Here is a 144,179-nt window from a genome sequence, read left to right as displayed (position 1 = left end):
GCAGATATTTGAACTTTACACAGCTACATTCTCGCCTGAAAATATCTTAAAAGTTTATTTTGTGACCCAGAGAAAGTAATATTTAAAAGTTTTCTAGCCGCGTGTTCTCGGCTTGATGTGTACTTTGAATTGGAACAGTACTTGGTCTCTGACGTATCACAACTCCACGAGACCACAAGTACACACAAGTATGCATACACAGGCACCAACAAATGCGATCCTCCTTTTCCCCAGATTTAAAGGATGCTTTGTTTTAATATTACTCTTATTACTCTTTCTGGGTCACAAAATAAACTTTTAACATATTTTCAGGCGAGAATGTAGCTGTGTAATGCCCAAATATCTACTCAATTGATCAAAATATCACATTTTTGCAAAAGTGCTTCGACGTTTTCGGAGACTTCTGTTATCCACTAACGCCATAGCTGTCCAGGAGGTCAAGGCTCGCTAGAGCCGGCGAGCACAGCTAACTCCTGGTGTATTGTTTTCACCACCACCACCATCATCCAGGCTGGAAAAACTGATCAGGAAGGCTGGCTCTGTGGTCGGCATGAAGCTGGACACTCTGGTGACAGTGGCAGAGAAAAGGACACTAAAGAAACTGCTGGACATTATGGACAATGCTGGGCATCCTCTGCACACGGCCATAAACAACCAGAAGAGTCTGTTCAGTGACAGGTTGCTTCTCCCCAAGACAAGAACCAACAGACTTAAAAACTCCTTTGTCCCACACGCCATCAGACTGTTTAACTCCTCTCTGGAGGGGAGAGGGAGGGGAAACAGGAGGACAAAGGAGGGGGGAACAACTAAGCTGTAGTGCCTCTTCACCTCACTGTGCAATTACCTTTGTGCAATACTTTTTGTTAATAGTCAACGGTGCAATAGACTCCATACTTGAAATGTGCAATCCACTTGTATTTTTATTTTTATTTTATTCCTATTTATTCTATTTATCCCCTTTGTATATTTTTATCTATATATGTCTTTGTATTTATATGTGTGTGTGTGTATATATATATATATATATATATGTATATATATATATATATATATATATATAATATTCTGTAACTCTATAACTTCTGTCGGTGCTGTGCTTATTTGGAACCGAATTTCCCAGAGGAACCCACCCGAGGGATTAATAAAGTTTTATCTTATCTTATCTTATCTTACCCCCCCCCTGCCGCAGTCTTTTGCTACTCAGGTTAAACATGATATATACATATAGTTAGTTATAGCTATGGATTGAAAATACCCCCTACACACCACCCATAACGGCTGCACCTCCTGAAAAATTTTGTCTGGGCTCTTATCTCACTTTTTTATTTCAAACAATCACCAGAAAATTTCACAGACATATTTTTATATGATAGCAAATTGATAAAAATTGAGTTCAGTCTACTTAATATTTTTAATTAAAAACAATATTAGATTTTACAGTCCACTATGCTCCACCCAGGCTAGTCCACCTTTGCATTTTCAGACCTGGAACCTATAAGACTGGCACTGTTGACAGAAAACTTGCAGTCTGAATGGTGTGAAACATTGGGTAATTATGAAGTAAAAAAGTTGCCATGTCATCATGTCAACAAGTCAGTCTTTGTAAAAGAGCTGGAATAATACATTTTAGAACTTTACAGCTAGAAACATGGTTGCCCCCAAAAATCTATGCAACCATGTGCTGCTCCCTAGCACCCTTGTCACTTGCAATTACTGAACTGTTTGGATGATTTGGATATGAATTGGATAAACTGCTTATTCGCAGGATTTAATCATTTATGTATTGCTATTTATGTATTGCAAATTAAATATCTTTCAGGTACATCATATGACCCCTAAACAAAAATTGAAAATAGTGTTAGGTTATGCTGTCAAATGGAATCTCCTGCTATGGAACTACTAACTTTGAAATACTGTGCACCACCATCAGGATACAGCAATCAGACCAGGAGTGACATGTTTAGCCGCATGTTCTCCTTAAATTGCTGGCTGTCTGAGTGGTGTCCCAGAAACGATGTGGGCTTCATAGATAATTGGCAAACCTTCTGGAGGAAACCTGGTCTTGTTAGGAGAGACGGCATCCATCCCACTTTGGATGGAGCAGCTCTCATTTCTAGAAATATGGACAAATTTATTAAACCCCCCAAAATATGACTATCCAGAGTTGGGACCAGGAAGCAGAGTTGCAGTCTTACACGCCTCTCTGCAGCTTCTCTCCTCCTGCTACCCCTCCAAAAACCCATCTCCATAGAGACTGTGTCAGCTTCCAAAAAGACAAAAAACAAACTAAAAACCAGCAACAAACAACTTAAACATAAACAATCAAAAAGAAAGAACAATACAGTATCCACATCTGAACCAAAGAGTAAAACAGTGAAATGTGGATTATTAAATATTAGGTCTCTCTCCTCCAAGTCTCTGTTAGTACATGACTTAATAATTGATCAACAAATTGATTTACTCTGCCTTACAGAAACCTGGTTGCAGCAGGATGATTATGTTAGTTTAAATGAATCAACACCCCCGAGTCATTCTAACTACCAGAAACCTCGAAGCACAGGCCGAGGGGGCGGTGTGGCAGCAATTTTTCACACCAGCCTATTAATTAATGAAAGACCAAGACAGACTTTTAATTCATTTGAAAGCCTGATGCTTAACATTGTCCACCCCAGCTGTGAAACTCAGAAACCAGTCTTACTTGTTATCATCTATCGTCCACCTGGGCCTTACACAGAGTTTCTGTCTGATTTCTCAGACTTTATATCTAATTTAGTTCTGAGCTCAAATAAAATAATTATTGTGGGTGATTTTAACATCCATGTAGATGCTAAAAATGACAGCCTCAACATGGCATTTAGTCTGTTATTAGACTCAATTGGCTTCTCTCAAAATGTAAAAGAACCCACCCACCACTTTAATCACACTCTAGATCTTGTTTTAACATATGGCATAGAAACTGAACATTTAACAGTGTTTCCTGAAAACCCTCTCCTGTCTGATCATTTCCTGATAACATTTACATTTACAATAATTGATTACACAGCGGTGGAGAGTAGATTTTATCAAAGTAGATGTCTTTCTGAAAGCGCTGTAACTAAGTTTAAGAATATAATCCACCCACTGTTATCATCTTCAATGCCCTGTACCAACACAGAGCAGAGCAGCTATCTGAACGCTACCCCAACAGAGGTCGATTATCTTGTTAATAATTTCACCTCCTCACTACGTACGACTCTGGATACTGTAGCTCCAGTGAAAACTAAGGTCTCTAGTCAGAAGTACCTGACTCCGTGGTATAATTCTCAAACACGTACCCTAAAGCAGATGACTCGTAATCTGGAGAGGAAATGGCGTGTCACAAATTTAGAGGATCATCATTTAGCCTGGAGAAATAGTTTGCTGCTTTATAAGAAAGCCCTCCGCAAAGCCAGAACATCTTACTATTCATCACTGATTGAAGAAAATAAGAACAACCCCAGGTTTCTCTTCAGCACTGTAGCCAGGCTGACAAACAGTCAGAGCTCTGTTGAGCCAACCATCCCTTTAACGTTAACTAGTAATGACTTCATGAACTTCTTCACAAATAAAATTTTTATCATTAGAGAAAAAATTACCAGTAATCATCCCACAGATGTAATATTATCTACAGCTACTCTTAGTACCATTGATGTTAAGTTAGACTCTTTTTCTCCAATTGATCTTTCTGAGTTAACTTCAATAATTACTTCCTCCAAACCATCAACGTGTCTTTTTGATAAGAGATTTTTTAGTTTTGTGATTATTGTTTAGTTGTAGCTTCATTTAAGATAGGAGAGCTTGTGAGTTGGAACCACCACAGGAAAGGAAAGTGGAACCAGATGTGTAGAGGAATGCGGTGACATACATACTACATCCTGAGTTAATGGTCACCCCCCTCTCTCACTCTCCTTTTAAGGAAATGTTTAAGTTTCTATACATACCAAGCTATCTCCTATTTCAACAGACAAGCTAAAGGTTTCTCCTATTATGGAAACGTTTTTGTATACTGAACATACCACTCCCACTTCCTTGAAAGCTCACTTGGAGTATAAATAAAGAATGCGCTGAGAGCCCTGGGCGGTTTTTCTGTCACATCTGTTGTGCACACTTTGACAGCAGAGCAGATCGGACTGACCGCCCATGCGCATGTAAAAATTAGATATCTGAGTGTGACTTCATTTGCCTTTCTAATAACTTTTCTCTTCACACTTTTAGACCCCATTCCTACAAAACTGCTCAAAGAAGTCCTGCCATTGATTAATTCTTCGATCTTAAATATGATCAACCTATCTCTAATGGTCGGCTATGTACCACAGGCCTTCAAGCTGGCTGTGGTTAAACCTTTACTCAAAAAGCCATCTCTAGACCCAGCAGTCTTAGCTAATTATAGGCCAATCTCCAACCTTCCTTTCATATCAAAAATCCTTGAAAGAGTAGTTGTCAAACAGCTAACAGATCATCTGCAGAGGAATGGTTTATTTGAAGAGTTTCAGTCAGGTTTCAGAGCTCATCACAGCACAGAAACAGCTTTAGTGAAGGTTACAAATGATCTTCTTATGGCCTCTGACAGTGGACTCATCTCTGTGCTTGTCCTGCTAGACCTCAGTGCAGCGTTCGATACTGTCGACCATAATATCCTATTAGAGCGATTAGAACATGCTGTAGGTATTACAGGTACTGCACTGCAGTGGTTTGTATCATATCTATCTAATAGACTCCAATTTGTGCATGTAAATGGAGAGTCCTCTTCACACACTGAGGTTAATTATGGAGTTCCACAGGGTTCAGTGCTAGGACCAATTCTGTTTACATTATACATGCTTCCCTTAGGCAGCATCATTAGAAGACATAGCATACATTTTCACTGCTATTCAGATGACACCCAGCTCTATCTGTCCATGAAGCCAGATAACACACACCAATTAGTTAAACTGCAGGAATGTCTTAAAGACATAAAGACCTGGATGGCCGCTAACTTTCTGGTTCTTAATTCAGATAAAACTGAGGTTATTGTACTCGGCCCTGAAAATCTTAGAAATATGGTATCTAACCAGATTCATACTCTGGATGGCATTACCTTGGCCTCCAGTAACGCTGTGAGGAACCTTGGAGTCATTTTTGACCAGGACATGTCCTTCAACGCACATATTAAACAAATATGTAAGACTGCTTTCTTCCATTTGCGCAACATCTCTAAAATTAGAAATATCCTGTCTCAGAGTGACGCTGAAAAACTAGTTCATGCATTTATTACTTCCAGGCTGGACTACTGTAATTCATTATTATCAGGATGTCCAAAAAACTCACTGAAAAGCCTTCAGCTAATCCAAAATGCTGCAGCAAGAGTACTGACAGGGACTAGAAGGAGAGAGCATATTTCTCCTGTTTTGGCTTCCCTTCATTGGCTTCCTGTTAAGTCCAGAATTGAATTCAAAATCCTGCTCCTCACATACAAGGTCTTAAATAATCAGGCCCCATCTTATCTTAATGACCTTGTAGTACCATATCACCCTATTAGAGCACTTCGCTCTCGCTCTGCAGGCCTACTTGTTGTTCCTAGAGTATTTAAAAGTAGAATGGGAGGCAGAGCCTTCAGTTTTCAGGCCCCTCTTCTGTGGAACCAGCTTCCAGTTTGGATTCGGGAGACAGAAACTATCTCTACTTTTAAGATTAGGCTTAAAACTTTCCTTTTTGCTAAAGCATATAGTTAGGGCTGGACCAGGTGACCCTGAATCCTCCCTTAGTTATGCTGCAATAGACGTAGGCTGCCGGGGGATTCCCAAGATGCATTGAGTTTTTCCTTTCCAGTCACCTTTCTCACTCACTATGTATTAATAGACCTCTCTGCATTGAATCATATCTGTTATTAACCTCTGTCTCTCTTCCACAGCATGTCTTTTATCCTGTCTTCCTTCTCTCACCCCAACCGGTCGCAGCAGATGGCCGCCCCTCCCTGAGCCTGGTTCTGCCGGAGGTTTCTTCCTGTTAAAAGGGAGTTTTTCCTTCCCACTGTCGCCAAAGTGCTTGCTCATAGGGGGTCATATGATTGTTGGGTTTTTCTCTGTATCTATGAAGCGCCTTGAGGCAACTTTTGTTGTGATTTGGCGCTATATAAATAAAATTGAATTGAATTGAATTGAATTGAATGGCGTGTAGAGATAGAGAACTTGAGGTGATGGTGACACCACTGATGACACAAACCATTAAGTTGCCAATGGAGCAGCAGATCTAAGGATTTTGGGATTCCCTCCCCAGACTCGACTGTTTTTGTTCTACATTTTTCTTCTTCTTTACAGAGTCTCTCTTTTTGAGTCCTCCTCCATCATTTCCATCAGTTGAGGTAGTGTGTATTACCTAGAAACACATTCTCCTATGTCTGTCTATTGTGGCTTAATGACACAAACAGAGGAGACAAAGTGTTATATGTTATGTTATATGGGTTTTTGTTTCATTTCTTAAAGACTTTTTGTGCTCTTGACAAAATAGACTCCAATCTGTATGGTATCTGTTTTACATATGCAGGAGCACTTCTATAAAAGAATCTATGTAACATCACCTCATTATCAGCTTTCTAAGAAAATATAGTTGTAAGTTAGTTAAGAATTTCCTTATCTCAATATAACAGATGATTTTTGTGGTAACAACAGAAACAGCCCAAGAAAACAGAACCTATAAAGCATTTGTTCTTCTGAGATAACAAGACTATTAACCCATTATCACAAAAAGGAATCTATCTATAATCACCTTCTCAGTCATTAACCTCTTAAATATGAGCAACGATTCAAGGTAATTATTGCTCATATTTAAGATACTGATGCACACAAAATTATCTCATAATCTCAATAATTAATTAAATCAGTTTTCCAACAGCTTCTTAATGCTGATTAACTAACAAAAATTCTTAATCTCTGTCACAGGCAACCCTTCACCCCACAACTTCACACAATGCTGAATAAGCCTGTTAATCCTACCAGAGTTTTCATTTTGATATGATACGTTGACAATGCAGCTTTGGCATATAAGCACTGTCAGTGTTTATATTACCCACCAGTGACAATAAAAATACAATACTACAATAATTCAGAGTGTGACCAACTCAACTGAGAGCATCTAAAGAAAGATGGCTGTGTGGCAGCAGGTTAGGACCCAAACACAGGACTCTAAAAGTACCAAGTAAAACTCAGAAACAGCTTTATTGCTGAAGCTTAAAATGTTAATATAACAAAGTCCACTAACAAATGAAATAACACATGGACTCTAAGTAGCAACACATGAAACTAAAAACACACAGCCTAGAGGGAGAATGCGACAGAGACTGATATGGTATATACGCAGACAATCACAAGAGAATAGGCAACAGCTGAAACATAGCTGGACTGGCCATCGGGCATACGATTTGCCCGGTGGGCCGATGTGATTTTTCATTTTTATGGGCCGATCTTTTTTGTTTTTTGTTTTTCCATAACGGTATAAACACTGAAAGGTGGTGGATTGGCCAGATGCTGGGAGATGTGTAAAAATAACTCAGTTGTTTGGTGGTGGCTATCGCAGAGCTTCCACAGATTCAGTAACGTTAGCAAGTGGTGGAGGCCAGCAGGGGAGGCAGGAGTAGGAGAGACCCGAGACGGCCGCCGGTCCGAGTGTCAGGTGAACTGAACTTCAGGTAAGAAGTTATGACCTGCAGTCTATCTGGGTCAGATATAAACCAAATTTAGGTGGAGTTTATTTTCGTTATGCTGACTTTTTACAGTCAGTTACAATAACTCGTACTAGCTAGCATGATGGAGTTTCTATACAGCTGGGTGGGTGCTATGATGTTGCCGATAGATCAGCTGATTGCTTTTCTCTCGTTTGTTTATCACCCACTTTCTTCCAGAAATAGGAAACCTGCGGATGTCGTGCTAAACAACAGCAGAACGTTTAAGCTTGATCAGCTGTTGTTAGCATTTATTTGATATTAATTTCTACTATCAACTGATGTTTGCTGGAGCCTCAGCTGTAAAAGCTGCTGGTCATGATGTCGGTTTGGATATGTGGTGAGAGGGAAACATGAAGATGAAACCAGGAGATGTCCTTACTGAATCATCAGAGCTGAACAGGTGATGGAGAAACAGGTTTACCTTTTAGGCGACATGAATGAGTTGAAGCAAAGTTATGAACTATAACACCAGGATCCTTTTCTAAGCAGCTGACAGCTGGTAACTGTGCAGGGGCGGGTCTAGCAAAGTTTTGCTAGGGGGCCAGGTAGGGCATTAACAGGGAAAGGGGGGTATTAAGAAATATTTTTCTTTGTTATGTCATTTAAAAACTTTGAATACATAATTTTCTGAATCTTACAACAAAAGTGGTCATCTGACTAAATGTATAGAAATCCATTATTGTTCATAGTAATTTTTTTCAGGGTCCCATCATAATTTCTTCAGAAATAAGTACTGTATATGATGCCAGTATTTTCCCACATTTTCTAGATTCTGTACCAGTACTGTGTGTAAAATGCCATCAAAAAGTCAATTAAGTTTTATTCTTTCTCACCTGTCTCTCTGTCTCCTTTCCCTTTTTAAAGGTTGCCATGTTAGAAAAAATATCTTGCCCTGCCATGCTGTTTATTGATGTGGTAAATGAATAGTTTATGAAAATATCTCTAAATTTGTCATTTATTATTATTAATATTCACTAATGGTCATGTCTCACCTCTAGTCTTCTCTGTCTTAATTTCAGGTTTCCACCATGTATTGTAGATAGTTCAGGAGGTTAACTCAACCAAGCAGTCTTTGGGTTTCTGTACTGTTTAGAATGCCAGCATAGGGAGGATGGTGTATATGTATCAATCTAATAAACTTTAAGTTTATTAGATTGATACATATATGCCAACAAGACAGTGTATATCACTGTGACAACAGTGTTTGTTTTCATTCAAAGGCTTTATGGTTTTTCCTATAATACCTGGTGGGCCGGTCTCTAGTCAAAATGCCCGGGCAGATTTTTTGTCCCAGTCCAGCCCTGAGCTGAAACTAATCACGGACTAAGGAGGGAGAAGGAAAACTGAACATCATGCACACAGGGCAAAGAAAAGGTAACTGAGCTGGAGAACAGAAATGCTGGCTTGGCTTAGACAGAAAGGTAAACAAATACAGACACCCAGACTGAGACATGAGAACTGACAGGGACAGGAGATAAACATGGAGACATGACTGATACTGACAAAGATACACGAGCTTATTGCAGGCAGAAAACAAAATACAGACAAGATAGACTTGCATGCAGAATATGAAACAGATACGAGACTGGGACAGACACTACACAGAAGAGGACTAACATCCTAACAAGCACTAGAAACACAAAGAATTAATATAATACTCAATATCAAATAATACAGACTAGAATATAAATAATACCACAACCCCCAAAAGAAAGCATAACGATTCTATCAAACTAAGAACACCCAGGAACCATGGCAGTTCAGGATATTCTTAATGAAAAGAAACTTGCCATTCAGGTAAAGGATTCAATTCTAATAAAGAAAAAGGTCAGAGACAAGAACAAGTGGCAGTGGCAAGTGTTTGTGTAAACTGATAATAGATTCAGTTTAAGTGTTATGACTGGTGGGAGTGTCTGGGGACTTTCCAGCCAGTTGGTGCGTGTGTCCATCGTGTCCACTCTCAGGAACGGAGGTTTTGGTGTCTCACCTGTGTCAGATCCATGATTACTCAGCAGGAGGGTTCTTTAGCCCAGCCCTGCCTCCCACTCATTGCCACTTCGTCTGCAACGTCTCTGTGGTAACTAGGCCCCCGTTGTGTTTAGCTTAATGCCAGTTTCCTCTGTAACTTAGTTTCTTTATGCTTCAGCTCCTGGTCACACTCTCCCAGATCCACCCTCTGTCGCCATTCCTATCCTGCTTGCATTCCGCACCTGCAAATCACTCTCAGCAACGATCCATTACTCCCCTGCCTGCCCTCCTGGCCATCGTGCCTCTCCTGGACCCCTATGGAGATTCTGGGAAATGGACTTAACACCGGTCTCAGTGCTTGTTCCCCACTCTGGATCCTCCCACGGGTACCCTCGCCAAAGCATCTGAGTCTCAGCCTGCAAGTAAGCAAACTCCCCTCAGTCAGTACTCAGCTCCAGCTTTTCCTCTAATCCCCTTCTCTTTTGTTTCAGAGTTCTTGCTCCGCCCACATTCACACACTTCTAGTTATAATTTGCTCTCCGCCGATGTTTCTTCGTGTGTATTTATGTTTAACCAGATTCCACTCTCTCTGTGTAATAAAGTCTTGTGAAAAGTTACGTTGGTTTTGAGTCTGCTTTTGGGTCTGCATCTTGCTTGAACATCTGGTTCATAACATCAAGCAGACAACAAAAGTCAGGGTCACCAGCCATTCTGGTACAACAGTTGATCTAAAGTGCCAGTCCACAACAATATACAGGGTGGGCCATTTATATGGATACACCGTAATAACATGGGAATGGTTGGTGATATTAAAGTCCTGTTTGTGGCACATTAGTATATGTGAGGGGGCAAACTCCTCAAGATGGGTGGTGACCATCGTGACCATTTAGAAGTCGGCAATCTTGGATACAACTTTTGTTTTTTCAATAGGAAGAGGGCCATGTGACACATCAAACTTATTGGTAATGTCACAAGAAAAACAATGGTGTGCTTGGTTTCAACGCAACTTTATTCTTTCATAAGTTATTTACAAGTTTCTCTTTGTTCACAGCCATTGACATGTCGAAGAGGTAAACACGTGAGGAGCGAATCGAAATTGTGTTGATATCTGGTGAACGCGGTAAATGGGTCATTGCAGCATATTTCAATGCAAGACACCCTACGAGAGCACCCATCTCCCATGCTACAGTTAGCAAAATGCTTGCTAAGTTTCGTGAAACTGGTTCAGTGTTGGATTTGACAAAATGTGGATGCAAGAAAACTGTCACTAATGAAGAAACATCAGTGGCTGTCCTAGCTTCATTCAGCAAGAGCCCACAGCGTAGCACTCGCTGCATGTCACTGGAGAGTGGCATTAGTCGAACATCCCTTCGGCGGATATTAGCTACTCACAAATGGCACCCTTACAAACTCCAGCTACTGCAGCATCTCAATGAGGATGACCCAGATTGGCGCACAGAATTTGAAGAATGGGCAAAACAAAAATTGGAACAGGACCCTCAGTTCACGCAGAAGATTTTGTTCAGTGATCAGGCAAACTTTTATGTGAATGGTGAAGTCAACAAACAAAACCACCGCTATTGGTCTGACACTAACCCACATTGGATGGATCCCTCCAAGACTGTTGGAACAACAAAAGTGATGGTTTGGTGTGGTATATGGGGTACAACGATAGTGGGTCCATTCTTCATCAATGGAAACCTCAAGGCCACTGGATATTTGAAATTGCTACATGATGATGTGTTTCCCTCTTTATGCACTGAAGCTGGCACGTTCCCTGAATTTTTCCAGCAAGATGGTGCACCACCACATTATGGGTGCCAGGTCCGAGCATTCCTTAATGAACAGTTTCCTGGAAAGTGGATTGGTTGTCGATAGTTGAATGGCCCCCAAGGTCTCCCGATCTGACCCCCTTAGACTTTTATCTTTGGGGTCATCTGAAGGCAATTGTCTACGGTGTGAAGATACGAGATGTGCAGCACCTGAAACTACGGATACTTGATGCCTGTGCTGGCATTTCTCCTGCGGTGTTGCTACCAGTGTGTGAAGAGTGAGAGAACAGGGTTGCATTGACAATCCAACACAATGGGCAGCACATTGAACACATTTTATGAGTGGTCAGAAACTTGTAAATAACTCATGAAAGAATAAAGTTACATTGAAACCAAGCACACCATTGTTTTTCTTGTGATATTACCAATAAGTTTGATGTGTCACATTGCCCTCTTCCTATTGAAAAAACAAAAGTCACCCCTGGCGTCGTTGCCCACCTCTCAATTTTAAATACACGTAGACATTGAGGGCTAGCGGGTGGGGCTATGCGCTTACCTGCTGCTCTCTGGCAGGTAGCTCCACGCCCTCCTGGGTTTTAAATGCACCTTAGAACACACATACATCAACACTACAATGAGCGGGTGGAGGGAGGCTTGGAGTCTTCTCTCACCCCCGTTCTCTGCGGCCTGCTGGAGCGGGGGGGCTAGGAGGAGGAGTTGGCCGTCCGACTGGGGTCTGGAATGTGGGGCCTCCCTGCTGCTGCGGAGTCGGGGCGGTCTGCTTCTCCCCACCGCAGGGAAAAGGGTAACACCACCTGGGTCCGGGTGCAGTTCCCCCCTCCAGGGGCAAGGGTACCTAGACCCGGTTCGTAGAGTACGCTGGGGAGTGTGATTGTGTGTACAGCGTCTCTTTATGTCTGTCTCCACGTTGGTTGAGTGTGGAGTAAGTGCATATGAGAGCAGGGTGGGAATGGATGTTTGTATCTGTGTGTGCCTGTATGTCTGTGTCTATATGTCAGGTTGGGTATCAGACGCCACCTCTCTGGGGACATCTCAGGCCCTCCAAGGTTTGGAGGCCTATCTCCCCCCACCATTTCCCCTGCCGGTGGCGGACTCCCTCAGACATCGGTGCGTTGGTGGTTCTTTGTGTCCGGGGATGGGCGTCCGGGTACACACCGGCTCACTCCTTGGCGGCTGCTTATCGGGGCCTGGAGCCTGGGGCTCGCTCGGGCCACTTCGGAGGTGGGGTGCCCTCGGCCTCTCAGCCTGGGGCTCGGTCACTCAGGCACAAATGGCTGCCGGCGGAGCTCACGGGCACGTCACTGCAACCCCCCCGGCTTCTGCTCCGCAGCTGCTGAATGACCCCTCATCTGGGACTCTCCTCAGCGCTTTCTGGGACAGTGGCGCGGCTGCCCCTCTGTTGGTCTTCCTTGGTCTCTTGTGTTCTGGGGGCCTCTGGATGTCTGGAGTTTTGACAAGCGCGTCCATGCTCACAGGTGTACACACGGGTGATCACACACACAAACTACACCCTTTTTGGCTCCTACTTCAAAGCACACTGTGTGCTGTCGATCTTACGTGCTGCACAATAATGTTTAATATTTAGTATTTACTGTCATATTCCCATATATCATTGTGATGTTGTTTATTCTATTACTCTCGTTTTCTTCTGCTTGTTTTCTTTTTTCTTTCTCAACAGGTGATCCAGGTGATCGATATATGTATGTATTTGTTTTTTCTGCTTATTCTGTTGGTTTTTGTTTTTTGCCCTTCTCCCCCGTCCCTCTTCTCAGGTTTTTTTCTTTCCCTCTTTCTTTCTCCCCTTCTTTCCCCCAGTCAAGTCTGTCCCGTATTCAGCAAGTGAAAATAAAAAAAACAATAAGAGGTGAATCAAATGGACCATTACGGCAAGGCTGGGATGGTCAATTTGGTAAAGTAAATCCGTTGGGCATCTTTCTTCGCCTTTAGACAATAATTCTGATGGCAAAAGAGCCAAACGGGACAGGCAAAAAAAAAAAAACAAAAAGAAAAAACAAAAATTGTATCCAAGGTGGCCAACTTCTAAATGGCCACCATGGTCACCACCCATCTTGAGGAGTTTGCCCCCTCACATATACTAATGTGCCACAAACAGGACTTTAATATCACCAACCATTCCCATGTTATTACAGTGTATCCATATAAATGGCCCACCCTGTATATATAGTATATATAGTAGTTTCATGACATGAGGAAGGCTAGAATTCCCTCAGTGCATGTTCCCTGCATTACTTATATGTAAATTCATTTTAATGATTTGTGGATGCTTATCATTCTTAGGGTTACATGGATATACAATGAGAGGTTGTGAATAGGATTAATATTGAACAAAAAACATTTTTCTTCATCTCGGCTTATCTTCATATCCAGTTTACCAACTGCTCTGTACATTCTGCAGCCAGCCTTTCGAATGTTATTCTTCTCCCGTTTTTCTTATATCCCCGTCTCTCATCTCAATCCTTTCCTGAATCGGTCATTTTGTAAGCATAAAATCCCTGATAAAGACAGCTTGTAAAAAGCCTCACTTGCTTCTGGAGAGAGCTGGAGAAAATATGCTTGTGCTTCTGGGTTGGGACTAAATCTGTTTAGCTCCTAAACTTCATCTACTGGCCATTGATTTAATGATGTAAGCACATCATCAAATGCACTGGCATATCTTTGCGTGTGTAGCCTCATCACTCCTTTGTGGTGAAGTCATTCATTTAGATAGAGAAACACTACTCTGTGATCAATTTTTGTGTCTGCCTTTGATTTTAGTGTTTTCTATTGATTCTGACCAAAGCATTTCCTTCTTTCTTCATTATCTTACATTGTATCTATTCACAAGCCTTTACAAACTTTACAAGCTTGCCTTTTACAAACTTGTCACTCTGTCATATACTGTGTTTGCCTTCTCATTCGTAGCAGTTTTAGCCCTCTTTTTAATATCGACTTTAGTGACACTGAATCTATTCACGTTCACATGGCTCACTTTCAACCACTTTCACTTTCTCATCAAATCACAAAGATGCCTTTACTCCAGCTGGACTTCAGAAACATACTGGTATTTTGGAGCCAGATCTGGGCTGCACAGATGCAAAATATCCTTTAGAGTAACAGATGGGGAATGATTTTTGCTTTTGCCTGTATGCTTGTCTATCTACACATTGATGTGATGGTTTAAGCAAATACATTTCATTCCCTTGTTTCCTGTCCTTTCATTTCTCTGTCACAACGGCTCTTTTGAAGTTCCCAAATCCGCATAGATGAATTGTTTTCACAGAAAAGCAAAGCTTTTCCTCGAAAGACACTAGCAATGAATACAGCAGACATTTTCCCCACAGCCTTTTTAACTAGATATGGCCTTTATTTACCTTTGCTCTGTGAATGAGCTGATCCTTCCATTTGTTTTTTTTCCTCAACATTCCTCTTATTCATTGATCAAATCATTACCTATACTGTTATCTAAGACCTAAGGTGTAGGAAAGGGGAAAGGTGAGCAACATGATCTGTCCACTGACAATGAAATGTTTGCAAAACATTATCATATCAAATTATCATGCCAATGCATACAAAATGCTCTGAAATATTTCAATTTGGACTTTGGTGACTGGCCAAACAACAAACACTGACTTCTCATCATGCCATACATATGTAAATATGTCCTTTCATTACTAAAGCCCTCTTTAATTACTCATATTCAAAGCTGTTATGTGTGTTATGTCCAGAGCTAAACACCGGATCTATGACACATTGTTTTTTGACATATCAACTGGGGCATAATTTGGACAGTTCAATCAGTCCAATCATAATTATCATGATGTGCAAGTATGAAAGCAAAGGCAATCCAGACTGAATGAAAAAGTTTGGTTCTGTTCTGAAGTGTTTCTGTGTAGTTACATTTTCAGCACCATGTATTCACATGATTTTTAATTCTGATGGTCACAATTAGATGGGGCAAGCTTCGTCTTCTGTTTATAATGTGGTTGTCTTAAAATTTAAAAGAATTTCCCTCATTCTACACAAATCCTTATAGTCCATTAAGGAAATGCCAGCTGCACCTTAGAGCTGCAGTTTAACAGTTTGACAATTGTTGATTACACAGCACTTAGGAAAAAATGTCAACATAGTAGATTTCTTTCTGCTTTTTATGGCATATGGCAGTGACCTGTTAGTGACCTCGAAGAGATTCTGGCAAACTATCAGGCGTTTCAGGAGGGGAAAGCGGTGCTCTACCTGCACTGTGTATAGTGCTGGCGGAGCGCTGCTGACTTCAACTGAGAAAATTGTCGGACGGTGGAAGGAATACTTCGAGGATCCTTAATCCCACTGACACGTCGTCCGAGGAGGAAGCAGAGTCTGGGGATGACGGGGATGACCCGACAATTTCCGGGGGCGAGGTCACTGAGGCAGTTAAACAACTCCTTGGTGGCAGAGCCCCTGGTGTGGATGAGGTCTGCCCCGAGTTCCTGAAGGCTCTGGACATTGTAGGGCTGTCCTGGTTGACACGCCTCTACAATGTTGCGTGGAGATCAGGGGCAGTACCTCTGGACTGGCAGACCGGGGTGGTGATCCCCATCTTTAAGAAGGGGGACCGGAGGGTGTGTTCCAACTATAGGGGGATCACACTCCTCAGCCTCCCCGGGAAAGTCTATGCCAGGGTGCTGGAAAGGAGAGTTCGTCCGCTAGTCGAACCTCGACAGGAGGAACAATGCGGTTCTTGTCCTGGTCGCAGAACACTGGACCAGCTCTTTATCCTCTCAAGGATACTTGAGGGTGCATGGGAGTTTGCCCAACCACTCTACATGTGTTTTGTGGACTTGGAGAAGGCATTCGACCGTGTCCCTCGGGGTGTCCTGTGGGAGGTGCTGCGGGAGTATGGGGTGTCTGGCCCATTGCTACGGGCCATTTGATCCCTGTACAACCGTTGCAAGAGCTTGGTTCGCATTGCCGGCAATCGTTCCCGGTGGGTGATGGGCTCCGCCAGGGCTGCCCTTTGTCACCGATTCTGTTCATAATTTTTATGGACAGGATTTCTAGGCACAGCCAAGTGGCGGAGGGCTTTCACTTCAGTGGCCTCAGAATCTCATCTCTTCTCTTTGCGGATGATGTGGTTCTGTTGGCTTCATCGGGTGATGGCCTCCAGCTCGCACTGGAACGGTTCGCAGCTGAGTGTGAAGTAGCGGGAATGAGGATCAGCACCTCCAAATCTGAGGCCATGGTTCTCAGCTGGAAAAGGGTGGAGTGCCCACTCCAGGTCGGGGATGAGTTCCTGCCCCAAGTGGAAGAGTTCAAGTATCTCGGGGTCTTGTTCGCGAGTGATGGGAGAAGGGAGCCGGAGATCGACAGACGGATTGGTGCTGCAGCCGCAGTGATGCGGATGCTGCACCGGTCCGTCATGGTGAAGAGGGAGCTGAGTGTAAAAGCGAAGCTCTCAATTTACCGGTCGATCTACGTCCCTACCCTCACCTATGGCCACGAGCTGTGGGTAGTGACCGAAAGAACAAAATCGCGGATACAAGCGGCAGAAATGAGCTTCCTCCGAAGGGTGGCTGGCCTCTCCCTTAGAGATAGGGTTAGAAGCTCAGCCATCCGGGAGGGGCTCAGAGTAGAGACGCTGCTCCTCCACATCGAAAGGAGCCAGCTGAGGTGGTTCGGGCATCTGACAAGGATGCCTCCTGGGCGCCTGCTGGGTGAGATGTTCCGGGCATGTCCCACCGGGAGGAGGCCCTGGGGCAGACCCAGGACACGCTGGAGAGATTATATCTCTCGGCTGGCCTGGGAACGCCTTGGTGTTCCCCCAGATAAGCTGGAGGAGGTGGCTGGGGAGAGGGAGGTTTCGGCTTCTCTGCTTAGGCTGCTGCCCCCACGACCCGGCCCCGGATTAAGCGGAAGAAGATGGATGGATGGATGGGTCCCTGTGTCTTCACTGAATTTCCAGTATCATTATCCCAACACAGCACCTCACCGCACCTCACAGCACCGGCTTACTTGTTGTCCCTATAGTTTCTTAATATGCAATGCTAACAGCTATTAGCTGTCACCATCTATTTCTTGTCAAAATGCTTGCTTATTTTAATTATCTCAACAGCATTGAAGTTATTGGCACTAATATATTTTGTTGTTTTCATATACATTCTATATGATATATGAAGCACACACCACAGTAGGTCTCATCACAGTGTTTTATGCCTATCAGCCATTATTACTCTTGGACTCATGTTGTCATGCACATGAGTACAACATGAGTAGTAATGACTGATAAGATCACAATTATAAAACAAAACAAACAAAAAAAACTTAAAGTGAGGGGACCTATTTAGAAGGATTTGCATAATAAGGATGTAATGAGTAACAAGGGGACAGACATCTCAGGGAACTTATTTCAAAGGCTATCTATCTTGTTTTAACATATGCCATAGAAACTGAACACTTAACAGTGTTTCCTGAAAACACTCTCCAGTCTGATCATTTCCTGATAACATTTACATTTACAATAATTGATTACACAGCAGTGGGGAGTAGACTTTATCACAGTAGATATCTTTCTGAAAGCTCTGTAACTAAGTTTAAGGATATAATACACCCACTGTTATAATCTTCAATGCTCTGTACCAACATAGAGCAGAGCAGCTACCTGAACGCTACTCCAACAGAGGTCGATCATTTGGTTAATAATTTTACCTCCTCACTACGTACGACACTGGATACTGTAGCTCCTGTGAAAACTAAGGCCCCCTTGGAACGACGCAGGGTCCTCTTCCCAATCTGACGCGGCTTCATCCAGAAGGGCTCCCACGCTGTCATCGCTGTGGACCGGCTGTACGACATCACTCCGTGGCTGTATTAACTTCACACCAGAGAAGAATGTGCTACACCCTTTCCCGATCCACTCACACTAACTTGCATTAACATCTGTTTAACTTACCAGTAACAAATCGCATCTTAAGTGTAATATCATAGCAAAATTTACACCGTCACTCTCCGTCAATGATTTAATTGGAATGTTTCTGCTTTTTTTTTTTCTTGTTTTTTCCCCCTCTTTTTCCCCCTCTTGTTTTTATGCTGCTCACCCTTGTCCTTGGTTTCTTTCTTTTTTAATTTTCTTTCACTGCTTCGATCACCTGCTTCCACGCTCATCCACAAACAACATCCTTTATTTCGACACATACGCACAGCACAATCATGCACAATCATGCGCTCAACGGCAGCACATTTACATCAGTCAGACAGCGCACACAGACCTATAGGATACACACACTTAAGCCAAGCGTACTCATGTTAGTAAATATGCACACACATAGTCAAACTCAGGGAGCATCTCGCCACACATTTTTTCTCTCTCTCCTTCTCTTTATTTACGAACAAGTGATGTATTCTCTCCACCTGTCTAAGTGACACACACAGCGTACACCCCTGGTTATACACAGACATCTATGGGCGCACTAACGTTTGTTACATGGAATATAAATGGAGCTAGCTCCAGAGAAAAGAGGTTAAAAATATTTAACCAACTCAAAAAACTACAGGCAGATGTTGTCATTTTACAAGAGACCCACAGACCTGTTAGAGGTTCGAATGAACTTAAAACTTAACACTTCCTAATGTGTTCTCAGCTTGTTATAATTCTAGACAAAGGGGAGTAGCAATTTTAATAAATAAAAATATTAATTTCACAGTACTCGATGCAGTTATAGAGCCAGAGGGCAGATTCTTAATCATTAAACTATCTATACGTGATAAAAAGCTATGTATTGTAAGTGTATATGGTCCAAATGTTGATGATCCCTCATTCTTTCATGTTTTTTTCAGTGCACTCTCTGAACACTTAGATGGCACACTTGTTCTTGGAGGCGACCTCAACCTTGGACTAAATGAAGAAATGGATAGGCTCAATACAGCAGGAACTCAGCGCAGTGGGCAGACCACAAATATAATCAAACAGTATATGAGCAACTTTGGTCTTTGCGATGCATGGCGCTCCCTTCACCGCACCAGTAAGGAATATATTTTTTTCTCGCATGTTCATCACTCCTACTCTCGTCTGGATTAGTTTTTGGTCAGCAGCTCACTGCTGAGTGGAATTTCAGACACTGAAATTCACCCTATCATGCTCCTGTATCTTTAACACTAATGCACAAGAATGATACTACGCCAAGTAAAAACTGGAGATTTAATACATCACTGCTTAAAGATGAAGACTTTATTAAATATTTTAAAAAAGAGTGGACTTTATATTTAGACTATAATGACACTCCCGGAACTTCAGCATCTGTTCTATGGGAAGCAGGGAAAGCTGTGATGAGAGGTAAAATAATTTCTTTCTCATCACATAAAAAGAAAGAAGAAAACAAAAATATTCAGGAATTAGAAAAAAACAATAAATCACTAGAAGAAGCCTACGCATCCCACCAAGATCAGGAAACACTGAACAAAATACGCAAAACAAAACTAGAATTAAATGAGATAATTGATAAAAAAACAAAATTCTTAGTACAAAGACTACGCTTACAAAATTATGAACATGGTAATAAATCCAGTCAATTTCTAGCAAACCAGCTAAAAATGAATAAAGAAAAAACAACTATATGTGCTGTTCAAGATTCATCTGGGAACACAATATATGACCCGAAACAAATAAACAACATTTTCAGGGATTACAAATAAACCCGTCTAAAAAGGAAATTGATCAGTTTTTGGACAACATAACTCTTCCAAAATTATTAGACACTCAAGCAATGGCACTGGATTCGCCACTGACATCAGGTGAACTCCAGGAAGCCCTGATAAGTATGCCCAATAATAAGGCTCCAGGTCCAGACGGCTTTCCTGCAGAATTCTACAAAGAATTCTGGACGATTCTAGCACCAGTTTTTTACAGAACGTTGTTGGAAATCAAAGAAAAGGGCAGACTTCCATCAAATATGAATTCTGCAAACATTAATCTCCTGCTAAAATCAGGCAAAGACCCTGTGTATCCCTCGAGCTATCGTCCAATATCCCTTATAAATGTAGACCTTAAAATAATCTGCAAAGCTCTCTCAAAGAGACTAGAGAAAATAACCCCCCTCTTAATTCATCCTGACCAAACTGGTTTCATAAAAGGTAGGCACTCATCAACAAATACACGTAGCTTACTTAATTTGACAGACTACTCATACAGTAAAAACCTTGAAACTACAATATTTTCTTTAGATGCAGAAAAAGCATTTGACAGAGTTAACTGGAAATTTCTATTTGCAACTTTACACAAATTTGGTTTTGGATCCTCTTTCATTAACTGGTTAAAAATATTATATAACTCCCCAACAGCTTGTGTCAGAACAAATTACCAGACATCCTCCAGCTTCTGTCTCCTGAGGGGCACCAGACAGGGATGCCCACTCTCCCCTTCACTGTTTGCAATTTTTATTGAACCACTAGCATCAGCAATTAGACAGAATTCAGTAATTAAGGGCATAAAATGCAAGAACGTGGAACATAAAATCAGCCTTTATGCGGATGATGTGTTACTCTTTCTCCAAAATTCACAAACCAATATCTCTGGGGTGATTGAATTGATAAACTCTTTTGCAAGAATATCAGATTACTCAATTAACTGGTCAAAATCTACAGTCCTTCCAATTAATTGCTCCATCCATAATTTTTCTTCTACACCACTGCAATCGGAAAATATAAAATATTTAGGTATTAATGTTTCTCCCAAGCTTTCAGATCTAACTAAATTAAACCATATCCCACTTTTAAAGAAGGTAGAAGGCGATCTGGCTAGATGGAAATGTTTACCCATATCACTCATGGGAAGGGTTGCCGCTATAAAAATGATGGTCTTACCAAAAATAAATTATTTATTCTCAATGATCCCAACTAAACCGCCACAAGATTGGTTCAGATCTCTAGATTCATGTATGTAAAAAATTCCTTTGGAAAAATAAACCCCCACGTATAAGCTTAAAAACACTACAAAAGACCAAGGATAAAGGAGGATTAGAACTACCTAACTTTCAGCACTACTTCTTAGCCAACAGGCTTCAGTTTATCCCAGGATGGCTAAAACATATCTTCTTAGATGAACCTTGGCTAGATGTAGAACAAGCACTTTGCAATAATCTAGAGATTTCAGATCTACCATTTATCAGCTCAAACATCCAACGACATGAATGCTTCAAAAGCGTCAACATCAGCTCTTCTCTGACAGCATGGTGGGAGTTTCTAAAATTGACGGAGTCTTCATTAATCCCATGCAAACGTACACCTATCTGGAACAACCCTGACATATTACAAAACAATAATATGATAAACTTTTCAGATCAATTGCTCTGGGCTCCTTTGATCAGCTCCATCACCTAGTGGGGGGTGCGGGGTTATAGTTTGGTCCCACCTTCGCTGTTGTGATTGGTGTGTGGGTAGGGACAGGCTTAGGTTGTCGGGGGGTTCCCCAGGAGCATCTTCCTTGGAGGGCTCAACCCGGGGTAGCGGTCATGGCCTATTAAGGGCTCTGTTAGCTCTTAGGTGATGGTTTCCTCGTGACTGCGTGCAGCGGGGCTAGGGGAGGGTCTGTGCTGACGGACGTGGGTTACTGACCTGGTAGTCTGGCTGCTCTGGGTGGGTCCGGGACGGGCGTGAGGTTCTGGGGGTACTCCGTCTCTGGGCTGGGGCCCTGGCTGGGCCTCGGGGGCTTGGGTCCTGGTTGGTGTGTTGCCGGGGTTGTGGGCGGGTGGGTGTATGGGGGCCCAGGGTGCCGCCAGTGCATCGAGTCACCTAGGGGGCTCTTCAACTGGTGATGGTGGTGGTGGTGGGTGCATCCCCCCTTCTGTCCCCTTCTGGCTGCCTGTGCCTCAATTTTATCTCGCAACTTAGACACTCACATTACTCACACTCTCATAACACATACATTTAGGATCTTGGGGGTGGGCACGCTACACGGAATACAAAAGACCATCAGGGTGTAAAACCTCACCCCTGGTGTCGTTGCCCACCTCTCAATTTTAAATACAGGTAGACATTGAGGGCTATCAGGTGGGGCTATGCGCTTACCTGCTGCTCTCTGGCAGGTAGCTCCATGCCCTCCTGGGTTTTAAAGGCACCTTAGAACACACATGCATCAACACTACATATGAACGGGCAGAGGGAGGTTTGGAGTCTTCACACTTTTCACTTCTCTGCGGCCTGCTGGAGCGGGGGGGCTAGGAGGAGGGGTTGGCTGTCCGACTGGGGTTTGGAATGTGGGGCCTCCCTGCTGCTGCGGAGTCGGAGCGGTCTGTTTCTCCCCACCCCAGGAAAAAGGGTAACACCACCTGGGTCTGGGTGCAGTTTCCCCCTCCAGGGACAAGGGTACCTAGACCCGGGGCTTAGAGTACCCTTGGTGAGTGTGATTGTGTGTGCAGTGTCTCTCTATGTCTGTCTCCACGTTGGGTGAGTGTTGAGTAATTGCATATGAGAGCATGAGGGTGGGAATGGATGTATGTATCTGTGTGTGCCTGTTTCTCTGTGTCCATATGTCAGGTCGGGTATCAGACGCTACCTCTCTGGGGACATCTCGGGCCCTCCAAGGTATGGAGGCCTATCTCCCCCACCACTTCCCCTACCAGTGGCAGACGCCCTCAGACATCGGTGCGTTGGTGGTTCTTTGTGTCTGGGGATGGACGTCCAGGTACACACCGGCTCACTCCTTGATGGCTGCTTGTCGGGGCCTGGAGCCTGGGGCTCGCTCGGGCCACTTCGGGGGTGGGGTGCCCTCGGCCTCTTGGCCTGGGGCTTGGTCACTCTGGCACAGCTGGCTGCCGGCGGAGCTCATGGGCACGTCACTGCAACCCCCCCTGGCTTCTGCTCTGCGGCTGCTGAGTGACCCGTCATCTGGGACTCTCGTCAGCTCTTTCTGGGATAGTGGCGCGGTTGCCCCTCTGCTGGTCTTCCTTGGTCTCTTGTGTTCTGGTGGCCTCTGGATGTCTGGAGTCTTGATCTCCTCCATACCTGCTTCATGCCCTGGAGGACGGGCTGTGGCTCCCCACACCCTCTAGCAGATCATTACATGAAGGAACCTTTTAAAAACAAGCGCGTCCATGCTCACAGGTGTACACACGGGTGCTCACACACACACACAAACGACACCCTTTTTGGCTCCTACCTCAAAGCACACTGTGCGCTGTCGATCTTGCATGCTGCACAATAATGTTTAATATTTAGTATTTACTTTTTTCTTTCTCAACAGGTGATCCAGGTGACTGATATATGTATTTTTTCTGTCTGCTTATTTTGTTGTTTTTTGTTTTTTGCCCTTTATCCCCGTCCCTCTTCTCTGCTGTTTTTTTCCCTCTTTCTTTCTCCCTTTTCTTTTCCTCATTCAAGTCTGTCCCATATCTAACAAGTGAAAAGAAAAAATAAAATAAACAATAAAAGGTGACTCAAATAGATCATTACGGCAAGGCTGGGATGATCCATTTGGTAAAGTAAATTCGTTGGGCATCTTTCTTCGCCTTTAGACAATAATTCTAATGGCAAAAGAACCAAATGGGACAGGCGAAAAAAAAAAAAAAAAAAAGAAAAGAAAAAGAAAACTAAGGCTGCAAATCAGAAGTACCTGACTCCGTGGTATAATTCTCAAACACGTAGCCTAAAGCAGATAACTCGTAAGCTGGAGAGGAAATGGCGTGTCACAAATGTAGAAGATCATCATTTAGCCTGGAGAAATAGTTTGCTGCTTTATAAGAAAGCCCTCCGCAAAGCCAGAACATCTTACTATTCATCACTGATTGAAGAAAATAAGGTTTCTCTTCAGCACTGTAGCCAGGCTGACAAACAGTCAGAGTACTGTTGAGCCAACCATCCCTTTAATTGTAACTGGTAATGACTTCATGAACTTCTTCACAAATAAAATTTTAATCATTAGAGAAAAAATTACCAGTAATCATCCCAAAGATTTAATATTATCTACAGCTACTTTCAGTACCATTGTTGTATGTTCATTTAGACTCTTTTTCTCCAATTGATCTTTGTGAGTTAACTTCAATAATTACTTCCTCCAAACCATCAACGTGTCTTTTAGACCCCATTCCTACAAAACTGCTCAAAGAAATCCTGCCATTAATTAATGCTTCAATCTTAAATATGATGAACCTATCTCTAATAATCAGCTATGTACCACAGGCCTTCAAGCTGGCTGTAGTTAAACCTTTACTTAAAAAGCCATCTCTAGACCCAGCTGTCTTAGCTAATTATTGGCCAATCTCCAACCTTCCTTTCATATCAAAAATCCTTGAAAGAGTAGTTGTCAAACAGCTAACAGATCATCTGCACAGGAATGGCTTATTTGAAGAGTTTCAGTCAGGTTTCAGAGCTCATCACAGCACAGAAACAGCTTTAGTGAAGGTTACAAATGATCTTCTTATGGCCTCTGACAGTGGACTCATCTCTGTGCTTGTCCTGCTAGACCTAAGTGCAGCATTCGATACTGTTGACCAATGTTCCCTCTAAGCTGCGCACGTGCGCAATTGCGCACTGCTGGCACGGCCTCTGCGCACAGAAAATCTGCGTTGCGCACAAAAAAGAAAACTAACCTGAATTGAAATTAAAATTAAAACTTTAACAATTCTGTTTTGCAGTGTTAGTCAGTAAGTGACTGGCTTCTCCCGCATGGGATTAGAACGATGCCACCTTATCCCATAGTCCAGCCAATAATTTTTTCACATTTGTATATATGCAGCTAATCAACGTCGTTCACAGGCTATGACAGCGTCCTTATGTGCCGACACTGGTGTTTTTAGCTAGCAAAGCGACGTGGCTGATGTGGAGTGAAGCCACGTTAATGACAACGTGTACAACCATTGGAGATGTGAGCAGGACAGACGGAACAATTGACGGAAAAAGTGTGGACTTTATACCAGTTTTTAAATTGTGTTGATAGGCCACGTAAGAGATTTGCGACGTTTAGTGCAAACACACACATAAAAATTGGAGTTCAAGTTATTTTTACTTCCAATAGGGTTAACATACTACACAGGTCATGAACAAGATTTTTTTTAATTTTCATTGTAAGTGGGCTAAAGCAGTTAATTAAAAGTAGTCTAACATAAATGTAAATGCTGTAATTTGATTATTTTAATAAACCATGTAACTTGGATGGATTTGATGCTGGCGTGACCACAGTGCACACGTCTGCTGTTGCTCACAGTGGTCCAAGGGGATGCTCAGGGAGTTTGTGTGTTCGCTCAGACACATGAAAAATTAGAGGGAACATTGCTGTTGACCATAATATCCTATTAGCGTGATTAGAACACGCTGTAGGTATTACAGGTACAGCGCTGCAGTGGTTTGTATCATATCTATCTAATAGACTCCAATTTGTGCATGTAAATGGAGAGTCCTCTTCACACACTAAGGTCAACTATGGTGTTCCATAGGGTTCAGTGCTCGGACCAGTTCTGTTTACATTATACATGCTTCCCCTAGGCAGTATCATTAGAATACATAGTGTCACAGAACACGGAGTGTTCAGGTAACAGGACCCCAAAAGCAGACTCAGCACACTGCAGCTAAGAACTATGTACAAGTTTTATTTAACTGAGGAATCTTTTAACAAAGCTAAGGAAACGAAAAACTAAGGCTCATGCCACGGGGGGAAACGAGGAGCGTGGAGCCCAGGAGCGCCGTAATCGGGACCATGGGGAAACTGCAATAGAAAGTGGAGACACAGTTAACAGCACGCAGGTTGTCAAGAAATAAACAGCTAGACTTCATAAGTTGCCGAGGCTTACAGGTAGAGCAGGACCGTGGAGCTTGGAGGGGAGAGGTGCCCGTAAAGGGAATCCTAGGGAGGGAGGCAGTCAGGCAGGAGGACAGGCTTCCACGCCAAATGCTGGTCACACTGGGAGGAGACTTACGGACTGGCGAGGAGAAGCTGTCAGAGCTGGCTGAAGTAGTCCTCCGGTGATTGCCTCAGATGAGACGCAGGTGGCTTGGAGGCGGCCCAGCCCGAGGGTGTGGCCACCGCAGGCTCCCTGGATGCCGAGCCACAGGCCGTGACACATAGTATACATATAATATACATTTCACTGCTATGCAGATGACACCCAACTCTATCTGTCCATGAAGCAAGATAACACACACCAATTAGTTAAACTGAAGGAATGTCTTAAAGACATAACGACCTGGATGGCCGCTTACTTTCTGGTTCTTAATTCAGATAAAACTGTGGTTATTATACTCGGCCCTGAAAATCTTAGAAATATGGTATCTAGCCAGATTATCTCTGGATGGCATTACCTTGGCCTCCAGTAACACTGTGAGGAACCTTGGAGTCATTTTTGACCAGGACATGTCCTTCAATGCACAAATATGTAAACAAATATGTAAGACTGCTTTCTTCCATTTGCACAATACCTCTAAAATTAGAAATATCCTGTCTCGGAGTGATGCTGAAAAACTAGTTCATGCGTTTATCACTTCCAGGCTGCACTATTGTAATTCATTATTATCAGGATGTCCTAAAAACTCCCTGAAAAGCCTTTAGTTAATCCAAAATGCTGCAGCAAGAGTACTGACAGGGACTAGAAAGAGAGAGCAGATTTTTCCTATATTGGCTTCCCTTCATTGGCTTCCTGTTAAATCCAGAATTGAATTCAAAATCCTGCTCCTCACATACAAGGTCTTAAATAATCAGGCCCCATCTTATCTTAATGGCCTCGTAGTACCATATCACCCTATTAGAGCACTTCGCTCTCGCTCTGCAGGTTTACTTGTTGTTCCTAGAGTATTTAAAAGTAGAATGGGAGGGAGAGCCTTCAGTTTTCAGGCCCCTCTTCTGTGGAACCAGCTTCCATTTTGGATTCGGGAGACAGAAACTATCTCTACTTTTAAGATTAGGCTTAAAACTTTCCTTTTTGGTAAAGCATATAGTTAGGGCTGGACCGGGTGATGCTGAATCCTCCCTAAGTCATGCTGCACTAGACGTAGGCTGCCATGACTCCCATGATGCATTGAGTTTTTCCTTTCCAGTCACCTTTCTCGCTCACTATGTGTTAATAGACCTCTCTGCATTCTCATACCTGTTATTAATCTCTGTCTCTCTTCCACAGCATGTCTTCATCCTGTCTTCCTTCTCTAACCCCAACCGGACGCAGCGATGGCCCCGCCCCTCCCCGAGCCTGGTTTTGCCGGAGGTTTCTTCCTGTTAAAAGAGAGTTTTTCTTTCCCACTGTGCTTGTTCATAAGGGGTCATATGATTGTTGGGTTTTCTCTGTATCTATTATTGTACAATCTACTGTACAATAAAAAGTGCCTTGAGGCGACTGTTGTTGTGATTTGGCGCTATATAAATACAATTGAATTGAATTGAATTGAATTGAGTAAGCATACATTTGCACACAACTGCAAAAATGTGCATACTTCCTGTCATTGCTACAGTTTAGAAGAAAACCTGCTTTTAGTAGTGTTGTAGTGAAGTGTACAGGTTACTTTTTTTTTTTTTACGTTTTCTCTCACTGTAAAAGGCGAATTGTGGTCTTCGTTTTTTTCCTTTGTGCTTGGCAGCTCTACATTCAGCATCCTTGTCCAGTGTGTCCACGAGCTGACCTCTGTCCATGTCCATACTACCTCAACTCTCTAACCTTATCTCTAAATCACCCACGTGAACCTTCCCTCTGATACTGTATATTTAATGTTAATTCTTTCCATCCTGGTCACTCCCAAAGAAAATCTTTGAAAATCTTCAACTCTGTGACATTCAGCACTGCCTTCTGCCTTTTTATTAGTGCTACCATCTCCAAACCACACACCACAGTAGGTCTCATCACATTTTGTAAACTTTCTGCTTCACTGTTGCTGCTCTCCTTCTGTCACAAATCACCCCTGACAGTTGTTTCCACCCACACCACCCTGCCTATACTCGCTTCTTAATAAAGGCATTTTAATTTTATATGAAAAGAGAGTGCCTTGGAGGGGTTTTTTCTGTGCACTCGCTTCACTTCTTAGTGCATTTCCATCTCTGTCCTAAATCACCCTAATCTGCAACACATGCTTTAAAGCTCAATCTCCATCTAAACAATTGATACAATTCCTTTTCTCTGCCCCTTTCTTTCCTGTGCACACCTTTACATAAAACCCAAGCCTCCCAATAATCTGGTCTACTTCATACCCAGTCAATTATCCACCCATTTTCTTCTGGTCATCTAATTCAGGGTCGAAAGGGGGTGGAGCCTTTCCCAGCTCCGTCCAGTACAAATAATTATTTTTTTAATTTGCTGAAAAATTTCACAGATTCCATAAAATTACTTTTTTGCATTTACTTTATGGAACTAACAAGTTTTCTTTTAAACCAACATTTTTGTCAATGGATTGCAACCCATAGACCTTCTTTATCAGTCATTTAGTCAAATGAATGTCACTTTCTTTTCAGTTAGTGCCATAAATTAGACACTCCTAACCAAAACAATAAAATGTCATATTTTCAATTTAGAAAAAAAATATATTCAATATAATAACTATTGTAATTTAAAAAAAAATAAAAAAATAGACAAAAAAACTTGCAGAAGTGTATGGATTTTTTTTTTATTTTGTTTTATGTACTGCACTAACAGAGTGAATTTGTGAAGGAGTTTGGGAAATCTGGTTTCTGGCACAGACTGGGCAGTAATACCCATAAACCAGTGGTCTTATATTTTAGAAAATCATTTTAAAAGGTTGTATTTGGGTATGTTCAATTACTCTTGGACATTTCTTAATTTGTCAACATTTAAATTGTATATGTCTAACATCTGATTGCCTGTCTATCTCACATGTGCCAAATTTTGCTGCAGTAACTGTAGTATTAGTAAATGTAGGAGCACTGATGATTAAATGATTAAAATATGACAAAAGACATAATACAAGAGCTGGATCTGAAGATGAAACAGTGATTACACACAGGCAAACATTTAGCAGCAGTGTTCTGGTGATTCCCACAAAACATATTTGAATTATAGAGATAGTCAGCATTATCTAAATCACATGTGTCAAACTCAAGGCCCGCGGGCCACATCTGGCCTGGCGGACATTTATGTCTGGCCCGCGAGATCATTTTATATAGATTTATTATTAGTGTTAAGCAAGGCCCGGCGATATGAGGCACTAATAACTAGGGATGGGTATTGATACGATTTTCACGATTCCAATTCCATTTTCGATTCTGTTTAACGATTCGATTCTTTATCGATTCTCTTATCGATTCTTATTTGAAAAAAAGGAGAACACTAAGGTCGATTAGTTTAGAACATTGTTTTATACCTTCTCTTTGAACAAGATAGAAATTTAGGAGTAACATGACCTTACAAATCCAACAGTGAGCTCTTAAGAGATCCAGCCTACGGCTCTTCAATGGGGTGTCACAGGGTCCCCAGGAAAAAAAATTGTAACTGTAATTTAATAAAATAAATATTCTTCTGTAGCAATAACAAAGTATAACATAAATTATTCTGTAGCAATTACACAAGAATATCCAGTAATGTCCCTGCCTACAATTAAACATTATTCACTTACCGAAAATCGGGGGCATCTGCTGTGGCAAATGGGTGCAAGCCTTTTACCACAAACTTAGTCACTGCTCGGTGACATTCGTCTATCCTGGCCTGAAAGGAGACGCTACCGGTAGACTGCAGCGAGAACTGCCAGCATCTGAGCCAGCCAGACTCTGTCTGTCTCTTTCATCATTGTCACCTAAATGGCAGGTTTTGTAATAAGGCAGATCACGCTAGCATAATATGCACTGTTAGTTGATTATTTACCTGCCGCATTAACGGGAGAGGACGTGCAAACGTTACCGCTGCTGCTGGGTTGAGATTCACGAGTCCGGAGCGGAATTAAAAACACGACATTCATTTTAAGGTTATTGCGTGTTTTGTGAGCAAATGCTTTTGCATATTCGTAGTGTTTTCTCCGTTAAATGAAATATCTACTTTGCAAGTATTGCAAGTTGCCCTGTTGTCATCCGTTCAAGTAAAGTATAACCAAACTTTTGAGTGTTTGAGCCGCTTAGTCCTCGTGTTTCCTGCCAGGTAAATGACGCTCCGCAACGTGGTGACGTCATTCGGGGCGACTGGAATCGATAAGGGAATCGTTTGCAAAAATGGCAAACAATTCCAAGGAATTGAAACAGTAGGAACCGGTTCTCAACAAGAACCGGGTTTCGATACCCATCCCTACTAATAACACACAAACGAAAAAAAGGCACCAGTGCAACTTGCCTCACTTTCCCTGTTGCCAAGTTATGTTGAACCAATTCAGCGCAACAGTGTTCCCAAATGCGCACGGCGCTTTGGTGACTTTGAAGCACAAAATGAGAATTTCGAGCTGCTTCACAACCCATTTACAGTTGACGTGGAAACTGCACCTGTGCAGATTTAGATGGAGCTGCATTCTAATGGGACACTCAAGGGAAAGTATGACACTGAATGGCGTGCAGAGTTTATTAGTTCCATTCCTGAAACAATGCCCCAGCTCCGTCTACATGCGGCTCGGACCTTGTATATGTTTTCATTTATGTTTTCTGGGGGTTTTGGCAGCATGTTCATATTTCTAACTGGCATAATTTTGACAGGATATATTTTTATGGAGAGCAAAATATTTAAAGTTAAAGTTTATTGTTTTACGTTTATTTATTCTTGAATTATATTCCTGTCTGTATTCATATTTATGTTTAAAAACATTGTTGTAGTGTGTTCAATAAATGTTTATCTTGCTTGGCCCGCAACCTAAAGTGTGCCTTGAGGTTTGGCCCCCTGTGCAATTGAGTTTGACACCCCTGATCTAAATGGTCCAAGCTCATGGGTATTAAAACGTTATCAGCACAAATGTCTTCTATGTGATTCTCAGTATGTTATTCAGAGAGCTCTGGTCATAATGCAGAAATAAAGGTGAATGTGTAGCATAACACACAATGCGGTACACCACTTCCCTGATGAGAGTTTCGCTTAACTTGTTTGACGATGCAAAGCAGTTTTATTGACTCATCAAAGATGTTTCCTAGCTTCTGTGAGAAAGCTATTAGTCTGCTCACCAATATAGCCTTTACTGAAAGCTGAGGGCTGAATAAGAATGAGAGCAGGCCTGTCTGAATGCCAGCTGAACAGCTGAGGCGCTGCAACCTCATTTGGAATCTGAACCCTCGAACGGCCCTTTCCTGTCAACATTCAGCATTGTGTGAAACAGTGTCTACCAGCCCATCACTGCCACCAGCCCTTCAGCCCCATAGGCATAGACCTGGTTCCAAAAGAAATGATGAGTTTGGCCTCTAGCAAACATAGGGCCCTCTGGACACTCAGAGCTATACATTACTACAAGAAAAGAGTTAAGATGTTTTGGAGAGGAAGAGAAAAGGAAATGAAAGAATGAGGAAGGAATGACAGAAAGCAAAGAATGTTAAGGAAAGAAATGGTAGTATATGTAGGCTTGTTCAAATGTGTAACCTGTAGCACCTAAGCATCACTTAGTAGTTTAGTCAGGTTAGAATCTTTTTCCACATCTTTTATGATCATGTGCACTTTTGTTCCCCGAATACTCAGGTGTGACTAAGATATTCACTGTTTCACTGTTAGAGTTACCTAGTGTCATTAAGAAGCCATCCAATCTGTCAACAATGAAAAAAAAAGTTTGGTCATTGTTTGCAAATAGCAAAGGAAAATGACACTGCTAGCTAACACCTAGCTCTAGCTCAGCCAGTAAAATTATATCAGAAATATGCTCACCACAACTTCTCAGGCACTGAAGCCTTGTGTGATGGTCATGTTTTTGTCACTCAGCTAATGTCTGTGGGTCTAAATCAATGTAGCCATAATAACTTTAAAAAAGATGCTTACTTTTTCCCCATTTCCAAACAATGCACACCACATACTGTCATGTGAAACAAAATGTTTTCACACATTAAGCTTTAACATTCACATCTATGAACAATAACTTAAAGTAACAGTTTTTCTATATGACTTTATTAGTCTCTCACATAGTTGTGGAGGAATTTTGGCCCACTGTTCGTTCCAACATTGAGGTTTCTGGCTATTTCTTTATTATTGCTTCCTTAAGTTCCTGACACATTTTCTTCACTTTAGTAAAAACCAGATCAAACCAGAACTCACTGTCGAGATACAGGGAAACAAGACTAACAAGTTTAATGTAATGAAGAAGTTAAAAGACGAAGGAAACGTACTTATGGCTGAACAGGAGGGGCAACGATGAGTAAAAGCAGAGGATGTGCCCACAGTGAGATTCACACACAAATATATTTATACACTTAAACACAAAACACATTATCACTGTTGACTCAAGCCAGCAGAAAAAAACTGCATTTTCATAAAATATTTTTTATCAGGCTTAAATATGTAAAAATACTATCAACCCAAGTAACCACTGGGCTAAAATTCCCCTTTTGGCTTTTTTGTTCTGTGGACCCAATTACATGGAGGGTTTGTCACTCTACAACTTCTAATGTGGGTTCATTACCATTCTTATGTCTAAATCAAACTAGACAAAGTTCCCATACCAAAAGATGACAACTGGATCTATCGGTTGAGTAGTATTCACTATGCTGAGCAGAAGACTTATCTTCCCCATGTCCCCTTAAAGAGTCTGAAAAAAGAGTGAAAGTAAGTGAAGTCTACATTTATAAGTGACACATACAGTCTAACATAAAGAGCGTGACGATGAACATTTGCCTGTGAGAGCAGAGGCATCCCTAGACTATGCTCTTTTGTCCTGTGAGTGTGGAACAGAGGTTAGCTCAGTGAATCAGTGCTGCTGAAGGACACATAGAAGTCAGAATCCAGTTTCCCAACTGCATTTCACCTTCCACTTGCTTTTCTGATGGGACTTAAGAAGTCATTTTAGTGCGCAATTCATGTTTGATGACTTTATTGATTTTCCTTTCTGCTCTCCTTTCTGCCCCTCTCTCATTCCTCTGTTTCCATCCCCCTCACCTCTCTTTTCTCCTCTCCAGCCTGCCATTCCCTATTGACTTAAGTGACCCTACAGCTCCACACTCTCTCTTGCTTTCTACCATCTCTCCAGCCCCCCCTGCTCATTGCTAGTGGCTACCATTTTCCAGAGCCTTGTAGGCCTTTTCTTTTCTGAACTATTTACTATAACATAGAGCAGTGTATAAACTAAAACATGTTGCTTCTGCTTTACTAGCCAAAATGTATACTGCAGTGTATGGGAAAGGGTCATAAAGTGCTGCTTGACAAGTATTTGGGGGGTGCTCATAGCTAATGAGCACAGTATAAGAAACAGTAATTAATTGCAATTAATTGATTAGTTAATTCAAATCAATGAAATATCTGCCTAAGCTTCATTGTGTCAACATTCTGTAGTGGCCATAGAAATGTAAATTGCTGTAGAACTATGTCCCTGCTTCAAAGTCTTTAATGCATTTTAAGAGAATGTGGGGTAGAAGGGTGGGTGGGAAAAGCACTGGACTTGAATCATTATTAATGAAAATTGTTGTTTTTAATTATAATAGTTATCAATAAAACAGCAACAACAATGTGTGTATGAATATTAATTCAGCAGGAGTTAAAGTTAAACTGACGCAATGGGCCATTGACATTGTACCTACACACCAGATACTGTTTTAGTATAGACTGTAAAATAAATACATTTAAATAAATGTTTACGTTTTAGAAAACCATTCTCAGGTGGTTGTCCCATTTGGGAATTAGCTTCTCTGTTGGGATGAACTTACTATACTGTCGGGTATTTAAGATGTCATAGGACCTGATTATTATTATTGTTACTGTCCTGTTATTATGTCTTGAGCTCAAGGCTAGTTTTAACGATGTCTCAGGAAATGGTGCTATAATTATTTAGGGCATCTCACAGAAATGTCACAAATACTGACACAGACTCTGTCCCAAAGGACTGTAATATCAAATACAATATACTGAAATACTTTAAACTAAGAAGAGAGATTTATTTGCAAAACAAGCTTCTGTGGGAAGGTGCACACTTTTCATCCTATGGTGTGTTAAGCCATATGGTTAATGTGCTTCTATTACTTTAAGTCTTGTGTGATACTGTCGTTGAAGAATTCTTCAAACAAATCATATATTTGCATTTAAATAAAGCATACTGAAAGTTATGCGTGCCAAAAGTAGGAGTCTGTGTGAGTGGGGTTTTTTGTTGTTTTTGAGAGGGAAAGAAAAAGCTAGCCGTGATGACAGTGAGTGTGTTTTAGAGTGAGTCATACCACCCACTGCTGGTTGAAGATGAAGAGACAAAGGAGCAGACAAGTGCCCTAACCCTGGAGAGCCATCAAAACACTGAAATATACTGAGCTCACTTTGTCTGAATTGAAGTTGAGGACACTTTGAACCACAGCCAGAGGCAACTACACACTGGGGTGGTGATAAGATAAAAGCGGATGGGCAAGGAGCTCTACTTTGGTGCACAGAGTTATGGTAAGTAGTGTAAACAGTGGAAAAATTGTGAAGCTGATGATGTGTTTAGTCTTGAAGTATGGAGAAAACTGTTTGTTTTGAGGTAAATCAGAGCAATATGATGCAAAAAAAACAAACAAAACTATAGTATTGAGCAGGGGTCTTGAACTCCAGTCCTCGAGGGCCGCTGTCCTGAAGCTTTTCCATGTGTCCCTGTTGCAACACACCTGAGTAAAATTAGTAAAATTAGCAAGAGTATAGAATGCTTAAGTGGCAACCCCTAACCCTACTCAAGTAAATTTAAGTTAAAGTAAGTGTTAGGAAAAATATACTTCTAAAAGTACTTTTATTGCTCCATGTTCATTCACTCATGAGCTGCTGTAACATGAATCCAATGGCTGAATCACCACCTCAGCATGCAGTCAAGTTCTATAGAGTCTTGCTAATGACCTACTAAAATGGCCTGTATTTGTATAGCGCTTTACTAGTCCCTAAGGACCCCAAAGCGCTTTACACAACCAGTCATCCACCCATTCACACACACAGGTGATGGTAAGCTACATTGTAGCCACAGCCACCCTGGGACACAAACGACCGAGACTGTCGGAGCTGGGGCTCGAACTGGCAAACTTCCGATTACAAGACAAACTCCCAACTCTTGAGCCACGATCGCCCCATACCATACGATCGCCTGAATACAATTAGTATTCAGGCGAGTATATTTAAAGAAATGCAAAAGACATTGCACTCAAACATAACCCATATGTGATTCAGTTTGGGCAAAAGTCAGAGTTACAATGTAAAGTGAAAAATGTTACAAAAAACAAAAACAACAATAACAAGTTTTAATGTGTTGGTGCAGCTTTAGAAATCACATTGCTTTTGACCTGTTTGGGCAGCTGAGAAATGACATTAGGTCATTCATCTTTTGTAAAACATATTCTTGTCCTTCCACCCTGAACTCCTTGCAACTCTTTAACAATGTCAATACTCTCAATTCTTCTTTGGCTCCCATCTTAATTACTACACCCAGTAGAGGGCATTTTCTCAATGAAATGTTTTGTTTGTTGTTTGATTCCTAATCTGCCTGTTTCACCATACCATTACTTAATTGGTTCATCCAGAAATGTAAATGTGTTTCTTTTCTTTCTTTCTTTTTTCTGGTTTAAACACTGTGTGAGTATGAGTTGAGAACAGTGGCGGTCCTAGCCTGTTTGGCGCCCTGGGCAAGACTCCCTCTGCCCCCCCCCCCCCCCCCCCCCCCCACACACACACACACACACAGGATTGTACATTAACATAGAACTTTTGTCGGAACCATACTGAATTTCACAAGAGAAACATACACACAGAGAGAGAGAGTAAACAGCTACCAAACAGCCATCATAATTCGTCATACAATGAGAACAGGACAAATCAACAATTAACAATGACTAATTAATATTAAAATCTGTAACATAATGTATTGTTTGGAGTTTAGTCTGTTACTATTTTTACCATTTCTTCTTGGAGCAACTGTAACCCACATAATTTCCTTAGGGATTAATAAAGTATTCTGATTCCGATTGTGCCATTATCCAATGACACATCTGCTTAGCTGTATCTTTTGCTTGTTTCTCCTCCTCTTCTTTTCTCTTTTTTCTAAACTGAGGACCTGATGGCTTTGAACCCAGGATTCAAATCATGAATACATAATGGGCTTGTATTTACAACATTATGAATGAAATGTGCTCTATTTGGAATCAGCAGGTCTCCCTCCCCTTTCCACGGGTTGTGTGTGAGACTTTAAATCATCAAAATATAAAATATAAATTTTAAATTGTTATTGATCCCTTTACCCCCAGTCCTATATTTATTTTCTTACTCTTCTTATATTTATTGTTTGTTCACTTGCACTGATGTAACTGGAGCTTCGTCATCTCGTCTCTCTATATACTGGACTGTATGTAGCAGAGATGACAATAAAGTTTACTTTGACTTCAGCAGCGAGCAGGCGCACCGAGGAAAAACATCAGTGCAAATTATAAGTCTGTATCATAATGTCTGCTGTTATCGTGTTTGTTGTTTTGTTTTTATTTTGTTTTATTTTGCGAGTTGGTTATTAGACGCTGCTCCAGCCAGCCAGAGAATCCCCCGCCGCCCCGCCCTCTCCTCCCTGTGCGCCTGCAAGCAGCAGGCGCACCTCGCTAATGGAGGGCGCCCTTACTCCCAGCAAATGGGCGCTAGAAAACCGATCGGTGCCTATGCCATCCCCAGTATGCGCTGGCATGACGTCGCGCAGCATGAGTACGAGCAATTTTTTTTTTGCCGAGGCACGTGATGCCGCCCCCCACCACGATGCCGCCCTGGGCAACCGCCCGTGTCGCCCGTATCTAAAACCGGTACTGGTTGAGAATCAGATAGTCAAGGAGTGTAATCATGGCTTTGGTGGCTGCTGTTTGCTTGTGCTCTTTTTCACTGGACAAGCTTTCTGAGCTGATTTTGATAGTTTCTTCGTCTATACCATCAATGTGTGTTTTAGACCCCATTCCCTTGTTTGAACATAAAACTGTTCAAACAAGTTTTACCATTAATAAATGCTTACATTTTTTATGTAGTTAATCTATATTTATTAACAGTTTACACAAAAAGGGGAAGCAAATAAACATTGACTTAAAAAGCCCTTTCTTAATCCAGCTGCCATAGCTTATTATAGATCAATTTTTGTCTTCCTTTTATTAAAAACATTCTTGAAAGAATATGTGTAGGATAAGTTGGCCACAAAATAAACACAACTGAATTTTTATATTAAAGCTGATGACCAAATAGTATCACAACTTGTGGCGGTTTTGGATTTACAGTGCTTCCAACATTGGAAGTGACGGACTGGAATCGACAAAAAGGGATGTGACTACCTCTGCAGAGTCATCACCCAAAATGATGCAGCTAGGCAGTTGCGTCTCACTCCCACCGAGCAACCAGGTGCTTCTTTACCAACTACCTGCCACTACAGCCTCTTCAAACTAAAGCAAGGCCACCGAGAAATACATTCAGAACACAGTAGCATCAGGATTTAGCCATCCTCATCACTAGTGGAGACAGGATGCTTCATGTATACCTCATGTATCAACTGAGGTTTGACTTTAACAGCTAAAAACTTTTGAGAAATTAAAGGGAGCCAGCATCTTTAACAAGCTGGTCCTCCAGTGCGCAGGCCATCTTGTTTGTTTTAAGAAGGGTGACGAGTGGAACACAGCCTTTAACATGTATTCTGTAATTTGAGAATAATAGCATGTCAAAGATTATGTGTAAATCATTGACCAATCCAAATGGCATGACGAGGTACTCGAAGACCCTTACTGAACACCAGCTGCATATCTGTCATGTACTTCAAGACGTCTTGGAAAAAAAAGATGTAAACTGTAAAAAGAAAGAAACATTCCTGGGATTTATTATTAAAAACAACAGGGGACAATAAAACCTAGGTGAGGTCCAGGATAGGGCTGTGCAATATGACGAAATATATCAGATGACGAAATTAAAACATCTATTAGGGATGCACCGATACCGATACTGGTATCGGGTATCGGGGCCGATACTGTAAAATGTGTGTGTACTCATACTCGTAAAAGTTAACCGATACCATGAACCGATACTAACTTATTTCATTAATCAGAGGGTGGCTTGTCATTTTTGTTGTAGTTTTTTAGAATGGCCACTAGAGGGACATCCCGCGCTAAACAGGCACAGGGTTAGACGAGTCAGACTGGCAGCTCCAGATAAAAAAAGAGAAACTGGAGGCTGCTGTAGCTAGGCTAAAAAAAATGTCAGCAGTGTGGACCAGAACAACCAACTTTTACTCAGGTTTTGGAAAAGCGATGAAAAATGTCAAGAGAAAATCCACGGGCAGTTAAAATAACAGAGGCTCTGACTCATTTTATCGCTCTGGATGACCAGCCAATGCCAGTCGTGGAAAACATAGGATTCTTCTCAGCATACTCAAGCTGCGATATGAAATTCCCAGCCGCCCACACATCAGGGAGATAATGGTGTTAAAACTTTCTAAAGAGGTAAAGACAAGCAGTGTGTGCGCGATGTCAGTCCTTGGTTTAACAGCACAGTGGACTGATGATCCACGGGTAGATGGGGAGTTTGTTCGTCAATGCCAAATACTTTCGTTATTTTGTTTGTTTGTTTACAATATGGACACACTGCAACAATTTAAAAGTTTATTTTATTCTCAAACCTAATTTGTATTTATTTTATTCCAAACAGAAGTGTTTATTTATTATTCCGAAAGCTCGAGACAGTGCCAATAGTTCAGTGATATTTTGTTAAATTACAATGTGGAGACTCTGCAATAATTTAACAGAAGTGCTTATTTTTCACTTGAAATTTTTTTGTGGTCATTTTTATTAAGATATTATTTATTATCGGCAGAGAATAAAATAAAACCTGTCTTCCAATTCATTGCATTTGTGTGGGTGTGTGTGTGTGTGTGTGTGTGTGTGGTAGAAGTATCAGTTTTTGTACTCTGTATCGGTACTCTGTAAGTACCCAGATCCAAGTATCGGTATCGTATCGGTTTGAAAAAATTGGTATCGTTGCATCCCTAACATCTATCATTTTTATTTTATGCAACCGTTTGTTTTGTGGTGTTGCAAAATACACTGTTAACAGCAATATTTTTCCTTTGTTTGAATACCAGCATGGTCAGTGAAGATGGGGCAGAACCAGGTAGCTCCAAAAAGAAGGACCAGTCAAAACAAATCGAGGACCTTATTCCTAAACGATGGGTTACCTCTGTAGCACGGACCTGGTTTGGTTATGAAAAGTCTGACATGGACCAGAAAAACTTTACTATGCAAATTAAATTCAAATTTTATTTGTCACATACACAGTACAACATATAGTGAAAAGCTTGTGTCCGAGCTGCGGACAGGCTGCAGACTAAACATGCCTGGTCTCAGTCATGTTTAAAAACCTTTCAGTTGATTAGAAATCCCAGTCTGCAATTAATACATTACAAAATACTACATAGAGTGCACTATACAGGTCATCGAATGTTCAAGATAGGCCTTACGTCTTCTAACAACTGCTCACACTGTCAAAGCAGTACACCGAACAATTATATCCACGGTCTTTGGTTCTGTCCACCAGTTCAGAAGTTTTGGTGCGGGATATGTGAAGACTTATCAAAGTGTCTGAAATGTAAAATTCCAACCTCCCCTTTAGTGTGCTTCTTGGGCAAACTGGATGATGTCACTACAGAAATGAATACAGCCCACATGGTTTTCACTGCCCTATGCATAGCCAAGAAAACAGTCCTCATGAACTGGAAAACTAAAAATAATCGTAATTCTAACCAATATAGAAACCATCTAATAGATCACATTAGTCTTGATACAGCCTCTGTCAGTAGATTAGATCAATCCCTCTGGGCTCCTTTAATCGGCTCCATCACCTAGTGGGGGTGGGGGATTGTAATTTGGTCCCGCCTTTGCTATTGTGGTTGATGTGGGGGTAGGGATGGGCTTAGGGCGTCTGGAGAGGCCCTAGGGACATTTTCCCTGGAGGGCTTAACCTGGGGGTTGTGGTCATGACCTGGTTAGGGACTCTGGTGGCTCTTAGATGGTGTTATCTCAATGGCTGCATGCAGCAGGGCTGGGGGAGGGTATGTGCTGGCGGATATGGGTTACTGGCCTGGTAGGCTGGCTGGGTCCGGGGCGGGCATGGGGGCTTGGGGTTCTGGGGGTGCTCCGCCTCCGGACTGGGGCTCTGGCTGTGCCTTGGGGGCTTGGGTCCTGGTTGGTGTGTCACTGAGGTTGTGGGCGGGTGGGTGCACGGGGGCTCAGCACTGGCAGGGGGGGGGGGGGGGAGGCTCTGGTGCATCGGCCAAACTGGGGGGCTCTAAAATGGCAGGGAGATTGTTTCATCCTTGCAGGAGTTCACTCTGCAGGTGGAGGAGAGATATAGTGGAGAATTAACTTAACCTGGGTGTCTATTCTCTTATGCGGTCTGGGAAATGATTGGCCCTCCCTTCCTTGCCTCCCCATCCCTGACTGCCTCCTTCTTCCCACTCCACCACACCCACCCACACATGCAGGGCCTTGGGGTGCAGATGTGTCATCAGGGTGCAGGGGAGGCATTCCCCTTCTGGCCACCTGTGCCTCAATTTTATTCCACAACTTAGACATCCACATTACTCACACTCTCATAACACATACACATAAGGGCCTTGAAGGTGGGCACGCTATACGGCATCCAGGACGGTCTGTGTATTTAACCTCACTAACCTCATTTTTAGCACATAACTCTTTTAAAAAGATGTCTCAGTTCACATTTCATTACAGAAATTCAGTAACGAACATATAAACATCATCTGTGCAAAGATTTATGTTTGTAAAGTGAAACAGTGAAAAATTACAGCACTGTCAATACATGAATATCCAGACGTACAAAAAAAAAATTAATAAAAAGAAATGAATAAATTTTATTAACATAACTAAAAATGCTTTTTTTAAAAAAATATATATATTTTTGAAGGTTCTCGGGAGGGGCCGTGCTAACACCTGCTGCTCTCTGGCAGCAGCACCATGCTCTCCCGTGTTTCAAATGCACCTTAGAACAACACGCAGGAACACTACACATGAGCGAGAGGAGGGAGGTTTGGGGTCTTCACACACCCCTGTTCTCTGCTGGCCATCGGGGCGGGGGGGCTGGGAGGAGGTGTAGGCTGTCCGATTGGGATCTGGGTTGCGGGGCCTCCCTGCTCCTGCGGAGCCTGGGGCGGTCTGCTTGCCTCCACCCCGGGGGAAAAGGTAACATCTCCTGGGTCTAGGTGCCGTTTCCCCCTCCAGGGGTGAGGGTACCTGGACCTGGGGTATAGAGTTTGTTTGGGGAGTGTGATTGTGTGTACAGTGTCCATGTATGTCTATCCCTACGTTGGGTGAGTGCCACACTCCCTGCCGGTAACTGATGCTCTCAGGGGTCGGTGCGTTGGTGGTTCTTGGTGTCCGGGGCTGGGCACTCAGGTATGTACCAGCTCACTCCCGGTGACTACTTGGCGGGGCCTGGTGCCTGTTGCTTGGTCAGGCCTCTTCCGGGGCAAAGGGGGCCCTCGGGCCTCCGGCCTCTGGGCCTGCAGCTCGGTTCACTCTGGCACAGCTGGCTGCTGAAAGAGCCGGTGGGCACGCCACTGCAGCCCCCTCTGGCTTCTGCTCCGTAGCTACTGGGTGACCCCTCATCTGGGGCTCTCCTCAGCTCTTCCCAGGAGGGTGGCACGGATGCCCCTCCGGTGGTCCTCCTTGGGCTCTCGCATTCTGGGGCCTCTGGATGTCTGGAGGCTGGATCTCCTCCATGCTTGCTTCATGCCCTGGGGGACAGGGCTGTGGCTCTCTACATCCTCTAGCAGACCATTACATGGGGAAACCTTTTGAATACAAGTGCGCTGATCCACACAGGTGTGCACACGGGTGTTCACTGTTCATAGACATAAACTACACCTTTATTGGCTGCTATTTCCAAGCACATTATGCGCTGTCGGTCCTGCTTGCTACACAACAACATTCAATATTTAGTATTTACTGCTGTTTACACTTAGCTAGATTAACGTGATGGTGTTGTGTTTAGTATGTTGCTCTGGTTTTTTTTGCTTGTTTTCTCTTCTTTTTCCTCTCAATATCTCTCTCTCAAAATCCAGGAGATCTTTTTCTCTTTCTCTTTTTAAGTGCCCTTTCTCACAGTCCCTCTTCCCTTCTGTTTTTCTTTTCCTTCATCTTTCTTTCTCCCTTTCCTATCCCTCAGTCATGTCTGTCCCGTCTGTAACAACTGAGAATAAAATAAAATAAACAATAACAACAAAGGTTGATCAAATGGACCAATACGGCAAGGCCGTGATGATCCATTTGGCAAAGTAAATCCATTGGGTATCCTTGTTGGTCTTCAGACAACAATTCTGACGGTTAAAGAACCAAATGGGACAGGCAAAAAAAAAAAAAAAAAATGTCTCAGTTCACATTTCATTACAGAAATTCAGTAACCAACATATAAACATCATCTGTGCAAAGATTTATGTTTGTAAAGTGAAACAGTGAAAAATTACAGCACTGTCAATACATGAATATCCAGACGTTGTACAAAAAAATTAAATAATAAAAAGAAATTAATAAATTTTATTAACATAACTAAAAATGCTTTTTTTAAAATATATATATATATATTTTGAAGAATTAACCACACATTTACATGGTAATGGCCCTTTTCTGCCGTGCACACGGAGCGCTTAATTAGCCTCTGGCCCTTTAAACTCTGAAGGGCTGTAACTTTGGTTTCTTTTGGTCAATTTGCATGATTGACACTTCTTTTTAATCGTTTGAGCCAATAGAATCACAGTAACGACGCCACGTTCACGTTACTTCAACCAATCAGACGCTCCGAGGCCAAAACCCACATGGGCCCAAATTTACTGTATGTGACGTCTGTCCAGTCACATGTCTGTAGTTGGGTCTAAAATGGAGGTTGTTGACGGAAAACGGCTCTGATGCGGCTAGGAAGGCGTGGTAACTGCTGATAATCATGTGGCTACCGGTTACCGGAGAAAATAACAGAAGGGGCTTAAAGCACTTGTTGCAGGCTGCTGAGTTTGCATCTTTTGCTGTGAAGTACAGCAAGACTTTTGACCGCGTCGCCTTGGGCATTTTTAATCTGTAGCTCTGCTCTAAAAGAACGTACGTACCTGGGCCCGCCTACTATCCTTGGAAAGGTAAAATGATTGGCTAGAATCCAAAGTGTATGACATCTCAGGAAAAAAAAAGCACAGAAATAAAGCACTGAAATATGCGCTGCTTTTTGTTCTGGTTACTACCGTTTATGTCAGAACCGGTGCCAGATACCGGTACCCATCCCTACTGTTCACAGACACAAACTACATCTTTCTTGGCTCCTACCTCAAAGCACATTGTGCGCTGTCAGTCCTGCGTGCTGCACAACAACATTCAATATTTAGTATTTACTGTTATTTACACTTAGCTAGATTAATGCAATGGTGTTGTGTTTATTGTGTTGCTCTCTTCTTTGCTTGTTTTCTCTTTGCTTGTCTTCTCTTTTTTTTTCTTTTTTCTTCTCTGAACAGATGATCCAGGAGATTTCTTCTTTTCAAGTGCTCTTTCTCGCTTTCCCTCTTCCCCTCTGTCTTTCTTTTCCTCCCTTCTTTCTTTCTCCCTTTGCTATCCCCCAGTCATGTCTGTCCCATCTGTAAAAACTGAAAATAAAATAAAATAAATGAATAATAATAACAAAGGTTGATCAAATGGACCAATACGGCAAGGCCGCAGCACGCAGCTCGCCATGTAATAAATACTCACAAAGAAAACGACAGCTGTTACAACTTATATCTAAAAATCTAAAAATAAAAATAGTTTCATGCAACGGTCAAAACACTCGAATCCAGGTACACGACGCCCAGGGATGGTGGACTGACCAATACCCACCAACTACAAACAGTAGCAACACTTCTTGGAGTCTGACAACTTTTATCTTCATAAAGATTGCGTTACCACTAACCAGTCTCACTTCTCCCATTGTGCTGGAACTCTGAGGCACAAGGCAACCACCTTGAATACCTGAGTGCATAGTCAGAGGCTAAAGCTCTCTCAAGGACCTGTTCATATGCTCATCTATACTCATTCAACCAAATACCACAAAACAGTTTATCAGGGAGGTGGACACCTCATACACAACTGTAAGTACTGTTCTTTCGCAACAGGTTAATGACAAAATGTGCTTTTTTCTCTCACTGGCTTTCTCTGGCGGAACAGAATTATGATGTGGGCAATTACGAGGTCCTTATGGTGAAGATGACATTGAAGGAGTAGAGACACTGACTTGAGGGCTAATTATTAGTCATCTGGACAGACCGTAAGAATCTTGCCTGCCTTCGATCAGTCAAGCACCTCGAGTAACGATAAGCTGGGCAGACTTTTTTCTTTGCACATTTCAGCTTTAACATCATTTATCATGTAGGTTGTTGTGAGTCTGACTTGATGTTTGAGTCACAACTGGAAAATTCCATTGTCACCCAGGTCAGAACCATGCCATCACTTTCCATCTAAGGTCATTTTGGTGGATTTCTCTTCAGCAGAACAAGTGGGAATACATCTCAGTCTGGACATTAACCTCCTAGCACCTGGCGTCCACATATGTGGACATCACATTTTGGGTTATTTAGACCAAAATAATCAAATTTTGCTCTACAAGGACTTGATATTCACCTACGAAGACATTATACCGCTACTGTTCTATCGAAATTTTAAATGAATATCCTCATATGTGGCTCTCATTTTACTTAGAAACAAAAATTAGGTAAAAAAAAAAAATCTGGTAATTCAAATCATATCAATATCAAAGAGAAATTAAAAGTGCATGCCATGAAAGAGTTCAGGTCTTAGGAGGGTATGCATCAAAAACAGCATCTCAAGTTTGCCTCCTGCTGGCCTCCTGCATCTTTTACCAATGTCTGGAAGACAATCATCCCATATTTTTTTTGATTTTATTACTGGTCTTTCTCCCTCTTAAAGTAACACAGTTCCTATTTCAAGAGACTGAGCCGTCTGTTACCTTGGTGCAGCATAACTTCCACTGCTGTTGCCATCTTTGATGAACCACAAAAGCAGCCTTTGTGAGAACAGTGGAACAGAATAAGTAGCTGGCTGATCAGCACCACACCCTAAATCCCTGTCGTGTTTCATTTCAGAAGATCTGGTAGTACAATATCTCATTAGAAACACAATCAAGAAAGCTGTCTCCGAACTATATCAGTCCATTTAAAACTGTTGCTGTCGAACTCAAAATTTACAATAACAGTAGAGAGTGCATAATGTTTTCCAACTAAGACCAGTTCAGTCTAGTTCATTATGTGCTCCAACCAGCCAGTCACCACCTTCCCAGGGGACTGATGGTCCACTGACAGCGTTCCTTTTTGCGGAAATAAGCATCTTACCGCTATTGCTACTGCGATGACATTGTACTTTTGTCAGGCCATTACTGGAACTGCTGTGTTTGTTATTATTATTCATTCAAATGAATTTCAGGAAATTTTGAACAGGCATCAGAAGTAGCAAAAATTTTTATATGTTATGGGTCATGTTTGTAAAATGTAAGTAATTAAAATTTAAAATTAAGGTATCACAAGACATCAAGGAAAAAATTACCCAAAAGCAAATTTAAAAAGCGTCTTGCCGCTTGCAAGACGCTTTTTAAATTTGCATAAATGCAACAAAAATTTATGAAGGCAAAAGGGGGTCTAACTTACAAGTTGTACTTTACAAAGAGGCCAGTGAGTATATAAATATACAGAAAAGTCATGTTTAGATGGTTATTTGTCCTCTCAGACTTGTTAGATTAAACAGCCGAGATGGAACAACTCTGACAACAAGCATTACACTGCTTACAGCACTGAAAGTCATCTCAAGACAGCAAAAAGAACTGACCTGTTTACAATAAAAAGGCCGAAGTCTCATTGCACAGCCAATGTCATCACAATTCAAAAACAAAGCAACTTTTAAATATTTCTTTTTTTGCAGTTTGAGTCACAATCACTAGCTTAAATTAATTAATTAAAAATCTTTGAAAGAAAGAAAAGATGCTATTTGAGTGACATTCTGCACAAGGCCGCAAGCCTTGTCGACATAATTCAGTCTCAAACTACAGCACGCACATTATCACGCTACAACACGGTCGACAATTATTGCTTACTTAAAATGTAGGCATTATCAGTGTAATATAAATGCAGGGGGTTTCACAATACATGTGCTTCTTAATCCACTAGAAGAATACTTTATGTTGTTTTAAAATGTTGAGAACATCAGTAATAAAATACATCCATTAAATTATGTTAACATTTGGGTACAGCCATGCAGTGTAAGGCCTTCCTGTTTTTAAAAGACAAGAAATGAAAAACCAAAGGAAGAATTCCTTAATGAGATAACTTGGGTGTATTAGTATTGTAAAAAACCAAAAATAAATGAAGTAGCTTGATCAGGAAAGCTGTCTACTAGGGATGGGTATCGAAAACCGGTCGCCCCGAATGACGTCACCACGTTGCGGAGCGTCATTTACCTGGCAGGAAACACGGTGCATAAGCGGCTTAAACTCTCAAAAGTTTGGTTATACTTCACCAGAACGGATGACAACAGGGCAACTTGCAATACTTGCAAAGTAGATATTTCATTTAAGGGAGGAAACACTACGAATATGCAAAAGCATTTGCTCACAAAACACGCGATGACCTTAAATGAATGTCGTGTTTTTAATTCCTCTCCGGACTCGTGAATCTCAACCCAGCAGCAGCGGTAACGTTTGCACGTCCTCTCCCTTTAATGCGGCAGGTAAATAATCAACTAACAGTGCATATTATGTTAGCGCGATCTGCCTTATTACAAAACCTGCCATTACTGTGCGCTGCATTTAGGTGACCATGATGAGAGAGTCTAGCTGCCTCAGATGCTGGCAGTTCTCGCTGCAGTCTACTGGTAGCGTCTCCTTTCAGGCCAGGATAGACGAATGTCACCGAGCAGTGACTAAGTTTGTGGTAAAAGGCTTGAACCCATTTACCAGAGCAGATGCCCCCGATTTTCGGTAAGTGAATGTGTTTAATTGTAGGCAGGGACATTATTGGATATTCTTGTGTAATTGCTACAGAACAATTTATGTTATACTTCGTTATTGCTATAGAAGAATATTTATTTTATTATTTTACATTTACAATTTTTTTCCCCGGGGACCTTGTGACACCCCATGGAAGAGCCATAGGCTGGATCTCTTAAGGATCTCTTAAGATCTCACTGTTGGGTTTGTAAGGTCATGCTACTCCTAAATTTCTATCTTGTTCAAAGAGAAGATATACAACAAAGTTCTAAGCTAATCGACCTTTGTGTTCTCCTTTTTTAAAAAAAGAATCGATAAGAGAATCGATAAAGAATCAAATCGTTAAACAGAATTGAAAATGGAATCGGAATCGTGAAAATCTTATCAATACCCATCCCTACTGTCTACTGGGTTTGATTTTCCATTCATCCATCAATCTTCTTCCGCCGGGTCAACAGCAGCCCAAGCAGAGAAGTGTTATGATCCCCAGGAATGGTGCCACAATAACGATGAAATCCCTGCAAATACAGGTAAAGTTCAGGAGCAATGAAGACAGTGCACTCAGTTTGCCTTTCAGATTGCATCTCTTATTCAAGTTTCAACAAACATGAACAGTATTAACAATATCCATCTGTGCATTACTCTTTCAGTCCCAGTGTCCTTACAGTTTAAATCTGTCCATTTACCCAAGTCACAGGCAGAAAAATAAATGGATTCACACACTACACTTTCCACCATTTTACATGTACTTCATGTGATCTCAAAGTGCAAGCAAAACAAATGTCACACTCACTCTTGCTTAAGCGATTAAAGGCCACTGTAAGTCTACAGTGAACAGACAGCAATATTCAACTGTATTTAAAGCAAACCACACTCTTATCTGGTTGAAATTAAAGTGGACAACTGTACCTGTTCTGAATGCTGAAATTGAGCAAAAATAAACACTCATCATTTACAGCACACTGGAGATGAAACTTACTTATGGAAAACATGGGCAACTTCCTTCTATTTCACATGTCATTAACACACATATTAAACAGCTTCATACTTTTCAAACCTCAATTATACTTAAGCAATAAAACATCTTTGTATCAAAAACTTTATATAAAATAGTAAAGTGTGTGGGAGTGCCAACCTGCATAATGAAAAGAAAATTATTCTACATGCATGACCTTCCTGCAAGACAATGCTCTGGGGCATATGGCCCACAATACAAAAACATTACTGTTACATTTCTACTTGCGCAGCCTGACCCCGCTGTCTGAGACTGATGTGGGTCCACGAGTGGCTGCTTGTAAGTGTTACAAATACAGTCATACTTCTTTACAACTTAGCATGGAGATGAAACCTTGCTATGTAACAGACAGTGGTAGCATTTTTTACCAAGTACTAACCTGCAAATACACATACAGTTCAGGAGGAATGAAGACAGTGCACTATTCAGATAGTGGGCGGAAGTCCATCTATCGCCTTAGGCACTCCACCCAGTCTGGGTTTGATTTTCATTTTTAAAAAAGTATTATTTGAGAAACGCAGGAAATCATGGGTTCTAACGCAAAATTTAAATGGCTGCAGTCTGGCCCGTTAGAGGGGGAGGTCTAGGCACTCATGCTGGCGAAAGTGGTTCAGGAACAGTTTGTGGATGGCCTGCCCACGGAAAACGGTGCGTTGGGTAGCGATTCCCTCTCCGAGAATCCTTATCGTGGTGGAGGGGTTTGTGTGTCCCAGGGATCCCAGGGGCTATGTTGTCTGGGGGCTTTTGCCCCCTGGTAGGGTCTCCCATGGCAAATTGGTCCTGAGTGAGGGACCAGACAAAGAGCGATTCAGAAGACCCTTATGAAGAAGACATCAAGGGAACAGTTTACCCTGCCCGGGATAGGGTTACCGGGGCCCCGTCCTGGAGCCAGGCCCAGGGAGGGTGCCCGAGGGCGAGCGTCTGGTGGCCGGGCCTTAGTCCATGGGGCCCGGCCGAGCACAGACCGAAAAGGGGACATGGGCCCATCCTCCCGCAGGCCCACCACCCGCAGGAGGCGCCATAGGGGTCGGGTGCATTGTGTGCCGGGCGGCAGCCAGGAACGGAGGCCCTGGCGGACTGATCCCCGGCTGCCAAGACTGGCAATCGGGACATGGAATGTCACCTCTCTGGTGGGGAAGGAGCCTGAGTTAGTGTGTGAGGTTGAGAGGTACCGGCTAGATATAGTCGGGCTCACCTCTACGCATGGCTTGGGCTATGAAACCAGTCTCCTGGAGAGGGGCTGGACTCTGTCTCAGTCTGGAGTTGCCTCTGGTGAGAGGCGGTGGGCAGGGGGTGGGTATTCTAATATCCCCTTGGCTTGCTGCCGGTACGTTGGGGTTTTTCCCGGTAGATGAGAAGGTTTGTTCCCTGCGCCTTAGGGTTGGGGAACGGGTCCTGACTGTCATTTTCGCTTATGCGCCGAGTGGCAGTTCAGAGTACCCAGCCTTCTTAGAGTCCCTGGGTGGGGTGCTGGAAGGTGCTCCACCTGGAGACTCTGTTGTCCTGCAGGGAGACTTCAATGCTCACGTGGGTAACGACAGCGAGACCTGGAGGGGCGTGATTGGGAGGAACGGCCTCCCTGATCTGAACCCGAGCGGTGTTTTGTTATTGGACTTCTGTGCAAATCACAGTTTGGCCATAACGAACACCTTGTTCGAACATAAGAGTGTCCATAAGTGCACGTGGCACCAGGACGCTCTAGGCCGCAGGTTGATGATCAATTTTGTAATCGTATCACCAGACCTGCAACCATATGTTCTGGACACTCGGGTAAAGAGAGGGGCTGAGCTGTCAACTGATCACCACCTGGTGGTGAGTTGGATCAGGTGGAGAGGGAGGACGCTGGACAGACCCGTGCACCTAAACACGTAGTGAGGGTGTGCTGGGAAAGTCTAGCAGAGGCCCCAGTCTGTGAGATCTTCAATGCACACCTCTGGCAGAGCTTCAACACCATTCTGAGGAAGACTGGGGACATTGAGTCCGAATAGAATAGAATAGAATAGAATAGAATTCAACTTTATTGTCATTGCACATGCACAGGTACAGGGCAACGAAATGCAGTTTGCATCCATCCAGAAGTGCTTTAGTGATATAGATATATTACAATATATATTAGCAATAATATAGATATGTAAGTATATTACAGAAATGGGTCTATTATGGTATGTTATAATGTACACGGTATGAAGTATGTTGTGAATATTCTATAACTATAGGTATGTACAGGCTGTAGTGAGTACAAGCTATGTACAGGCTATGAACAGGATATAAATATGAAAAACTATACAGAATATGAAATAAATAACTTTACAGAAATCTGAGATATACAGTTGTACAGAAATGGGAACTATGCAAGTTGTAAACAGTTGTAGGGTTAAAAATTATCGTATGTACAGAATGATTATTTACAGAGCTATACAGTAGTGCAGTTAAGATAAATTAGATATGTGGATAATTTCTACAGTATCTATATAAAGTGCTAGTGGTTGTGAGTGGTGGTTCAGTCCATGTTATTATTGTGTGTTTGAGGGTACAGTTGTCCATTGTGGGTGTGTGTATGTTCAGTCCGTGTGTTAACGTGGGTCAGATGTCAGGAGGCAGAGTTCAGGAGTCTGACAGCTGTGGGGAAGAAGCTGTTCCGGTACCTGGTGGTCTTAGTCCGGAGGCTCCCGTAGCGCCTCCAAGAGGGCAGGAGGGTGAAGAGTCCATGTGATGGGTGACTGGGGTCTCTGATGATTTTCCCAGCCCTTTTCAGACACCGCTTCCTGTAGATGTCTTTTATGGCAGGAAGTGGTGCTCCGGCGATGCGCTGGGCAGTTTTCACGACCCTCTGCAACGCCTTCCGGTCCGAGGCAGAGCAGTTCCCGTGCCAGACTGTTATACAGTTGGTCAGGATGCTCTCGATGGTGCAACGATAGAAGTTCACCAGGATGTCTGAGGACAGGTGGTTCTTCCTCAGAGTCCTCAAGAAGAAGAGGCGCTGGTGAGCCTTCTTGACCAGCTTGGAGCAGTTGGTCGTCCAGGTGAGATCCTTGGAGATGTGGACTCCCAGGAACTTGAAGCTGCTCACACGCTCCACAGCCGTCCCCTTAATGTGGATGGGTGGATGTGGGTCAGCATTCCTCCTGTAGTCCACGATGAGCTCCTTGGTCTTCTCGGTGTTAAGCAGCAGGTTGTTTGTGTCGCACCACTCAGCCAGACGATCCACCTCCTCCCTGTAGGCGGCCTCATCGTTGTCACTGATGAGGCCAATCACCGTGGTGTCATCTGCAAACTTAATGATGGTGTTGGAACCATCAGCAGGTCTGCAGTCGTGGGTGACCATGGACCATGTTCAGTGTCTCCATTGCCAAAACTGCTGCATTGAGCTGCAGCCGCAAGGTGGTTGGTGCCTGCCGTGGTGGTAATCCCCGAACCAAATGGTGGACACCAGAGGTGAAGGGAGCCACCAGGCTGAAGAAGGAGTCCTATCTAGCCTGTGGGACTCCGGAGGCAGCCGACAGGTATCGACAGGCCAAGCGGAATGCGGATCGGGCAGTGGCTGAAGCAAAAACTCGGGTGTGGGAGGAGTTCGGAGAGGACATGGAAAAAGACTTTCGGACGGCCTCGAAGAGATTCTGGCAAACCGTCAGGCGTCTCAGGAGGGGAAAACGGTGCTCTACCTGCACTGTGTATAGTGCTGGCGGAGCGCTGCTGACTTCGACTGAGAAAATTGTCAGGCGGTGGAAGGAATACTTCGAGGACCTCCTTAATCCCACTGACACGTCTTCCGAGGAGGAAGCAGAGTCTGGGGATGAGGGGAAGGACCCGCCAATTTCCGGAGGCGAGGTCACTGAGGCAGTTAAACAACTCCTTGGTGGCAGAGCCCCTGGACTGGCAGACCGGGGTGGTGGTCCCCATCTTTAAGAAGGGAGACCGGAGGGTGTCTTCCAACTAAAGGGGGATCACACTCCTCAGCCTCCCTGGGAAAGTCTATGCCAGGGTGCTGGAAAGGAGAGTTCGTCCGCTAGTTGAACCACGGATACCAGAGGAACAATGCGGTTTTCGTCCTGGTCGCGGAACACTGGACCAGCTCTTTATCCTCTCAAGGATACTTGAGGGTGCATGGGAGTTTGCCCAACCACTCTACATGTGTTTTGTGGACTTGGAGAAGGCATTCGACCGTGTCCCTCGGGGTGTCCTGTGGGAGGTGCTGCGGGAGTATGGGGTGTCTGGCCCATTGCTACGGGCCATTCGATCCCTATACAACCGTTGCAAGAGCTTGGTTCGCATTGCCGGCAATAAGTCGGACTCGTTCCCGGTGGGTGATGGGCTCCGCCAGGGCTGCCCTTTGTCACCGATTTTGTTCATAATTTTTATGGACAGGATTTCTAGGCGCAGCCAAGTGGTGGCCTCAGAATCTCATCTCTGCTTTTCACGGATCATGTGGTTCTGTTGGCTTCATCGGGTGAAGGCCTCCAGCTCGCACTGGAACGATTCGCAGCTGAGTGTGAAGCAGCGGGAATGAGGATCAGCACCTCCAAATCTGAGGCCATGGTTCTCAGCCGGAAAAGGGTGGAGTGCCCACTCCGGGTCGGGGATGAGTTCCTGCCAAAAGTGGAGGAGTTCAAGTATCTCGAGGTCTTGTTCGCGAGTGATGGGAGAAGGGAGCCGGAGATCGACAGACGGATTGGTGCTGCGGCTGCAGTGATGCGGATGCTGCACCGGTCCGTCGTGGTGAAGAGAGAGCTGAGTGTAAAAGCGAAGCTCTCAATTTACCGGTCGATCTACGTCCCTACCCTCACCTATGGCCACGAGCTGTGGGTAGTGACCGAAAGAACGAGATCGCGGATACGAGCGGCGGAAATGAGCTTCCTCTGAAGGGTGGCTCGCCTCTCCCTTAGAGATAGGGTGAGAAGTTTGGCCATCCGGGAGGGGCTCAGAGTAGAGATGCTGCTCCTCCACATCGAAAGGAGGAAATCCTCATCAGCACAATCACATCCACCTGTCCCTCCAACCTCGCTGGCACCGGCCCTTGAGCTCAGTGCACCACCCCTGCAGTTGAGCCACGGATCATCCTCCGCCACAATCATATAGTGCCCCTTCTTATCAAATTTAAGGGCAAAATGCATAAAGGTTGCAGTTAGCTTGTGCCTGTCACAATAAATAAATAATTTTCTGTTAGCGGCGCGTTACATCGCTGCGGCACATGCACTGCATAGAAAATAAACTGGACTGTTTAAGACTACTACAACACTCCCGTAAAGAAATAGGACAATGCTGTGTTCTTATTTTTACTGAAACATGGCTACACAGCTAGACGGGCTAGCCAGCTACCGCATCGACAGAGACCCTCTATCATCATGTAAGATGCGTGGCAGCTGACTGTGTGTTTACATCAATAACAGTGGTGTAGGAATGCAGCAATTGTTTCTGTGCATTGTTCACAACTTGTGGAGGTTTTAGCAGTCAGATGTAGACCATTTTATATCCCAAAAGAGTTTACTGTGGTGATCATCTTTGCTGTTTATATCTCACCTAGTGCTAGCACTAATGCTAATACTAGTGGAGTACTCAATGAACTCCACAAGATTATTAGTGATCTGCAAACAGCCCACCCTGACGGCTTCTTCATTATCTCTGGGGATTTTAATAACGTCACACTTAAATAAATTAGTTCTACCCAAATTTCATCAGAAAATTGACTTTGCAACAAAAGGAGATAACATGTTAGACCTTGTTTACGGAAACATCCAGGAACAGACAATCGAGATACATCTCGATACTTCTCACCCCAGTCAACAGACCCATCAACAAACAGATCAGACCAGCCTTGAGAGAGGTGAGAACATAGCCAGAGGGGGCCATACCTGATCTGCAAGACCAGATGTTTAGAGAAGCTGCTACATAAACAGACACTGTGGACCTTGAGGTGAACACAATCTCAACACAAGCTACATCAGCAAGTGCACTGAGGATGCCACTGTCTCAAAGACCGCCATCACCCGTGCAATTCATAAACCCTGGTTTTCTACAAAGCTACGCAACCTGATTAAAATCAGAGACTCTGCCTTTAAGTCCAACAATAGGGAAGCTTACACTACAGCCAGAGCAGACCTATCATGGGCCATCAAAGTGGCAAAGCAGGAGTATGCAGAAAAGATCAACACACACTTCATAAGTTTAAAGAACACTCGGCGCATGTGGCAGGGCATTCAAACAATCACTGGCTACAAGCCAACACCTCCGGCATGCAGCAGTGATCCCTCCTTGCCAGATGAACGGAATGACTTCTTTGCACGTTTTGAGGCAGAGAACAAAGTGCCAGGAAGGAAGATGCCCCCCAAGTACTCTGTCTGTCCAGAGCAGACGTCAGGAATACACTTTGCAGAATAAATCCGCGAAAGGCTGCAGGACCTGACAATATACCTGGCAGGGTGCTTCGGGAATGTGCTGACCAGCTCGCAGGCATCTTCACAGACATCTTAAATACATCACTGAGCTCAGCTGTGGTACCTGCATGCCTCAAAACCAAGAAAATCATCCCATTGCCAAAGAAGTCTACTGTGACCTGCCTCAATGACTACCGGCCATCATCACAAAGTGCTTTGAAAGGCTGGTATTGATGGCACATGAAAACCACTGAGTCTGGACCCGGTACAGTTTGCTTACCACCCAAACCGCTCCACAGATGATGCCATCTGGTCTGCTTTTCACCTTTCTCTCTCCCATCTTGACAAAAAGGACACTTATGTCAGAATGCTGTTTATTGACTTCAGCTCAGCATTCAAGAAAGTCATTCCTCAGAACCTGATAAAGAAGTTGAACCTACTGTGAATAAACACCACTCTCTTGGACTTCCTATCTGATAGGCCTCAGTCTGTCTTCATAGGAAATAACACTTTCAAAGTCCTCAGACTGAGTACAGGCTCGCCGCAGGACTGTGTACTCTGTCCACTACTGTTTACCCTGCTAACACATGACTGTACTGCACAGTACAGCCCAAATCACATCATCAAGTTTGCAGATGACACATCAGTGTTGGGTCTCATCACCAACAATGATGAGTCTGAATACAGAGAGGAGGTGGACTGGTGTCAGAATAACAACCTCTCTCTACATGACCATCTCTTTAGTCTTCTGACTAAAGAGATGGTTGCTAACTTCAAGAAGAGCTGACCACACCCCATCAACGAATCTGTTCTTGAGATGGTCACCAATGTGAAGTTCCTGGGTGTGCACATATCAGATGACCTCTCCTGAAACCTGAACACCACCACCATCACGAAGAAAGCCCAACATCTTCACTTTCTTCCGAAGCCGAAGAAGGCCAGTCGCCCTCCTCCCCTCCTCATATCATTTTACCAGGTAACCATTGAGAGCGTCCTGTGCTGCTACATCACTATTTGGTACAGGTACTCCACTTTTGCAGAAAAGACGTCTCTGCAGTGAATAGTGAGGACAGCAGAGAGGATCATTGGAGGCCCTGTCCCACCCATCTCCCACCTCTACGACAAACACATCATCCGACGTGCAAACAGCATAGTGAAGGACACTTTCCACCCCTCACATACACTGTTCTCCCTTCTTCCATCTGGCAGACGGTTTCGCAGCATCAAAACCGCAACGGCCAAACACTGCAAGCTTTTCCCCCAAGCAGTCAGAGCACTGACTCTGGAGCGGAGTCTCCGGTGATACACCCGCGGAAGATTTTCCAGTGGTGCAGTCTCCTGATGACACCCTACGACCCACCTTTGACCAAGTGATAGTAATTGATATTCACCTGGTGCACCCTGAAACCATGTGGACCTACCCACGCTTTGTATAATAGAATGATAGGCTTTATAGAATGAGTCGTGACACTCGCACAGAGGAGACACACAACAAGTTTCCAAGGAAACAAGGAACAAGGAACAAACAAGGAAATGATTTTCCAGGTGGCTCATTATAACCCCATGGCAGCACATATGAGATAAAACTCTAGAGCGAATAATGGCCTGATTTTATTTGCTGGCCAACCGAGTACAGGAGTATACCGATTCCAATATACACCAATGGTGCGTTCGGCCCGGACTGTCAGCTGCTTAACCAGCCGGCCATGCCAGAAGCACCACTGCAATTAACGGAAGTCCTATTCAAGCGCATTGGCAAGGCCATTTTGCCGGAGTGTCATGGTCCTGAGTCTGTGATAAATGTTTTTAGTTGTTATTATCTTGTGTTTAAGGTTAATTCTTGTTTTCATGTTCTTTGGGGTTGGTTGGGTTTTGGTTATATTTTGAGCTCCTTCTGCTCTGTGTCTCTGTGCCTGCCCTGGTCCCATGTCTCTGTGTTTCCCCTGAGTCTGTGTCTGTAAATTGAGTCTGTGCATTTCCTGTTTTACTTTGAAGGTCAGTGTCTCAGGTTAATGTATTCTGTTTTGCTTCCCTCGATCTCCTCAGGTTTGATTACTCCTAGCCGTGCTCCCCCTGTGTGTCTCATTTCCTTGCTACTGCCTTTTATATTTAAGCCCTGTGTTCTTTGTGTTTAGCGTCGCGTTGTCAGTGTCTCATCCCTGGAGCTGTGTGATCTTCCCTTTGTTTCCTCATCTCTCAGTTTACCATTCACCAATTTAGCGTAATATTCTGTATCGCTGTTAAGCCTGCAATAAAGCAGTGATTTTTGAGTTTAGTTCTGTTTCCGTGAGTCTGCACTTGGGTTCTTTTCCTGCCTGCACATAGAAATTCCATGACACGGAGTGCATGTAGCTATCGCTTTGTATTAGCTCTGTTGGATTATGCAACGTGACACCCGGAAGCAGTACTACTGCAAACCAGTTCTGCAAAGAGTGTGGCACAGACACTGTTTCAGGTTGTCTCCCGAGTTGGCATTCCAAAAGAGATACCGACTGAACATTGCACGTTGTTCATGTCTTGCCCACTAAATGAAGTGTATGAATTATTCGGTATTAAATCTATTAGGACCAGCATCTACCACCCTCAGACTGAGGGGATGGTGAAGCGGCTGAATAAAACTTCGAAGTCCATAATTCATAAGTTCATTTACAAGGATGAACGCAATTTGGATCACTGATTAGACCCTTTGTTGTTCATAGTTCCCCCAAGCCTCCACGTGATTTTCTCCCTTTGAACTGCTGTTTGGCAGGAAGCTGAACTGGGAGGAAGGTCCAAGCCTGGCAAAAAATGAGATTCAGTACGTCATGGACCTGAGAGGAAAGCTACACACACCGGGTAGGTTACCATGAGAGTATTAGCTTCAGGCCCAGAAAAGTCAACAGCAGAGGGGCTAGACTCAGGTAATTTTCACCGGGAGACAAAGTGCTTGTGTTTCCAGAGGAAAGTTACTCGTCAGGTGGCTAGGGCCCTTCGTGGTCACATGGCGGGTGGGTGGTGTTGACTATGAGGTGGTACAGTCAGACAGGGGAGGAGTCACACAGGTATATTACCTCAACTTCCTTAAAGCATGGAGAGGGGTTGAAACCGCTTCTCTGTGAGCCTGGTGAAGCAGAGAGATGAGCAGCGAAATTCCACCATTCCACCACCACCATCTCACACAGACTCAGAGAGCGGATGTTCCTGCTACGCAACAGCATTTTGCGGATGTGTTCTTCCCCATGCCTGGCCATACAATGCTCATAGAGCACCATTTTGAAATGCAACCTGACGTGACGGTGCATTCACGGCCCTATAGGTTACCAGAACATAAGCAGCAAATTCTTCAGAAGGAATTGGCTGAAATGCTGAGAACGGGAGTAATAGAAGAGTCGCATAGCGCATGATGTAGCCCCATAATTCTGGTCATAAAGAAAGATGGGTCTACATGGTTCTGTGTTGACTATTGCAAAGTGAACGAAGTGTCACAGTTTGATCCCTACCCCATGCCCCGGATTGATGAGTTCTTGGACCGGTTAGGCACAGCCCGATTTTTGACGACACTGCATTTAACCAAGGCCTACTGGCAGATTCCCTTGTCTGTGGAGTCCAAGGAAAAGATTACCTTCTCCACTCTGGTTTGTACCAGTTTGCCACACTTTCGTACAGCACCATAAAAAGGAGTGTCTGGCGGTCCTGTGGGCAGTCGATTCCTTGTGCTGTTATCTCCTGGGGCACTCATTCGCTCTTTGCTCAGACCACACCCTAGTGCAGTGGTTCCACCCATGAAGATGCCAATGCCTGGATCACCCGGTGGTATTTGGCTTTACAGCCAATTTAAGGCGACACAGCTACAAGATATCTCCATTTCAACTTGGGTTAAAAGTTCAGACTTCAAACTATATACCAGTTTTTAAATTACACGTAAAACCAGAATTATGATAAAAAATACACACAATGTTTTTTTCTGGACAAAACAGTGGTGTTTACAGCGGGAAGAAATGACAAAAACCGTGTTTTCTAAGGACAACGTTGGCAAACACTTTCTGATTGCGAGTGAAAAAAGAAAAGAAAAAACACCCCTTCCCTATTGGTGTTAAAGTGTACCATGTCAACCAATCAAAAATGATATGGTTGTTTAGGGAGAAGAGGAAATTTTAGGAGTGACACCCATGAGAAAAAGCGGGCGAGCAAAAGAAAGAAAGAAAGAGAGAGAGCGATTTTTCACATGTGAGACATTAGTGACATTTAGCATATTTGGAGGCTATAGTTAGTGTGTTGTGTAGTCATTGTTTTGTTTTGTGTGTCAGTTATTCTAGTGAATGCTCAATACACCTCGTTTGTCAGACCAGCAGGGTTTAGGCCTGTGGTGTTCTCCTCTGTCTTATAGTGGACACAAACTATTTTTTTGAGTTGAATGAATAATTTGTGTGCCTTCTTATTTAATGCATAACACCTGATTGTTCTGTAAATAGTTTTAAATGGTTTTATAAAAAACGCCTGAGGCCTTGGCTGCATTTTTAGGTAAATAGTACCATATAACTTTGTTGTTTGCAAAAGTTGTGCATAATTTTTAGAAATGTATTATTTCTATTTGCATTTCAAGTTATGACAATGATTTGTTAAACATGTTTGTGGTTTTTACAGTAAAAAATATAACTTTTTCTACTTGGATTTTAAATTTTTTGTCTGAATTTTGATCAATTGTGCTGAAATATAGTATGTCAAAATGAAAAAAACAACTCCAATTCAGATATTTGAGGTTGTGCTGAAAATAATGACACCAAACAAGGCAAGATAAACAGTTTTTAAAGGTGAAATATAGAGGTAAAATCAAAAGTAATCAAAAACGGCCAATTATACCCTGTACCCCACAGGGTTAAGTTCAAGGTGGCATATTTCCTACAGCAGGGAACTAATGACTCTCTCCTTTTATATAATGACGGAGGAGGTTTTTTAATTCAGCTTTTTAAAATTCATGCCTATTAATATTTAAATACTTTTTGAAAAATCAAGATGTAGCCACTACAAACATGTGATTTATAGAATATGATGCTGAACACGAGGCATAAATAAACTATTTAAAATGAAATCAAGTCTATATCCCATATTTAACACTGATGGGGAAAATCTTTCTGCAGAACATTTATTTGTACTTTTGATATTTCATGCACAATTTTTCAGTAATACAGTTTTATGTCTAGTGAGATGTTTTAATTTTGTTTTATTGCTTCTTTTCCTAAATGAAAGGTTTGGAATGTTTGTCCACCATCTGTCATTGTCAGTTAAGAATAATTAATTTTTGGTAATACAGTAGATATTCATTTAAGCATATTAGTAGTAATATTTTACAATTCTTCAGCCAGGAAGGAGCACAGAAAGGTGAAGATGTTTATGTAGAGTACGGACAGACAGAACAATCTGATCCATTTTGTGTTGCTAAATTGGCAAATAGTGGAGGAAGTTGTCTTTGTTTGTGTATGTATTGGGGTGGAAAGGTAGCAATTGTCTGTGAATGCCTTTCTGTAAAGGACACCATATGCCACTGTGATACACATTGTAGAATACAATCATCAACCCTTAAGGACTGGATTCAAAATTATGGCAACCCCCCCCCCCCCCCCCCCCCAAAAAAAAAAACAAACAAAAAAAAACAAATAAAAAAGCTCCTCTGACTGACTTCAAGTATAAAATTTGTCTTTTTTTTAAGAGCTGTCAACAATCCTCCTGTAGTAGCAACTCCTTAACAATTGGTGGCAGTCATGTGCTTCTGAAGTTCCAGGGGCAAGCCTTCATTACAATAAGAGCATTCTGATGATGCTCCAAACTCATGTACAGACAGAGGGAGTAACCCACATGCGCACAAATACATGCATTCATAATGCATGCTTAACATGCATGCTTAACTACCGCCACACAGCAAGTACGATTTTGGCTGTTCTACAGCTCTTCAAGCTATATGGTTCTATAGAATTCATTTATATAACCCAACCTACCCTGGCTTTTGCCAAAATCTTAGCCTCTCCAGCTGGCTGTATCAAAGCATCCATGACACTGCAGAGATTTAGAGGACTGTGGGCAAAGAGATGGACACAGGATTCATTGAAGGAGGAAGATTATTTCCTTTTTTTTTTTTTCCTGTCCCATTTGGTTCTTTTGCCATCAGAATTATTGTCTAAAGGCGAGGAAAGATGCCCAATGGATTTACTTTACCAAATTGACCATCCCAGCCTTGCCGTAATGGTCTATTTGATTCCCCTTTTATTGTTTATTTTATTTTTTTTTTTTGCTTTCACTTGCTAGATACGGGACAGACTTGAATGAGGAAAAGAAAAGGGAGAAAGGAAGAGGGGGAAAAAACAGCGGTGAAGAGGGACGGGGATAAAGGGCAAAAAAACAAAAACCAACTAAATAAGCAGACAAAAAAATACATATATCAATCACCAGGATAACCTGTTGAGAAAGAAAAAAGAAAACAAGCAGAAGAAAACGAGAGCAATACAATAAACAACATCACGATGATATATGGGAATATAACAGTAAATAGTAAATATTAAACATTATTGTGCAGCACGTAATATCGACAGCGCACAGTGTGCTTTGAGGTAGGAGCCAAAAAGTGTGTAGTTTGTATGTGTGAGCACCCGTGTGTACACCTGTGAGCATGGACGCGCTTGTTTTTAAAAGGTTCCTTCATGTAATGATCTGCTAGAGGGTGTGGGGAGCCACAGCCCCGTCCTCCAGGGCATGAAGCAGGTATGGAGGAGATCAAGACTCCAGACATCCAGAGGCCCCCAGAACACAAGAGACCAAGGAAGACCAGCAGAGGGGCAGCCGCGCCACTATCCCAGAAAGAGCTGACGAGAGTCCCAGATGAGGGGTCACTCAGCAGCCGCAGAGCAGAAGCCAGGGGGGGTTGCAGTGACGTGCCCGTGAGCTCCGCCGGCAGCCAGCTGCGCCAGAGTGACCGAGCCCCAGGCCGAGAGGCCGAGGGCACCCCACCCCCGAAGTGGCCCGAGCGAGCCCCAGGCTCCAGGCCCCGATAAGCAGCCACCAAGGAGTGAGCCGGTGTGTACCTGGGCGCCCATCCCCAGACACAAAGAACCAACAACGCACCGATGTCTGAGGGCGTCTGCCACTGGCAGGGGAAGTGGTGGGGGGAGATAGGCCTCCATACCTTGGAGGGCCTGAGATGTCCCTAGAGAGGTGGCGTCTGAAACCAGACCTGACATATAGACACAGACAAACAGGCACAGACAGATATAAACATCCATTCCCACCCTCATGCTCTCATATACTCAACACTCAACCAATGTGGAGACAGACATAGAGAGACACTGTACACACAATCACACTCCCCAAGCGTACTCTAAGAACCCGGTCTAGGTACCCTTGCCCCTGGAGGGGGAAACTGCACCCAGACCCAGGTGGTGTTACCCTTTTCCTTGCGGTGGGGAGAAGCAGACCGCCCGACTCCGCAGCAGCAGGGAGGCCCCACACTCCAGACCCCAGTCGGACAGCAAACTCCTCCTGGCCCCCCGCTCCAGCAGGTCGCAGAGAACGGGGGTGTGAGAAGACTCCAAACCTCCCTCCGCCCGCTCATATGTAGTGTTGATGCATGTGTGTTCTAAGGTGCATTTAAAACCCAGGAGGGCATGGAGCTACCTGCCAGAGAGCAGCAGGTAAGCGCATAGCCCCTCCTGATAGCCCTAAGTGTCTACGTGTATTTAAAATTGAGAGGTGGGCAACGACGCCAGGGGTGAGGTGTACACCCTGATGGTCTTTTGGAGTCCGTGTAGCGTGCCCACCCCCAAGATCCTATATGTATGTGTTATGAGAGTGTGAGTAATGTGAATGTCTAAGTTGTGAGATAAAATTGAGGCACAAGAAGCCAGAAGGGGACAGAGGGGGAGTGCCTCCCCTGCACCCTGGTGACACACCTTTACCCCAAGGCCCTGCATGTGTGGGTGATTGTGGTGGAGCGGGAAGAGGGAGGCAGCTGGAGATGGGGAGGGAAGGAAGGGAGGGGCAAGTGACCCCTCCCTGGGGCCAGCTCCCCCGCTGACCCCAGTAGGCACCCCTATACTCTGCAACCCACCACGGAAAGGGGGCCTAGGCCCATCCGGACCGGGGCCCAGAACAGCAGCGCCGCCCGGCCCCACAGAGCCCGGGACAGCCCACCTGACCCCACCACAGAGAAAACTGCACCCACCCTGTCATCCACTCATCTTCCAGACTACACAAGACAATAGACGCCCAGGCTGAGATCTTCCTCCACCTCTCCTGTATCTCCCCCTCCTGCAGATTGAGTTCCTGAAGAGAGGAGAGCTCCTGCAAGGTGTAACAACCTCCCCCACCAGTTGAAGAGCCCCCCAGGTGGCTCGATGCACTGGCGGCACCCTGCACCAGGGCCGGGCCCCCATACACTCACCCGCCCACAACCCCAGCAACATACCAACCAGGACCCAAGCCCCCGAGGCCCGGCCAGGGCCCCAGCCCAGAGACGGAGTGCCCCCAGAACCTCACGCCCGTCCCGGACCCACCCAGGGGCAGCCAGGCTACCAGGTCAGTAACCCACGTCCGTCAGCACAGACCCTCCCCTAGCCCTGCTGCACGCAGCCACGAGGAAACCGTCACCTAAGAGCCAACAGAGCCCTTAATAGGCCATGACCGCTACCCCGGGTTGAGCCCCCAAAGGAAGATGCTCCTGGGGAACCCCCCGACGCCCTAAGCCTGTCCCTACCCCCACACCAATCACAACAGCGAAGGTGGGACCAAACTATGACACCCCACCCCCACTAGATGATGGAGCTAATCAAAGGAGCCCAGAGCAATTGATCTGATGTGGTGGCAGAGGCTGTATCGAGACTAATGTCATCTAATAGATCATTTCTATATTGGTTAGAATTAAGATTATTTTTATTTTTCCAGTTCATGAGGACTGTTTTCTTGGCTATGCATAGGGCAGTGAAAACCATATGGGCTATATTCTTATCTGTAGTGACATTATCTAAGCTGCCCAACAAACACACTAAAGGGGAAGTTGGAATGTCACATTTCAGACACTTTCATAAGTCTTCACATATCTCGCGCCAAAACTTCTGAACTGGTGGACAGAACAAAAGAGCGTGGATATAATTGTCCGGTGTTTTGGTTTAACAGTGTGAGCAGTTGTTGGTAGACGTAAAGCCCATCTTGAACATCCGATGACCTGTATAGTGCACTCTATGTAGTATTTTGTATTGAATTAATTGAAGACTGGGATTTCTAATTAGATGAAAGGTTTTTAAGCAAATCTGAGACCAGAAGTTTTGGTCTAAGTTAACTGATAAATCTGCTTCCCATTTTGCAATAGGAAGTGATATTGATTCATCTGTTTTAGAAAGCATTCTGTATGTTTTGGATAGTAATTTGGGGGTTTTACGAGTAAGAAATTGAACCACACTTGGTGGTGTTTGTAGTTCAACTTGACCCGGTTTAAATTTCTTTTTTACTATGGATTTAATTTGTTGATATTCTAAAAATCTTTTCTTGTTGATCCCATATTGTGTAACTAGTGTGTCAAATGAAATAAATTCTGTTCCTTCTAGTATATGTTCTAAATATTTGATTCCTTTACCACTCCAATCTGAAAAGTTTATCATATTATTGTTTTGTAATATGTCAGGGTTGTTTCAGATAGGTGTACGTTTGCATGGGATTAATGAAGACTCCGTCAATTTTAGAAACTCCCACCATGCTGTCAGAGAAGATGCTGATGCTTTTGAAGCATTCATGTCGTTGGATGTTTGAGCTGATAAATGGTAGATCTGAAATCTCTAGATCATTGCAAAGTGCTTGTTCTACATCTAGCGAAGGTTCATCTAAGAGGGTATGTTTAAGCCATCCTGAGATAAACTGAAGCCTGTTGGCTAAGAAGTAGTGCTGCAAGTTAGGTAGTTCTAATCCTCCTTTATCCTTGGTCTTTTGTAGTGTTTTTAAGCTTATACGTGGGGGTTTATTTTTCCAAAGGAATTTGGACATACATGAATCTAGAAATCTGAACCAATCTTGTGGTGGTTTAGTTGGGATCATTGAGAATAAATAATTTATTTTTGGTAAGACCATCATTTTTATAGCGGCAACCCTTCCCATGAGTGATATGGGTAAATATTTCCACCTAGCCAGATCACCTTCTACTTTCTTTAAAAGTGGGATATGGTTTAATTTAGTTAGATCTGCAAGCTTGGGAGAAACATTAATACCTAAATATTTCATATTTCCCGATTGCAGTGGTGTAAAAGAGGAATTATGGAAGGAGCAATTAATCGGAACGACTGTAGATTTTGACCAGTTAATTGAGTAATCTGATATTCTTGCAAAAGAGTTTATCAATTCAATCACCCCAGAGATATTGGTTTGTGAATTTTGGAGAAAGAGTAACACGTCATTCGCATAAAGGCTGATTTTATGTTCCACGTTCTTGCATTTTATGCCCTTAATTGCTGAATTCTGTCTAATTGCTGCTGCTAGTGGTTCAATAAAAATTGCAAACAGTGAAGGGGAGAGTGGGCATCCCTGCCTGGTGCCCATCAGGAGACAGAAGCTGGAGGATGTTTGGTCATTTGTTTTGACACAAGCTGTTGGGGAATTATATAATATTTTTAACCAGTTAATGAAAGAGGATCCAAAACCAAATTTGTGTAAAGTTGCAAATAGAAATTTCCAGTTAACTCTGTCAAATGCTTTTTCTGCATCTAAAGAAAATATTGTAGTTTCAAGGTTTTTACTGTATGAGTAGTCTATCAAATTAAGTAATCTATGTGTATTTGTTGATGAGTGCCTACCTTTTATGAAACCAGTTTGGTCAGGATGAATTAAGAGGGGGGTTATATTTTCTAGTCTCTTTGAGAGAGCTTTGCAGAATATTTTAAGGTCTACATTTATAAGGGATATTGGACGATAGCTTGAGGGATATACAGGGTCTTTGCCTAGTTTTAGCAGGAGATTAATGTTTGCAGAATTCATATTGGATGGAAGTCTGCCCTTTTCTTTGATTTCCAACAACGCTCTGTAGAAAACTGGTGCTAGAATCGTCCAGAATTCTTTGTAGAATTCTGCAGGAAAGCCGTCTGGACCTGGAGCCTTATTATTGGGCATACTTATCAGGGCTTCCTGGAGTTCACCTGGTGTCAGTGGTGAATCCAGTGCCATTGCTTGAGTGTCTAATAATTTTGGAATAGTTATGTTGTCCAAAAACTGATCAATTTCCTTTTTAGACGGGTTTATTTGTAATCCCTGAAAATGTTGTTTATTTGTTTCGGGTCATATATTGTGTTCCCAGATGAATCTTGAACAGCACATATAGTTGTTTTTTCTTTCTTTATTTTTAGCTGGTTTGCTTTTATTACCATTAGGGATGCAACGATACCAATTTTTTCAAACCGATACAGAGTACAAAAACCGATACTTCTACCACACACACACACACACACACACACACACAAATGCAATGAATTGGAAGACGGGTTTTATTTTATTCTCTGCCGATAATAAATAATATCTTAATAAAAATGACCACAAAAAAAATTCAAGTGAAAAATAAGCACTTCTGTTAAATTATTGCAGAGTCTCCACATTGTAATTTAACAAAATATCACTGAACTATTGGCACTGTCTCGAGCTTTCAGAATAATAAATAAACACCTCTTTTTGGAATAAAATAAATACAAATTAGGTTTGAGAATAAAATAAACTTTTAAATTGTTGCAGAGTGTCCATATTGTAAACAAACAAACAAAATAACGAAAGTATTTGGCATTGACGAACGAACTCCCCATCTGCCCGTGGATCATCAGTCCACTGTGCCGTTAAACCAAGGACTGACATCGCGCACACACTGCTTGTCTTTACCTCTTTAGAAAGTTTTGGCACCATTATCTCCCTGATGTGTGGGCGGCTGGGAATTTCATATCGCAGCTTGAGTATGCTGAGAAGAATCCTATGTTTTCCACGACTGGCATTGGCTGGTCATCCAGAGCGATAAAATGAGTCAGAGCCTCTGTTATTTTAACTGCCCGTGGATTTTCTCTTGACATTTTTCATCGCTTTTCCAAAACCTGAGTAAAAGTTGGCTGTTCTGGTCCACACTGCTGACATTTTTTTTAGCCTAGCTACAGCAGCCTCCAGTTTCTCTTTTTTTTATCTGGAGCTGCCAGTCTGACTCGTCTAACCCTGTGCCTGTTTAGCGCGGGATGTCCCACTAGTGGCCAATCTAAAAAACTACAACAAAAATGACAAGCCACCCTCTGATTAATGAAATAAGTTAGTATCGGTTCATGGTATCGGTTAACTTTTACGAGTATGAGTACACACACATTTTACAGTATCGGCCCCGATACCCGATACCATTATCGGTATCGGTGCATCCCTAATTACTATGTTCATAATTTTGTAAGCGTAGTCTTTGTACTAAGAATTTTGTTTTTTTTAATCAATTATCTCATTTAATTCTAGTTTTGTTTTGCGTATTTTGTTCAATGTTTCCTGATCTTGGTGGGACGCGTAGGCTTCTTCTAGTGATTTGATGGTTTTTCCTAATTCCTAAATATTTTTGTTTTCTTTTTTCTTTTTATGTGATGAGAAAGAAATTATTTTATCTCTCATCACAGCTTTCCCTGCTTCCCATAGAACAGAAGCTGATGTTCCGGGAGTGTCATTATAGTCTAAATATGAAGTCCACTCTTTTTTAAAATATTTAATAAAGTCTTCATCTTTAAGTAGTGATGTATTAAATCTCCAGTTTTTACTTGGCGTAGTATTATTCTTGTGCATTAGTGTTAAAGATACAGGAGCATGATCGCTGACAGTTATAGGGCTTTGGAGTTGATGTCACGCCGCAATGCATTGTGGGAGCGCAGCGCCATTTTCGGGGTCTACGAATCAAAACAAACACACTGTGTTGGAACGACGACTACAAGAAAGATGCTTAAAAGCAGCTCAAAAGAGAATGAACTGTATAGAGACCGATTGCGTCCAGAGGCGAAGCAGCGGTCTTGCAGAAAATAGCGTGCATTGGAAATGTGGACCCGTATGAAATACGGCCGTGGAGTAGAAACCCTGAAGACCAACCGCTATTGACGTAGCCTGACATATTTTCGTACCTTGTCTGTGGAGTCAGCGCGTACAAGTCGTCATTCAAACAAAGGTAAGTCAGCTTGAGTACTGCGTGTGAAATGTGTTTGATTTCCCTGCAAACATTCACATTAGTGCAGCATAAATTCATTCATGAGGGGGAAACTACAGTGAGAGCATGTGGAGGCTGTTAGAGAGATAACATAGTGAGTTCAGTGCATTGATGTGACATTGTCCTGAAGGATTTAGTTATTCTTTATGGTTAAAGAAATTGCAATGATTTATTCATATTTATTATACATAATCCTAATTATACATCTTGCTTCCATGTTTGTATCCTGTGTCACTAAAAATACATTTTATTTTAGTTTTATACATTGATTAATGACCTGCAGAATCTCGTTATCATATTAAGTGATTCATAATTGTCATAATTGTCACTTTATGCTTTCTCCATCTTGAAAGTGATGACATCCTTGCATTACATACTTTAGGTTCATTTTCTGCAGGCAGGTTTCTGACAGAGAACAGGCAGATTTACACTATAACATGCAGCGTTCTATAGATGGATACATAAAAAAATAAAAAATTACATGTATGTGCTAACTTTCTAAACACTTTGTTACATTTATGATAAAGTAGATAAAACACATTTACGTCAGCCTTGGCTCATTAGTTCTTGTCTTTAAATGAACTTTGTGTGTGTTTCAGGTACTGCACTCTCAAAGACTGAATGAACCAGCATTGCAGCCATGAGTCATTGTGAGCATCACAGGGAAGGTTGAAGCCGCCCACTGCACCTGTATGGCCGGAGTCGCAGAGACCTGCACCCATGTCGCTGCTCTTCTGTTTAATGTAGAAGCAACTGTGTTGATCCGTGGCACAAGGACTGTTACAGATGAACCTGCATACTGGGTTTTGCTGGGTAATGTGACCAAGATACAGCCAGAGGGTGGCCATAAGATAGACTTCTCCTCTTCAGCTGCCCAAAAAAAGGCTCTTGATCAAAACATAAACAGACCATCTGTATTGAAAGGTAAAAGGAGCCGTCCTCAAAACAGAAAAATCCCACCTGCTACTTTGGAGGAGTTGTCACTGCTATTGGATACTTTGCTGGAACACAGTAAAGCTGTGGGTTGTGGGAATGACCCATAATGTTTTATCTAGGGGTCTAGATTTATGCCTGTTGTGCACTGCCATGTAAATAATTTGCATTTACTGAATATGTACTGACTGAGTACCACTGTTCAAAAGTTGAATAAAGAAACAAACTAATTTTTGCCTCTCTTTTTTTTTTTTTTAAATTAGAACCACTTTATAGAACATCACATCCGTTACAGTGTAGAATCCATGACATTTATAGTTTACAAATGACAAAATGTTTACACAAAATCATGAGTGTTTACATGATATCACCCACTACTAACATTACTTTATTTACTGTATCTTTTGAAAAAATACAGCAATTTTAACAGCACAAGACTTAAGAATGTTTAACAGGAGCAAGTTTCATTTTCTCTGGTTTTATTATCACACTGTTCACCAAAACGCAGCAAACCTTCACCATCTTATCCAGAAGGGTCACCTCTTCATCCTCACATGGAAGTTGTAATCTGATTGGCATGGTGGTATGTTTGAAGCAGGTCCCTTTGTAGCGCTGGAACTCAGTCACGATGTGTTTCATCCATTTCATAAGCTGGTTTGTCTGCAATAATGCCAAATAATTAGCAACTCTAGAAACAGAAGGTAGTTCTGCAAAATCACTCAGTAGGATGTTTGTTCTAATTTGCTATGACCTCAGAGCGCATAAAAAATAAAACTAATAGGCTATAAAGAGTGATATGAACATATTTAGAACTTACCGGAATGAAAATGTCTGGAGCACCAACAGATGCTTGGAGATGGAAGAGAACTGGATATCAGCTCCACAAATATAATCGAACAGTATATGAGCGACTTTGGTCTTTGCGATGCATGGCGCTCCCTTCACCCCACCAGTAAGGAATATACTTTTTTCTCACATGTCCATCACTCTACTACTCTCGTCTGGATTATTTTTTGGTCAGCAGCTCACTGCTGAGCGACATTTGCTATCCAGACTAGATGCCTTTGTTTGGTAACATCGATACACGAGCTGCCTCATGTTGCTTCCAGGTTGGGAAAGAATGAAAAGATAAACCATTTCCAAGCTTATTCTCTTGCTGGTCGTGCGATCGAACATTGCAGCCGACCACACAGCAAGAACAAACCATGGCTGTTGTGTGTGCCTTCGCTCCCTTTTCACTTGCGCTAGACCCCCAAAATGGCGGATCGGGCCAAAATCCTTTCCACGCCCACCCCCGTGACATCACGCTCCAAAGCCCTATAGGGTGAATCTCAGTGTCTGAAATGTCGCTCAGCAGTGAGCTGCTGACCAAAAAATAATCCAGACGAGAGTAGTAGAGTGATGGACATGTGAGAAAAAAGTATATTCCTTACTGGTGGGGTGAAGGGAGCGCCATGCATCGCAAAGACCAAAGTCGCTCATATACTGTTCGATTATATTTGTGGATTGCCAATTACGCTGAGTTCCTGCTGTATTGAGCCTATTCATTTCTTCATTTAGTCCAAGGTTGAGGTGGCCCCAAGAACAAGTGTGCCATCTAAGTGTTCAGAGAGTGCACTGAAAAAAAACGTGAAAGAATGAGGGATCATCAACATTTGGACCATATACACTTACAATACATAGCTTTTTATCAAGTATAGATAGTTTAATGATTAAGAATCTGCCCTCTGGATCTATAACTGTATCGAGTACTGTGAAATTAATATTTTTATGTATTAGAATTGCTACTCCCCTTTGTCTAGAATTATAACAAGCTGAGAACACATCAGGAAACTCAGGTGTTTTAAGTTCATTCGAACCTCTAAGAGGTCTGTGGGTCTCTTGTAAAAGGACAACATCTGCCTGTAGTTTTTTGAGTTGGTTAAATATTTTTAACCTCTTTTCTCTGGAGCCAGCTCCATTTACATTCCATGTAGCGAACCTTAGTGCACCCAAAGATGTCTGTGTATAACTAGGGATGTATGCTGTGTGCGTCGCTTAGACAGGTGGAGAGAATACATCACTTGTTCATAAATAAAGAGAAGGAGAGAGAGAAAAAATGTGTGGCGAGATGCTCCCTGAGTCTGACGATGTGTGTGCATATTTACTAATATGAGTAGGCTTGGCTTAAGTGTGTGTATCCTATACGACTGTGTGCGCTGTCTGACTGATGTAAATGTGCTGCCGTTGAGCGCATGATTGTGCGTGATCGTGCGTGATCGTGCGGTGCGTATGTGTCAAAATAGAGGATGTTGTTTGTGGATGAGTGTGGAAGAAGGTGATCGAAGCAGTGAAAGAAATAAAGAAAGAAACCAAGGACAAGGGTAAGCAGCATAAAAGGGGGAAAAAGAGAGAAAAAACGAGAAGGAAAAAAAAAACAAAACAAAAAAACGGAAACATTCCAATTAAATCACTGACGGAGAGTGACGGTGTTAATTCTGCTATGAAATCACACTTAAGATGCGATTTGATACCGGTAAGTTAAACAGATGTTAATGAAAGTTAGTATGAGTGGATAGGGAAAGGGTGTAGCGGATTCTTATCTGGTGGGAAGTTAATACAGCCACGGAGTGATGTCGGGGTCGCGGTGGAGCTGTCCATCCACGTACAGCCGGTCCACAGCAATGACAGCGCGGGAGCCCTGCGTCGTTCCAGGATCTGTTTGGGAAACTGGTCGTTCACGCTGAAGTCCGTTCCTTTTAATTCCCTGCCGTGACTTTTCACCTGTTCCTTTTGTTTGAAGTGGCCGAATTTGGCCACAATAGGACGTGGTCTCCCGGTCGCAGCCCGCATGGGGCCGGGGCGATGTACCCTATCGAAGACGATGTTCTTCACCGTGTCCTCCGGCAGCTTTAGGTGGGTTTTAATGAAGCTTTTTACTGTAGTCTCCGCGTCCTCTCCAGCGTCTTCTGGAATACCAGAAAATACCAGATTATCACGCATGCTACGAGCTTGTAGATCAATAACTGTTTCTTTTATTTTTTTATTTTCTCTATTTAGCTGAGTAACATTGTCTGTGAGACATGTCACCGACTCCCTTAGCGTGGCATTTTCAGCAGCGAGCGTTTCCACCTGCTGCTGGTTGAACTCCAGGGATTCTCGCAAGGATTTAAATTCCCGGTGAAGAATCTCCACCAAGGACAGCCTTGCATCGAAACTGGACAATCGTTGGTCGATTGACCCCAGTATGTCGACAATATATTTGCCGGCTGGCGATGTTGTGCCGGGGGAATTTGCCGGGCGAAGTCTTTTCGACGACGGCGTCTCAGATTTGGCCGGGGAAGCTGCACTCTGGGCCTTCTTCATCACGAGATCCTGGAAGCACTGATCAATGTAATCTTGGAGACCCTCTAAACTCTCCCAGTTCTTCTCCAGGGTGTTGGAGATGATTTAGACAAATGTTGTTAGTTATAAGACAATTGATAAGTGTATTTGGTAATACTGAAGTTTAAAGGAATTTGTTCGAATCTAAACTACCATTCGCTTTAATTTTTCCGCCAAAATCTCCGGCGTCTGACGTCAGTTACAACATGAGTCGCTTACCTTGTCCGTCACTTTCGTCGCTTACCTCAGAAGATCATTTCTAATTGGAGGAGGAATTGGTATCCTCCTTAACCCATAGTGTTCCATCTTCACCCTGCAAACACTTTGAGGAACTGTTTAACAGAAGAAATCGCCATGATGACACCGCAGTGACGTGTTTTTATATCCACTTTGCACTGTTAAAGAAAGGACACATTTAAGTGTCACACATAGCCACAAAAATTGAGATGTCAATAGGCAGGATGGATGAGAATCAGTGCCCTTTTTATTAGCAGAGAAAAAGAGTTTACCTCTACTTTAGTGGGACATAAATCTTTGACATTTTTAAACTGTTCCCCAGTATCCATTATATCAAGGCCATTGTAGCAAAGGGACTGCTGCCCCTGAAATTTGATCATTCAAATCATCCGTCAGAGAGGCTGTACTCAAATCATAAATCTTTTAGTTGTATCAACAAAGACCACTTTTCTATACCCTAAGCTTTGAGGGCAGCAAACAGGGGACTGACATGAATCTTGGTCTTCCAGTTTGAATTTACCGTAACGCACTTTCAACTTTTAGGAAAAATAATATCAGTCAAAGGAGCTTGCAAAGACAAGCGTCTGGACTTCTTTAAGTTGCTTGAAGACGTTTCACCTCTCATCCGAGAAGCTTCTTCAGTTCTAAGGTCAAATGGTGGGGAGTCCCAGATTTAAACCTAGTGGGAGTATCCCCCCAAAGAGGGACAAAAGGACCCCCTGATGATCCTCTAATCACCTGAGCCAAGGTGTGAAATTGGGTGTGGGTCACAATCAGCCAGGGTTTCGGGTGAGCTCATTGTGAAACCTGGCCCCACCTTATCATGCGAATTACTGAGGTCAGATGGCCCAGGATGTGAGTGGGCGTTAAGGCGTCTGGGGAGGGAACTCAAAACTGGATTATAGATGGCAGACAGTTGGTGTCGTAAACCACCGCCTCTGTTCAAAGATGGTCGTTCACAGTGGACATAGATGGCTTCTTTCACTCCTCTTAGAGGACAGATGGTTTGAAATAATACCTAATAATCTTAACGTAAACCTAAATAGTAAATGGCCTGGTTCTTATATGGTTCTTCTCTACTCTACCTGAGCACTCAAAGCACTTTATACAACATGCCTCATTCATCCATTCATACAAGCACTTTTTCTTAAGTGCTTTCTAGCTAAGGTTAACACATTCATATGCCAGTGGATGCATTGCAGAATAATGTGGGGTTAGTATCTTACCCAAAGATATTTTGCATGCAGGTGGGAGCAGCCAGGGATCAAACACCAGCCTTCCAGCGAATAGGTGACCTGCTCTAACTCCTGAGCTACATTAAACTAAGAAACAAGTAGAGACTAGTAGATTAGTAGAAAAATGAAACTGATAAAGCTCTTGTGGTCTCATTGAAAATTATGTAAACTAGAGCATATATTCTTATTCCCAAAATGCAACAACAGTCATTAAAGCCAGGTTGTCTCCAACCCATGTCTTGTCCAGGTTGCAATGGATGGTCAGTTAATTTGGACTGACTCTGACCAACATCAATTAATGTTGACCTGAATCTGGTATAAATAAGCCATTTGATATAGGTCCAAAGATTTTCTCCTTCTTGTCCTAATATGAATTTTACCTCACATGATTAGCAATTTAGTATCATCAAACTTTAATTTACATGCTTATCTAAGACAGATAACAATCAGTTTCAGAATGAGAGTGGGGGGTGTTTTGTTTGTGTTGTTAACAAAAGTCAGGGAGACATGAAAGAACTGGATAGGAACTACTGTCCATATGCGATGTTATATCACAAATTTAAGTTGCATATTTAGCTTGTAAACTGTGTATTAGTAAATATTGTAAAGAAATAAACACAGCCCACGTTGTTTTTACGGCCCTATGCATTGCCAAGAAAATGGTCCTCATTAACTGGAAAAATAAAAATAATCTTAATTCTAACCAATATAAAAACCATCTAATAGATCACATTAGTCTTGATACAACCTCTGCCATCACATTTGATCAATCCCTTTGGGCTCCTTTGATCGGCTTCATCACCTAGTGGGGGTGGGGGGTCATGGTTTGGTCCTGCCTTCGCTATTGTGGTTGATATGGGGGTAGGGACGGCCTTAGGGCGTCTGGGGAGTCCCTAGGGACGTTTCCCTGGAGGGCCTAACCTGGGGGATGTGGCCATGACCTGGTTAGAAGCTCTGGGGCTCTTGGATGGTGTTTTCCTTGTGGCTGCGTACAGCGGAGATGGGGGAGGGTCTGTGCTGGCGGACGTTGGTTACTGGCCTGGTAGCCTGGCTGCCCCTGGGAGGGTCCGGGACGGGCGTGGAGGCTTGGGGGTCTGGGGGTGCTCCGCCCCCTGGTCTGGGGTGCTGGCCGGGCCTTGGGGGCTTGGGTCCTGGCTGTTGTGTCGCCGGAGCAGTGGGCGGGTGGGTGCAGGGGGGCTCAGCCCCAGTGCAGGGGACCTCTGGTGCATCGGCCCAACTAGGGGGCTCTCTAACTGGTGGGGAGGTTGTTATATCTTTGCAGGTGGTCTCCTCACTACAGGAGCTCACTCTGCAGGTGGGGGGAGAGATATAGGAGAGGGGGAGAATGAACTCAACCTGGGTGTCTATTGTCTTGTGTAGTTTGGGAGATGATTGGATGATGGGGTGGGTGCAGTTTTCTCTGGGGTGGAGTCGGCTGGGCTGCCCCGGACTCTGTGGGGCTGGGCAGTGCTGCTGCTGCGGGCCCCGGTCCGGATGGGCCTGGGCCCCCTTGCCCTGGTGGGTTCCAGAGCGTGGGGGTGCCTACTGGGGTCAGCGGGGGAGCTGGCCCCAGGGAGGGGCCGCTTGCCCCTCCCTTTCTTCCCTCCCCATCCACAGTTGCCTCCCTATTCCCGCTCTACCACACCCACCCACACACGCAGGGCTTGGGGTGCAGGTATGTCACCAGGGTGCAGGGGAGGCACTCCCCCTCTGTCCCCTTCTGGCTGCCTGTGCCTCAATTTTATTCTGCAACCTAGACATCCACATTACTCACACTCTCACATAACACATACATATAGGGCCTTGGGGGTGGGCACGTTTTACAGCATCCAGAGGATGGTCGTTGTACTCCAACCCACCTCTGGCGCTGGTGCCCTACCCTCAATTTTAAATGCATTTAGACACTAAGGGTTTTCGGGAGGAGCCGTGCTGCTCTCTGAGAGGAAGCTAGTACCATGCTCTCCTGAGTTTTAAATGCACTATAGAACAGCACACAGCAACACTACATATGAGCGGGCGTAGGGAGGTTTGAGGTCTTCACTCACCCCGGTTCTGTTAGCTGTCAGGGCTGGGGGGCTGGGAGGAGGTGCTGGCCATCAGACTGGGGTCTGGGATGCGGGGCCTCCCTGCTACTGCAGATAAGGAGGTGGTCCGCTTGCCTCCACCCCAGAGAGAAGGGTTACATCTCCTGGGTCTAGGTGCGGCTTGCCCCTCTGGGGGCGGGGGTACCTGGACCTGGGATATAGAGTATGTTTGGGGAGTGCGACTGTCTGTGCAGTGTCTATTTGTGTCTGTCTACACGTTGGGTGAGTGCCGAGTATTTGGTTGTGCATATGGGGGTGGGAATGCACGTCTGTGTCCGCGTGTGCCTGTTTGTCTGTGTCTATACAGGGAGTGCAGAATTATTAGGCAAATTAGTATTTTGTCCACATCATCCTCTTCATGCATGTTGTCTTACTCCAAGCTGTATAGGCTCGAAAGCCTACTACCAATTAAGCATATTAGGTGATGTGCATCTCTGTAATGAGAAGGGGTGTGGTCTAATGACATTAACACCCTATATCAGGTGTGCATAATTATTAGGCAACGTCCTTTCCTTTGGCAAAATGGGTCAAAAGAAGGACTTGACAGGCTCAGAAAAGTCAAAAATAGTGAGATATCTTGCAGAGGGATGCAGCAGTCTCAAAATTGCAAAGCCTCTGAAGCGTGATCATCGAACAATCAAGCGTTTCATTCAAAATAGTCAACAGGGTTGCAAGAAGCGTGTGGAAAAACCAAGGCGCAAAATAACTGCCCATGAACTGAGAAAAGTCAAGCGTGCAGCTGCCAAGATGCCACTTGCCACCAGTTTGGCCATATTTCAGAGCTGCAACATCACTGGAGTGCCCAAAAGCACAAGGTGTGCAATACTCAGAGACATGGCCAAGGTAAGAAAGGCTGAAAGACGACCACCACTGAACAAGACACACAAGCTGAAACATCAAGACTGGGCTAAGAAATATCTCAAGACTGATTTTTCTAAGGTTTTATGGACTGATGAAATGAGAGTGAGTCTTGATGGGCCAGATGGATGGGCCCGTGGCTGGATTGGTAAAGGGCAGAGAGCTCCAGTCCGACTCAGACGCCAGCAAGGTGGAGGTGGAGTACTGGTTTGGGCTGGTATCATCAAAGATGAGCTTGTGGGGCCTTTTCGGGTTGAGGATGGAGTCAAGCTCAACTCCCAGTCCTACTGCCAGTTTCTGGAAGACACCTTCTTCAAGCAGTGGTACAGGAAGAAGTCTGCATCCTTCAAGAAAAACATGATTTTCATGCAGGACAATGCTCCATCACACGCGTCCAAGTACTCCACAGCGTGGCTGGCAAGAAAGGGTATAAAAGAAGAAAAACTAATGACATGGCCACCTTGTTCACCTGATCTGAACCCCATTGAGAACCTGTGGTCCATCGTCAAATGTGAGATTTACAAGGAGGGAAAACAGTACACCTCTCTGAACAGTGTCTGGGAGGCTGTGGTTGCTGCTGCACGCAATGTTGATGGTGAACAGATCAAAACACTGACAGAATCCATGGATGGCAGGCTTTTGAGTGTCCTTGCAAAGAAAGGTGGCTATATTGGTCACTGATTTGTTTTTGTTTTGTTTTTGAATGTCAGAAATGTATATTTGTGAATGTGGAGATGTTATATTGGTTTCACTGGTAAAAATAAATAATTGAAATGGGTATATATTTGTTTTTTGTTAAGTTGCCTAATAATTATGCACAGTAATAGTCACCTGCACACACAGATATTCCCCTAAAATAGCTAAAACTGAAAACAAACTAAAAACTACTTCCAAAAACATTCAGCTTTGATATTAATGAGTTTTTTGGGTTCATTGAGAACATGGTTGTTGTTCAATAATAACATTATTCCTCAAAAATACAACTTGCCTAATAATTCTGCACTCCCTGTATGTCAGGTTGGGTCTTAGACTCAACCTCTCTGGGTACATCTCAGGCCCTCTAAAGTACGGAGGCCTATCTCCCCTCACCACACTCCCTGCCGGTGGCTGATGCCCTCAGACGTTGGTGTGTTGGTGGTCCTTGTCGTCTGGGGCTGGGCGCTCATGCATGTACTGGCTCACTCCTGGTGGCCGATTGGCGGGGCCGGGCGCCTGTGGCCCGGCTGGGCTCCTTCCGGGGGGTGGGATGCCCTCAGGCCTCTGGCCTCTGGGCCTGAAGCTCGGTCCTCTCTGGCACAGCTGGCTGCCGGCAGAGCCCGCGGGCACGCCACTGCAACCCCCTCTGGCCTCTGCTCCGTAGCTGCGGGGTGACCTCTCCTTTGGGGCTCTACTCAGCTCTTCCCAGGAGGGTGGCACGGTTCCCCCCCCTTTGGTGGTCCTCCTCAGGTCCTTGTACTCTGGGGCCTCTGGATATCTGGGGCCTGGATCTCCTCCATACCTGCTTCATACCCTGGTGGACGGGGCTATGGCTCCCCACACTCCCTAGCAGATTGTTACATGGAGAAACCTTTGGAATACAAGCATGCTGATCCACAAAGGTATGCACACAGGTGTACACACGGGTGTTCACAGACGCGGACTACACCTTTCTTGGCTGCTGCCTCAAAGCACATTGTGCGCTGTCTATCTTGCGTGCTGCACAATATCGTTTATTATTTAGTATCTACTGTTATCTACTGCTAGCTAGTTTATTGTGGTGGTGCTGTTTTTATTATGTTGCTCTTTGTTGTTTGCTTTCTCTTCTGTTTTTTTTCTCCATACAGGTGATCCAGGTGTTTTGTTTGTTTTTTCCTTTCTTCCCCCCCTTCTCACCGTCTCTTCTCCCCTTTGGTTTTCTTTCTCTCCCTCTCTTTCTTTCATTCTTTCTCCCTGTCCTATCCCCCAGTCATGTCTGTCCCGTTTGTAGCAACCGAAAATAAAATAAATTCATAATTATAATAAAGGTCAATCAAATGGACCAATATGGCAAGGCCATGATGATCCACTTGGTAAAATAAATCCGCTTGGCATCTTTCTTGGCCTTAAGACAACAATTCTGATGGCTAAAGATCCAAACGGGACACAAAAAAAAGAAAAAAAAAAGTAAATATTGTGAAAAAAAAAATTTTTCTCCATCCTCTTATCCATGTAACCCCTGAAATGTTTTTTTTAATACAATCATCTGTGTTTAGTAATACTGTCTATTTAGCCCTTACCTCCTCCCTATGTTATTTTAACTGCTTTAATATAATATCACCCGAGCTTTGGATAGGGTTAAATATAAACCAAAATGATTGATATTTACAGTTTTCTAATTTTTCGTTTTTACAGTTAAATTTACAGTACCTTTACAGTACCTTGTCGGGCTTAGACAACAAATTTTATATCAGGACCTTAACGAATACTCCACTAGGTAGCATTAAAATGAAAAATAATAATGAAAAATAAGTTGTATGAAATCACACTGGTGTGTAGCTGCTAATAAAGAGATTCAGAAATTAATACAGCACAGAGGGGCTGAGCTGGTGCTCACCACCACCTGGTGGTGAGTTGGATCAGGTGGTGGTGGAGGACGCTGGACAGACCTGGCATGGCTAAACGTACAGTGAGGGTGTGCTGGGAACACCTAGCAGAGGCCCCGGTCCACGAGATCTTCAACTCACACCTGTAGTACTGTTGGCTTCATCGGATGAGGGCCTCCAGCTCGCCTTGGAACGGTTTGCAGCCGAGTGTGAAGCGGTGGGAATGACAATCAGCACCTCCAAATCTGAGGCCATGGTCCTCAGCCGGAAAAGGGGTGGAGTGCCCACTCTGGGTCAGGGACAAGTTCCTGCCTCAGGTGGAGGAGTTTAAGTATCTCGGGGTCTTGTCCACAAGTGATGGGAGAAGGGAGCGGGAGATCGACAGACGGATTTGTGCTGTGGCCACAGTGATGTGGACACTGTAGCAGTATGTTTTGGTGAAGAGAGAGCTGAGTGTAAAAGCGAACGTCTCAATTTACCGGCCGATCGACATCCCTACCCTCACCTATGGTCATGAGGTTACTTGTAACGCGTTACTGTAATCCGATTACTTTTTTCAAGTAACGAGTAAAGTAAGGGATTACTATTGCAAAAACGGTAATTAGATTACCGTTACTTTCCCGTAGGAACGCCGCGTTACTGCGTTACTAAAACCGTGATTTTTTTGCGAGAATGTCTCATGACAGTGATGTAAGCAAGTGCGACGTTCGTGACAACAGCTGTGTGCAGATCAACAGTGGATCATATATCGAGTGCTGAAGAGAGTATGAGCGTGCAGTGTTTAAAGCGTGGAAGTACTGACCTTACTTTAAGTTTGATTCCATAAAAAGTGAAAAAAAACATTAGTGTCCGTTGTGTGTGGGAAGAAAACTTCTTTTTACAGCGAAAAAAAACCCCTAAACTTCCAAGCAAGCACAGAGTGCGCTACGACGTAATGGGAAATTCACAGAGAAACTCGTGGATTCTTCCACTGACCGCTGCTGCACACCTGCACCAGGGTAAACCTCCGCCTAACCTACTCCTGCTTTACAGGTGAAAATAGAGCAAAAGGACCGCTGAGTCTTTGACTTTATTTATTTTCTGCTGTGTTTTACTTGCATCTATTTGAAAGACTGAGTGTAAACACACACAAAAATATTTTATTTTATGTGCTGGAATGTGCAGAAAATAGGTTTAAATATTAAACAAATTTCTTCCAGTCAGAGAATGTTGCATATAATTAAATTTTTGCTTGATGCATAAAGTTAAAAGATTAAAACTAATAAAACAAGTTTTAAAAAGAGACTTTTCCATTTGATTACATTTTGTATGATGGATTATGTAGAAAAAGTAGAATTGGGCTGAAAGATCTATCGCTTTATCACCTATTCAGGTTGTAAATCGTGTTTTTAAAAAGTAACTAAGTAATTAATTACTTTTGAAAATAAGTAATCAGTAAAGTAACGGGATTACTTTTTTGGGGAAGTAATCAGTAATTAGTTACTGATTACTTTTTTCAAGTAACTTGACCAACACTGGTGGGTAGTGACCGAAAGAGCAAGATCGCGGATACAAGCAGTGGAAATGGGCTTCCTCCGAAGGGTGGCTGGCCTCTCCCTTAGAGATAGGATGAGAAGTTTGGCCATTCGGGAGGGGCTCAGAGTAGAGCTGCTGCTCCTTCACATCGAAAGGAGTCTAAAGTATGATTAAAGTTCAGCATGATTAGTATAAATGACAATGAAAATTACTAATATATTGGAAAACCAAAAAAATTCCCACTGAGTTGACATCTTTTTGTCCAACAGTGACTTTTCTAGACTTGCAAGAGTTTATGTAGTGTGGGGAGGGGTGGTCCAGAGCCTCAAGGAAAGTAAAAAGGAAGAAGAGCAAGACAAAATAGCAAATTTCTATGAGCTGATTTGATTGTTAATGGCTATGCAACTATAATAGCTTACAACATAGATTCAGTAAAAGGACTAGATATTACAATCCCTGATAATGCATTGCTTCAAATGGAGAAAGTCTTGGGGGATGGCTGTTATGAGGAAAGGCAGCCCAGAAATTTTACCAGCAGGACACATTGTTGTGTGCCTCAACTTCACACGGTGTTTCGGTCTTTTACCCAAGCTAATCTGCCATTTTTTTTACCTTCCTTGGTTAGGTTTAGGGATTAGAGATCTGATCTAGATTATCATATTAAAATTTGGGACACATCGTCAGTAGTGGACCTTGGATTTATCAGGTATTTTGGCCATTATCACGAGACACCCTCATTAAAGGAGGCCCTGCCAGGTTGCAGGGTTGATCAGGCCCTGGAGTGTGTCACTGGTTTATGTTAAATTGTTATTTCTCTTCTACTTTCTTCTGTGTAGTTTTCTACATTTTTTTTCCTTCTATCAATTCACTGCACCTGAGAAGTAATACTTTCCTCGTTAATATTTATGGAGCCTCATGTCTTCAAAGGGATAGAAAAGGTGATAGAGAGAACTAAGACAAAAGAGACCAAATAGATAGGAGAGAGCAGAGAGGAGAGTTGGAAGGGGGGGGCACCTGATCTGGCATCCCACACCTCCCCGCCGGATCGGGCTGTACGCTCTATCTCCCCACTGCCTCCCAGAAAAGGGAAGAAGAGCAGAGAGGAGAGGAGAGGAGCGGAACATTTTTCCTTTTCTTTTTTCTCTTTCATTCCTCCTTTAGGTTTCACTACCATGAGGTTAACTGCACGCCCCCCAGGAGGTTCTGAAACAGCTTTATCAGTCAACCAGCAAAATTTGTAGTGTTAGGTTTTCTACCCTTTTGACGCACTCTATTGAGACAGCCCCACCACGGGTTTATCAGTCCTGGGTGTCTGTCTCGCGGTTAGCTGACTGCCTTAGCTGCCCAAGTGATGTCAGCCCCATTTAGCCACAGCCAGTGACTGGTCACTGTGGGATTATAATATTATTTTATGCCATGTTAGACCCCTAATTAAAGATTGTGAATTATTATGTAGTTTTAGTTTGCATTATTCTCCTGAATTAGAAGAAGGTGATAACTATTACATTTGTTAAACTGATTTGCATTACATTAGACTGCTGATTTATTGTGAATGAATGATATTGTTTTATGATGCATTATACTGCTGAGTTATAAGAAATACTGTTCGCAGAAAGTCATCGCCTTATTTGTCTGATTAGAAGAGAACAGAACATACTGGAGAGGTTTTCTGCCCCATCTCAGCAGGAGCAGATAAACAGGGAGCCAAGGTCGTAGCTTAGGCGCTGTGTGAGAGAAAGAATGTGAATGTTTAGGCTTTTATGATTAGGTGGGGGCCACTAGAGGCTATAAGAGTTTGATCAATGCTCCACCATTTTGAGATCTGATGCTGTCTGCGTACGGTGTCCATCTCCCACGCGTGTGATCATTAAAATCATCGTTTGACTCAACCCGGCCGGACCAGTGTTGTTATTGTGGTTTTTCCTCTTGTATCCATCCCCAATATTTGAATCCGTAACATCACTCAGCAGTGTTAGCTAATTCACTTATAGCCTGCCGTTGCCCCTGTCCTCTGATTCCAATCTCTCTAAGCAGTTTTGCTATTGTACTGGCAACAAAGCCCCTCCACCCTCCAACACAAACTTGACAACATACAACATGCAGCATGAAACATAAATGGTGAGGGAAACTTAGATACAGCGGGTAGAAAACGCAAGACGAATCTAATAAACAAATGAACTTAGCTAACCTAATGAACTTAAACATAAACATCAAAATAAACTAAAACTTAAATCGTTGGGTCAACAGGAACATGATAGTCCTCTGCCTCAGCTGCCAAGTTGGCATACCGCAGCTTCTAACGCTCAAACGCTTCCTCAATTGCACCCCCCCATGGTACCGTCAGCTCAATTACGTACACAAGATTTTGGGAGTTAGACCAAAGGAAGAGGTCTGGTCGCAGAGTAGTTGTTATGATCTCTGTGGGAAAAATTAGTCTCTGATCCAAGTCCACTTGCATCTGCCAGTCCCTGGCAACCTTCAGCGGGCCCAGGTCCGGGGTTGAAGGGCTAGTCCTCGGATTTTCCCCTCCCGGACAAATGCTGATGAATACTGACGCTCCTCTTGGTTCGTGAAAGGTTGAGTGTTGATGGATTTTCTCTTGCACTCAACTTTCTCGACTAGACACCTGAGGACCTGAATGTGTCTCTATGTTTATCTGCCTTGAGTAAGGCTAGTCCTATAACCAACCAATACGTGCTTGAGTGTTGCTAGGACTGTACACAAGATGGGTCCTTTCCAAACCACAGCTGCAGATTTATTGGGGAAGGCAGCACATCTTATGTCGCTCGGATTATGAAACTTAGTCTATTAGACGCCATTCCCCAGATTTCACTCCATGTGGGTTTCCTCTTTTCAACACTCTCCCAATTCATTCAGTGACCCAGCTTGGCCAGCGGTATGGCTCTGGCATGTCTTACTGTTTCCTCCTGTCGACACACCTCCTCCACCACCATTTTTCGGCTTTCGGTTACAGATGCCTGTTGCCACAGAGGTGTTACTGCTCTAAGACCAAATCCTCCTCTGCCCTCTTGGACATGACCCACCACGTCACGATGGTGAAGAGCAGATTTGGCCTGTAGCACAGCATTGGCTGGGGTCCACTTCCTCCCCGTTGCTAGGGTGGGAGCAGCACCTCTCACTATGGAGTCCTGGCAGTCCATGAGTAACATCTCAAGCCTCACGTTTGCACACTTAAACTCTTCTACCAGGCTAGGGATAGGCAATGACAATATCCAGTTGCTGTAGAGTCCAACACTGCTGAGGAATTTGGGAAGTCCGAGCCACTTCTTAATGTAAGAGCTCACTAGCCTCTCTAGTCAATTGGGATGATAAAATCACACTTCATGCACAGCGCTCTCTCTCTCTCTTTCTCTCAGTATACTTTAAGAACAGTTTCCTGTCTAAAAATCTGTTTTCTTCATCATTCACTTGCGCACAAGTCTACCGTTGTTTACAGCGCTGTCGGCCGCTGTTTTTTTCCTTTTGCTTACTTCCTAAGCCTCATTTCTACCGTTCAATAGGCTACTGAACACATTTAAACTTTTTAAAATTATGCAAAATTGCAAAACACTTAGCTGTGTCTCTAATAAAACCTCTGTAACTTTGCTCTGCTTCACTTCAGCAGCATCAGGTAATGTTCATATGTTGATTAATGGTTTTCTTTTGTTTTTGATCTACTACAGAATATTTTTATAAAATCCCAGGCCAGGAAAATCATCTTCATGTTTTTCTGTGTTTTATCCTCAGCTACTTTGACACAGAGGCATCTGCTGTGATGCTTACACCTTTGATAAAGTCTCGCAAGTGTCAGCTTTCTTTTTATAGATATAAAAATATGGAAATGTACTGATGCATGATCTGAATTACAATATTTCTGACTGTCTGAGGCAAAATTTCCCCGATCCAAATCGAATCAAATCGAATTGAATCGAATCATGGATCGAATCGATTCGGGACCTTGTGAATCGGAATCAAATCGATTCTAGAAATCAGTGACGATACCCAGCCTTAGTTTGTACTCCATTCTTGCCCATTCGATGTTTTACTGGATTTTCTGTAGCAATCGCCTAGTACATGTTTTTTTTTTGTTGTAATGATGGTCCTGTCATCCATGTAGGCTCTAATGGAAGTGGAAAATGTGCAGCCTGCCATAACTCCAATTCCCAGGTGCTGCCAGTCTGTGGTGGTGTTCTCAGCTGTCACACAAAACTGTAAATCCTGAAAGTAGGTCTTGACCAGTCCTGTGATGTGGTTTGGTACACTGAAATAGTTGAAGGCCATCCACAAGATGTCATGTGGAACTGACCCAAATGTGTTGGCAAGGTCTAAAAAGACCACATGAAGGTCTCTTCGTTCTTTCTCCTCAGTTTGAATCTGATGCCAGATGACGCTGGCATGCTCCAGACATCCCAATGCCGATCCCAGATGCTGGCCTTCTGTACTGATGTGTCAACATAGTTATTTCTTTGCAAGAAAGAGGGCCAAGACACTGAAGAAGATCTTTCCCTCTACGTTCAGCAGGCTGATCTGGCGAAACTGGCTAATGGATGAGTTCTTTTCCTTAGGGATCAGAATATCTCCTGCTCTTCGCCAAGCCTTTGGAATCACTCCTTTCTGTTGTAGGGCAGTAAGTCCCTCCCTTTCTGTCTCATAGGTCCTCCTCCACTGTTTCCTCAGTTGTATTCTCTCTTTCACTAATCTGTCAATTTCCTGCTTTCTCCTTTAACTGGTTTAAAGGGTCTTTCTGCTGTCTCTGAGTCTTGCTCTTTACCCCAAACCTCTCGGCACCATAGCTGTAGATGATGGTTCCCAGGTTCTCCAACTTCCTTTCAATCTGACCCTTTTGTTGATCTAGTATAAGAACCAGTTCCGAGTCAGTGGTTTCCCACTCTCTTTTCTCGCTGGGCCTGGGCCACAGAATCTGATCTTTCCTTTGATTGAGTTCCAATCTGGAGACTATGAGAAGGTCTGTACGGCACTGAACTTCATTCGGGGTGCTGATACCCTGAGGACTGTGGGGGTTCTCCCTTAACACAGAAGAATGAGTTTTTGCGCATGGAGGTAGACGTTCCAAATGTGACACACAGTTTAAGAGCCAACAACACACTCGGCACGGCCTTGACTATGTTTCTGTTCAGACAGAAGTTTTTTTTCTTCTGTTTGTTTCTTTCTTGTATGTTTATATTTTTGGGTTTGGAGATGTACTGTTCCCCGCCTCTCGCCCAATGACACCTGGAACAGCTGGGATGTACTGTTTTGCAACAATGCTTTTTGATTCCACAGTTACAGCATTTGCTAAGTCCTGTCCACATTTGGCAAGCAAACCTTTTAATTTTTTACCTGTGTAATGTGCAGAAACAGTTGTAGAGTTGTAGAGAGTATTGTATGTATCAAAGAAGTCACTGAACGCTTGCTTAGCTGACAACACGTGGACAACAACATGATGTAATTGAAGGTTCGGTGCACATATGGTACCTCACAGCCAAGTTTGTCTTGCAAGAGCTGCTGGACACTGCCATGCCTTCCAGATATCATGGAGGCTCCATCCTATACTTGACTTAAAATCCTGGTCAGGCTCAGGCCTGCCTTTGTAGCTTCAGACAGAATAATATCAGTAATGGACTGCGCATCACTTGAGGTTGCGGTGGCTATTACAAGTAGTTGTTCCTTTATTTCCACTGTTTCTTCAGTGACAAAATTAATAACTAAGGAAATTTGGGCCAAATGGGGGTCTTTCCTTATGTTGAAGTCAACTACAGATAGGAACAGTCTGCTCCCCACTTCTGACATGTCATCAAAAGCATCTAATTTTCCCCTTACAGGCAACTGATTTGAAATAGCAATTTTTTTGGAGCTGATCTGAATGAACTAGTGCAGAGATTTGTTTCCCTTTCTCTACACACTGCTTCTTGTCTTTCCACAAACTAAAACAGGCCAAATATTCCTTAAAAGTCTCGTGTCTGTTATGTCCCTTATTGGTTTCTATTTTGTGTTTCAACTCTGTGAATCCTCTGGTAGTGAAAGCTGGATCACATTTTGACTAAAAAAGAAGCATCCCTCTTGATGGAATATTCAAGTCAGTCTCCATTATGATACCATGCATACATAAATAACTTCTTAGTTGTACTCAAGAGATGAGAGGGATATTTCTCAAGTCAGTCTTGCACAAGTCCATCCATTCCTAAATCATCTGGAAAAATGTCTGTGTCCATTAGCTTCCTAACCCCACTAGCACTCGTGTCATCCAGGATGCTAATGCTACCTTCATTGCTGCAGCTGAGCTGGTTCTCAGGGTTAGGTGCAGTAATTGCAGCATTATTGTTAGCTGAATCATTAACCTGGCCTTGCCGTTACTGCTGTAGTTTATTCCTGACATGGACGCTCCTAACCACTTTTTGATATCTATTTTATATACTGAGCAATACACTTTGTACACATTGCATTTAGCATCTGAGCTAGCCTTCCCTACCACATTAGTTCCACCCGCTTGACACCGGTACCTAACTATAAGGTCACCATGTAATAAAATTGAAAGGATCATCAAATTTTAATTGGCTAAAGAAAGGTTAGCCCTATAGCTGTAAATGTATTTCACATTTCTTTTGTCAGTTAGGGCTTTAAATTGAGGAGGGAAAGTAAGATAATTGAACAGGCCTGGCCCGTCCATACTGCTGACGCTGACTTCTAAGCAGCATGTACTGTAGATAAAGCATTTGACAATATTGTCAAATATGGCGTGTTGGGGGAGCAGCTTGTTCGTAGTTAGAAGCGGTGAATGGAGCACGACCGAAGAAGCGGGGAGACCCCCGGGCAGTAGCAAGTCAGCCAGAGGAAGATCTGTTGGGCTTACCAGATGGAGCCTCACACCCCCACCCACTGAGAAGCTGTCGGAGCCGCCAAGGGATGCTGCAGGCTCCAAGACCACGAGCGGCCAGCCAGCCTCCACTGATGGTGATGTCTGGGAGCGGCACACCCTTATTGCTGGCAGCTAAGGGGGACAACGCCAACTGCCTCCTGGACCAAGTGCAGCCGGCGCTGCCATCAGAGGCTCCTGTCGCGGGGAGCATGAAGCTGCCACGCTATAGTGGGGAGGCACATCCAGAGACCTACCTTATCCAGGTACAGCTGGCTGCTCAGCTAAACGGAGGGTCAACAGAAGAGACAACTGTCCAAGTAGCTCTCGCCTTGGAAGGCAGGGCACTGCAGATCCTCACAGATCTTCAGCCAGAAGAGGGTTTAAGTTGGCCTGCTGTCGCCAGAGCAATGTAGAGCAGGTTTGGCCTCCATACCCATGTATATGATGCCCGAGATAAACTTGCCAGCCGCCCACAGAGACTAGAGGAGAGTCTGGGTGCCTATGCTGCAAATCTTCGTCTTTATGTATGAAGAGGGTACCCTGCTTTTGATGTTGCAGCACAGGAAGAGCTTGCTCTCCAGGCTTTTGTTTGGGGTCTCCAGCCACAACAACTACAAGAGCACATCCGTCTGCATGCACCAGAAACCCTGGCAGCAGCTCTAACTGAGGAAAGAGTGGGGCATGTGCTCAGCTCAGGTGCATGCAGCCCTGGCACAAGTCACAGAGGTTGTACCAGGCTGGTTTGTATGCAGTCCTCATCCTTGGCTGCAAAGATGTCGGCAAACAAGTCGAGCAACTCCCGCAGCTGCCATTGCTGATCAGCCTGGAGGCCCTCACAGCTCCTCTGGTATAGGTCCTCGACAGCTTGCTTGGTCTCAGTGGAAAGTTACTGTACTGCTGGTGAAGAAGGGGCTCCTTCCACCGTCAGTGGCAACAGGCCCTCAGGCTTCCTGATGCTGGCTGAAAAAGTGGAGGCAGGCAGCGGGACTTCCTTGGTGGTGTGGAGCTTCACAGTCTCCGTGCCCAGGTAAAGGATTGCTCTGGACACGTCCACTGTGGCCTCCCATTTGGCCAGCAGGTCCAGACCAATGATGCATTGGTCCTGGATGCTGGCTAGCCAGAACCGGTGGTCCACAGTGCAGTTAGCAACAGTCACCAGGAGGGATCTTTCTCCCTTACCTCTTGCTCGCTCCCCCGTGACTGTGGTGATCTGGAGCTGAGTAGGCTACCAACCCTGCGGTCTTGGGCCGTCAGTACCAGGGAGGGCTCCGGCCCGTACCAAGGAAAGTGTGGACCCAGGGCTGTACAGGTGGTGCCGGCAAGGTCACAGTCCAGATACAGTCCCCGTGTCTGGCCCAGCCGGCCAACCCGCCAGTGTGATTCGGAGGACAGATTGGTGGTGGGGGGCAGTTCCTCCGTTGTGCCACCCCGCCTTAGTTTAACAGCAGCTGGGGTGCCAGGCTTCATGGGCTCGGTGCTGGACAGTAGCGTGCGATGTGGCCTGGTTCTCTGCATTGATGGCAGTTTTCCCAGGATTGGCCACCTGCTCGTCTATTCCCTCACTGAGATTGCCAGGGTGGTGTGATGGTGGTTTGGTTGGCCATCTCTTCCTGGTCACTCCTTTCATAGTCCGTTTGACGCACTCTGTGCCAACCTCACAAGCCAGAAAGGCATCCTCTATTGCCGCTGGCAGGCTCCCGGGAGTCAACATGAGGTCTTTCAGCTCTTGGTACCTCAACAGTTGTGGTCCAGGGTCCTCCAGCTGGTCCATGGTGCGGCGAGGGCAGGACACTTTAGAGTTACCAAGACTCTGCGGCGACTTCGGTCTCGGTTCTACTGGCCCTGGTGTTGCCAGGACATAGAGCTCCATGTCCATCGGTGCGATGCCTGCACGGCTCAGAAAGGACCTTCCCAATGCTCTCATGTCCCCTTGCAACAGTATCAGGTGGGGGCTCCGGGTTGGAGTGGACATCCTGGGACCCTTGCCCACCACTGACCAGGGGAACCGCTACGTCCTGGTTGCCATGGACTACTTCACCAAGTGGCCTGAAGCCCACGCAGTCCCCGACCACAGTGCTGTTACCACCGCTGAGTGTCTGGTCACCGACATGTTCTGCCGGTTCGGGGTTCCAGAGGAACTGCACAGCGACCAGGGCTGGAATTTTGAGGCTGCGGTGCTCAAGGAGGTCTGTCAGCGGCTGGGTATCAGGAAGACCCAGACAATGCCACTGCACCCCCAAAGCGATGGGTTGGTGGAATGCTTCAACCACACCCTGGCCACCCAGCTTGCTAACCTGACCTCCCGCCAGCAGCACAACTGGGATCAACACCTTCCCCTGGTCCTAATGGCCTACCGTTCAGCAGTCCAGGAATCTACTAAGTGCACTCCAGCGGCCTTGATGCTCAGGCACAAGCTTCGTACCCAAGTGGACTTGGTGTTCGGATCCCCCCCCCCCCGAGCAGGAAGTGTGCGGGGACCCCGGGTTGGATTACCTCCACAACCTCCTGGCCCAGCTACGGGAGGTGCACCAGTTGACCAGGCAGGCTCTCCGAGATGCAGGCTTCTGGCAGAAGCGAGCTTATGATACCTGCTGCAAGGGGGAAGGACTGTCGCCAGGTCAGCATGTGTGGGTCTACAGCCTGGAGAGGAAGAAAGGGCTTTCCCCCAAATCAATGAGCCAGTGGGTTGGACCCTGCACTGGTCTCGAGAGGCTGTCCGACGTGGTCTACAGGGTGCGGCTGGTCAAACGGAACAGGGTGGTCGTACTCCACCCAGGGAGGAGTCAGGGTCCCAGCTTTAACTGCAGGACCCCAACCTGGCTTTAGAGATGGCTGGGGGACCTAGGAACGCCCTCAACGACGCCGTCGCCTTCCCCAACACCTCAGAGACTTTGCTATGGACATGCCGGTTGCTGGGGACAGCTAACCACTCAGGTGGGGGCTGTGTGGCGTGTTGGGGGAGCAGTTAGTTCTCTCCCATCATGCCTTGGAACATGTGCTGCTGTTTAGATGTTCTAGTTTTATTGTTTATGGTTACATTACTTTTAACTGTTATCTTGAATGTTGTGTTTATACTGCGGTACAAAGTCGCTGACAGTTATTGTTTTATCGAAGGAATGCAGCACCATAAGTGAGTTCTGTTATGCTGTTATTGACCCTCAAAGCACAGTGTAAGCACTAGCAAGTGTTTAATAAAGAGCTCCCCCTACCAGCTTGAGGTCAAACAGCAAGCTCAATCTCTGTGTGGAGCTTCTTTGTTAAGATTCCTCTGCATGCCACAATATTAAACCCTGGCACATTGATACAGTTTAATGTGGAGCTGGAGTCTGTTTACCCACCATGTAGCTCATTTAGAACAAAAAACAAAAAACAAAACATGTTTCTAGTGTCCAAAACAGCAGCGCTATTCCTGTAATTACCATTAAAATCTTTACTGGCAAAAACTAGCGGGAGTCCTTCATTAAAGCAAGTGATCAACAATCTCTGCCATGAAGAAAATGAACTTTGGAGCTGCTCCATCCACCACTGTTTGTTTTACAGAGACAACAATCTGCGGCAGAGCTACAGAAGTAAGGCTACATCAAAATATACAGATGAACTGTTAACTTAGTCTGATATCTGACTGGTTAAATTAAACAGCTTCGTGAAGGCTGACGGCAGTCATCCTATTTTAAATTGAAGTAATGCCTGCACCAAAGAGGGGTGAGTCTAAAGGGGGGGCGTGGACCATGTTTATTTCAAGGCTTTCATAACATTTTTCAGATTGAAAGTAAAATATTATATGTGTTAATCAATTTGAATATTTTATTATATGTAATATTTTAAAAGATAAAAATAGGTATTTTTCACAAGCCAATAAAAATGTACATGGGCCTGTAAAATTCTTGAGCTACTGACCTGAAGGTTGTTGTTTATTTGACTTTCACCTTTGACTGTAATTGAGATTATTTATATATTTTTGCAGTTAAGAAAATGTTTTCACGTGAATGCAATCAAAGGCCTCAGATGATCTTTTTGATCAGATGTTGTTGCAATTAAAGGTTCAAATATAATTTCTAAAATGCAAACCAATGACAAGTTCATTTTGAATGAGTTAGGTGACTTTTGTGATACTATGATGATTCACAAGTCAGTGTTAAGTGGTTCAAAAAAAAGGAGTGGCCTGAAAATGGATGAAAAAGCTACATGTTTAAAGACAAACACTGAAAGACCTTCAGAGAGCCAATGAAACTAATGCGCAAGACCAGAAAAATTATAATAAAGTGTGGTTTCTTGCAAGAAAAATCTAAATAATTGAGAGGTGTGAGTTGTATTTGTACAGTTGGAGCCTTTTGGAGCCTTTCAGCGAAGTCATCTGTTATAAATAATATGGCCTGCTGTATGGACAGACCGTATGAGAAAGTTGTGCTTCAGTTTTGATAAGCAGTTATACTGTATGTGTCTCTGCCTTGTAATCATTCATTTTTTTAAAGCAGTTTGCTTCTATCACCATCATTAAATTTGTGGCTTTGAATGCATTTTATTAATAAATATTAAATAATTGTCTGCTGCTCCTCCCGTTTTTGCTCGGGTTTGCTTTTTAATATTGCAGGGTCATATTAAAGAGCACGATTGAGGCAATAATACTGCTTTGTTGAAGCCGCAATCTTTTCATAACCATATGATTGTATATCTGTGTCCTTTCACCCAGTTTTAAGCAAACGTCAACAGTCCTCCAGTCGACGCAGGTGACCTTGAAGGATGTGGACAGAGAGTCAAAATACATTCCCATAATCAGTGAGAAGAATTGGTTGTTCCATCCGGCTTCGGCCTTGAAGCCGTCCAGATGGCGACGGGGTGGCCGAAAGAGTTAATAGTTGTTTGGTTTAGGGTTAGTGCGAACAGACTGAATGTAATTTCGCAACTGATCCCCAAGTGGGTCCCCAGGTCTATCCAGTTCCCTTTGCAGAGCCATGAACTTCTCCAAGATCTTATCAATATTGCGTTCAATAAGCACAGTTTGAGTACTCATGGGTCTGTCCAGCCTTGTGAGGTTTTGAACAGCTGTGACCACTTTATTGACAAGACACAAATGAAGTCTAATGAGATGACCTATGATGAAAATATGCTGGACCTTTGTATGAAATATAATATGAACCTACAACTGATACATTCGTTAGGTACGAGATTTAGTTTCTTTTGGTTTATTGGCTAATGCCTCAGCTTTACCTTGCTTTTTTTGCCAATATTGACATGCACAGTTAGATGGATTGGTAGATACAACTGAATAAATAAATGATAACGGAATAATGCAAAATGAAAATAATAATAGAATAGACTTCAGGCTACTCCTGTATTTACTTAAAACCTTCAACATAATTTGTCATTTCTTTTACGAGGGTCCCGCATTCATGTCCATTTGATGTGCTGGACAATGTTCGGTTTGCTGCCACAGGGGCAGGTACAGGATGTGGTCTCTTTCAAACCACAGAGCGTGCATGTACTTCACCCCCAAACAAATTCCTTACATATTTACAAAGACCCTGTTCCCCCTCTGGCCTTAAACTCCATTATTTTTCAAAAAGGAAGTGTGAAACAGAAATGAATATGTAGGAAGTTACAGATGTGTGCTTCCTTCTTCATGAACACTTGGAGACAAAGGAGGAGAATGAAATCAGGCGAGTCAAGCAAAGCAGGGGAATGGTGGGGGATGAGGGGGAGAAGGTTACAGCAGTGGGAGATGATTAGCATTTTGCTACAGGGACTCTCTTGCTTTTCTTACCCAGTGTTGTGGTTACCCTTTGAAAAGAGTGCATATGCTTTGTTATTCATGAGTTTGTTTCAGGGAAACAAGCTTTAATGTGAAGTTTTAAGAAATAAATATTAGCATTGATGCTGTATGGTCATGGGAATGGGCTCCAGGTTATGTTGTGTATGAGAGAGGCGTTTAAAAAAACACTCACACACCAGGGTCCACAGTTTAAAAGTATTTAATAAACTCTGCTCTAGCACTGGCTTTCACTGATGAAAATCAATATTATACTTCTTGCCATTTCTTTATTGCTGTATAAATTAAAGCTAATGCTGTGGTTAGAGCCCAGCACTATGAACTAATAGACTGAAGACATGAAGACAAGAGTGGTTCTGTTCTAAACTGTTTTACAACGGCAAAATATTATATATTTGCACTGGGGACCAACCTCGTGATGTTGGCCAGTTGCCGGTGGGTTTCTTATACAAAGTTACTATGGCACAGTTGTGGAGAAATTGCATTTTCCTGTGAACATATACTAAAATAAAAAAGATTTGTGGACTACTGTGTACATACTCTGCCTGTTTAGTAATCCATCCATGGGTTTAATTTACCAAAAAAAAAACCAAAATCTTTAAAGATTAAGTTTCAAGTTACTTGTCTATGAAATCTAGTCCCATTTGTAGATTAGAAAAATGAAATATTACACAGAAACAGATGAGCACAACAATGATTAAAAAAAAAATCACAAAATGGCACAAGTTAATATCAGTTCTGTATGAGTGGAGTTTGACTCTTCAAAAATAATGGCAAGTAGTGTCCTATTATCTATCTGTATATTCATGGCCCTTGGGGGAAACTGTCCACATATTTTTCTTTGATAAAAGGCAGACAAACTCGGAGCAGTATTGTGTCTTACTAGAGATAAAAATGTCACAGTGGAGACAAATTGACACTGTCGAGTCCTTCATGCTTCCAACACTGCAAGAAATCTTTCATTTATGTCGAGAAATAGAGTGATCACACTGATTTCATTTCAACAAAAGCAGATCACATTTGGGGGTGAACATTTGGATTCCCCTTTGCATTGCTTGTGCATATTTTGCTTCTCTTCTTGTTCACGCTGAGAAGCAGCCTTTGGAAAACACTGTTGCTGAATGAGCCACCAGAGAATATCTCTCAAGTTAATGCCAGCACTGCTCTATCACGTTTTTGTCCACACATGACCAGCTGCATTTGTCAATATGTGCCATCAAAGCTGGCACTACTTCATTGTTTCTACGCTGACATTTTGATAGACTAGTGTTATTTGCTTGCAGGGTTTAATATAAGCATTGATTTTTTTTCACCTTCCCTACCTGAAATCTATTACTTACTTTAGGGTCAAAGGTCAAATAAGGAAGTTCTGTTCATGACTGGTAAACAGAATAAAAACTAAATAAGTAAATGTGTAAAAGTGATCTTCCTATGTGTTGGATGATTGTTTCTTAGCAAATGTATGTATGTGTGTGTGTGTGTGTGTTTTGTATGCGTGTTTCACCCTCTATAGTTTCTCTGTTTTAACCCTCTCAGGCTCAAATTAAACTTTTTGTTGCTAATGCACAACCAAGTCCTGCAGTGGTACTTCTGAGTAAAAAAAACTCATAAAATATGTATGTGGGGTAATCAGGTTGTTAGTTGCAAATCGGCAAATCGGCAACGCCTGCCTTGAGAGGGTTAACTCAGGTACCGGTTATTCTCACTGAGATTGGCAGTTTAATTAACTTCATATCTCTGCATGCTGCTGGAGAAGTTACCTCTCTGTGCACAAGAGACAGCATTTGTGTGTGTGGAAACTATGAGCAACAAATCTGTTACTTGAAGGCTTCCTGAAGCTGTGACAATTTCTGATTTCAGCTCACATACTGATCAAGACATTTTTAGGTACAGATTGTCACCAGACTTCACTGCTGATAGCTAATTTAATTTTCAGGTGAATATGGTTTGAAATTAACTAATTACTACTCTAATCTCTAATCTTTACTCCAGGGTCCTCTCACTTGGGGGAGCCTCTCTTCCCCAACCCAGAGGGAGCATTCCAGTGTTTTTTGGCAGAGAACTGTGGTACTTTGAGGTGCTGACTGGGCTGCAAACCACTTCAATGCATGCATGCATACTGAAGGTCACTCTGTGATGAAGCCATGCATACTGAATTATGTCATAGTAATTTTAATCAATCTGTAATCAGGACTAATGATCGTCCTATTTTAAAGATCTGCCTAAATTTTCACATCAAAGTGGATTAAGTTAGTGCACATACAGTTACAATTTAGAAATAAAAAAATACACTGTAGACATTTTGTCAGTAGAATATTTCAGGAAAATTAATTATTTCTCCATACTGAGCATTTTGGAAACTTCTAATTAATGTTGCCAGAAAAATTTGAAAGTTAAATATCCACCTTGGAACCAACAGCAGAATAAAATAAATCCTTCACTGCTCACACTAACGCCATGGATAAAAACATCAAGTTTACCAGGGAAGACACAAAGGACAACTGTTTGCCTTTCCTGGACTGCGCTGCGCACACTGAAGAGAATGGCAACCTCAACATTGAAGTTTACCGGAAGCCCACACACACGGACCAGTATCTCCTCTTTTACTCCCATCACACTCTGGAACACAAACTTGTAAGTCCTGAGTAATCAGGACCCTACATCACCGGGCAGAGAATGTTCCCTCTAAACCTGAAGGAAAAAAGAAGGAACACACACAGGTAAAGGAAGCACTCAAAACATGCGGTTATCCTAATTGGGCGTTTATAAAGTCAGTAAAGATGCACAGAAAAGAAGATCAGACACCAGCTAGGGAGGATAAGAAAGACAGATGCAACAACACTGTCATCCCCTATGTAGCCGGTATATCAGAGAAACTCAGGAGAGTTTTCTCCAAGTACGACATCCCAGTGTACTTCAGACCCAGCAACACACTCAGACAGAAACTGGTTCACCCGAAAGACAAAACTCCAAAACACAAACTTCACTGATTCTTGAGATAAGGGACAAAACATGTCTGCCAGATAAAACCCAATTTTGTGGTTAAAAATATGCATACAAGTGTTAACCCAAATGCCTAAAAGACAAACCAAGGCAATGTTTATACAACAAAAGTATGATTTTGCATTTTTTATACATATAAATTTTTTTTAAATGGTACAATACATTACCAGTACCTTAAAAATCCATTGTCCAGAAGCAGGTGTGATAATATTAAAATACAGAAAAAAAAATAAAAGTAATGTAAAATTAAACATCATGGCTCTCGTCACTAAGTATTTAAGTCAATACCTTATATAATATCAAAATATACAATTGAAAATTTATTTTTACATATTTTTTAAGTGATTAAAATCGTGTCCAGAGTTTTTGTCAACACCATCAGATTTTTTAAAAGTACAAACAAATCCGGAATTATTGTGGGTAGCTTACACTCTGAGGACCCCTTTACCACTTCCTGTTTGATACACATGCCATGAGGTCACTGCTATGATATATATATATTTTTTTTTTATTTCATTTATGGCATACCTTTCTGATAAAACTCTGTGTCACAACCATAGTGCGTCAACACCAAAGTTGATGTAATCCAAGATTTAATTTTTCTTTTTTGTAAAAAGAGCTTAATTTAGGTAGATTGTAGAGGCCATAAGCAAATGATGAAAAACAAGATGGCTTCTGTCAGAAAAACATGTGTTATGAGAGAAAGTAGGGTATTTTGTCAACACCATCAGATGTCAACACCATCAGGATTTTTGTCTGACGGTGTTGACCCTTTTTTTAATGGTGTTGACAAATGCCACAAAAGTGTCCTATTAATCAATTATATTAAGTTATTTTTATTAATATTTCAGACATATTACTTCCTGTGTATTTTACTGATATTTCTGCTTTACAGATGTGTCAAATATTATCAAATTTGCGTTATCTTGAATCTCATTGTTTATGTATACTTTATTAATCCTGTAGGAAAATGCTTAGTCCTCTGCATTTAACCCATTCACTCAGTGATGCAGTGGGCAGCTACCAATCCAGGATAGCCGCTGTTCGTTGGATTTGAACGCCCAACCTTCCAATCATGTGGCATCTACTGAGCTAGCTGTGCCCCAAGAGCTGTTCTTTAAGTGATGATGTATGAATCCTGCTTACGGGCCTAAACTACTCTGTGTTTATTAAGCCTGTTGTGCTGTTAAAATGTTTTAATGCTTTTTATCTTGTTCTATTACATCTGAACAAGCCCCTAAAAACAGTCAGTGATCACTGTCAGCCTAACCAACGGGAACCCTCACGTTAACTTTTATCAAGTGGAAAAAAGTTAGCATTCATCTTCCAGCTTCACTGTGTTTATATTATGCTAACATAGCTGTGTCGCTAGCAATCACGTAGCACATCACTATATACCAGCTAGCCCAACTTCAGTAACCCTACAAACAGTGGCGGTCCTAGCCTGTTTGGCGCCCCGGGCGAACACTCCCTCTGGCGTCCCCTTCACCACACACACACACACACACACACACACAAAACATATTAAGTACTGTACATTAACATAAAACTGTTGTACACACACACACATATGAAGAGAGAGAGAGTATGCATAGTATGCAAACGGCTACCAAACAGCCATCATAATTCGTCATACAATGAGAACAGGACAAATCAACAATTAACAATGACTAATTAATATTAAAATCTGTAACATATTGTATTGTTTGGAGTTTAGTCTGTCACTGTTATTATTTTTACCATTTCTTCTTGGACCAACCCACATAACCCACATAATTTCCTTAGGGATTAATGAAGTATTCTGATTCTGATTGTTTCAGGATGACCTGCCATTATCCAATGACACATCTGCTTACCTGTATCCTTTGCTTCTTTCTCCTCCTCTTCTTTTCTCTTTTTTCTAAACTGAGGACCTGATGCCTCTGAACTTTTCTTGTCCATCTTCCATTGGTTTTAATTTTGCACTCCAGTATGAACACCCATCCCTCAACCCGAGGATCACCACAACATAACCTAATAGACCTACACCTTAGCTCACAGAATTACTTTGTCTAGGGTGCATTTCTGAGATTTCACACAACCCAGGATTCAAATCATAAATACATAATGGGCTTGGATTTACAACATTATGAATGAAATGTGCTCTATTTGGAAGCAGCCGCCCCCCTCCCCTTTCGACGGGTTGTGTGTGAGACTTTAAATCATCAAACTGTAAATTTAAATATTTACATTTTTATTGATCCCTTTACCCCGAGTCCTAAAGTGTATATTTATTTTCTTACTCTTCTTATATTTATTGTTTGTTTACTTGCACTGCTTTAACTGGAGCCTCGTCGTCTCGTCTCTCTATATACTGTACTGTATGTAGCGGAGATGACAATAAAGTTTACTTTGACTTCAGCAGCAAGCAAGTGCACCGAGGGATCTTCCGCTCACTTTTCGAGTATAGAATTTCGAAAAAACATCAGTGCAAATTATAAGTCTGTATCATAATGTCCGCTGTTTTCGTGTTTGTTGGTTTGTTTTTATTTTGTTTTATTTTGTGAGTTGGTTATTAGATGCTGCTCCAGCCGGTCAGAGAAAAACAGAATTGTTATGATGTGTCTTGTGATATTACAAAGGTTGTTAAGGTTTAATGGTCATTTTGAAAGAAATAATATCTTAAGATAAGATAAGATAAGATAAAACTTTATTAATCCCTCGGGTGGGTTCCTCTGGGAAATTCTGTTTCCAAAAGCACAGCACCGACAGAAGTTACAGTTACAGGATATTATATATATATATATATATATATATATATATATATATATATATACACACACACACACATATATAAATACAGAGGCATATATAAATAAAATATACGAAGGGGATAAATAGAATAAATAGGAATAAAAATAAAAATACAAGTGAATTGCACATTTCAAGTATTGAGGTCTATTGCACCATTGACTATTAACAAAAGTATTGCACAAAAGGTATTGCACAGTGAGGTGAAGAGGCACTACAGCTTAGTTGTTCCCCCCTCCTTTGTCCTCCTGTTTCCCCTCCCTCTCCCCTCCAGAGAGGAGTTAAACAGTTTGATGGCGTGTGGGACAAAGGAGTTTTTAAGTCTGTTAGTTCTTGTCTTGGGGAGAAGCAACCTGTCACTGAACAGACTCTTCTGGTTGTTAATGGCCGTGTGCAGAGGATGCCCAGCATTGTTCATAATGTCCAGCAGTTTTTTTAGTGTCCTTTTCTCTGCCACTGTCACCAGAGTGTCCAGCTTCATGCCGACCACAGAGCCAGCCTTCCTGATCAGTTTCTCCAGCCTGGATGAGTCCTTTGCTGTGCTGCTCCCCCAGCACACCACAGCATAGAAAAGTACTCCAGCAACCACTGACTGGTAAAACATCCTCAGGAGCTTCCTGCAGATGTTAAAAGACCTCAGCCTCCTGAGGAAGTACAGTCGGCTTTGGGCTTTTTTATACAGGTGCTCTGTGTTGCATGACCAGTCCAGTTTATTGTCCACCCACAGCCCGAGGTACTTGTACTTGTTGACCACCTCCACCTCCTCCCCCTCTATCTGAACCGGCAGTGGACCTTCTCTGGACCTCCCGAAGTCCACAACCAGTTCCTTAGTCTTTGAGGTGTTGAGTTGCAGGTGGTTTGTGTGACTCCATGCGACAAAGTTCCTCACCAGACTTCTGTACTCCTCTTCCTGATCATCCCAGATACACCCCATGATGGCTGTGTCATCTGCAAACTTCTGAATGTGGCATAATTCAGAGTTGTAGCAGAAGTCAGAGGTGTACAGGGTGAAGAGAAGAGGGGACAGCACAGTTCCCTGTGGTGCTCCTGTGCTGCTGACCACAGTGTCAGACGTGATGTCCTTCAGCCTGACGTACTGTGGTCTGTCGGTGAGGTAGTCGGAGATCCAAGCCACCAGGCAGGGGTCCACCTCCATCCTGTTCAGTTTTTCCTGAAGCAGACAGGGCCGGATGGTATTAAAGGCACTGGAAAAGTCAAGAAACAGGATCCTGACCGTGCCTTTTCCCCCATCCAGGTGTGAGTGGGCTCTATGCAGGAGGTACAGGATGGCATCCTCCACTCCGACATCCGCCTTGTATGCAAACTGTAGTGGGTCCTGGGCATGTTGTACCTGTGGTCGGAGGAGGTTGAGGAAGAGCCGCTCTAGAGTCTTCATAAGATGTGACGTCAGTGCCACCGGTCGGAAGTCATTCAGCTCATTGGGCCGGTTCCTTTTGGGGACCGGGACGATGCAGGATGTCTTCCATAGGGCGGGCACTCTCCCCAGTCGCAGACTGAGATTGAAGACTCGTTGTAGCGGCTCCCCAAGTTCAGCAGCACATGCCTTTAGCATCCTAGGACACACCTTGTCTGGGCCTGCTGCCTTTCTGGGGCGAAGCTTCCTCAGTTGTCTCCTGACCTGATCCACTGTGACACTGGGAGATGTTTGGGAGGAGGGGGGGGGCGAAGATGTCTTGCTGCTGAGAGAGGGATTGGAGGAGGGGGGTGTCATAGTGTCAGGAAGGGGGGGAAGCGAGGGAGGTAGGAGAGTGGGGAGAGGACTCTGTAGTAAAGGTGAGGGTGAGGGTGGGGGGGTTGTGGGCTGGTCAAACCTGTTGAAGAAGTTATTGAGTTCGTTTGCCTTCTCCACAGTCCCCCCCACTGTGCTTTTCTTGGTGTTGTGGCCTGTGATGGTTTTCACACCATTCCAGACCTCCCTCATATTGTTCCTCTCCAACTTCTGCTCCACCTTCCTCCTGTAGGTGTCCTTTGCTTCCCTCAGGCAGCGTTTCACCTCCTGCTGTGCTGTTTTCTACTAGAGTGTCACCACCGTCAGATTTGTGTCACCACCGTCAGTTTATTTTTCTCTTTTGGAGAACCATATATTTTCCTCCCTCATGATCTTCCAATAAAAACACGTAATTTTCTCAATAAATTTGTAATTTGCATGCTGTTTAATATGATTGTTTCTTATACAGATTAAATACAAGCTTCTGAAAATATGTATGACTGTAACTCTAATAATAAAAAGCCAAAACAATCTTACTTTTAAATGTGGTATAATTACTTTGAAAACATATGTGCATAAACAATAGAATAGAGAAGCTGCTAATAGTCAAAATAGCTGAAACAACTTAATTTAAAATATATATTTTTGCATTTCTTTGTGTCTGACGGTGTTGACAAAAACCTTGCACTTCTCCAGCAAAAACATAAATTATTAAAAAATGTTACACCTGGAAGATTGTACCAAAACATGGTGAGACAGCCAAAACTTTGTGTAACAATTATATGTAAATATGTTTTTGAAAAATCAAAAAATATATTTTAGAAAATTAAAACCTGTTTTGTCCCTAATCTCAGGAATCACTGACTTAACAATGTGGTGTATGCTGTACAGTGTAGCGAGGAATGCCCAGACTTCTACATTGGAGAGACCAAACAGCGATTTGGCACAACATAGAAGAGCCACCTCCACGGGACAAGACTCGGCAGTCCATCTGCATCTAAAGGACAAAGGTCACTCTTTCGAGACAATAATGCACCAAAGTGTATTATTGTCTGCATACTTCATATTCTATTTTAATAATAAAGACTAGGTTTTAAGAAATGGAATACATTTCCATGTCTAACCTTGTGAGTTATAAGTATGCCTAAGTGCTTAATCTCAGTGTCTGTAGACACAGTAAGAAATCCTTTTGTTTTAACTTGAGAGCCATTTTATACAAAGAGAGAAATCTGAGAGGTCATGTCAGCCACAAGTACTGTAGGCACTTTCACCTGGGGTCACCCATATTTGTGGGCCAGAAATGCAGGTTAGACTGATAGTAGCTTTTCTCATCCCTTCTTTATTTCAGCTTTGATGGTGAGAAGAGAAATGCAGCCTTTGAGACATCAATGGGGGACAGAAAAATCCATGGCAGGTCACCTATTGGGATTTCAGATGTGGTGCAGTGACTAAAGCTCCCACTCTCCCACCACCCAGAGAGAAGAACCATTGACAACTTGCAGGTCTTTCATAATGGTGAACATTGTCTAGACACACATTGTTAAAGTGATCAGGATGCTAGGAGCCACTCCAGATGGTCTAAAGGGAAAAGATACAAACAAACATAAGGAAGGATATTCAGATGAGAAACAATATATAAAATTGTATTTAACAGAACATGTTACACCTCATAAATGCAATGAAAGGAGATAGCAAATCTGTGCTGAAATAAGTTTTCAGAGGTATCTATCATAAAACTTATTTAATGCTCTTATGCAGTGTGTTCAGGTTTTATTTCTTCTGGGAGAGAAGAACTGCACTGTTCAGTGTTTGTTACATTTGATTCAGGTGTGCCTGCATACTGCAAACTATCATACTGCACAGAGCACAGAAACTTGACTTTTTGGACCATAATAATCTCATTTGTAGTTATTTATGGCCTATATTCAATCTTTTGCAATTTCACCAATCTTGTGAAAGATGAGCAGCAAACCTTCACCCAATCAGAATTCCAATTAGCTTATTTAACAAAACTGCTATCAACATTTTGAAAGCATAAAAATATCATTATTTGCTGGGAGATTTGTCCAAGGCAACAAAAAGCAATTTACCATTTATTTACCCACTGTATATGTGATTGTTTTATTTGCTTGAATGACAAAAAGGGTCCCACTGTAACAATTATTTTAATATATATGGATGGATAAGTGGCATGTCCCTATTTTAGTGTAATTACTTGTGGAAATGTGCATTTATTTTAATTCGAGGCACTGTCCGACAAATCACTTTTATAATACTTTTTTTTTGCATATGATAATCTACAGCATGTAGGCAGGACATTTTCTAAGAGTGGAGGATTGTAGGTATTTACTGCTCCAGTTCTCTGATTTAACAACTCTAAGAGTCCAAGCTCCAAGATGCACTATGTTATTATTATTTATGACATTTATGATTGTGATGTAAAATGTACAAGTAAAAATTGTGTCCTATTGTGTCCTATTTTTGGTATTTCTCACTAGGCACACATGGAATCTCAGGGGAAATGGGGAATGGGGAAATGGGGAAATTTGGGGAAATGGGGAAAGTTGACCAACCTCAGACAGTCAACTTTCCCCATTTATTAAAGCCATTAACCACAGTCCACTGCATCAGCTGATGGAGGTATGTGTTGGTTCAACGAATGACAAATTCCCTCAAAAAGATTTAATGGATATTGTGTGGTAAATAATTATTTGTTCCCATTTTGAATTTGTACATTTGCTTACTTACAAAGACATGACCTGTCATGGTCTCCGTGCCTGCCCAACCGGCCCCGCATGGCTACATGTGTTTGTTTTGTTTTCTCTCTCTCTCTCTCTCCTCTATACCTGGGCGGAGCTCACTGCGGGCTTCCGCCCTTGGCCCACACACCTGTCCGCAATCAGCGGTCATTATCTGTCCACTATTTGAGGCTGGGACACAGATCTTCTCGTCGCTGGATGATTGTACTACAGACGTTAGTGATTCTCCCAGCTTCTGTGAATCTGTGCTTTAGTGTTTTCGTGATTCGTGAGTGACTTCTTTTTCCTGTGCCACAGTTTTCCTTCCTGGACCTGTGACCTCCCTGCAGTGTGTGCATGTGTGAGGCTGGGCGTGAAGACGAGAGCGAGTGTGAGAGAGCTTCCCCTTGGTCCCTTGGAGCCTGGATTTCCCCCTCACTGTATATATTGTGCACCGGTGTTGTAAATTAACTGTGTTTGGAGACGTCAACCTGCTCTGCTCTTTAGTCCCTACTCTCAGTTGTGACATGACCAGTCTCTAATTTTTATGGTAGTTTCATTTTAATAGAGAAAGACAGAATATATGAACGAAATAGGAAAAGAAAAAAATGACTTTGTACTTTGTGGAGAAGCACTTGTTGGCATGCAAATTACTACTGTAACACATTTCTTGTAGTTACCAATTTACCAAGTTTGTGCAAATCTCAGGAAGGAATTTAGCCAACTTCTTTATAAAAACCTTCACCAAACCATTCATTCCAAAGACTTCTTGAGCAAGAAGAAGCTACATTTGCAGACCCGTCTAAATGATTAAGAGAAGGCAAATTATTCCAATCTACCATTATTACTAATGGTAGTCTTGGTCACTGTGGTCCCAACTGGCTTCAGCAAGCTCCTTCTGTGCAGGTTTTCATTATCACCCTCACTCATGAGCTGAGATCTTGAATGGGACTCCAGACTAAGGGCGACAGTTGTCACCTTCTCACAAAGCTTCTTGCTGACATACTTTGACAGCTCTTTGGTCTTTAATATGGTTGGAGAGAGGTTGGAATGCAAGAAATTGATTCAGTGGATGGATGGGCTTTAAACACATGCACAGTTGAAAATCAGTATCTGTAATTGATTGACTGATTAATTGATTGTGTTACGTGGGCACACATCCAGTGTGTGAGAGCCAGAATTCTGCCAGGGCTGTAGGGCATCAAATACTCTATTTTATTCAATGACATGCAAATAATTTTTCAACTTTCATGGAATGTGTTTTTATTTTTTCTCTGGATTTTTGGTTGATATTCTGTCACTCTCCGTTAAGATGAAATTACCCCAAAAATTAGAGACTGTTCATTTCTTTGTAAGTGAGCCAAGTTCAGCAGGGGATCAAATAATTATTTCCCACACTGTATACACCAATTTCACAGTGGCTAATGAAACATTGCTCACTGAACCTCAGTTTTTTTTAAGAATTAAAAAAAGGAAAAAAGCCAGCTAATAGCATTGATTTGGAAAAGAATAGCTGTTTGTTGCTGTTGATGAAAATATGAAAAACATGCTGGTAACTATACAGTATCGCTGGGATGATTTTTTTAAAATTTATGGTGGTGAATCACTCCTGTGTGTCCAGCATGACCTTTTGTTGCACAGGTTTGAAGTTGCCAGGATACACTTTCTGTTGTGGTTACAAAGAAAGAACAACATCCAATCCTTATATCTCTCTCCCACACATTCGCAAAGCATCTCTTCAGTTCAGTATTTTGCAGTAAAAGCTGTTGAATTCTCCAGCCCATCTCTCCATCAAATCTTCTTTGTTCTGAGGGTGAAGAGGAGCTATTTTTGTTCATCTAGAAAACTTTTTACCACCTGTTACAGCAATACTTGCTGCACCTTGTTTGATCACCCTTTTCTATGATTGCATACTACAACTACTGTTAAAAAAAGGAGAGCCAAAGGAAGGAGACAATAACTCTACAATAAGGACTATAGTATAAATATATATGTCACTATGTATTATGTATAATTAGAGTTTCTTCTTCTCCTCTCTCTCCTCCCCCTGCTCCACTTCTCTTTCAGTCTCTCACTCTCATCTTGATAAGGTATGAGTTGGGCATGGGGGATTGCAGAGTCATCTGTTGAAAGAAGGGAATATCTCTGTAATGAATGTTGACCAAATGTGTTCACAGTTTCGTCCCGTTGTCTCTTCATTCCTCCTTGATGTCTCTGTCACCGCTGTAGAGCCAAAAGCTTTTATCTCAGAAACAGGGAATTTCAGGGGGTTAACAACAAAGCCAAGATCAGTTTAATCCTTTAGAAATTGTGCTGCATGTTTACAAAAAATAAATAAATAATAACAACATACTAATGAATGATTGTTTACATACCACAAAATAACAGCTCAGCTATTCTCAAACTTGAGGATTCAAAACACAGACAAACATGTTCAGGTTAAGTAAATTACTACACAACTGAAGCTGTAAAACAACTTTTCAATATATATATATATACATGTGTTTCACAAGGTTTCCCTGTTAGAATCATAATGTCTGTTTCTTTCACCCTCTAGCTGATAGTGGTACAAAGTCAAGAGGCTACAAAGTATTTTAAAGTGGAAGTTTATTGCCTTTTATTGAGTGTGTGTTTTCTTCATGCAAAAAAAAAGTTTTGATTGTGAATTTTACATGTGACTACATACTGCGCACTGGCTATATCTACTTAATGAATAATAAACTGATCTGCATGTTCAAATAAAAATACAAAAGCACTTTGTTCATGTCCATTTTTGGTCTCCACCAGGAACTGAAATTGATTACGTGTGTAATAGAGTGTTGAATATGGCCCCAAACGTATAGATCTTCTCTAGGTTTTCAATATATATATAATGATAAAGATAACTTAGTTTTTGTTTAGTTTTCCTCTAAACTCAATAATCATTTAAAAGGTCATCCCCTAGATCTTCCCACTACCTTTGGGATTATTTTGTTTCCTACTCCTACAGTAAGTTGCAAAGTTTTCTTCGTCCATTTTAAATCTTTTAAACTGAAATTAAAGAACAAAGGCTGACTAACCTCTGAAGCCCATTTCACCATTTCTATAAAAACAGATCTGCTCAACAACTTATGATTACTGTCATATATTTGCAGAATCCAGGCAAAACGGAATGTCAGAAGAAAATTGTATATAGTGTGATCAGCTTCATGAAATGTGTTCTTTTATTGATCACTAAGCAAATGTCTACGTGACTTTTGACATCAACTCTTGTGTGATAAACAACTAACAGCTTCCTCTTTCTGTAAGAACATGCAGACTTAGAAAAGTGGAACCTCAGCTCTGAGTTCTTAGAATAACTCTGTTATCTTTGTACACACACACACACACACACACACACACACAGACACAAGCTTGTATAAATAAAGAACGCAGGCAGTGATACAGCGCGAGTCTGGAGTACGAGCGCTCTATGACCGTCCTCGCAAGTAAAGACAACTGCAGTGTTTGTGTTTTCTAACTCAGGTGTCTCAGCTGAAGAACTGCGGGGTGATTTTTAGAAATCCCCTGTCACGGAATCTGCAACAGTCCCTTTTTCCCTGTTTAAGATTCAAGGCGACTTGTCTGTGTAACCTAAATAAAGGTATACATTATACAATACTATTTTCTTACTATTCAGTTTTTTGTAGCTCCAGTGTCTAATGGCTACTTTCTAGTTCTAGTTCTAGCAATTTGTAAATTGCTTATTTGTTTCTTTAAGTAATTTGGAAATTTCAAAAGTAAGTTTTCTAACATTTTGCTTTCCTCAAATCCCCACAATTCACAGTGCTAACTGCTAATTATCTGCAAGCCATTGGCTTCTAGCTACCTAGCACAATGTGCTTTAGAGCCCTTTCCCTGGAAAACAGCTCCCTGTTTAATTTTCTAAAAACTGGAATGCCAAAAATAATTAGTTTAAACTTTCTTTAAAAGCAGAGGGTGCTATGGTTCCTGGTTGCCATCAGTGACAACGCTTCTTTGTTTTGTTCTCTTTTCTCCCCCTTCAGTCTTTCCCTGTTTGCGTGTTTGCATTTGTTCGCTGGTGCTTGGCTAGTCTATTTGCCTGTTTCTTCTGGTTTCCTGGTTGGACCCTGGTTGTAATCCTACCCTGCAACCTTTTGGGTAGCCTGATGTGCACCTCCTGAGAAATGTAGCTACATCAGCTCGATGCATACCACAATGACTTAAATGCCAAGGAAAGTTGCGGTGTAGGGATAAAAGGACTTTGCAGTTATTACATAAGTTAGGACATAGATGTCCTGCAATGTCTAAATCAAGATTTAGCTGTCCCAGGTTTCTGCATGTTCTTTGTTCACCTCTGCACCACATCGATTTCTCAGGTGGTGCTCCATCATGTCACTGTGACAAATATTCATTATTATGTCATTGTGACAGTGACATCATGATTAGACTTAGGAAAAAACAAATGGATCACCTATAACAGCAACCTCTGGAGCTGAAAAATAACTGCCTACCATCAGTTGTTCTGGTAGCCAATTGAGTCTGACTCCAAAAGTGAATCAATACAAAGGTTTCCATGCTGAGTAGTCTGACACGCGTTGGACCTTTTTTGATGCTACGTGTCACTGTATAGTGATGTTATACACGTACCTGTGTATCTCAGCGTCCTCATCGATTGGCTAACGTCTGTGTGCCGCTGATCTGCTAGCTAGCAGCCAAACAGCTGTTAGCTCAGCCTGGCTAAAGGCATTTCAGTAGGCAACGATGACATCAAACAAACCTAATGGGAGTATATTGAGCAATCTAAGACCACTGACTAGCATCAACAGCACTATTTTCTCCATACCTTCCCAACAGAACATCTGCTGCTGCCTGCGAGTGCGCTGTTGGAGAAGCACAGCCAGGCAGACAGAGGAGAACTGAAGTTTGACCAGGTACCAAAGAAAATCATTTGTACTGTACAAATAATGTAAATATGACGGTGTATCATGAAAGATTGATATCAAACTGATCACTTGACCCATATTACATTACTTGCTCTTCAAGTGAATCAACAAATGGCGAAATGAAAAGCCGAACAACAACAATGCTGTTTCTTTAGAGAGTCTTAGCTTACATGTATGTTTATTTCATATTTTCAGTTGTTACCCTCCACGGCTAAATAAATCGGTTTCAGTAATGTACTGATATACAAGAATGGACATAAGGAGCTTCTTTCAAAGAAAAAACTCTGGTAGATGTTATTTTATATATTATGCTTTGTATGTTGTTCACTATATTTCTACGCAAAACAAGAGGAATTTCAATACACAGCAGTATATTCATAGTTGAAACCAGATATTTACATACACTTTATGGAAAACACAAGAACATTTTTTTACTGTACAACATCAATTTAGAGTAAACTTGTTTTGTTTTGGATAAATAAATATTGAAATATCTTTTGAATTAGTTAAATGTCAGAATGAAGAGAGACAGAGCTGTCTATTTTTATCACTTTTATCAAATTTAGGAGTACATATACACTAAGTTTATTGTTAATCAATAAGAAAACTCCAGACGATTCCATTCTGAGCTTAAGACACTTCTGATAGGTTAGTAGAGTCCATTTGAGTAAACTGTTGGCACACCTCTGGATGCATATAAGGCACCCCCAAAACACAGAGCCTGTTTCTTTGAAATGGGAAAATCAAGAGATGTCAACCAAAACACCAGGAAAAGAATTGTGGAGCTTCATACGTGTGGCTCAATTTTGAATACAATTTGGTGCCATTTACAATTAAGAAATACAGATAGTTTCTCTGTTTACTCTTAAAGTTAACAAGTTTTTTATATTTATCAACCTAAAAAAATAAACATTTAGTCTGATTTGATGTTACAATTAAAAAAAGTGTTTGTGTTTTTATCTGAAGAGTTTGTAAATATCTGGTTTCAACTGTATATTTGATGATGTTGGTGTTTGGCTTGATTGTCAGCACAAAGAGGGAGAGAGAGGAACAGAGAGAGAGAGAGAGTGTGTGTACTTTTGTAGAATTAAAAAATAAGTGTAGTGCAGGTCTATGATGATTTTTAGTGCTACTATCATCTAGTTCTGATTCTAGTTCTGATGCCCCAAAGGCATCTAACCCCAAGATGGCGGCGCACACTGTTGCAGCGGCTTATGGCTCTCCGTCTCAGTACTCCTTTCTTTTGTTTAGTTTGTTTAGTTTGTATGTCCTTCTTATTTTTTCTGCACTATCGGCTCTGCTTTCAAAGTTTGATACACCCGCCAGAGTCTCATAGACATCGGTGACCAGCATCAAACATCTGTTTCACTGGACTTTCTTCGCACGCACAACATCCCGGATCACATAGCAAGACCACCGGGCTCCCCGTGGATTGTTATCGGGACTAGGGGGCGGCGCAGACGGAGGGAGAGGAAGCAAAAGCGGGGCCGTAGGTCCGGCATTATGCTGAGGCTAAAAAACAAACCACACAAGCCACCTCTGCTGAGCCTCTATCTCTCCAATGCCAGATCCCTCGTGCAAAAAACGGATGACCTGGAATTACAACTAGTGGGAAGTCACTATGTTCATGACTGCTGTGCCTTGATCATCACTGAAACCTGGCTTCACCCGGGAATACCCGATGCTAGCGTGCAGCTAGCAGGCCGCACTCTGCTCCACTGGGATAGGACAAAGGACTCCGGTAAGAGCAGGGGGGGGAGGGCTCTGTATTTACGTGCATGAAAGCTGGTGCAACAACGGGACAATTATAAACAGTCACTGCTCCTCAAACCTCGAGTACATGTCAGTAAGATGCCGGCCTTTTTTTCTACCGAGAGAGCTAACAGTAGTGATCATCACGGCTGTGTACATTCCACCCGATGCCAATGTAAACACGGCGCTCTCTATCCTGCTGAACACCATTAACGAACAGCAGCGGGCCCACCCGGATGGTGTTCACATAATTGCAGGTGGCCAACATAAAGACTGTACTCCCAAAGTTCTATTAGCATGTCAAATGTCCCACCAGAGGAGAAAACACAGATCATGTTTACTCCAACATCAAGCATGCATATAGAGCCATACCCCTCCCCCACGTCGGTCAGTCCGACCACCTCTCCCTCCTGCTCTCCCCAGCCTACACCCCCCTCAGGCGCAGTGTCAGGCCCACCACAAAGACTGTTACAACCTGGCCGGAAAATGCTCTCTCCAAACTACAGGACTGCTTCACAGAGACAGACTGGGACATATTTGAACACCAGGACCTAGAAACTTTCACAGGATCAGTACTGGACTACATCAAGTTCTGTACTGCAAATGTGACTGTGGACAAAAGTATTCGGGTTTTCCCAAACCAAAAACCTTGGATGACAAGCGAGGCCCGCTCACTCCTCAAAGCCCGCGATGCCGCCTTCAGGTCAGGTGACAGAGCTCTGTACAGGGCTGCTCGAGCTGACCTGAAAAGGGGGATTAAAAAACCCAAGTCAGACCACAAAAGAAACATTGAGTCCCACCTGTCCAGCAACAACACACGGGAGGTGTGGCAGGGAATGCAAGACATCATCAACCACAGAGGCAGCACTGCGAAAACAGAAAACCTGAGTGTGCAACTGGCAGAGGAAATAAACAGCTTCTTCACCCGCTTTGAAACACCACAACAGCAGCACTCATCTGCCTCAGCCCTGCTCCCATCCTCATCCTCACCCTCACCTGGTTCCTGCACCTCTCCACTCACTGTAACGGAGCACAATGTCAGACGTGTGCTCCTAGCAGTGAACCCCAGGAAGGCGGCCGGTCCAGACGGAGTACCTGGCAAGGTACTAAGAGCATGCGCACACCAGCTCACCCTCATCTTCACCAGACTCTTCAACCTCTCACTGGATCAGGCAGCCATCCCATCCTGTCTAAAATCAGCCACAATGAGCGACCGTGGCTCATGAGTTGGGCGTTCGCCTTGTAATCGGATGGCGGCCGGTTCGAGCCCCGGCTCGGACAGTCTCGGTCATTGTGTCCTTGGGCAAGACACTTTACCTACCGCCTACTGGTGATGGCCAGAAGGGCCGATGGCGCGACATGGCAGCCTCGCTTCTGTCAGGGCAGAAGCTGTGCAGGGCAGCTGCACAGGGCAGCTGTGGCTACAACTGTAGCTTGCCTCCACCAGTGTGTGAATGTGTGTGTAAATGGGTGGATGACTGGGTGTGTAAAGCGCTTTGGGGTCCCTAGGCGGGACTAGTAAAAAGCGCTATACAAATACAGGCCATTTACCATTTACAATCATCCCAGTGCCAAAGAAGTCTCCCATCTCCAGCCTGAATGATTACCGCCCTGTGGCCCTCACACCGGTAATCATGAAATGCTTTGAGACACTAGTCCTTCAGCACATCAAGGATTACCTCCCCCCAGAATTTGACCCCCACCAGTTTGCATACCGTGCAAACAGATCCACAGAAGACGCCATCGCCACAGCCCTCCACGCTGTGCTGAGTCACCTAGAGCAGCGGCAGAGCTACGTCCGAATGCTCTTTGTGGACTACAGCTCAGCCTTTAATACAATCATCCCGGACATCCTCATCACCAAACTGGTCACTCTTGGCCTCCCTCCTCTCACATGTGCCTGGATTAAGGACTTTCTCACAAACCGGCCCCAGACTGAGTGTGGTCAAGACAGCACAGAAGATCATCGGCTGCCCTCTCCCCTCCCTGACGGCCATTTATTCCTCCCGCTGCCTCACCAGAGCAGCAAACATTATCAAGGACAGCTCCCACCCTGGTTTCAACATGTTCAGCCTGCTTCCCTCAGGGAAGCGCTACAGGTGCATCAGCACAAAAACCCACAGACTCAAAAACAGTTTCTTCCCCAAAGCCATAACTACCCTGAACTCACACATGCACCGATAACACAGCCCCCCCCCCAATTTTTTTTCTTCCCACTTCCTCTATGGACCACCACTGTGCAATACCAATTCTATGTGCAATAACTCAACTGTATATACACAACACTATTTATTACATATTGCTTCTTTTAAAAAAACGGCTTGTATATTTGTACATTATATATATATATATATATATATATATATATATATATATATATATATATATATATCTTTTTCCCTATGGTAATACTGTCCATATGTATATAGCGCTACAGAACTGTACCCCCCCCAGCATGTTTGTAGGAGATGCTCTGTATCTCATTGTACAACTGTATAGTGACAATAAAGGCATTCTATTCTATTCTATTCTAGTTCTGTCTTGGTTAAATCCTAAGTAGAGAGAGCTGCCCATCCAGCCAAGAAACACTTTACTTGTCACAATGAGACTAGGGGTGGGTTTTGATAATCGATTTATTGATTAAAATCGATTCTGGCTTGGATAACGTGATATCAATTCATTAAAATCCTGAATCGATTTTGCCCGAAACGCCAGAATCTCAGGTTAAATCTCACAAAATTTCAATAACCACCAAACAGCTAAAACAGTAAATGAGAGCAGGTACACGGATTCTGCACAAAGACGTAAACACAAAGCGCGGACCCGTCGACGGATCAGAATCAATGAGATGTCGCCTTCCTCAACCGACGGCACTGAAACGGTCGGGGCTGAAAACCGACAGCTCGCTGATTCCGATGTTTCAGCGGGTCCACGCTTTGTGTTTACGCCCTTTTTGCGCTGATTCTAAAGCTGTTAGTTTTATCTCTCTCCAAACAATACTGACCGAACCAGCAGCAAAAGAAGATCCAAACTACGCTTCACAAAAACATCGTCATGAATTCCCTCTTACTTTTGCTGTTTTGCTTCCACCACACTTCATGCACAGCTCTCTCTCTCTCTCTCTTGCTCTCTCAGTATACTTCAAGAACAGTTTCCCATCTAAAAATCTGTTTTATGCATTATTCGCTTGCTTGTTACGCACAAGTCTACCGTTGTTTACAGCGCTGTCAGCCGCTGTTTTTTTCCTTTTAGTTACTTCCGAAAAGAAAGCCTCATTTCTGCTGTTCAATAGGCTTCTGAACAAATGTAAACTTTTTTAAATTATGCAAAATGCAAAACGCTTAGCCGTGTCTCTAATAAAACCGCTGTAACTTCAGAGGTAATGTTCATATGTTGATTAATGGTTTTCTTTCGTTTTTGATGTACTGCAGAATATTTTTATAAAATCCCAGGCCAGGAAAATCACCTTCATGTTTTTCTGTGTTTTATCTTCAGCTACTTTGACACAGAGGCATCTGCTGTGATGCTTACACCTTTGATAAAGTCTTGCGAGTGTCAGCTTCCTTTTTATAGATACAAAAATATGTAAATGTACTGATCTGAATTATAATATTCCTGACTGTCTGAGGCAAATTTTCCCAGATTGAAATCAAATTGAATCGAAACGAATTGAATTGAATGGTGGATCGAATCAATTCGGGACCTTGTGAATCGGAATCGAATCGATTCTAGAAAAGAGTGAGGATACCCAGCCCTAAATGAGACTTAAATTATTACAAATAAATTATTACAAAATATTAAAATATATATATATATATAAATGGAGGCTTTGCCTGTGGTAGAACGTATACAATGCATGAAAAAATCTTTACTGCCGATACTAATTTGACTAATTTAATAATACTAATTTTGTGTTGTAAGATTTATGAGTTTCATGCTTTCATAGTGGTACTTAGGAGAGCTTGACATTTTTTATCAGGTGGTACACACTGTAAAAAGTTTGAGAAACACTGATAAGGTAAGTGTATGTGTGCTTTTGGAAAACATTTAAAGCTGCTGTACAGAATCTTTGAAACAAGCTAGCTTAAAACATTTTTAGAATATAAACAGAGCACTCTGCTTCTCTTTACAGCTCCTCACGTACGTACTGCGGCAGTCATACAGACAACTGTACGGTCCAAAAGTTGGCCTACCTACTGGCTGAGGTTTTAGTAGAGTTGTGGCTGAACTACATAAAAATATATAATTCATTTTAATCTCCCCAATCAATTATAATGTTCTGTTGGAATGTTGTTAAAGAGGGTCAAAAATGTTTCAACCCAGTTTGTTTAGCAGATTCTGTATAGCAGCTTTAATATAGGGAGAACACAACTTCCAGATTGTGTGAGAAAATTAGTTGTTTTTTTCTTTGTCAGTTTAACAGTTTCTGTTTTGCCTGTCACTTTTCCCTGTCTGTTTTCTTACCTGGTTCTCCCTGATCTTGTACTTTCTCCTGACATTCTCCTCTTTCCTCTCTCCCTGTTCGGACTGACAATCATACACAAATAGATTGTATTCAATTAGATGAAAAATCACATTAATATGAAAAAAAATGCTATTAAGATCACTAACAAAAAGTCCTCTCTCAGTGTACTTTCAACCAAAAGGCAAATAACCAAACCACATGAACATCTAATGAAAGATATAAATATTGAAACACTGATCCAACATTTTCCTTTATTGATGGATCATTTGATCTTACACTTTTACCTGAATGTGGCTCCTTTTTTTGAAAAAACTTCCTTATATCCATTATGAACCTGGCTGTCTCTCTGTACACAAACACACACACACACACACACACCAGGAGTTTAATGGGCATCCAGTCAGTTAGCTAGTTAGTATCCATTTCAAACAGGACAGTGGTAACAACAGTAGGCTACGGACAATTTTAAGTTTTAGATTTTAAATAGGCTGTATAAATTTCAATGGGAGTAACAGGACGGTCAAATGTAGCTGATTTTACTACAGAGCAGGACGGATTGTAGGGTAGCAAACATCGTCGGAAAACACGTTTTCAACACTGCAGGTTACCTGGGTGTAATGTTTTTCAGCTGAAAAGAAACCTGGTCTGACTCCTACCTAACTATATAAAGAGTAACTGAAGGTTAAATGCAGCTAATATGTCCTGTTTTAAGCCAGGCTCTTACACCTCCGCTCCGCTGCGTCTCAGCCACCATCGCTCTGGCAGCAAGGGTGCTAGAGCCAGAGTAGGGGAGAGGCGAGCTGGAACAAACCATTTTGGGAGGGGGGGATATCTATACTTTTGTTGTTGAAATGTTACATTTAAACCAAGTACTGTAATCTTTTTATATTTTTAGTAGTGTGTCACACAAACAGCAAATATTGTGAAAAAAACAGTAAGAAATCTTTGGGGGTGCTTTGATTCATTTTGGGGGTGCTGAAGCTCCCCCAAAAATGGGCTAAAATCGCCCCTGGTTCTGGGTCTGGTTGAATTGGGGTTTAGTCCGCGTGTATTGATACAGCCCCGACTTTGTTCTGCCGTGCTGCTTAATTAAAAAACTAGTTTAAGGTGTCCTGCAGATGTGATATATATTTTTCCCTATATGAAGTCATTCTGTTTTGAACAAAACTCAAAACAGAGCCAATTAATCTTTCAGTCATTTCTACCCCCCCCACCCCAAATCCCACATGCATACTACCCTTTAGGGCTAAGCCCCGGGTGTATCAAATGTCTGCCTCCGCCTCTGCTTGTCAACCCTAAAAGATTTGACAAAATCCACAGGACTCCCCACTCCCCCAGTCATGGGTTTACTTTCTATCCCTTGCACCAACCTCCATATACTTGTGAAAAGAGATTTCAGTGTGGCATCCACCACCCTCTGAATTTTCTTCCATTTGAGCTGCACAATGCGCCATCACTGAACTCATTTAAAAAGCTCCTCAAAACTCAACTATTCAACAATACCTTTAACCTGTAGATTTTATTCATTTGTTTGTTGCGTTAATAAAAATGTTACTGTTATCTATCCAGTGATCCATCTGTATGTAGCAGAGAAAAAAAATTATCATTATTATTATTATTATTATTAGTGGAGGAGTTCAAGTATCTCGGGGTCTTGTTCGCGAGTGATGGGAGAAGGGAGCCGGAGATCGACAGATGGATTGGGGCTGCAGCTGCAGTAATGCAGACGCTGCACCGGTCCGTCGTGGTGAAGAGGGAGCTGAGTGTAAAAGTGAAGCTCTCAATTTACTGGTCGATCTACGTCCCTACCCTCACCTATGGCCACGAGCTGTGGGTAGTGACCGAAAGAACGAGATCACGGATACAAGCGGCAGAAATGAGCTTCCTCCGAAGGGTGGCTGGCCTCTCCCTTAGAGATAGGGTGAGAAGTTCGGCCATCCGGGAGGGGCTCAGAGTAGAGCCGCTGCTGCTCCACATCGAAAGGAGCCAGCTGAGGTGGTTCGGGCATCTGACAAGGATGCCCCCTGGGTGCCTCCTGGGTGAGGTGTTCCAGGCATGTCCCACCGGGAGGAGGCCCCGGGGCAGACCCAGGACACGCTGGAGAGATTATATCTCTCGGCTGGCCTGGGAACGCCTTGGTGTTCCCCCGGATAAGCTGGAGGTGGCTGGGGAGAGGGAGGTCTGGGCCTCTTTGCTTAGGCTGCTGCCCCCGCGACCCGGCCCCGGATAAGCGGAAGAAAATGGATGGATGGATTATTATCATTATCTGTGCGCCCATGCAGTTTTTGGATACAGCTTGCTGACATTTGCTGATAACCTGGTGCTCAACCTTCTCATCCAAAAACAAGAATTTTGGCTCCAAAAATCCAGACTGCCACCAAAATACCAATGCTAACATCCAAACATAGCTCCACATTTGGATATCAGCAAAATGTTGCAGACAAATCGTTTAAACATTGCTATAAGTAATTTGAATCAAAGGATTAAACAGTTAGTGTCTAATAGAGGCTTTTGGTTGTCCTGAGGTATGTTATTGTTTTCTAATGAATGTACATCAGACTTTTATATTTTATTTGCAACAAAGTCATGTGGAAAAAAAGGACAGGATGTTTCCCAGGACTCTTGGTAGCCCTGTGAAAAGTAAACCCCATGCAGAGTGTTACTGTCATGGTCCTGGGTCGTTGACCCAGTGTTTTGAGTTTATTGTTATTATTTTCCTGTTTCTGCTGTTTTGTATTTGTTCTTATGGTTTGAGTTGTGTGTTTAGTGTTTCTATCATCCCTACCTGTGTCCTTCCTCTGTGTTCTGTTCGTGTCCCCGAGTTGGTATTGTGAAACAGTCTGTGAGTTTCCTGTTTTACTTTGTTTGTGTTTACCTCTGTTTGTGTTAGTTTCCCCAGTTTAGGTTTATGTTTAGTTCTGCCCTCACCTTGGGTTTTTCACTGTAAATAAATCTCCACCTGCGTCTCCACTGCCATCTGCATCTTGGGTCCTCTTTCATTCCACCACATGACTGCTGCCCAGCCGTGACAGTTACTGTGGTATTATATTGTTTGTCTGAATCCCTAAAGCATTCATTCCAAAAGTTGTTTAATGTTTTTGTGGCTATTTTTGCTATCAATGTACCTTGACTGTGGCACTCATGTTAGTTCGTAATGTAAGTGTTTTAACCTTTATAAATGGTAGCTATGCCCAATGTTGAATATAACCTAACCTTTAAGAGCTATTGCAGCATTAGCTTTCCTTCCTCTGCAAGTTTCCCCTACACTCACTATGACATTTTCACAGAACAACAATAGTAATAATATGCTCTTGTATCTATTCCAAAGTTGCACCTTGGACTCAGCTCATTTCTATTTTTTTTAGTCAACAGTTCCATCCATTCATATCATGTATTCTTTGAATATATTATTTAAAAATGAGTTATGAATTCCAGCAGAGAAAAGTTCCTCTCCCCGCGAGCTGCTTGCTGCATCTCGATTTAATTTATTTCTTAGTTGCTTTTCAGACTTGATGCATCTACATAACACCACAGAAGAGTTGTTCAAAGGACATAAAGATTAAAGTTTTCTTTACAATCTTAAAAAAAAAAAAAAAGAAAAGAAAAGAAAAAGAAAAAAACATTAACTCTTAAAAATCAAAAGTGACCAATTTAACCAGTTTAGGTTTAGGTTTAGGAAAGTAAAAAACATTTGGCCGATCATTTCCATTTTAGTCCACTTGTTTAAAATGGTTTGACAGGGTTAGTGACAGAGTCGAGAGTAATTCACCAACTAGCATATCCCAAGGCTCCCAATACTGTTTGTTGGATACCATGCAATCAATGAATAAGTAATTACTACCCAAAGGGTAATATTAGGTGTTAGAGTTACAGCATTGTGTACCTCTATGCAGTGAAGTTCACCTAGTGACAGCAAGCAATCCCCATCAACCTTTTATCTACAGGTTGGGGAATACCCTTTTTCCCTAGCAAGCAGAGGTTAGGTAACCTCTCTTGGCCTGTATGATTGGGCTTAGCAATCTATTTTACAGTGATCAGGTATCACTAACTTTTCCCTAGTGATCCATAGTTCCCAAGTGGTTGCCAGTCATCCTGTGTTACTGGATTAGACACATAAAACAAGTCGTTAGAGAAGAGATTTGCTTTTAATCCATTTAATCCTCTACGTTACAACAGAATGATATTTGAAGATTGCTGATTCAGAATTCAGAAAAGAAGGGGAACACATAAAAGTATCAATTGAGGTGTTTGCAAACTGTTTCAAAGTATTAGTTCTGCGTTAGTTTAAATGTAAAGATCACAGATAAATCTTTCAAACTGTATGTGACCTCTTATGCATTTATATTTTATTATCTCTTTCTCAGTATCTCTTCATCGCCACTGTTCTCTCCTCTTTTTCATCCTCTTCCTCACTTCCTCACCTCCTCACTTGACAGCTGAGGTAAACAGACTGTGGCGTTACCGGTTTCAGACATAGCAGCAACTGGCACACAATCTAGGGAACACCAATCCTATAAAAATGTGGATTAACAGATAAGAGACCAAAATAAGCATCTTACTCTAGCCAGAGCTGGTTTCTGAGCTACAAATAATCCATTCAGCCAATGCTTAACCTGCACAGAGTGTAAATCACAATAAACTAAAACATTTAACAAGTGAAAAATTATGAATTATAAATGACTTCAAACTAATTAAACATACATTTACACACAAATAAAGCGGAATTTATGGTTGCTGTCCACTAAACTCCAGGGCCTGCCCATGGTGGTGGTCCATATTCCATCTGCTTCTAGGGACACTCAGTCAGAATCTTGGAGGACTGGAGGGCATAAACCAATCACTCCTCTATATCTGACCAAAAACAGTATATGGACGGACACATTTGTGGGACTTATCCTGATTAATTTGGGTTGAATCACATATTTGTAGCTAAATGATAAAAAAAATATGAGAGTTGTAACACAAAACAGCTCAGTTTACAATCACATAACGTCTTCACAATCAACATTTGCACCCAGTATACTGTGCTAGTTGAAACACAAAATTCCTCTTAATGTCATGTACACTGAAGTGGTCTCAAATGCAGAACTGAAGGTTTTCACAGTCAGTGCACATTTATTTACAGTGAAATCACAACAAAGCTTTATTTACACAACTGTGTGATTGGGGATTTGGGCTCCAGGAGAAAGGGAGCAGGCATCCAGTCATCAACATACTTCTGCACACTCACAGTCAAACCGTCATACCATAGTCCAAGGAGGGGAATATCAAGAGAGGGCTGAACAGAGAAAGGAGAACAACATTAAAATAAAATTTAGAGGTGAGAATAACAGGAGCAAAACATAGTCACAGAAGCCAGGTCTTCACAAACTAGAGAGTGGAACAATCCAGTGAAGACTGCCCCTGCCTTAAGTAGTGGCTGCTTAACGAGTCACATGTGAGTGTATTGCAGGCAGGTGCATAGAGCAAAAAGCCGGGAGTCCAGTGAGTACCACTCTGGATTGAAGATCAAATCAAACAGAAACCGAGAGGAGGGAGAGAGACAGAGAGAAAACACACCTCGATAGAAAGCTGGGGAGAACAAAGGGACCATGACACTTATCTTATGCACTCAATGCTGTAGAACATTTTAGATATATCTAAGCAAGTTTTATAGACGTGTCGACTATTAGAAAGGAGACCAAACTTTGCTTCTTGCCCAGCTCAAACCTTGTTCATTTTTAATTGCACATGCGTTGAGCTAGTAGCTAGTTTCTCTACTAGGTCCACAGCAATGCAAGAGCACCATCGACTGATGTAATAAGGTTTAACCTTAATATATAAATATGTTATGTTGTTGTCATCCAAGGTTGCACTTGTCTAATTTTAATACCTGGCAAGGACTAGATATTTTTGTTTTAAAATGTATCCAGATATGGTTTAGCTCAGCGGGTGAGCAGATGACGACATGCTGTATAACCAGAAAGCAGAGGCCTGGGTTTGAGTCTGACCTATGGCCTTTTGCTGCATGTCTTCCCTGCTTTCGTCCGTCTCCAACGTCTCTATCCAGTAAAGGCCAAATGCCAAAGAGCAATATTTTAAAAAAGAAAAGGTGTAGTAGTTGAGTGCAACTAGTATATCAGTGAGGATAAACCTTTTAACCATGTATGTGTCATAGTTTTATATATTTGTTACTGTACTGTATCAGAAGCTGTCCATATACATGCTACCAATTTCCTTTAAGAGAAACTCTTTGGAGTTCAGATAAACAGCTACAGATTTAAGGAATAAATGATGCCCGAAACTATAGAAATGATGTGACAATACCTCAAGTGATGTTCATACTACATATTCCAATAAAACATGACTGAGCTCAAGTAAATTCTAAGGAAGAAGTTTCAAGAGTCCATCTGAACTCTGCACAGCTGTAATTCATATTCATCAGAAACCATAGAGGTTCATACTGTACCTCAAATGCACTCTATACTATAAATATCAGTGTAGTATGTGCTTTGTATAATTAGAATTAGGATGGAAGTAGAATGCGGCATTACATGAATTTTAACAGTATTCCTGTTATTTTATTCCATTTTATATTTTGCTATCAACCTGAAGCGTACTCTAGCTAAAAGCTATGGGATATATCAGTGTCGCACGTGTAGCCAATATATTTCAACTCAAAAGTCTTAAATTAATGTGTGTCTAGACACCACTATATTACACTTTCTTTTTCCAGCTCCCTCACTTTGACCTGTCTGACTTTACCGTTACTGTTATTTATCACATTAACCCTCTCAGGCTCAAATTAAGTTTTTGTTGCTAATGCACAAAAGAATACCTGCAGTGGTACTTCTGAGTAAAAAAAAACTCAAAATATGTATGTGGGGTAATCAGGTTGTTAGCTTTTACTTGTTGCAAATCTGCAACGCCTGCCTTGAAAGGGTTAAAGTAAAAGCTTGCAGGAATACGCTTTACTGATTAATTTATCCTAAAACATTTTGAAGCTGTTTAGGTAAGAAAAAACACCATATGGTGAGTCAACCCTTAGCTGTGATGAGGACACAGACTTCGTGCTCAGTGGCTCAGTGCGGCAGCCTGTGCAACAAGGTGCTCATTATATTTCAACTCATGCAACATGACAGCACTATATTTTGTTCTGCCCTTTGCAGCACAGGGAAGAACGGAATTCTTTTTTTATACACATGGATACAATTAGTTTAATTAGTTCACCCACTTTTAAGCTTACCAAGCATCTCAGTGTGGAAATCCCATTACAACTCTTGAATGTGCAAGAGTCTACGGTGCATTTTAGCCCCCCTGATAACCACTGGGCGATAAAGAAACTACTGGGAACAAAGAATAATTCATACACATAAATGGCACAAAAACGAAAGCTTCCAAGATACATGGATTGCAGTGCTGCTTTGAATCATTCCAGAGAGAACCTAATCGAGTGCAGACATACAGACTTGAACTGTCAGTTGACCCAGCACATGATAATAAATCTGTTAGGAGTGCTTAAAAATATCTTGATGATTAAAAAAAGACAAGTTCATTAGTACTTTTTCTTATGATAATTAACACTAAATCAAAATCAAGCTAAGTCAGACTACTGGTTGCAGGGACATCATTAGTGGAAACTAATCCTTGATTGATTAGCTTCCACTAAATTGATTGATTTTTCCCCCTCTTTTTTTAATGGAAACTGGAGTTGGTTGAGCAGCAAATGTTCTACAAATAATATTCTGGTCTGGATTTTAAGTAAGGACACTTTCTCAGCATTTTTATCCTTAAAATGGACCTATCGTGGTCTATAGGGGACCTCTTATTAAGTATCACATTTTTATTCTTGGACTAAAGCAACTTTTTATCATTCACAGGTCAAAATAATTCTTTTGTCAGTTTCTCCTCAGCTCAGCTTGTCCCTGAAACATGAGACAGAATACTTTAATGTGCGACATTCTCAGAGATGGAAATAGATTTAAAGAGCTGTAACCCAGCTGGAGAAATGGGTAAAAATAAGATGAGCTTTATAAGGTATTTGTTTAGTTTCAGAATCATTCTTTTATTTGTTTTATTTTATTGTCACAAGAAGTGATAATGTGGAAAAAATGTGTTTATTTCCACACGTCCTGCTGTGCCTAGCAGGAGCTTTTATTTTGAAGGTTAACAGGAAGTTGTGTGTTTTTACATGGCGTATTGATACCAGCAATTCGAGGAAAAGAAAAATCCGCAGCTATCTTGATTAGCAGCAGCAACTGCCGCAGTTACGGAAGCAAGGCTTCATAAAAGTTGTCAAAAAGTGTTCAGATGTTATCGGCTAACATTTCAATAGTGAGTTGAATGTTAGACAGAGCTGCCGAAATCAGCAGAGGTGGCGGCTAAGTTAATAGTGTTCCACGTGTCTCGGTCAGGTCTTTTAGTGAGCTTTGAGCTCCACGAGAAAAGACCAGTGATTCCAATTGATGGCGAGCCTCCCAGTGTGATTTCCAGGATCCAGATCTGCCCAACCAGTCAGACGGCCAATGGTTTATCTGGTTTCTGGTAGGATTCCACCAGTCACCCCAACTGGCAACAGTGAACGGATAAAAAGAGTGCACTCCAGACTATAAAAACACTAAGTGTGAAACTTCACTGGACCCCTTTTTTGCTGACTGATAGATCATTGCAGATCATTCCCTCATTCGATCTGTGTTTTGACTTGACTGACCCTCTACTCTATAAACTCTAAGGAACAAACTGAACTATAAGGTTGCAACCTAACAAATACTTTCAAAGGGACAATTTCAATGATTAAGGACAATGCATTTTATTTCTATTTTTATTTTAAGGGCCCTAGTTGTTGTTTTGCTGTGAAACTGTTATTGTTGAAACTAAAGTCACAGTTAACTGAAATTTCTGTGTGTTATGATTATTCGCACTCATGTTCAGCTCCTCCCCAAACCTAGAGTGAGGTGTATTTACCCAGGAGTGGGTTACAGAGAGAACAGGAGAGAAAGATAGGAGATTATTTATTACAAATTATTGTAAGAATTATTATTACAAACTTAGAGTGATGCATCATGGTAAGCAGGTACAGAACTGGCTGTGTGAGTTTATATAAAGGGTAGCAGACATCAATGTATATCTAATGTGATGATACCAATTAACCAGATTTTGTTTTTTATACTAACTTTTTGGTGTCTATAGGGTTGGAAATCACCGATAGAGATTGTGTGACATCTGGTTATACCATGTTGAATTAGCTAATCCACAAAGTGCTTTTAATCCCAGACCAGTAGCACAAAGCAGCTGGTCATATCCATGACAGAAAGAAAATTGCAATGGAGTTTGCAGTGCAATTATTATGTGACAAATTTTTATTGATTCTTTTCCACATGTTGCATGCAACACTAATCTGTTTCTCAAGCTTACGCTTTCTCCTACATTACTTGGAGCAGTAAAAGAAAGTTTTAAAATAGATTATAAAGAGATAAAAAAAAAAATCAGCAATCCATCGATCCATCCTCTTCCCCTTATCCTTGGCCACAGGAACTCCAAGTCGTTCCCAGGCCAGCTGAGAGATATAATCTCTCCAGCATTTCCTGGATCTGCCCCGGGGCCCCCTCCCCATGGGACATGCAGAGAACAGGAGGGGCCAGGAGGCATTCTTGTCAGATGCCCGAACCAAATGAACTTGCTCCTTTTGATGTGGCGTAACGGCTCTACTCCCAGATTCTGAATCTCCACACCTAAGGGAGAGGCCAGCCATCCTTCTGAGAAAGCTGATTTCTGCCGCTTGTATTCACAGTCTCTTTCTTTTGGTCACTACCCAAGGCTTGCTAGTATAGGTGAGGGTGGGGACATAAATTGACCAGTAAATCGAGAGCTTCGCTTTTATATTGGCAGCACAAATTGAATTCTAATCTCATGAAAATACATTCATATGTCATATTTATTACATTAATTTTATTACAAGTCATTTTGATACTTGTAAGGCTTAAAATTCAGGATGTAGCTTTTTCTAATTGGCAAGTGTGGTGATGCAAGGATCGGTGTCTGTGTTATACCTGTCCAGTTTATGAATGCAGGTTGATAATCAAGTTAATCAAAATATACATTGTTGACTCTGCAACTAATAATCTTTAAGGATAAAAAGTGAAGTTGAGACAAATTTAGTGGTAGTTTAGTGGTTTAACAGTGTAACAACCAATTAAAATTATAATGATATCTTGTTTCTTGTTCATTCTGTATTCAGCGACAAAACCTGTAATGAGAAATAAGATTGGTATGCTGTCCAGGTACAGCCTGCTAAACTGAAACAGAGGGTTAATGGTTTTTCAAATAGCTCTCCATCACTGTTCTCTGGCAATTCATGTTGCTTTATCTGACTCTCCTTGACTCATGCAGATGTTTCTTCCCACCTTTTAATCTGGGGGTAATTAGTCAGGAAGAGGGGCTGTGCTGCATGAATTGGCTTAAAGCTCATTCTCAAAACATAAAGTTAGGCCCATAATTGGAGAAAGACACTTGTTATTTTTATATGTGGTCCCTTTTTCATCTTGATTGTTATGTAAAATCCAATCAGGTGGTATAAGGAAGCAAAACTACAAATAAGTAAAACATAATAATTAGTTAAAGACCAACAGAATAAATGTCTGGTTCTACAAAGATCTCTCCACAGTGCACTGTCAGCTACAAGGGAATAATAGCACAAGAGCAGACCCACCAGAGCTGAAACTGGGCAATACCAGAAGATTATCTGGGGAAAAGACGGATCACACAACAATGCTCAATAGCTCAAATGTGCCAATTTTCTGTAGTTCTTTTTTTAATTTTAAGGAGAAAACTGCAGACTGATCCTGTTATGGGGTAAACAATGAATAAAAAAATAAAAATATATAAATTAAAAACAAAATGACTGAGCAATAAATAAATAAGAAAGAACAGAAATCATCCTATTTATTTATATTTTTTTAAAATAAAAACAACAAATATGATCCTTAATCCCAATAATGATAATGTGTGGTATGTAAAAATGTAATCTAATTTCTGAAAATGGACTATAATATTTTGTTTCCCTCAGTTCTAGCACTTGTTTTTTGTTGAATATTCCCATTCTTTAATAGACAAACTTCCAGCTAAAATTTAGCTGTTGGTTGAAAACATAACTGAAGGATGGTTTAAGAATGGTTTAGTTAGGTTTGAGTTGAGAATATTGAGAGGAGGTTCATTACAGACACAGCCTTTATTCCGACCTTCTAGAACCCTACACCTCTTCTTGCAGTCTGAGATCTTCCAGTCAAAGGCTGTTAATAGTCCTACGAACTTAGAGCTGTGGCCCCCGATTGTTGAATTCCTTGCCTCCATCTTTGCGCCGTCTTGATTCTGTTTATTCTTTTAAGAATAAACACTTTAAGAACACTCACTTATTCAGATTGACCTTTAACCAGTTTTAGGCTGCATGATGTTATATGTATGCTGTTTATATCTTATACATTTTTTTATTGCCTGTTTCTTTTTTAAAGCATTTTGTGGTTTGTGACCTGTGCAGTAAAAATAAAGTTTACTTACTTACTTATCATCTTCATGCTCCAGAGACAGTGCTATTATTTTGATTAGGTGGAAATCCATCTATCCATCCATCTTCTTCTGCTTATCTGGGTCCGGGTCTTGGGGGGCAGCAGCCTAAGCAGAGAAGCCCAGACCTACCTCTCCCCAGCCACCTCCTCCAGCTTGTCCGGGCCAGGCCAGCCGAGAGACATAATCTCTCCAGTATTTCCTGGGTCTGCCCCGAGGCCTCCTCCCAGTGGGACCTGCCCGGAACACCTCACCCAGGAGGCATCCTTGTCAGATGCCCGAACCACCTCAACTGGCTCCTTTCAATGTGGAGGAGCAGCAGCTCTACTCTAAGCCCCTCCTGGAAGGCTGAACTTCTCACCCTATCTCTAAGTGAGAGGCCAGCCACCCTTCTCATTTCTGCTGCTTGTATCCGCGATCTCGTTCTTTCGGTCACTACCCACAGCTTGTGACCATGGGTGAGGGTAGTGGCGTAGATCAACTGGTAAATTGAGACCTTTGCTTTTACACTCAGCTCTCTCTTCACCACAAGGTGGAAATGTAGTTGTAAATCTGAGATCTTAAATAAACCTCACTCAGGCCTGGTGACAAGGAGACATGTTAAGATTCTTCCAAGCTCCTACTCCTAAGTCCAACCAACCCTTTAAAGACAAGCAGAAGAGAATGAATGCATATTAATAATTAGATTAATAATTAAATAATTAGATAATATTGTAAGTGACACATTTTTGGTTAATTTCCACCTCCATATGGGTCCTTGAGACAGGTAATCCTCTTGCAAGAGTTTTTTTGCTTTCATGAATCCATCCATCCATCTTCTTCCGCTTTATCCGGGGCCGGGTCGCAGGGGCAGCAGCCTAAGCAGAGAAGCCCAGACCTCCCTCTCCTCAGCCACCTCCTCTAGCTTATCCGGGGGAACACCAAGGCATTCCCAGGCCAGCCGAGAGATATAATCTCTCCAGCGTGTCCTGGGTCTGCCCCGGGGCCTCCTCCCGGTGGGACATGCCTGGAACACCTCACCCAGGAGGCGCCCAGGAGGCATCCTTGTCAGATGCCCGAACCAATCTGTCTGTCGATCTCCGGCTCCCTTCTCCCATCACTCGCGAACAAGACCCCGAGATACTTGAATTCCCCCACTTGGGGCAGGAACTCATCCCCAACCCGGACTGAGCAGTCCACCCTTTTCTGGCTGAGAACCATGGCCTCAGATTTGGAGGTGCTGATCCTCATTCCCGCTGCTTCACACTCGGCTGCGAACTGTTCCAGTGTGAGCTGGAGGCCATCACCCGATGAAGCCAACAGAACCACATCATCTGCGAAAAGCAGAGATGAGATTATGAGGCCACCAAAGTGAAAGCCCTCTGCCACTTGGCTGCGCCTAGAAATCCTGTCCATAAAAATTATGAACAGAATCGGTGACAAAGGGTAGCCCTGGCGGAGCCCGTCACCCACCGGGAACGATTGCCGGCAATGCGAACCAAGCTCTTGCAACGGTTGTATAGGGATCGAATGGCCCGTAGCAATGGGCCAGACACCCCATACTCCTGTAGCACCTCCCACAGGACACCCCGAGTACACGGTCAAATGCCTTCCACAAAACACATGTAGACTGGTTGGGCAAACTCCCATGCGCCGTCAAGTATCCTTGAGAGGATAAAGAGTTGGTCCAGTGTTCCGCGACCAGGACGAAAACCGCATTGTTCCTCCTGTATCTGAGGTTCGACTATTGGACGAACTCTCCTTTCCAGAATAGAGTGTGATCCCCCTGTAGTTGGAACACACCCTCCGGTCCCCCTTCTTAAATATAGGGACCCCCACCCTGGTCTGCCAGTCCAGGGGTACTGCCCCTGATCTCCAAGCAACAATTGTAGAGACGTGTCAACCAGGACAGCCCTACAACGTCCAGAGCCTTCAGGAACTCGGGGCGGACCACATCCACACCAGGGGCTCTGCCACCAAGGAGTTGTTTAACTGCCTCAGTGACCTTGCCCCCGGAAATTGGCGGGTCATCCCCCTCATTCCCAGACTCTGCTTCCTCCACGGAAGATGTGTCAGTGGGATTAAGGAGGTCCTCGAAGTATTCATTCCACCGCCCGAAAATTTTCTCAGTCAAAGTCAGCAGCGCTCCGCCAGCGCTATACATCATCATCATCATTTATTTATATAGCACTTTAAAAACACACCTGGTAGACCAAAGTGCTGTACAATACTAATATGCACATAGTAATACAACCAGACATAGCAATAAAATTAAAAAAAAAAAAAAATCAGTTACCCACAGAGTTAAAAGCCAGGGAATAAAAATAGGTTTAGGAGACTTTTCCTCCCAATCACGCCCCTCCAGGTCTCGCTGTTGTTACCCACGTGAGCATTGAAGTCCCCCAGCTTTCAGTTAGTGCTAAATGGACTGATCTTTGTAACCATATAGCATCAACAGACTTGACCCTATTAGGCATATCCTCTGTTTGAAGAAGTCTGAGAAGCATGAGGCCTGTACTTTTGGTTCATTGGAAGTATTTCTAAAACACTGACCTCACGTTGATAATAACATACTGCTTGTTGTTCTCTGACAGTCAGTATCTTGAATCTACAGAATCCTAGATTGAGCTTGTACCAGCTGATGTACCATATCATAACAGAATTTGTGTATTTGGCATATGCAGTCCAAAAACATGCATGCAGTCCAAAAACATGCATGTTGGGTTCTTTTTATGTAAAGCCCATAGTGTTTACATGTCTTTGAAACCTCTATGTAAAGTTTTTCCTTTAGTCCTTCACATGAACTGTAACACAGTAAATGTGATTACCCTCTTTGAGTCACACACACACACACACACACACATGCACACACAAAATCAAGCTTATCACAAATGCCACACACGTTTTGTTTAGTTCACATGAATCTAGACATCTTAAAGTTTAATTGGGATTTTTATGTCACCTGCAGGTGACAGGAGGCATATTATTCCCCCTCTTACACCTGTTGTCCACCAAGGTCATCCACAATAAAGCCCTGCACACAGAACCAGAGAGCTGCCTGATTTGCATGCATAATTTGCCAGTTTTATGTTAAATGCCTTGTCAAACGGGAACACTTTCCTCAAGAAAAAAATGCCATCATTTTCAGTGGCACAGCTGGGTATGTTCCATATCCTATGCAGAGTGTGGCTCCTCTCAGTTTTACTGTTTTTACTAGATCCAGGGCAGTGACAGGCTTTTTCATTGCAGTAAGGAAGTGACAGGACCTCAGGTGTGAATATTAATGAAGTGCTAAACTTCAAACAATATATTTGAGACACTAAAAGCCTGCCGTTCTAAATATTACATTGAAAGAGTTGCTCACTGTGGGCAGCCTACTGAAGTTTGGTCACTGCTGGTATAGGGAATAGAATGCCATTTTAGCCCACTGAAGGTGACAGGTTTTTTTTCTTCGATCTACCTCCCTGTACCTCTCAGTGAGGTAGTCAGAGGTGTGACCTTTTCTAGTTTCCTCAAGGATTTGCTAGAGTAAAATACCCTTCGATATTTCGCTGTGCATCTGAGCTAATTGAATCTAAAAGATTTTGTGTGAACCCAGTGCTGCGGTAATGAGAGCAGAGCTGCCTCCACACAAAAGGTCTGTAAATTGATAGAAAAGGTGGGTGAGCCCTCCAAAGGGCAATCTCCCACCCTGCCTGATCCTCTGCATGAGCCAAAAGGGCACAAAGGCATGGCTGTTTAGTTACAGACTCTAAACCAGAGATCCAGCCGTTGACATTATCAGGCATCATTCTGATACTCAGTAGCTCACTCTCTCCATAATAGTGATAGCCAACTCTGCTAAAGGTATGTTTTAAGAAAGTATCACACTTTCCAATTAGAATAGGTTATGCTTGCTGCATAAACTGCATGCTTCTTTCCTCCTTTACACAAATACCTATTGTTTGTAGCCTCATTTGAGTTACTATTTGATTATTGTCTTTTCTTTTCTTTTGCTTTCGTCAGCCAAAATCAAATATCCTATGTGAAATGTGAAAGCTGTGTATATGCGTTGATGTATTTTCGGTCTTTTTTATCTTGAATGTCATATTTTTCTGGAGAGCTATTTGACTGATTTAATTCAGTTCAATTCAGTTTTATTTACACAGTGTCAAATCACAACAACAGATGCCTCAAGGCACTTAATATTGTAAGGTAAACCCTACAATAATACATCAGAAAAAAAATCAAAAAGTATATGACACCCTATGAGCAAGACCTTTGGCGACAGTGGAAAGGAAAAACTCCAGGACCAGGCTCAGGGAGGGGCTGCCATCCGCTGTGAGCGGTTGGGGTGAGGGGAGGAAGACAGAACAAAAGACATGCTGTGGAAGAGAGCCACAGATTAATAATTAGTAATGATTCAGTGCAGAGAGGTGTATAAGCGCATAGTGAGTGAGAAAGGTGACTGAAGAAGAAATTCTCAGAGCATCATGTGATTCCCCCAGCAGCCTACACCTATTGCAGGAAAACTAAAGGAGGATTCAGGGTCACCTGATTCAGCCCTAAATATATGCTTTAGCAAAAAGGAAAGTTTTAGGCCAAATTTTAAAAGTAGATACGGTGTCTCTCTCTGCTGAATCCAAATTGGAAGCTGGTTCCACAGAAGAGGGGCCCTAAAGCTGAAGGCTCTGCCTCCTATTCTACTCTAAATACTCTAGGAACAACGAGTAAGCCTGCAGTCGAAGAGCGAAATGCTCTAATGGGGTCATACAGTTCTATAAGGTCATTAAGATTAGATGAAAACTGATTATTCAAGACCTTGTATGTGAGGAGCAGGATTTTGAATTCAATTCTGGATTTAACAGGGAGCCAATGAAGGGAAGCCAATACAGGAGATATATGCTCTCCCTGCCAGTACTCTTGCTGCAGCATTTTGGATTAACTGAAGGCTTTTCAGGGAGTTTTTGGGACATCCTGATAATAACGAATTACAGTAGTCCAGCCTAGCCTAGAAGTAATATCTGGTTAGAGACCATATTTGTAAGACACAGAGGCCAGGGAAGCAAAAGAACATCACATCAAGAAGGACCTGAGTAAATGTGGTTATCCCAGCTGGACATTTTTCAAAGCTGGGAAGGCACCTAAAGAAAGCTCCAGATGATCCAGGAGAGAAGGACAACCACTGCCTAAGCGAAAACCCTTAGTGATCTCGTATGTGTCAGGAGTATCAGAGCAGTTGAGATGCATTTTTTCTAAACACCGTGTCTCAACAATCTCTGGCAAAACGGATGGCACAACACAGAAGAGCTAACTCACCAGGCCAGGACTCCACAGTCTATTTACACCTACAGGCCAGTGGACACTCTTTCAATGATGAGGATGTACACATCCTGGACAGGTAGGAACGCTGGTTCGAGGGAGTCAAGGAGGCCATGAAAAGGCAAAGACCATCTCTGAATCGAGGAAGGGGCCTACGGGTACATCTTTCACCATCTTACAATGCTGTTATTGCAGCCATTCTTGTCTTTGATCAATAGGCTTTGATCTGTGATTGTTGATCAATGGTCATGACAGTTTGCATGATCAAGGAACTGACCTCACAGCCCATTGTTCCTTCAGTGGGCTGGTTTCAGTCATTGTGCAAATGTACTGTTTATAAGGTTGGGTAAACCTGCAGTCAGCTGAGACTGAAGAAGTCACTTGAATGAGTGACGAAACGTTTCTTCCACTGAAAACACTACGTCCAGATGAATAGAATCAACCTTTTGGGATTGACTAGACAATACAATACAATAGTGTAATTTCACCATTGTATAGGAATTTCTTTTACTTATGTATTAATCACATTATTTTATTGTATAATGCCTTGGTGCCACTGGATTTTAACATGTCTGAGACCCATACTGTAAGACAAATGGTGGGGGTGTAGTAAGGAAGTTGGGGGAAGCAGACCACTCCACAAGGGAGTGTGAACCTTAAGGTGTGAAACAACTGTGTACTGCCTTTTGTTCCTGGAGAAGGTATTTAACTGAGAGCCATGCTAGGCTCAGGGAGACTCTGCTGACCCTGCCCCGCGGTTATGTAGGCTCTCCACAAGCTTGGTTTTCTGTCCTTTGTGTGTTTGGATTAAAGAATGTTAGCTACCGCTCACCGCTCGTCTGCAGGCTTTATTTAAATGGAAAACTTCCACAACACCATTAAACTAAGGTAACTTAGGTAATTCACTTTATAGTTGAGTTAACTGGGTTTGAACCAGAAAAACTAATAAACCTAGGGATATGCACCTTTAAACATGTCAGTATCTACATTACATTGCCAAAAGTATTCACTCACCCAACCAAATCATCAAACTCAGGTGTTCCAATCACTTCCAGAGCCACAGGTCTATAAAATCAGGCATCTAGACATTCAGACTGCCTGTACAAACAACTGTGGAAAAAACGGGTTGCTCTCAGGAGCTCAATGAATTCCAGTGGGGTACTGTGATAGGATGCCACCTGTGCAGTGTTATACAATGAATACATGTACCGGCGTTACGTATTTAAAATACAAAATATGAGTAACTGTATTCCTTTACAGTTACTGTTTTAAAAGGTGATAATTAGAATACAGTTACTTTGTTGAAATAAATAGATTACACTGCAATCTTTTCCTGTTTCATATGTTAGGCTATTAGTGATGGGATTTACGGCTCTTTTTAGAGAACCGGCTCTTTCAGTTTGGCTCACTAAAAAGAGCCGGCTCTTTCGGCTCCGAACCGGCTCTTCAGGTTGTTTTGTTGCTTTAATTAATTTATTATTAACAATAATATAAAATTAAGCACAAAAGGAATTACTAATGTATAAAAAATTAGTGGTTTTATTTATATATGTTTGCATATAAAGAAATATATGCGGTGGCCCCTAGAGACAAAACACGTACAAACTCCAAAACACATTTCTAGCATGAACTGAACTTCCAAAACAGAGATACGTAGATCACTTAAATTACACAATTGAAAACATGAAAGCACATGTGTATTGTTTGTGTATTTATACACAAGCATTCATATCTAGTCAAATAATAAAAAAAAAAAAAAAAAGTTCATTTACCTGTTATTACCACACACCAAATCCGGTCGTTGGTACTTGCTGGCTAGCACTTCTGTTGTCTTTTGTACGTGTTTTGAGTTTTTATGTGCTTCTGAGTTTTTACGTGTTTTGGAGTTTGTACGTGTTTTTACGTGTTTTGGAGTTTGTACGTGTTTTTACGTGTTTTGGAGTTTTTACGTGTTTGAGAGTTTGTATGTGCTTCAGGGTTTGTACGTGCTTCAGAGTTCGCACGTGATTTGAAGTGTGTATGTGTCATGGTCCCCGTGCCTGCCCGGCTGGCCCTGTGTGGCTACATGTGTGTTGCTTTTGTCTCTCTCCTCTCTCTCTCTACTTGCTGCCTGGGTGGAGCTCATTATGGGCTCCTGCCCCTGGCCTTCACCACCTGCAAGCAATCACCTGTGGCTCCTCACCTTGTTTGCTCTCGCTACTTAAGGCAGTGACTGAGAACACCTTGCCGCTGGACTATTGAGTAATGCTCGTCAGTGCTACTTTAGCCTAAGCCAGTTTTGAGCTCTCTTCGTGAAAGTTTTCCGTGTTAATTCCTGATCTCTGTATACAGATTCTTCGTGCTCGGTTTGGAAGTTTGGACACCGAAGCCTGTTCGTGAGTGCCGCAGTGAGAGTGGCGTGTGTGAGGAAAGGACCTTTCCAAGTGCATTGTTCTGTTCGTGTGGAGCGGAGCAAGAGAGGACACTTTTCCAGATTCTGCCCTGTACCCCTGGGAACCTTGGCCCCCTTCACCTGCATATAGTGCACCGGGAGTGTGTAAATAAAATTCAGTTTTCTGTGATTTCAGTCTGCGCCGAGTCCTCCCTGTTCCCTCGTGACAGTATGTGCTTTGTCTGTAGGGGCCACTGTAAATATACTTTTATTTATTCACTCCACATAAAATGTAATAAATAATAATGTTAAGAAATATACTCTAAAACACTTCTTCAGTAAAGACTCAGAGAAGAGAAACACACAGAACTTCTTGCTAGCAAGGGCAGCCTCCAGAACTGAGACTCGCACTGAGTACTGCCCTGGTCTTTATTTATACTTCAGTGAGCGTTTGTTCCTTACATTGGAATATGGAGGTGTACGTGTGTGTGTGTGTGTGTGTGTGTGTGAGTGTGTGTGTGTGTGGTCCCATAAACAACTTCCCTTAACCTGCTGGTCTGGAAAATCCAACAGTTCATCTATATGTAAAAAAGCACTTAGACTAAAACTGACATAGCTACGTTAATCCTACCGTAAAACAATAAGACAAGGTATGACCTCTTCCCATGCTCCCAGGATGTAGGTGTGCATTCCAAGCCTTTGCAGCCTGCTAAAGATCACACATCCTGTCACTACACAATTGATTATACGCCTCTAAGCATACATGGTTAAATATTTCCTAATACAAATGATTACATGCAGTATTCTACCATATGCGAACTTATATCACTAAAAGATTATACTGACTACTAAGTACAATTTTCCATTGACAAAATCATATAATACAAAAATCAAGTAGTCACATTTCAACTTTTAACTATTTAAATTTTCAGCTTTTTCCTTTTACAAATTTAAAGTGAAACAACACAAAACACTGCAAACCACAACACAATTAAATATAAATTATAATATGAAAACAAAAAGAACATGCATATTCTCTGTCATATGGGCCTGCATGAATAAACTTTCTGAATCCTTTATCATCTGCAACTGAAAATAGTTGTGGATGATTACTATACCTTTCTAATGTGACGTTGTTGTCCCTGGCTCTTTCTCTGTCTCTCCCTCCCGCTCTGTTCCTGTGCTACTGAGTGTAACTACCGCCCCTCCCCCCTCTTCCCAGTGTGAAGCACAAGGCTGGCATGCTGAGTGAAGCAAAAAAAGTGCGAGAGAGAGGGTGAGAGAAAGAAAAAAAAAACAACCCACGTCTCGCGATAAGGAGCCGGCTCGCGTCGTTCACGTCAAAGACCCGGCTCTAAGAGCCATTTCGTTTGCGACCGACCCATCACTATAGGCTATCCCCTCTCTATCCCCTCTTTAATTTTGGTAATTCCACAAATTGCCGGAAACCCAAACAAAACACGAAATAAGAGGCTCTAATGTAAGTATCCTGTTAATGTTGGTGGTGTCAGTTACACAATAAACCAGAAGCCAGCGCAACATAGCCAGCAGTGCATGGGCAGGAATGCATTTCTTACTTGGAAATTCTGACACGACTTTACATTTAAAGAAGAAAGGGATGGGCGAAATCTGACCGGTCAATGCAAACTCTGTTTGCCAGCAACCAAGCTGGTCTCAGCGTCAAAAGACTCCAACCTACAGAAACATCCGGAAGTAAGTTCTTTTTTAAAAAAAGCTAACGTTCGCCTACTGCAACTAGCTTGTTTTAGTTGTGGTAGCTACCTGGGTTATGTGCCACTTCAGTATCTCCGATGTACTATTGCTGTGTGATTTATTACTATTACTGAAGGCTACTCGCCACAGAGCTAACATTATTAGCTGGCATTAGCTGAGGTTAGTTCATAGACTGTTAGACTTGATGGATAGCATTAACCACCTGCTAGCTTCAAATAATCATGTGCAGTTCTGACAGCAGTCTATGAACTAGCCTCAGCTAACACCAGCTCAAGGGCGTAGATTTGGCATGGACAGAAGGGACATGTCCCCACCAATATCCAGCGATTATTGAATTGTCCCCACCAATAATTTGATCTCTTCAAGTAAAGAAAAACAAACCCGATAGAAATAAAAAAAAAAAGATCTGTCAGCGTCTTATTCACCTAGCGGTGCTGAAAGAGTTAAATTACGTTCTCTACTGGAGTCCTACCTCATGTGACGAATATGGCCAATGTGATTGGCTGTGCCTTTCAGGAAGCTTCGTTTAGTTTTAGCAGCGGCAAGCCTGCGCAGCGAGGACCTGCAAGGAGGAGAGGAGGATGGCAGCAAAAAGGAAGAACCTGGATATAAGAAAGTATTTTTCAAAGAAACCTGTAAGTCACTTAAAGTCAAGCTCACTCATAAAATGTGTCCATCATAATAATGTTACAGGCTATGCCAGGCTTTGGCCCACATCAGTCTAAAATTGTATGTAACCATGAATAACGTGTTTTGGAAACTAACTGCACAACAGGCAGCACTATTAGTTATCTCAGTCTTCCAGAGTAGCATTTCTAATTTTGATTGAAACTGTCAGAGAAAACAGCAGCCTCGAGCAAGCCAGGATATTAGTTTACAGAGGCTGTTAAAATTATATGTCTAACGTTAAAATGTTGGTGACACAATAATTTCATCCTAATGGTACTGACATATTCATAGGGTTAATTTTTGAGACAAAATATCATGAGGTAGTCATGATTTTGCAAATATTCCACCTTGTAGTGCAGTTTGCACAAATTGTTTTAAAAATGCACTGACCCTACAAACATTACTGATGAGTGAGTAATGTTTGTATAGTGTGCCTAAAATGTTGCATAATTTTGCTGAGAGATCTTTTACTTTGTGGTAATCTTAGATGAGTAGTTTTATGGACCAAAACCACCAAGTCATTCAGTGTTCCCTTAGTGCTAATGTATATAAGAGATTAAGTAATGTTGTTAAGTCCTTAAAGTCATATTCTTTTATTGGCATGACTGTATTTGAAGCTATTTTTATTTTTGTATGATACCTGATTTATATGGAATATAGCTGAAGTAAACTAAAGTCCTTGAATCATCTGTCCCCACCAATGCCAAAACCAAATCTACGCCCTTGCACCAGCTAACAATGTTAGCTCGGTGGTGAGTAGTCTTCAGTAACAGTAATAGTCTTGAAAATTCCTCACTACAAAATAATGATTTAGTTTGTTAGTTTAACAGTTGACTGATCCACAGCTGTTTACAGTCAACTAGGAAAGTAAACAGCAGTGACATTTGTAGGGTTACTGAAGTTGGGCTAGCTGGTATATAATGATGTGCTAATAATGCTTAGGGGCAAATGCAATCGCATGGCAGGATGCTGTAAACCAGGGGTAGGCAACCTTTCTGATGGCGAGTGCCATTTAAAATTTCCTCAGAAGTCAGTGTGCCATATGATTGCATTAGCAATAAATTTAATAACGCTCTATATGAACAGTTACACAATATATAGAACCACTTTATAGAATTAAATTTGTTTGCAGATGTTGGCAGCTATCAGCGAATAGCTATCAGCTATTTTGAAACAAAAAAAGACAATTTTTATCCATAACAAGAACTCCATAACAGCAAATGAACTGTACAACAGAAAATACAAATGCTATTTATGGTCTCCTCACAACAATGATAAGAAAAATAAACTGTATGGCATGTTTGTTACAGTTTTTGTCAAATGCTAAAACACATTTCACAAACGTTTCTACCATGTTCCCCAATGTCTAAACACAACACCCTTTTCTAAAGCTCCATAAACACAACCACACCTTCCCACTGCAAAACTCAAACTTTCACACCAAAAGAGCAGCTTGAAACTTTCAAAAATGTAAACACTATACACATCATTACACACTACAGCAAAACAATTGAAAACACAATGCTCAATTTGTGAGAAGGTTCTTTGTTTCATAACTGCCAATGCATATTTTTATAAACTATACAGTAACGGATCGTCGTAGATCTCTGCAGAGGATTAGGCGTTTAGATTTGTGAGTTTCATATGAAGAGTATAAATCTATAGAAAATCCTGCATGTACGTACACTACTGTAACACAACTCAATGCAAAAACAGAATCTATTGCACACAACAGTACGCTTGAAAACATGATCAGGGTGTGAAGTTTTTTTTATCTACGTTATTCACACCACACACACACCACAATCACTGTGCGGCATCATGTCGCTGAGCTGCATCGGGCCACATCACCTCATCCACATCGCAGGCTACATTGTCTCTTGCCGGGCACCGCAGGAAAAATGCCCTGGAATGGCGAATCCATCCTTGGAAGGCCTCCGCTGGGATGTCAACACAGGCCAGCTCCATTGCCCATAGGATGTTCTCTCTTGTGTATGGTTGTCTGTCATAAACCTTCCATCTCCACGATGAGAAGAACTCCTCTATAGGGTTCAGGAAAGGGGAGTAGGGTGGCAGACAGACGTTTAAAAAGTGGTCACTGTTGGTGGTGAACCACTCTCTGATTTGGTTTGTTCTGTGGAAGCGGAAATTGTCCCAAATGTTCACATAAATGTGATGGATGGTGTTGTTGGCGGTCCAGGAGGATGTCTTTTAGCTCCTCTAGGAAGGTGAGGAGACGTTGGGTGTTGTAAGACCCAAGGACAGCATGCCGGTGGACAAGCCCCTCCGAACCCATGGCCGCACAAAGGGTAATATTACCCCCCCGTTGGCCAGGGACCTCGGTGATGGCTCTTTGGCCAATGACGTTACAGCCTCTTTGCCTTCGTTTCTGCAGGTTGAAGCCAGCCTCATCCAGGAAGAGGTACTCATGAGGTCTGGCCATCGCGTCCAACTGTAATATCCTCTGTGAAAATGTGAAAGTGCACAGGTGTTCAGAACAATGGTCAATCAGGTAGCACAGTATTGTCCAGAAGTAATGTAGGCCACTGAGCAACACAGTATGTCCACTAACTGTACTTTGAACATGGATGTTTACTTACTTGCACATACTCGTAACGTAGGTCTTTGTGTCGCGCAGATTTGCGCTCAAAGGGAACCCTATAGACCTGTTTCATCCGCATCTTATGGCGCCGGAGAACTCGGTCTATTGTGGTCAAGCTGACATCGTCAATGCTCTCAAAGTTGACATTATCGGCAATGACTTTGTCTCTGATCTCCCGGAGTCTGATGAGGTTGTTCCCACGAACCATATCCACAATGAGGGTTTCTTGTGCCGCTGTAAATATGGCAACCCTCCCACCTCTATGTGGCATTTTTTCAACTCTAAAGAAAGAAACACGTGTTGTCAATTGACATGTGTTACAATACAGTCACAACTGATTTGAAACCAATAGACTACTTTCACAGGTTTGTAAAACTGTATTGTGACAAAGAAAGCAATGGAGTACAATACCTGTTGTGTTGTCTGAATGCCCTGATAATGGTGGCCACGGTGAACCTACTCAGGTTTGGACGGACTCTTAGTCCCGCTTCAGCCATTGTCATGCCATGGACAATGACATGGTCAATGACTGTTGCTCGCATCTCGTCCGTAATGATGGTGCGAGGTTGTCTTGCTCTCCCTTCTGGACCTTCTCCTCTCCCATGTTGGCCTCCTCTTCTTCCAGAGCCAGCTCTTCTCCCTCCTCTGCATCGAATTCCTCTTTCCCTGACTCTGCCTTCATCCATTGTGTTTGTTTGGGATCTTCAGCATACTGTGCACTCTGAACTTGCTTTTATACATGTGGTCACAGCATTAGCAATAGGTGTCTTCAATTTTGAGTCGTTGTGTGTAATGAATGATGCCAGGTGTGTTCATTGTGTTCAAATATTGCTTTTGCATCACATGAGCTTTCATTTGAGAATATGAGCAGAGTTCTTTTGCAACTTGTGTTTTAGCAAGGAAAGATGTGTTTAGATTTATGACAACGGAGGATTGTGTTCTGTGAATTGTGTCTTCATGTGACATGTGTTTATGATATTGGCAAATGATGGCTAGATTTTGTAAATGTGTTTAGACAACTGGTCATTTGGTTTAGAGGAAACTGTAATAAATCAAACTGTGAGCTCTCGCAAAACAAACTCGGGATCTCGCAAAACTTTTGCGAGCTCTCGCAAAACAAACTCGGGATCTCGCAAAACTTTTGCGAGCTCTCGCAAAACTTTTGCGAGATCTCGCAAAAGTTTTAGCCGCATTCTTCCCGTTAGCTCGAAGCTAACGGGAGGTCGAGACCTACTACAGCCGGGAGGAACATCGCTTTCCCGGCACATCGTGCCTCGACCTCCCGGTCGGCTTCGAGCCGGCGTCCGAAGAATGCGGCTAAAACTTTTGCGAGATCCCGCAAAAGTTTTGCGAGATCCCGAGTTTGTTTTGCGAGAGCTCGCAAAAGTTTTGCGAGATCCCGAGATTGTTTTGCGAGAGCTCGCAAAAGTTTTGCGAGCTCTCGCAAAGTCCGTCTTAATTTTTTTTTTCTCCCATGTCCCCAGCGGGGCTCCATAATTAACAAACAGGAAAAGTGAACACATTTTCTTTTGGCAATTTACCAATCAAGTAAAAATATTTTAAGTTGCGTGGACAACAACGTGCCCAATAACAGCTTATGTCTTAACTTAATGTGATTAACTTGAGCACAGCCTTTTTTGCTAAAATAAATGTACAAGTTTCATTTAACTTACCTCTACATGCTTGCGCAGGTTTGATGTGGAATTTTTAAAAGCTGCTAACTCGGTCTCTCTGGGCAAACACAGCTTACACTGCATAATAAAGCTGTTGCCTTTCTTGCACTTGAAGCCGAAATGGTCCCTTAAATACGGCCAGGGGTTCACATCGGTTTCTTCGAGTTCAGGGCCAGCAGAATTCGATGGGGTTTCTTTTTTCGCTGGATCCGTACCACCGATGTCAGACTCCATTTTTATCGTGACCCAACGCTAATTTGTTCTACTACCCATCATTCCCTGCAGTATTTCCGAAGCGCAATGTTGGTTTTTTTTTTTGGTTTGTTCTTTTAATTTACTCAGTAACGGGTGTGATTGAAAATGTAGCGAAGTACAATACTTTTTAAAAAATATACTTAAGTAAAAGTAAAATTACCGACTTGGAAAATGACTTTAAAAAGTACAAATACACAAAAAAACGACTCAATTACAGTAACGCAAGTAAATGTAATTCGTTACTTTCCACCTTTGGTTAAAACAGGGTGATATCTAAAACCTGCCGGCCCTCGAGGCCTGGAGTTCGACACCCCTGTTCTAATCCCATACGGGAGCAGCAGGTCACTTACTGACTAACACTGCAAAACAGAATTGTTAACGTATTTACTTTAATTTCAATTCAGGCTAGAATTTTTTTTGTGCGCAACGCAGATTTTTTTGTGCACAGAGACCGTGCCAGCAGTGCGCGATTGCGCACACGCGCAGCTTAGAGGGAACATTGGTCATAACCTCTTACCTGAACTTCAGTTCACCTGACACTCGGACCGGCGGCTGCCTCGGGTCTCTCCTCCTCCTGCCTCCCCTCTCACTTGTTAATTTTACTGAATCTGTGGAAGCTCCGCCATAGCCACCACTAAACAACTGAGTTATTTTTACACACCGGCCAGCATCTGGCCAATCCACCACCTTTCATTGTTTATACCGTTACAAAATGCAGACTACTTTGGGCCCGGAAGCAGAATTTGTCACGTCATCACTTAAAGATCGGATTGCTAAATGCTGTGTAATTGCTTCTATAGTAGTTCAGTGTGTGCATATGTGGATTCGTAAGAGGGACATCAGCATTTTTCTTTTTCACTAATACATTTATAAAGGCAACACTTTTTACAGGACCTGATGCTTTCTAAAAGTTAGAATTACTAATACCATGCATGTGTCAGTGAGAAAATAGAGAATAGGTTTGTAGTTACAGCTGTGACCAAACGATAACTCTGCAACATCTTGTATATGCTGTGATGAAGGCCCATGAATAAAAACTGATACATCATTGCGTTTACATATCCACTGGTATGTAGCCCGCATGTGAGGTGAAACGACTTCAAGAAAACTACAAGTCCAAACGCTTTTCTTTCCAAGCTCCTTAGACTACGACAACCTGGATGACTGAGAACCTTCACAGTCATAAGCCCCATGAATGTGTCGAATCTTCTCACCCACAATTGCTTTGCCAAAAGGCAGATCACACAAATCACGCTTAACGGCTCATTTGGAAGTACTGACATCTGCTAATCGGCAACCCTGATGAAAAAATACATGTGGGCTGGGCTACATATGTAAACACAATGATGTATCAGTTGCTATATGAATACAGTAGTGATGGGTCGGTCGCGAACGAAATGGCTCTTTGATGTGAACGACGCGAGCCGGCTCCTTATCGCGAGCCGTGTTTTTTTTTTTTCTTTCTCTCACCCTCTCTCTCGCACTTTTTTTCCCGCTTCACTCCGCACGCGAGCCTTGTGCTTTACGCTGGGAAGAGGGGGGAGGGGCGGTAGTTACACTCAGTAGCACAGGAACGGAGCAGGAGGGAGAGACAGAGAAAGAGCCAGGGACAACGTCATATTAGAAAGGAGTAGTAATCATCCACAACTATTTTCAGTTGCAGATGATAAAGGATTCAGAAAGTTTATTCATGCAGGCCCATATGAGAGAGAATATGCATGTTCTTTTTGTTTTCATATTTTAATTTATATTTAATTGTGTTGTGGTTTGCAGTGTTTTGTGTTGTTTCACTTTAAATTTGTAAAAGGAAAAAGCTGAACATTTAAATAGTTAAAAGTTGAAATGTGAATAGTTGATTTTTGTATTATATGATTTATTTATTACATTTTATGTGGAGTGAATAAATAAAAGTATATTTACGGTGGCCGCTAGAGACAAAGCACGTACAAACTTCAAAACACGTACAAACTCCAAAACACGTAAAAACACGTACAAACTCCGAAGCACGTACAAACTCCAAAACACGTAAAAACACGTACAAACTCCAAAACACGTAAAAACTCAGAAGCACATAAAAACTCAAAACATGTACAAAAGACAACAGAAGTGCTCCAGGATGCTAGGGGCAGTGTTGAGCTTTTGTTACCTAGTGGCTACACAAGCCAGCAATTACCAACGACCGGATTTGGTGTGTGGTAATAACAGGTAAAGGAACATTTTTTTTTTTAATTATTTGACTATATATGAATGTTTGTGTATAAATACACAAACAATACACATGTGCTTTCATGCTTTCAATTGTGTAATTTAAGTGATCTACGTATCTCTGTTTTGGAAGTTCAGTTCATGCTAGAAATGTGTTTTGGAGTTTGTATGTGCTTTTTGGAGTTTGTATGCGTTTTGTCTCTAGGGGCCACCGCATATATTTATATATAAACATATATAAAAAAAACCCACTTTTTTTTACATTAGTAATTCCTTTTGTGCATAATTTTATATTATTGTTAATAATAAATTAATTAAAGCAACAAAACAACCTGAAGAGCCGGTTCGGAGCCGAAAGAGCCGGCTCTTTCGGTTCGGCTCACTAAAACGAGCCAGAAATCCCATCACTAGTGGGGAGTGAAGCGGAAAAAAAAGTGCGAGAGAGAGGTTGAGAGAAAGAAAAAAAAAAAAAACACGGCTCGCGATAAGGAGCCGGCTCACGTCGTTCACGTCACGGCTCTAAGAGCCATTTTGTTCGTGACCGACACATCACTAGAAACAATGGTGGACCAGCCACAGGATCATGGGCAGGCAAGGTTCTTTGATGCACATGGGGAGTGGCTCAAACTGCCAAAACATTTAATGATCAAACTGCTATGAGACATATGAGTTAGAGTCCATTTTAACGCCCAACGATAGGGATCGGAATCCCAGTAGTCCAGCAGTCCAGTTCCTTGGAATCGTTAGTCTGCCTGCCTATCGATCCCACTGCATCATACTGCTAACACAACTTCAGCTCTTCGCAAGGACCTGCAGAGACAGCATGCTAATACTAAGCTAGCCAAGAACCCAGAGTGATGTTAAAGCTCAGTAAATGCTGACTCCAACACAGCACCATGATAAAGTGAGCTGTACATTGTGATGAATCCAGCTGCCTTCAATACGAACTTCAATACGAGGTA

General features: G+C 42.6%; 1 protein-coding gene across 1 annotated transcript; it reads right to left on the bottom strand.

Moving 5' to 3' along the window:
* Positions 1–137,265: 137,265 nt before the first annotated feature.
* LOC146377092 (uncharacterized) lies at positions 137,266–139,355 on the bottom strand. Its single transcript, XM_084944886.1, has 2 exons — positions 139,083–139,355; positions 137,266–138,946 (listed from the first exon to the last, which is right to left on the bottom strand). Exons 1-2 carry the CDS (start codon positions 139,353–139,355, stop codon positions 138,578–138,580), a joined length of 642 nt encoding a protein of 213 aa, XP_084801012.1. The 3' UTR covers positions 137,266–138,577.
* Positions 139,356–144,179: the final 4,824 nt, after the last annotated feature.

This window comes from Perissodus microlepis, chromosome 11 (assembly GCF_051167445.1).
Source record: "Perissodus microlepis isolate ML-2025 ecotype Zambia chromosome 11, ASM5116744v1, whole genome shotgun sequence".
Lineage (NCBI taxonomy): Eukaryota > Metazoa > Chordata > Actinopteri > Cichliformes > Cichlidae > Perissodus > Perissodus microlepis.
The sequence above is the reverse complement of the archived record's forward strand: the minus strand, read 5'-3'. Positions and strand labels throughout refer to the sequence as shown.

Bases quoted from the DNA above. Each gene is read 5' to 3' on its own strand.
- LOC146377092 (XM_084944886.1), bottom strand. From the start codon at position 139,355: ATGCCACATAGAGGTGGGAGGGTTGCCATATTTACAGCGGCACAAGAA. The intron at 138,947-139,082 runs GTAAGTAAACAT...ACATTTTCACAG, and splicing joins TACGTTACGAGTATGTGCAA to AGGATATTACAGTTGGACGC.